A 143,485-nucleotide genomic window follows, 5' to 3' on the forward strand; every position below is an offset into this window, starting at 1 on the left:
ACAGATTTAACTTCATCTGAGATGCTCGCTTGCTATAAGGTCATGCCACCTCTGAACAGGAACCAGCCTGCATGTTTAAACAGACTAACTGGAATTAAATTCATTTTAATGAATGTTTTTAATATAATTTTAAATAAAAATTAAAAAAAGAAAAAAAAAAACCCAACAGATAACTACTAACTGCAAACGTTAAAATCCGTCCAAACACCAACAAAAACAACCAAATGCAAAATACATAACTGCTCTCATTACTCGAATCTGACACCTCTTTCTGTAAACGTCCTACTGTCATGTGGGTTTTGCGGTTTGCTTGAAATTCTCAAAATAATAGACAGTTCAAAAGAACTGAAAGAGCAAGCGAGCACTGCTCTGTCTCTCTCTCTCTCTCTCTCGCTCCCTCTCAGACTTTAGTTTCATTTTCGATTCTGTTTTCACAGAAACTGAGCGGCTACCGCTAAAGAGGGAGGGGCGGGCCAACGCTAGCAGTCTTATATATAACTATTTACCAAGCAGCACACACATGATTTTACGGCTGGAGCTCGTAGCCGAGCGGGTCGAAGGGTTACCTCCGAATGCAACTTTGCACCCTGCATATTGACACGGAGGATTATCTGCAAGGACATCCCAGCTTTCGCATTTTGGGATTACAGACCAAACGGATCCTTAAAGCGCTACAGCTGTCAAACAAAACGGTGAGACTTGCTTCTTAAAAAAAAAAAAAAAAAAAAAAAAAAAAAAAATATATATATATATATATATATATATATATATATATATATATATATATAAACTGGAGATGTGTGGTGGGGTTGCTTTAGAGAAGGAGGTGGGGATTGAAAATGGTGATCGAGAATCGTGACTGCGTTTTATTTATTTATTTTTCTTTTTTTGGGAGGGGGGCGATCAGAAAATATTAGACTGTGGATCAAGTTCAGCTTCCTCTGAGCGCCTCTGGGTGGACGGTGGTGGTGGTGGTGGTGGGGGTTAAGAAGTGAATGGTAAACATAAGTAACTTGAAAAATATCGATTAAGTTTAATCCGTTTAAAAGGCTTGAGAGTGATTGTAGTTGAATGACTGCAAGAACTTCACCACATGTTGTCCCCATATTATTCATTATCTTTTCCTGGAATTTAGCGCAACTTCCATCCACTTGTAGGGCACGTTTTAGATCATTCATGTTAAAGGGGGCAGGAAAATACGATGAGTCTCTGGAAGTAGTTCAGTGTGAGCAGAATGCATTTTTATCATCAAAAGCTATATACTTTATTTTAGTACAAGTATAGTTCATGAGTATAAATTTTTTTTTCCACTGGATTAAGTCATCACAGAATTGGTACATTTGTGTCTGTGTGTGTGTGTCTACAGACAGTGTATAGTAGTCTGGCTGTGGCTCACATCAGTGCCGCAGATCTAAGTCATAACATAGCTGAACTTCTCAGCGGAAACTACATTTCTCGTCTATCTATCCACACACACATGCACACACACAGCACGCCTCTTTCTTCTTGTAGAGGTCTGGGTTTTTTTTGTTTGTTTGTTTTTTAAGCTGCTGTAAAGGTGATGCTGGCCTCATCTGTGAGTGATGAAGACACTTAACCTTTGTTTCTCCCTCTTTGTCTCCAGGATGTCAGTGTGGTGGTTAGAGATGGGAGAGGGTTTGGGGCCTCTCTCCCCTGTAGGATGGTAGCCGACGGCACAGTGGAAGGCCATGACAAGACCCGCTTGTCTAGCTTGTCATCATCATCATCCTCAGCCTTGTCTTCTTCCTCCACCTCATCGTCACTTCGCACAGAAGCAGAGCATCTTCAGCGTCAGGCCAATCAAAACCGAAGAACACCGTCAGTATATCTGACACACTTTCCTACTTTCACCTCCAAGGAGGACTGCAGAATCATCACAGACACAGCATCCAAGCTCGAGCGCTGTGGCTTCTACTGGGGTCCTCTGGGAGTGGAGGACGCTCACCGCATGCTTCGGGACGCCCCGCTAGGCAGCTTCCTCATCCGTGACAGCCGTCAGAAAGACGTTTTCTTCACACTGTCCTACCACGCCAAGAACGGGCCGGTCAGTGTGCGCATTGACTACAAGAGACAGAAGTTCTCACTAGCGGGCAACGAGCGCTCTTTCCCGACACTTTTTGCCCTCTTGGAGCATTACATCAATTCTCCTAAGAAGAGCCTGAGCGTCCCTTACAGGAAATGGGAGCCAACGCTGCAGGAGCTGTGCAGGAAGCGCATCTTGGAGGCGTGTGGAGGGGCAAGCCGGGTTTCAGAGCTGCCACTCACACATGTTGCTCAAGACTTTCTATTGGAATTCCCTTACAAACTGTGACCAGCTTGCCATTTAAAATCTTGACAGTATTATTCGTAATTTCAAGAAGGCCGCTTTTACCAAGTAACAGCAAACTGGAGGGGTTGGTAAAGCCTGTCTGCGACAGGTTGAAAACTGAGACTGCGTTGATATGGTTACAGATAAAATCAGGAAAACCTTTTGAGGTGAAAAGCTGCCACATGCTTCAAAAGGGAGAACATCACAGCAGTCAAGGGCAGACAGTCTCCAGCTGGAGAGGGATTTTGGCTGACATTTCAACATATATTACCTCTAGAGACTCAACTTTCAGTTGCACATGGACAGAGCACCCTTTGCTCTTGAGGAACTATGAAAAGTTGGGAAGCGCTGCATTAAAATTAAACTACAGACAGAACAGAGTTGTTACAGAGATTAAAGAATCAGTGGGCTCAACTGTGAAGGCTGTAGTCAATCAGGGATTTTATCCAAGGACGTTAAAAGATGGATTTTTAGACATATGGAGGAATGGTGGCAAGTACTATTGCAGTGCCACAAGTGAGATATATTTTTTTAGCAGACTTAAATACTCTAACAATGCGGAATGTTTACACCACACATGAATGTCTATCAGCACTGATGTCTTGTTGAGCTTGTGAGGATGGCACATGGTGCTGAAGTTGGCTCAGATTCACTTGTACTGTAACTGATTGATCTGATATCTGATCCAGTTTCTCATGATTCATAAATATTTTTTATATGTTTTATGTGCTATTCTATTTTAAATAAAATATTTAATCTTACTCTGCTCAGTATTTTTGCGACTGGTATTTCTGGTACCCTTTTCGTGTCATTTGGCATAACTTGTAGGAGTTTTGTAGGAGTTAAGTGGAAGAGGGAGGGACAAACACAAACACACACACACACACTCACATTACAGACAATAGAACAGACAGACGAGCAGACAAGAGGAAATGTGGAAATTGTACAGTATATCGTCACTGTGGTGATTCATCTCTGTAGGGCAAAGTGACAGGTGGGCGGGGTTACTTTGGTAGTAAATGGACTGTTACGCTTAGATACAGACACACTTACCAGAATCAGGGGGAGAGGTGACACGTAATGAAGTGTGTGATGTGATTGTGTGATTGTGTGTGTGTGTGTGTGTGTGTGTGTGTGTGGCACTTTCAGTCTAATTTGGACCCAGTACAGGTTAAAATGCACTCAGGAGGAAGTGGGAAATTTTTGGGGTTAGTGGTTAGACAGATACATGACAGATCAAGGTCAGGCTTAGAGTTATGAGAAATAAACTTTAAGCATATAGGAAATACATAAACTCTATGTTAATAAGCAGAACGGCATAAAAGTAATACAAGAAATCAGGTGAAGACGATCTAAAATACAGAGGCATAACTTAGACGTGTGCTCAATCAAAGCAGGGCTTTTTTTTTTTTTTAATAACCAGTGCAGCAACTCCAGGTGGGCATACCTGACTGAGTGTGACTGACATGACTAGTATGTGTGCGTTTTTGACAAAGATACCATACACAGTGAACATGCCTCAGTGTTACTTATACATTTCCCTAAAATGAAATAAGGGGTGTGACCAGCATGTGATAACAGTGACGTCACAGTGACTTTACAAAGCTTCATCAGTTCAACTGTGAACTGTTTGTGCCTAACACTGATACATCTTTTCAAGCATGACATTGTGTGTGGGTGGGTGGGTGTGGGTTTGTTATTCTGGTCGCTTGGCCATGTGATATGATCGTGTACTTTACACAGCGTGCATTGCTGACATTACACAGAACTACCTGGGAGTGCGCTACGTGGAAAAAAAAAAAAGTATTGTGCCACACCTGTGAATCTTTGAATTCAGGTGTTACAGTCCTTTTGTCGCAGGTGTATAAAGTCAAGCACCCAGCCATGAAGTCTACCTTTACAAACCTTTGTGAGAAAGCAGGATGCTCACTGAATTTGAGCGTGGTGCTGTAACAATCATAGCTACCATGGCAGAGCACAGGTGCATTGTGTTGTGGCCCAGTACCTACCTTCCAGACTTCCAAGCCGTTTTCCTGTTCTAATGTGCGCTGCTAATATGAAATCTGATGTTGTAGCAGGGTACACGGTGATGGTTTCTGTTGGTTCACACTTTGGTTTTACAGATTAAAAAGTAAAAATATAATGTGTTCATGACTTAGCTTTACAGCTGATGTAACTTATATATTGTCTAATTGCCAATTACAGACACAACCAAGCTAGCTGTTTGCCCCACGCTGCCAATTTCCCAGCTGATTAAGCGTTTCCTTCCTAAAGACTTATTTCATGTAAACTGACACCCATTTTTGTGCATGTAAACTGCAAATGCAGAATGTGTGGGAACTGCAGTCTACATGTGACTCCAAAATGTTTTATCTTATACGAACATCAGAATTTGGCTGAATTTTGCAGTTTCATGACATTTGTGAGAGTATGTGTCACCGTTTCGCACAGTGTAGAGCACAATACATTTCTGCTCTGACGTTATAACCTTACCTAAACTCCTATCCCTTCCTCATACCTAACCAAAACCTCCAACGCTGAAAACCAAACCTTACCATAAGGCTCTCTGATCTTCAAGGGATTTTTTAAAACTCTTTTGAGTCTAGACAATCGTAGCCACACACACACAAACAAACACATAATTGTGAGTCATACTGAATATAATACTCACAGTTGATTCAAGTAAACTTCACTAGTTTGAGGATATAATTACCTCAGCTTGAGGAAGAAGAATACACAAGTCACAGAGTGGAACATGAGTAATGAGTGATAAAAGCCTAATGACTGTAAAATAGATGAAATCAATAATCCATTCTTATAAAGACTTATCTTGAAATAATATTTGATATTGACATATAAGCACAAACTACAAATTGTATCTTGTGGGTGGGGGTGGGGAGGCTGGTGACGAGTGACTCACACAGCAGTACAGTTTCACTCTTATAGTGTGTTGGTTTTTAGGACATTCCTGACTATTTTGAGAAGTGAAAGGTGAAGTGAGGTGTTCTGCAACTATGTGCTTATCAGCTGATTTCTGAGGAATCCTCCGCGTGGAGTTTTCTGTCCTTTACTCGCACACGCCTTCTACAGAAATCAATTGAAAATCAATGCCCGAGGAGCGAGACGCTCGCAGCGAGGCTGGCGACTAAATGCGAACGAGGAGGTGTTCTTTGACGTTCAATATGAATAGGATGCTCCATTTCAGAATTGTGATTCTGCTGTATTTTTATTCAGAGGGTTCAGATGAAAGAGATCCTCGCATCATCATCATCATCACTGCTTCTGTGGTGGAGGTTATTAGCCCCTTTGGTTCTCGGCAGGCTGTCGGACAGCCTTGCTTGTGTTTTCTTGAATAAGTCTTTCCTGTTATTTCTTATTGAGGAGTCATGAAAAAAAAAAATAAAGAATTCCCTGAAGAATTATTAGTCATCCATTTCCTGTGTTCCAGTTCCTTCTTCCAATTCTTGTTAGTTGGATATCTTACAAGAACTGGAAGAATTGAATGGCACAATAAGAGCAAATTTGCAGGGATGTTGGTCATCAGCTAAGAATAAGCTTGCCAAAAATGAGGTGGCTCTTTACTGAAATATATCTTGTTTTCACAGATGACCGTAATGTCATATAAACACAGTCTTTGGCCATTTTTCAAAGCGATAACTAAGGAACAGAAGGGAGAGCCGGACATTGAACTGGTGACACCAATCTTAGATAGAACCTATCTATCAAATTCCCCCAGTGTCTGTATCATGTATGAGTCTGGATGAAAACTGCAACCCGACTGGTTGGAGGAGACACAAGCAGTTTTTCTAGTTGTTGCTTAACATGATGATGTGGGAAAAATCTGGTCAGTGTGGCTGTGTGAGTAGTTCACAGCTGTTAGATCATGGGTCCAAGAATTCCCAGACTCCCCTTCTAAAAGGCTCTTGTTACAAGAAGAACACAGACACACAAAGGACTAGACTAAATTATCAAATTTGAACATTCCTTTGGGGGATTCAGGACATATTGCTTTCATGAGAACAGTACAGTTAGGTACAGTTTGGTCTGTAAGTTTTGGACAACAGATATTTTTTGTTTCTCTAGTTTTGCCTTTGTATACAACTACACGGGATTCTAACCCAGAAAAAATCAAGATGTGATTGAGCTTTGATTCAAAGAGTTTAACAAAAGTGTTACATGAACACTTAAGAGTGGTTGTTAAACACAGTCCTCCCCAAGAAGAACTTGTTGCAGTCACCAATGGTGTTTCCTCCCTTGAGACACTCTGCTAGGGTTTTATTGCGGCCACTTTCACTTGCTGCTTGTTTGTGGGTCTCTCTGCATTCAGTTTGCCAGCAGTTACTGAAAAGCTGCTCTATTCACCTGAGATCAGGTGACCAATTCAAGAATATCCCATTTCTCTGCCTTGAGAAACTCTTGGGTTTCTTTTGCAGCATGTTTGGGTCACTATCCATTTGCATTTTCTGAAGTTATAGAATGTGAGCAGAATTCATCTTGCTGCCTTGAGCTTTTGTAAACAGGGAGTGTGTATAAAAATGGCTGTAACTGCTAACAGTTCATGCAAAACTTTCAAAATGTGTGACAGTGTAACATGGAGAGGGACCACAATGCACCAGCAAACAACAGAAAACCACTGACCTCCTCACTTTGCACCTGTGTCCAACGTTATTCTTTACATTATCTACATCTCTGTTTTATCTATCCATGTCTGCCAGAAAGACTTTGGGTACAATAAAGCAGGCAAAATAAGTGATAATATTTAAGTTTTCCCCTTAATAATGATCAGAGTTAAAAGTTAAATTATTCATAGTTTCTTTCGTCACCATCTTCCTTACAAGAGAAAACCACATGAAGCTTGTTGCAGTTGTGTTATCTTTGCATTATGAGGCAGTTGATTGTGTTTGTGTATCAGTAATAGAGACATCAACCTGACATTTAAATAGCGCATCATGTCACTGCTTTGTGTCCTCATTGTGAAAATTTCAATTTACTGACTCTTACAGAGAAGTTGACAATGAATCGCACAGTTACCAGAACAATCTCAGACCCTTGAATCACAGAATAGCAACTTATGAATACCCCCCCCCCCCCCCCCCCCACACACACACACACATACACACATACCTACACACACCTACACACACTTAGTTATGAAATGAATTGCTGTATGTCTCGAAAGCTTGCAAAGAATCACACTTTGACTCCATCACCCATCTACAGCCTGTAGTTAACATGACTGTTTACAGGAAAAGTTCATAGGGTACTTTTAATGGCCAGAATAACATTTAGCTAACTTTGCTTAAAAAAAAAAATCTGTTTATCAACACCCCTAAAGTTCACCAAATAACATGCTACAGCACTGTGCAAAAGTCTTGAAAAGCCTCACATTCGGTGTGACCACTTTATTCTTCAGCACAGTCTGAACTCTCTGAAGCAGCTTTCTTCACATTTCTTAAGTGGTCTTCAGGAATAGTTCTCCAGGCTTCTTGAAGGACATTCAAAGCTCTTCTTTTGATGTTCCACTGTGTGTTTCTATCCAGGTATGCTTTTACTGCATTGGTAGCATGTTTGGGATCATTGTCATGCTGAAAAATGAAGCTGTTATTCTGTATTCATAATTCTACGAATTATGACAATACCCCGATCACCACTAGCAGCTCAAAACCATGACAGAGCTTCCACCGTGTTTTACAGTTGGCTGCAGACACTCACTGTTGTACCTCTCTCTTGACTTCTTCCTTAGGCCCCGTTTACACGAAGCCGTTTTCACTGGAAACGGTGTCGCTTTGATGCGTTTCAGCCTTTCGTTTACACGATAGCGTTCAGAAACGATCCGCGTTTACACGATGACATGTGAAACGATGAAAAACTGTGGCCGTCGCAACCATAGTGCGCATGTGCGAGTCGAGCGTTTTCAAATCACCCCGGTTTCAAGTGTTTACACGAGAACGCAAGCCGGTGCGTTTCTGAAACGCTCCACTCTGGACCCCGTTTCCGAAACACATCGTTTTCACTCCGTTGTCGCGTAAACAGAAGGGCGAAACGCATCAAAACGACACCGTTGTCGTGTAAACGCAAAGTCGAAAACGCATCAAAACGACGCCATTTCAAAATGAAAACGGTCTTGTGTAAACGGCACCTTAGATGACTGGATTCATCACTCCATCAGACCTGCTGGCACTGATTTTCAGTCCAGTTCTTGTGTAATGTGGCATGCATACCTCAGCCTTTTCTCCCTGTTTCCCCTCCCGAAGAATGGCTTCTTCACAGCCACCCTTCCACTGAGAACATTTCTGATGAGGCTTCAGTGAACAGTAGATGGATTAATTGAAGGGTCAGATGCATCTCTCGGGTTCTGTGTCAGGTCTTTGCTGGATTCTTTCTTATTTCTGAGGGACATAGCTTCCAGATACTGTTCATCTGGAAGCTATGGCCCAAACAAAAAACAAAAAACATTCCTCTGGAAAAGGTCAATCACTTTCAGTGCAGTTCCACTGAAAGTGATTGAAAAAGCAGCCAATGTCCAAAGAAAAACTTTGAAATACTTTCAGAAAGCCTGGAGAACTGTTGCTCAGAACACTTTTTTTTAAAAAGAGGAAAAAAACAAAACAAAACAAAAATCACATGAAAGTCTGCCTCCTTGGAAGCAAACTATAAAAAAATGAGGGGCGACTCAAGACTTTTGCACAAAATATACATCACAGCCAAGACAAGACATGCTGCAGATGGGAGGAGTCATGCGCTAAACCATTTCTTAGCGGAGTACAGGCACTTCCTGGAATCTGTGCTGTGTGCCTGGTGATTCTAAGAGCTAGCTGTTTCCCGTTTCCAGCCTTTGTGCCAAGTTTAGAGAATTAATTATTGTCTGCTGTACATTTTGGCACAGAAGTTCCCTAAAATGCTACAATTGTTCTACACTTTGTACTAAATACATTTGTTATACAGCTGCCAAACTTTGTTTTGTTACACTCTCAAATGTAACAACAGTGCACCACTGACAAAACCAGAGTGAAAAACACCTGTTATCTTCTATCAACACCTCATATTTAGAACGGCTGATATGAAGTGCCATCTAGTTTTAAAACGAATCACCAGTATCATACATATGGAACACACAGTGGTGCACAGACTAATCTTCAGTTATCGCAGTGACTGCGGTTAGTACAGAGAAAACACACACACACGAGTATTGCTGCAGTACCAGGAACCACTTCACGTTTACACACGTATCACCAGACTTCCCTGAAGAGAGGAACCGCGCTGAAAAAAAACAGAGAGAAAAGTTAGCACGTACAGACCACAAATGACTGAGGGTTCCTGCAGCAGCCACAGCACCATAACATCAAGGTGCAAAGTGTAACGTCATGGTCCCCAGCAGATAACCTCTCATATGCACATGCAAATGTAAGCCACGTCAGAAGCAAAGACACAAAGTTAGTACTTGGAAAACATTTTCAGATGTGTAGAACTGCAGAGTGAAAATATCTGACAGAAATGTCAGATCTCTTGCTGAAGTTTCAGAGAGACGATGAGGGGGCTGTTCCCCCTCCCCTGATGTGCTCATCGGGGTTTTAGAGTCTCGAGATTTCAGGTACAGATTTTGAGGTCCTGATTTCTCAGAAATTACCATGTTTCAAAACCAAGTACATCTTAAATAAAACTAAATCAAGCAACCTATCAGCTTTTAAAAATGTTCTGCTAACTCCTCTGTGTGTGTTTTGTGTGTTGGTTCAACCCAAATTCAGTCAGTGCTGGAAAGGAAATGCAGCCCAAACATCAGTGGAAACCTTCCCACACTCTCAGAAACACAGAGGAGAGCCTCCTCTGCTGTTACTAGAGTATCGTACTGTGATTCTGTGAAGAGGGGAAAGACAACCACAAGAAAAGAATGAGCACCATCCTCTTCTCTTTCTGTCTGCAAGCAAAACTGAAGGGCACTCAGATAGTGCAGACCTTCACTGAGGCCAGTAGTCCACTCTTGTGATTAGTGGGACCTGATACTCCCAGTATATAGGCTAAATGCACTGTTTTCTAATGTGGATGCCATAGTGGTCAAAAGCCTGACAGTTTTTGCACTTTCTCAAAAGAGCGTTCGATTGGGTACAATGGATAAGTACCTTTTAAAAACCAAAATCCATATGGTAATGTTTGCGATGCTTGATCTAAAGATCATCTGTCAAAGCTGAAAACAGACTGATCCACACACCCTATAAAGCTTCCACAGCCTTGCTGTGTGGAGGCTTGAGCACAAGGAAAACAGACTGCCATGTGACAGAAAATTAGTTTGCTGCAAGGGAGCAAATCAGTCTGTCAGCTCTGCTAGATGTTTTTTGAATTACTCTCATACCACTGAACACTATGGTATAAGTGCTGAACTTTGATGGTCCGAAGGATAATCTGTGCTAATTTTTGTGATTGAACAAACATTGAACAAAGATGTCATAGGATCCCTTGAATTTGGCCTGATTCATGGATCTAATCTGTGAAAATCCAGCATATAGCATTAAAAAAAAAAAACCCTCCATGCAAAAATCAACCCTACCACCCCCAATTTCAACTACTGGTGGTGCTTTATCTGGGACCTAAAAGTGAAGCTAATGCTAAAATGCCAAAAACCTCTCAATGACCACAGACCACAGTGGCTTAATAGACAATCTCCAAAAGCTCCCTCATTAAAGTGCCTAACTTTACTTTTAAAACTAAAAGTATAAAAACAAACAAAGAAAGGTTGTTTAAATCTTATTAAGACTTAAAGTGATGCATAACTAGGGACATTACCACTTTTAGTTACAGGTGGTACCAACTTGGCTGCTAGCTGTTTGTTAGGCATCACCTCAGCTAACGCCCATCTTCCCCAACTGGTTGCTGAGTAGTTGCTGGAGGTTCTGGTGGTTGCCAGGTGAAATCGGTCACAAATGTTCTTGTCTTTGTAAACGGTCATCATTTACTCTCTGAGCAGTAGTGACACTGCTCAAAAATCCTAAGATAGTCTGGCTCCTTGAAAGCAAAATATATTTTAAAAAATGTGAGTGACATGACTTCTGCACAGTACTATGTTACATTGTAAAAAAAATAAAAAAGACATGCTGCAGGTGGGGGCAGTCATGTTGAACCATTTCTTAGTGGAGTGCAGGCACTTTGTGGAATCTGCGTGGTGTGCCTGGTGGTGATAATAAAAGCTAGCTGTTTCCCGTTTCCAGCCTTTGTGCCAAGTCATTTGTCTGCTGTACAGAAGTTTGGCACAGAAGTTCCTTAAAATGTTACAGGTCAGCAGGCATCTGTAACCTACCAAAGTAAAAGTTTCACCTCAGGACTAATTTTACTTTGAAGGTCAACATTCTCCACACTTCACATTTGTAGTGGTTTGCAAGTGTTTGTAGACAACTATGCATCTTCCATGCAAACTATTGGCTACCAGCTAGCTGCTGGTGTAGCACCATTATACCTCTTTGCAACCAGTTTTATGCTAGTGACTGCCAGAATCGCTTGCCAAGTGGTTGCAGAATACACACTTTTCCCTAGGAACCGATGACACCGATAAGTCTCTGGGGACTCGCGAATGGCGCTTTAACAATCAATTTTACAGCAACTTCCAGCATCCATTTAAAGCATCTATCCACCAGCTTCCACTTAGCTGAAGTTGGTTGAGGTGGCAACAGGCTAAGCAGGGTTTTCCAGATATCCTCCTGGGGGATCCTGAAGGAAGTGGAAAGTATTGATTCTCTCATGAGGTGCCACCAGGCCTGATAAGAGATATAATCTCCCCAGTGTGCCCTGGAGTAGCTTAGTTTAGTGTGTCTGGAAACGCTCCATGGGAAGGCGCCCAGGAGCAATCCTGACCAAATCTGAGCCTTTTAAAGCAGTTTTAGGCAATTATCTGACAAATGACTCTGTGGTTAAAAAGTAGAAATCTGTACTCAACCTCTGATTTATTTATTTCTATCAGCACATATCTGTATGTGTTAGCCTAAACAAGCTAGCTCACTTGAGGTGATAAACTGGGGAATGATTCAGAGGCTAGACCCATCTTCTATATGCAGTCTACCCATCCTCCACCTCTCCACTGACTCATGAATCAGTCTGCTACATACATATCTCCTTGGCAGCAGTAATAATAAGGTTCACACTGTAATAACACTGTTGTTAAGTAGAATAATTTATTGCATTTCTTTATGTATTCATCTGTTTCAGTTCATTAACAATAATTACAGGTTTAAAAGCTCACAGCATATACAGAGCATACAAACTTCTCTCACACATACACACTCTACAATCAGAGACTCAATGAAAGCCTGTGACAACTTGTGTTTTGGTAGAGATTGTATTGGCTGCAGGCAACAAGAAAATATGCTCCTACAAAGCCTCTTATCAACTCTACAAACTGTGCCAAGCCTCTTCAGCATGTCAGTGATCTTCACTATCATTCGGCTGCTATTTACAGTAGCAAGATGGAAATAATAAAAGACAGTATTGCTCTGAATTTCTCATTTTAGAAACTTGAGGACTGTACAGTTAAAAAATAAGAATGTTCCGAGCATTAAGACTTCAGCTGTGTGAGGATGGCACAGAATACGAGGGTGTGTCAGAGAGGAAGAAGGGAATGAAAGGAAACTATGGGAAAAGGTTGTCTGAAGAGTGTGCTTTAATCCTATAATAAGACACATATTAAGGTTAAAACACACTAATTTCATTCAAATTGATCAAACACTCCTGTTTGGAGAGACAGGTTACCCATTACATTCATTTCTCCCCTCATTGGTTAGCTCTTAAGATTATTGCAGTAGTAAAGCTTCATTCATCTGATTAAAAAGAGGAGGGGCATGTGAGGGTTTGCCCTGTGACACTCATGTGAAAGCTGCAACTGGTTTCTGAATAGTTTTCATTTCAACGTTCCACACTGGAATAATGACAGAATCCAAACACTGTGTTTTAATGATTTTTGGGGTGCACTAACCTCTATTTTTTTTTTTAACTGTTTTCATACCATCTTATCACATCACGAAAAAGGATGCAAATTAAGGTGTGGAAAGCATTTATCTATTCAAAGTCATGTCAGGGGAAACCTGCAGATACATTCAACCCAAGTGTTGTTTAGTGGCAAATCTGAACATCCAACATCACATGACCCTAATATACTAAATAAGGCCTATTGACCTGTGAGTTTAATTCTTTAAATTAAACAATACACAATTTCACTATTAGAAACCAGTGTCTCCACAGACTGTCAGTGAATGAATTAACGAGAACCGAATGAACCAACTTCAGCAATATTATTCAGCTATTAAGCAGCCCTTGAGCCACTCAGATGTTTCCCATCATTTATTTGGTTAGACATGGCACTGACTGGTTATTCAGCTTTAAGAATTAGATGAAATGGGGATTACAACAACACATTATCTCCAAATGAATGTTAGCAATTTGAGACGTGCTCCCTCCTAGCTTATGCTGGAGATTGCTTGATTAATTCCCAAAACAAACCACACCCTAAATGGAACAGATTACATGTGGAGCAACATGTAACTTAGAGCAGAACTACCCAGGAGCAGTTCAAGGTGACAGTAACTGCTAACTGATCTGGACATGCGGTGGTGTTCTGTGTTTAGCATAGTCGTGAACACCACCGAAACACATTAGTGGTGACCTGTTACGTGAAAATAAGACACAAAAATAGGGTTTTTTGAAAAGTGCAGCTCATAGCAGTAGCATGTGGTGTGTGTTTGAGCTCATACACAATCAGAATGAGTAAAAAAAAAAAAAAAAAATGTTGCTGGTTGTGCGCCTCACCACACGTGCTTAAAAACAACAAACAAAAAAAAAAGCAAAACAAAAAACCCAAACCACACCTTTGAGTGCACAAAAGCCAAATGTGCTTTGAGCCCTCCTTGACCAGTGTCTATCTTGAGTCTTTCTTCATGTGCAAACACAAATGTTGAGATGCCTCCAAAAGCCTCTTGACTATTCACATCACGCTCTAACCTATAGGTCGCAACATGAGACTGTACTGTGGCCAAGCTGGGTAGTTTACCTATCACACTTTATTGTCCAAGACAGGCAAGTGCATGAGTACTGCATGTTCCTTAATCCAGCTCAGGTGAGTCTGGTGTTTCAATGTCTATCTCTGCAATATCAGTGTTCTCTGCAGACTCTGCAGCTGTCATGCCATCTCTTTCTTGCTCGAGGTCCCCATTAAGCTCTTTGTCATCTGTTCTCTCTGGAACATCATCTGTGGGTGTGACTGTCTCAGTTGTCTCAGTGGTTTCCTCTTTTATTGTTGCATCTGTCTCAGTCTCATCTATCGGCGAGCCCTCCTCTTCCTCGTTCCTAACCTCACTGTCCTCCTCCTCCTCGGCAATGGAGGCATCTGGTCTCTGGAGAGACTGAGCAGCGCTGATGTGGCCAGCACACAGTTGCAGGTGAGGTGGGTCAGCAGGCGGCAGCAAGTGTAAGCGACTCCACGCTCAGGGTGTCTGCATTGTTGTCAGTAAGGAGTGAGATGGTAGGCTGGGAGGCTGGAGTGAGGCTTGGGGCCAGGGCTGGAGCGGGGAGGGAGTAGAGGAGACTAATGTTACTTCTCCACATCCTCCTTCACCTGAGGATGAGGGCGGAGTGTGCTCCGAAAGCATACCATCATCTAGGAGAGGGGTAGAGAAAACAGTAGCGCTAAAGTCAGGGGAAGACCTTTCTGAGGATTACTACTGGGGTGGGAAATAATATGACTTGTTAATGTAACAGTCCACACAGAAGACAGGAGGTAAAAAACATGCAACTTCTAATTAAAAGAAAACAGATTAAACATATCACTGTGAAACAGGTTAACCTACAAAGGTGCTGGGTGAGTGTATCCTACATCAAGGTCAATGCCAGTTTAAAGTTCAGATTCTTCTTTGCCCACGCTAAACCCCTCTTTGCAAGTTTTTGCAAGACAAGAAGTTTCTTTCAGCTGCTTCCATATTCACAAGTGCTCACCACAGCTCTGATTTGGCAGATTTTGTCACTGGATGCTCTTCTTGATGCAACCCCAAAGAGATTGGTGTCTCCTCCCAGGATCAACCAGGGGACCTTTTGCTTGTTAAGCAGACATGTAAGCCACTACACTATGGAGCATCTGCATGAGACAATTCTACTCTGAGCTCTATTCCAGGTCAGCAAAATTCAATGGCAATTCCCGACTGATCACAGAATAACATTTCAGAAACCTTTAGACCGTACTTTAGATTTTAAAGATACACAACCGATGTGAACCCTAAACCACTGAGGACTTGTGTCAAACTGGACATTTAAGCAGGAACTGCACAAGAATTCAGGCAGAAATAGGCACACTGACAACTGAGCACAGTGCACATACTCAACGAGCACAGCCATCAGCTAATTATGCCTCTCCTATTTTATGTAGCAGAATGCTGGAATAAATGTTTGATAGGCAGAGCTGCCAACGACAGCGGGGACTTTGCTGAAAAACAACCGTGAAAACTGCTGAAGCAGCATGTGTGTAAGCAGCGTTCTGGAAAGAATAAAGTCTGTCAGAACTGCCATAAAATAGTATCGCACTGTGTGTGTGTGTGTGTTGTGACTCTCAGTGGCCTTTGAGTGCTGCATAGCTGTAACAACAGCAGTAATACTAGCAATTCACTAACAGCACTGACTGTGTACTACAGTGAAAAGTACGATGTAGGCGTACTTACATTGTAACATTAAACAATAGAAAAACTGTTTCAGAGTAATCACTGCTAAGTCAGACTAAAAGGTAAATAAAATTCAGTGATTGCCAGTTTGGTTGCCGGTTCAATCCTACATGCCAAAATGTCCTATTAGCAGCTGGTGCACTGCAGAGGAACAGCGCTGCACCATAAGTGTTTACCTGATGTGTAAGGGAAACAATATGATCACGTACATTGTCGCACAGACCGCACATAGGCATCTATACAGCACAGTGAAACACCACTGCTAGTTACTGTGGTTTTGGAGGTTTGTGTATGTAGCTGAATTATAGTTACACCCAAAACTTTCCATATGCGAAGGAATTGTTTGCATGCATTGTAACGCAAACATTGTACATTTGCTCAACACACTTGAGACTCTATAATAATTTGCACAGAACGGAGTCTTTTCTTCCCTGAACTTTTTATTTACATCCAGAACATGCACAATATTAGTGCGTCATCATGCTTATGTCTGTAGGCACAAAACCTTACATCTGCAGGAGCTGTGGCTGTTTGTGTGCGCATGTGCGAGTGTTACCGGTAGGGCTCTGAGCTGATGTCGTGCTTGCAGTAACAGAGTCGCATCTTCCTGTGCTCCCGCTCCCACTAGAGGGAGGTGAGGGGGAGGAGAGGGGTGAGGGAGTGTGCTGTGGCACACAGTGAGCCACTGCGAACCCTGGAATGAGTACAACACAGATAGAGACACACTGTTTATCCTTGCCATCAGTAAGTTAAGAGCATCTCTCGGCAAACTACAATAATACAATCCCTGCTGCAAGCACACATCATAACCTATAAAGGTAAAAAACAGGAAATGTGGCACATAAAAAGAGTTTGGGCAGTAGCCGCCACCCTTGAACAGATGTCACATCTTGCAAACATTAGCCAGAAACGAGCCAGTCTGTTCTGTTCATTTTAACTTCATCTGCACGCTATTTATTTCCACAATGAATTCCATGCATCCAAATTTTATTTTGCTCAACCTAGATATTCCTTGGTCAGTTTCTTAGGAGCCCATGGCTGTTAAATATTAGCATCAGGGTTGAAGAGTAAGTTTATCAAGTACTGTACTTGTTATCAGCTTATAGTTAATGTTCTGTCTTACATTTAAGGTCCAACTAGTTAATGAGATTCTAGATGCTTAAGCTTTTGCACGTGTTGCCATAACTGTTAACTTTTCTTGCCTATGCACTGGGTCAGCAGTGGCCAAAGCTGTTATGTTTTTGGATTTCTGCGGAATCTCTTGAACGTCTGAAGCGAATTTCTTCAAATAGGACACCAATGCTCGCTTGGATTCAAGGATGAACTTATTAGAAAATGGTGAACAAATGTTAAAAGTCATAGTCACTGTGACCTCACAACCTTTACATACTTGTATTGGTGTAACACTTGGAGGGAGCTTTATATAGCATGGGTAAAATTTGGTGGTCAATTAGACACGTACATGAACAAACACACTGTGGTCATAACTCGGGACGTTCATTGCTAATTGTTACTTTATTTTACTGTAAAAATTATTAAACTATGAAGTGACACACAAGGTCAAAGGTTTCATTACACTGCGACATCTTCAACACCACAATTCAGCAACACAATTAATATGAATACATTTAATGCTTGGGTCGATACTGATTTGATAACACTGATTCTTGATGCCCACTACACAGTACACACATTATGAGTCTGGACATAAAAAAAGAAAAAAATCCAACCCACTGAAGTCCAATGAAAAGGGAGTTCATTACTGGGATTCACTCTAAGATGTTATATTACAGGAACAGACAAAGCAACCAAAAGGATGCAAAACTGTAGAATCAGTATTCAACCTTTTATGGGGTGAGGAACCATATAACCTTCCCACGTCTCTCTCTGAGGTTGTAGAAACACATGGATTTGTTCCAGCCAATCAGCAAAGATCAGACTATCTGACTGATAGTGACATCATTGCATCTGACCAATCAGCAGTAGCCTGGAGTATTTCAACTTCAGTCTTATTTTGGAATTTGGGAAATTTGGTTTGTCACCCCTAACTACCCTTACATCTGTGGTCATAATAATGAAACTAAGAGTGGGAAGTTTAATGAAACACGCACATTGTGTGGTTGAATAGCTGTTCTAAATGTTGAGATAGGTGTTGCGTAGGATTTCTAGAAATTAGTGACATTTCTGGAATGAAAAATGGTGGGACCACATTTGCCCTGTTCACCTAAAGCCGCCAGGTCTATTTTTAGAAATATACCACATTATAATGTAGGACATTAGTACTAAATAATAAATTGGATGTTGCCACAGGTTTGTGTAACATTATGCAGTGAGAAATTTAACCCAAGCTATAACTAGTTTTAGGACCTAACAATTTTTACTATACTTAAATTGCATACACTGGTGTTTATTTTCTCTGCTAAACTGATTTAGTAATTCAATATTTGTGAATCATTTAGTTTTGACTGGATTTCCTTTTTATTTTCAGTAGCTTTACACTTCACTGTTACCGTTTCCTTCAAAGTTGGCTCAATGTTGACTTAAAAACATACCCGCTTTCCCTTTGCAGCTGTCTTCTACGGAAAGAGGGAGACTGCTGATGTACCAGCCTGTCACATAATTCAGGTTTATATATACTGCCAACAGTCGCCTCAAGGCGTTTATACAGCACATCCTGTATTTGGGTGTATACACATGTTCAATTCAGTGTTTATGAATGAACATACGAATACCTTTATTAGTCCCACAATGGGGAAATTACAGTTAACATAACTCTTGGAAGACAATAATCTCTCACTGGAGATTCATAGTCTGATTTCTGCAGAACCTTCAGCTGCACCACATTACAGCCTAAGTACCAAGAAGCAGTTAAGAAAAAGGGTCCTTAATAAATGTTCCTTTAAGTTTATATGGGTTTTCCTTATATATTTAACATATTAAAGCATGTATGGTGACTTAACTGCCCTTGACTTGTAACATAAAAATTAACTATTTTCAAAAAGGTCACAAAAGTAAAAAATAAATCCAGTAATATCCCCCAATAAGGCTCTTGGATTCAAATTTTGAATTTCCAAGCATTTCAATGAGTGTGCTATAAAAGATTATCAAATGATGATGATTTCAAAAAAAATGAATGTGAAAGGATTTTTCAGCTCAGTTTTGAGGAATTCTATTTCTGTTCAAAACATCTAATCTACGTTTTTAGCTAAAAACTAATCTAGTGTGAAACCTCAGCACTAAAGATAAAAATGCAAACCAGTTCCACTGACTCACATGCTATCGCCAAATGGTTTGAGGTAAAAGTTGAAGCAGCATGTGTATGTGTGTTACCTGGTACTTTATCGACAGAGGCAAAAACTGATCTGTTTGCTGTGGGATCATTTGGTGCCCGCCTAGACTGCTCGTAGAACCGGAAAGGCAGGCCGCTGGCTGAGGTGTTTGCAGTCTGAGCAAAACCCAGCACCTCTGTGGCACTGGGCTGCACAGGTAGGTCCAACAAAGCTGAATACAGAGTGAGGAGAGTTCATGTTATAGAAAAGGACAAAGTGTAAGCTCTTGGATTTATTTTGATTATAGTATTGTGCAAAAATCTTGAGCCACCACTCATTTCTTTATATTTTTCCAGTAAAATAGGAAGTAGGTGCAGCAACTTATTGAAAAATGCTCATACATACACTATATTGCCAAAATTATTCCCTCACCCATTCAAATCATTGAATTATACTCTTGAGCAGTGGAGATGTGTTCTTTGGAATAGATTAATCACACTTCTCCATCTGGCAATCCAACGGACCCATCTGGGTTTGATGGTTGCCAGGAGAACAGTACTTGTCTGACTGCATTGTGCCAAGTGTAAAGTTTGGTGGTTGGGATTATGGTGTGGGGTTGTATTTCAGGAGTTGGGCTCTGCCCCTTAGTTCCAGTGAAAGGAACTCTTAATGCTTCAGCATACCAAGACATTTTGGACAATTTCATGTTCCCAAATTTGTGGGAACAGTTTTGGGATGGCCCCTTCCTGTTCCAACATGACTGCGCACCAGTGCACAAAACAGGTCCATAAAGACATAGATGAGAAGGTTTGGTGTGGAAGAACTTGACTGGCCTGAACACAGTCCTGACCTCAACCTTTGGGATGAATTAGAATAGAGAGTGTGAGATTTTTTGTCCAGTATCAGTGTCTGACCTCATAAATGTGCTACTGAAAGAATGGTCAAAAATTCCCATAAACACTCCTAAAACTTGTGGAAAGCCTTCCCAGAAGAGTTGAAGCTGTTACAGCTGCAAAGGGTGGGACGACATCATATAGAATCTGTACCTTCAGATCAAAATCTGAAGGTACTTTTCTGAGTACATAATCAATTTTGACAAGATCTCCAACACTACTGGCTGAAATGCAACCCCAAATCATCACAAAGCCTCCACTGCGTTTTACAGATGGTGTCAGACACTGACTGTTATACCTCTCTCTTGACCTCCTCCTCACATACTGACAACACAGTGGCTTGCAAAAGTATTCATACCCCTTGAACTTTTCCATATTTTACTTCACAATTGTATACCACTTTGTGTTGGTCTTTCACATTAAAATCCAGTGAAATATATTTATGTTTGTGGTTGTAATGTGACAAAATATGGAAAAGTTCAAGGGGTATGAATACTTTTGCAAGCCACTGTATTGTCAGTGGCTTAAAATTGACAAGATCTGCTTAAAATCTGCTTCCTTGGAAACAAAACAAACGAGAGGTGGCTCAAAACTTTCTGCACACTACTGTACATTTTACTTAAGCAAGAAATGTTTTTGTATGTGCAATTACATTAGAAACAAATGAATGTGACACTGTTTTGCGACCACATTGACTATTTTGGAAAGGTTCACATCCTCCTCAAATTTGCTGCACTGGCAAGATTTCGTGTTGTTATGATTTTTTGTGTATTTCTAAAGAATCTGGACTTTGGGAGGGGGAAGTACAACTGATCGATGGGTAAATTCATCAGTATTTACTAAAGGACCCTTAAGTAATTTTTGTGTCTAAAAAAACACCTGCCACTTCAAACATGCCCATGCATATGTTAACAACAAATTTTTTTTACAGCACCTCAAAAATAACAACAAAGAAAGAAATGACTTTCAGATCCCTAGTTTAGGTTCTGTATTACCCTGGCATCATTTCTGTCATGATCAGAGTCCTATAAAAAGAAAACAGAGATAAGACAGAAGACTAAAGAAAAAGGAGGAAGTCTCTTTTAGAACTCAGAAGAAAGACAGATGCTAAAAGTAAATGACCTATACTACGTCACTGTTAATGAAGAGATGAACTTTCGCTTCTCTTGGGCTGAAGTTTCCCAAAACCATAAAGGTAGTAAATTGAAATGTCTTTTGTTTTTCTATCATTTTCTGAATTTAAATTGGGATCAGATCAACTTTTAGTATTCTGGTGAGGGTGCTGAAGCCTTGATAATGTTAGCTTTATTTGTTAAAACTGTTAAATTCTCACTGCAGTGTACTTCTGTTTTTTTTAAGTTTCTGTTGACCGTCTTTTCTGTTCAATTGAAAGCAGCGAGTTTCTGTTTTAAATAAAGCGCGTTTTCTTGTAAAAGCTACTGTACTGAATACTTTTACAGGAACTTCTGGAACACTTTCAGTCTCAGCAAAAAAAAAAAAAAAAAAAAAAAAGCCACTAGTTCAAAGAGAAAAGGGTCATTTTGTGTGGGTGTGTGTTTTCTAACCAGCAATCCTCTGCATCTTCATACGCCGGGCCTGGATACGGCCTTTGGCTAGCCTCTGCTTGGCGATGATGCAGCGAATGTGGTCAGCAAAGATGAAGTTGGCCTGCAGGATGGGCAGGGGCTTGGCATGGGGGTTGGAGCTGGGTTTATGAATAACGATGTTTAATGCTCTGCTGTCATCCTCAACACCGGACACCTGCATGTCCTGTTGAAAGAAGCCGAGAGGAAAAACGGGGGGTGGGTGCAAGAAGAGAAATATGTCAAATTGAGTGACCACGTCACATGAGATAAGAAAAAAAAAAAAAAAAAAAAGTGGTACAAGAACTTCATAAAGCAAAGCAAGAAAGGAAATACGACTTCAAAAAACAAAAACAGTAATACACTGCAATAATGCATCAATGAAGGCTGTGGGTACCCGCATACGGAGCAAAAATTATTACACAGCATGACTAAGCATACTCAGTAAAGTATATCTGCGTATGTCCTCAAGGTATTACTAAGAGCCTCGCATGTCTTCAGTGAAAATGACACAGGAAATAAATAAATGCCTGATTCATGAAAAAAAAAAGAAACTTATAGAACAAACAGCTGATATTGAGAGGTGAAAATGAGAGCAGAAAAATTAGACTGGATTACAGAAAAGGTAATGATGTAAAAGGTAAATTACTAAGATAAAGAGTGAGGGATTACAGAAAAAGTCCACACGCACCTCAGACACAACTCAACATCTCATTTACCTTTAAACAGAGAAACTGAAACAGCCTGTTTTTTGGGGGTTTTTTTCTTACTTGCAGGAGGCCGGCGAATTTGACGACACCCCATCCAAGACGTTTGCTTTCTGGTTCCACCAGACTCATCTGATACACGTCTACAGCGAGGAACCTCTGAGCCTGCCCCCCATCTTTACTGACCACCATACAGGCTATTAGGTCACTGTTATCTGAAAAAGATCGCAAACATAACAGCCAATGTTTTTTATGCATTTTGGACTTTTTTTTAATATTAAAAAACTGTTTAATCAGTACCAAAATAACCCACTTGTATTTTGAAAATAACGTAGTCAAAAAGCGCACATTAATAATAAATATATATGTATATATTATTAAATACATAATGCAGACAAGGTATAACCACCAACTTCATGTTGCAAGACAGCATGTGTCTTTTTTGCTCACCTGTTGAATAGTCATTATAAGCTGCATTAGCTTATAATAACTATTTACACTAAACACGAGCCAAAGTACTTAAAACTGGTTCTGGGGTGGTCCATTGTTAGCAGTGTCTGAAATGTCATGACATGTCTGTGGAGACTAACTAACCACTTAGCACAATTTAAAAAAAAAAAAGATTTTTCTCAGTGTGTCTTCATTCATTTGTCTAGCACTATTCAGACACAACATAATTCTGAGTGCTTTACAGAAAGATAGAAAAATCAATACAAAGAGACATTTAAGACATGTAAAACATATGTATGCAGGCCATAATATAAAGCATGCACAAACAATCATGAGTTGTTTCCCGTGATCACAGATGTCTAGTTCTATACTACTGTCTACTACCATCATCACCATGAATTCCAGGCTGTTTCCACTATAGCCTGGTAAAGCAATGCCAAAACAGCAATAAAACTGTGGGAGAACCCAGTCGTCTATGACGCCCCAGGACACCTGTTTTACTCTGTCCTGTACAGGGGGAACCACCCATTAGAAACGAAAACAAATCCAGTTTAAGAGGAGGTTGCAGACATGATTCACTGATAACTGGACAGGATTACACAATGCACTGCAGAAGCAATGCACGTAACAGAAAACGCTGGACAGTATCAAGGCAGGTGAATCTAATGTCAATGGAAATACAGTATAGGTTTCACTTTGCCAGGCAAAAACACACTTTTTAAAATTTGATAAAATATCAAATATAACTGGACTACCACAGGAAAAACGTTCCAAGTGGTAATGAGGCTCTCAGGGACTGAGGTGCACACCCAAACTAGTTCACATGCCAAGGTGCAAACTACTGTTTCTTCACACAAAAGTATGCTGGACTGCAGAGCCACATTTTCAGATGCAACACATCTGTAACAAGCATCACATTTGTCATGATTACACACATAAAGTCACATAGGGATAAAACAATACTGCCTAAGCTGTTGCAGCTGGAGATGTAACCAAAGTAAGGGGATGCCGGACAGCCAAACAATCAGAGAAATTTGGGGAAATTCTGTACAAGGAGTCCTCAGAGTAGATGGGGAAAAATCCATGCCACCCCACCCCAACCCACCCCATTGAGCAACACAATACGTAATCTCCATTGGAAAGAAAAAAAAAAAAAAAGTAGTGCAGCTACTTTAACAATAAAGCACACACTGATGACTCAGCTTTCACCAAAGAGAAGGTTTTGTTCAAAGATGTTATTAATTAGGTTTAGTATGACATGCATGTATATTATTAATCATACCGCAAGGTGTTACTTTATTTTAAGAACAAATCTAAAACTTGGTCCACACTGATGTATACTACATTAGGACAAAAGAGGACTTGGATTAAAAAAGTGTTGCATGAACTGTTCAGGTATTACAGCCATTTGTGTACACAATTTTCAAAATAATTGGACAACTGACAGACAGTTTTGTGGCCAGGTGAGACCCAATCCCTTGTCATTCCGTGACATATTAAACTTATAAATGATCCTGGAGTTGATGGGCTGACAGAGTCACAGTCAATTGACACACTCAGTCAAAACACAGCTTAGGACAGAGAAGGTGCTTTGCTCCCACATGTCTGGAAAACTCATAATGACATTATAAGGCCACGTCAGATTCTTCACTTCAGTTTACCACAAAACCTACTATAACATAAACACAAACTGATGACCTGATCTGACACCACTGGTTGGGTTTAATTATCACCACTTCGATTCACTGTAAGTAAGCAGTAACACTAGACTGATGTAAAGCCCTTCAGGAATTTCTCTCTCTCACATGTCCCTTCCACTTAATGATATTTATGTTCATTTTGGTTCCCTTAATATGAATTCCCAAGTATTCTGACTAATCTACTTTACAGTGCAACATGACTAATGCTATGAATGTGGAAGCTATGCAGATTCATGTAGCTGAGGAAACTAATGGCTTTAATTTAAATATTTAAGAATGACGGGCTTCTTGCACAAGGCCAGAAAGCTGTTGTTGCACTGTCAATCACCCATGTGGCCTATTTAAAGATCAATGGGGGTTGCCAGAACTCAACAGTTCCTACCGAAATAGTGAAAGTACCTGCAGCTGGAGATATAGTCACCAATTTTCAATGGTAACACACAAGGGATGCCGACAACCAAATGGTCAGAGAAATTAGGGAAGTTCTGCACACAGAATACCCAAAATAGATGGGGGGAAAACACCGTGCTGCCCCCCCCAGCTTAATTACTGCTGGAAAGTTTGCCTGTTCAAAAAGGCTTAAAATATGCAGGAAACGTAAAACAAGACGACTCTGTTCAGTCACAACAGAATTTGTTTTGATATACTTTCATTCAAATAGCACAGAATACCTTTCTATGAAAGACTTGAACCCTTCATCTATTAGTCAAATTATTATTATTTTTTTTTTTTTTATTCTTTCTCCATCCCAGAAGAAGAAAGGCATTCACAAATGTGGTTCTTGTCCTTTGTTCTTGTGACTTAGACAAAAAGATAACTAAACATCTGAGACATCTTTGTGCAATAAAGCAAAACATGACTTGAGATGTTCAGTAAAAGAAAGCAGCAAACAGCATATAGCTGCCTAACTTTCACTGTCCCTTCAGGAATCCTGTCCAAGTGTACCCTTGTGATTTCAAGTGTCCCCAATGAACTTTGCAATTCTACACAATAAGATGAGAAGAAAACAACAAAAAAAAAACCCCATGTGACTCCAGTTTAGTTACAGGCCTCTTGTCCACAAGCCATAGCTGGTCACATTTCCAAACAGACATCTACATTAATCATTAATTCTGAGTTTGATAATACTATAATTTATAGTTTGTAGTGTTTCAATCTGGAGTTAACATTTCAGTGTTAATTCTGCTATGTTCATTAGGGTTATGAAATCAATAAACTATGTGACATGTTCTCTGGCAAACTTTAAGAGTTGAAAAAAATACTCCCCGCAGAGAAACAGTTTAGTCATGAAGTTGGTTTTTGGGAAAGGAGAAGCATAATTCTCAGGAACTTTCATCATGATGGATGTTAAGCACAGGAAGAACGCAGCGTGGCACAAGTAAGGAAAAAAGCTGCCAGAAAGTAATCGGTTAAATGTTTAAATTACAATTTTTTTTCCAAATTTCCCCTCGTGGGACAATAAAGGCTGTTTCTTCTTTCTTCTTCTTCTTCTCTGATCGGTTTATGAAAAGGTTTATTCCACCAATTTAAATTTCAAATGGTTTGATCTTATTTCTTATGAATGAATATGAAGCTTTTCTTTTTAAATTGAGTTTGGACCTTTACAGTGATATAAACAGAGTATTAGGCTTCATGTAAACATAACCCATGTGAACTACAAGGGTATTTGTAGAGTGCAGATATCCACCAAGGTTGAAGAAACACCACACAGTGTCTGAATTACAAAGGAACATCTGTAACATACTCTCACATTCTGCAACAGCAGGCTTGCTTTGAATTTCACTCAAAATGTGGGCTGATTTTTCCTCTGAAATGTCAATGCAAAATGTGCACTGTTCAAGACAGCAGACGAAGTTCATCAGCTCTCATTGCACAATTTAAAAAAAAAAAAAAGAAAGAAAAAGGATCCAACCCCAACCCCTACACTTCAGTAAAGTTCATAATTTAAATGCAACACTTGCACTGTAAGTATGACTGTGCACCACAGATGCATTGCTTCAGCGACTACATGCACTATAATGCACAATGGAGTGTAGAAATGTTGTGAATGGAGGTGGTGGCAGCTTAATGGTCAGAGAAAGAAGTTTGTGTGTGGAAGGTGCCAGATTTAAATCCCCCATTAGACAGGAAAACCCTGCACCCCACATTCTTACTGTGTGGAAAGTGTGTTCTTAGTCAACCACCTTACTCTAAAGCCAACAAAGGAAAGTCTTTTTAACCAAACCTCAGTAACATACATGACAGAAAACCTAGAGACAAAGCTACTGGAAATCCAGTCAAACCTAACGGAGGCTCTCTTAAAGGCTATCATTACTGAATCCGCTACAGACTCTTTTGACTGGCATTGGGAATCTTCAAAACAGTCGTGGTTTCAACCACTGAATGAAACTTGAAGCAAGCTACAGGGAGCAGTTTGGTTTCAATAGCTGTTTTGCATCCATCTGTCATGTTTAAGGTATCAACCTAGCTTCCCAAAAGAGGGGAATGAAGAGACTTTTCCAAAAAAAAAAAAATTATGGGTGCTTAATACAATCAGAAGACAAGAGAGACGCAAACAGCAACACAACCATGACACTGACTGAAAACAGTGTAGTAATGAAGACACGCTGCTGTGTCACCGGTTTTTCCATCCATAAGGCCACAGGTTTACATCATTAATCATTCATCAAATGTACTTCCAAGCAGATACTGCAGCTGACTCAACAGATGAAATGATAACTCTTAAAGGCCACGACTGCCTGAACTTGACACAGTCACTAGTGCTTAGTAATAACCTCAGTGGAATCTACAAACCCCCCGTCCTTTTAAAAAATAAATAAATAAATTGTAATTCTAAGAAGTAGAATTCATCGGTACTACCATTTTAAGTACTTGAAATTACAAAGGTTAAAAACAGTAACATGTCAAAACTGAGCAGACACCTGTGCAATATCAGAAAAATATCATTAAAACAATAACGAGATGGAGCTGACTGTGACACGCACTGAATAAAAGCACCACTAGTTGCCATAGCAAAGCAGATATGTAGAAATGCTCACGTTTGCAGGAATAAATAGGGAGGAATACACGGAATGTGATGATCTGTAAAAGTTTCTTTAAAAAAAAAAAAAAGGCAATTATGTTCAAATGATATTGGTTTAATGATAAGAATGAATGTGCCTTTGCTCCGCAATGAAATAGTGCTGTGTCCTTTTAACCTTTCCTGACAGTCACAGGATTAATGGTTGCTAAGAGCTTTGCTGATGCTTTAGGACACAGCAAATATGTCTGTTCCTTTTGGAATAACTCTGCGATTCATATACAGTACACAGCATGATTAACTGTACTGCAAGTTGCTGTCCTCTCTCTCTCTCCCCAAACTGATGGTTGCTCTGTGTGGGTTCCACACTCTGTTAAGTTACAAAACCAATGCCAGCTAAAGGCATAGATTCTGTGATGTTCCATTTACTGAAATCTAAATAGACAAAACTAATGTTATCGCATGTGTATGCACACGCACGCACACATCAGTATTTCAGGTTGTTGTTGGCAGAAAGCAGAGGCTGTGCTGAGAAGTGGTTTGCTGTGAGGTTGACACCTGTACTCAGAAAGCCTTGCAAAAAAGGAGCCACAAATGCATGCATGCACACGTAAACAAGAAATGTTTAAGTATGGATTTGCAAAGTTTGAGCACTTGCTGTCGTGAGACGTGTCATCACTCTCGCTCACATACTCTGCAGTTATACTTGCGATCCTCAAGAGCAGCGCAGAGCTAACCACGTGTAAGTTTCTATTATGTCTGCATGTAACAGCTACACACCTGTGCACATCATGAGAACATTGTTCAGGTTATTTCTGTGTAAGAAAAAAGCTCTGTGAACAGATGTGTGATTGTCTGTAAGCTCATCTCTGTGTTGCTATGGTTGTGAGCACTTGCGTGTGCAATTATCCAGGTACTGTGTTACACCTGTGTTGAGGGAAAGAGGGTGAGAAGAGAAATGAGAGAAACTGGTTTTGTTATTCTTTTATCTTATTGTAAGCATGGAAGATAAATATGCCCAGCAGCTGTAGTCTGTGGTCTGGCATTATACAGTGTACAGTGAGTATGCCTTTGTGTCCCTCTGTGTGCGTCTTACTGAGGTCTAAGACATCGTCTGTCTTGATAAGATCTTCAGGTCTGGTCAGAGGGAGCTGAGTCTCAGGTTCTCCCTGAAGCTGAAGCGATAAGGGACCGCAACATGAAGAAAACTCGAATCGCCTACATGAAGAGATGAGAGGTCCCACTCATAAACAAACAGGCACAAACACATACAAAGAAACTACATGTTAAAACAAACTTCCTGTCTAACACTGGCAGTTATAATGAACAAATGAGATTAAATGAGAATAAATGCACACAGTTCTCTGTTAAAAATCCTACTTTAGGCCTTTTTAGGCACTGAATGAAAAACAAACCTTGACGTTCTTTAAAGGAAAATTATTTCAATGGTTTGCCAAAACCCTTCAAGGAAAACTCAACTATAAGTCCTGATTTTCCTGTTATGTATGTCCACTGATCTTGGGTGTGTGACTGGGTGGCTCTTGCATGCCATCTCCTCATTTGCGGAGAAGACTGAGGTTTGGAAGCGCACCAAGGACACGAGTTAGCTATTGTTTGAGTAGAAATATGTAATATTATATAAACATATGCCCTAAGCCTCGACGGGAACTCGTCTACAGTAAGTGGTTTTCCAGTACTCTGTCAGGGTTATGTGCTGTACTGAGCTTGAGTGTGTGAGGGGACGCACCCTGCGTGTCTTCTCAACGTCTCCACATGGAAGCCTCTTTACAAAGTCAATGCCAGTCAGAGGAGTGCCGGTGGGTGGCAGCAGTATTGAGGCATCCATCATTAGATACTCCACATTCAGAGGCTTACTCTGCAACACAGAGCCCACATTATATAAGAACACCTGTACATATCCAGACACATAAGCAGAAAGAGAAATGTGCCTGTAAACTCAGGCTTATGTTTCATTTTGAGTGTTGGGAGCGGGTGAACAATATTACATGAAGGCTAACCCACCGTCATGCTCCTGTATTCATCCTCAAACATGTCCAGAAAGATTTCTTCACCCTGTGTTGACATTAACATCGAAAAGAAGTTAAATCAACAGAAAATGGGAGGGGAAGAAAAAAGAATTCAATACTAATCATACAGCAAAAAAACATTTGGGTGAAAGGCTTTCTGGGGAAACTGCAAGTCTGTCCGTGCAAGAGCGTAAAAACAGCACATGCAAATGAACACTCATGATACATGATGACTAGCACTTTCATACACAATACTATTCAAGATTTACTTGGGTTCATGGTCATAATCCTGCACTATGGCAACGTCCTTGTGTAACCACATTCTTCTACTGTTACACATGAGACAGCAAACTCTGTAAAACAAGCATTGTTCCTTGGCTAAAATAATATGCTACTGAAAGCCTCATAATAAACATGGTACTGGAAGCATGAGGCACAAGTCCATCTTTCTATCATGTACAGGCTCACACTCCAATTGATGTATCAAGTACAGGGATCTTGCTGAGAGGCACTTCAACAGGAAATGCCAGGAACTGAAACACCAACCTTCTGTTTATTGGATGACCCATTCAACCTCCCCCATCTGCAGATGATGACTCTTAAAGCTGTTTGTGTGCATTTATAAAACAGAGATGTCATTATTGTTCTCTGTGTGTTTCCATGCCCTTCACCGTGTAGGAGGCGAGCTGGGAAAAAGCATTTACTGTCCAAAATTAGAGCAAAACTACCATTTACCAAAGAAGTGAAAGGCAGGTGTTTTGGAATAAAATTTACACACAAACCCAAACAGGGGACGCCTGCAGACATTACCCAGCTATGGATAAATAAGTGCTTTTCTTCTCAAACAGCTCAAATTACTTTTTTTCTATGTTTAAGGACTTTTAAGCTAACATTAAGCTAACATTCACACACTCACACGCTGATGGATGGATCTGGGGCAACTCTGGGGCTCAGTATGTTGCCCACGCGTGCTTGACATGCAGACTGGAGGGCCCAGGGCATGAACCACCAACGTTCCGATTGATGGATGACCTAGTCTAACTCCTAAGCTATAGCTATAGCCACCCATGAACCCTCCACCCAACCCTGCCCCTCAAAAAAAAAGAAAGAAAAAAGAACACTACAACTGTTGATGACTTTCCTGATAAATAACTGAACTAATGGTTTCCACATTTCTTATTTTGCACCATTTTAAAGATGGTCAAATGCTTTCTTGTCCACATATATCAAAAGAAAGCAAAAGACACTTTAAATTGGAGTTCCTTATCACACTGGTGTAAGTTGCACTGAAATTATTATTTTTTTTTTTTTGTTATTTTAAGCTGTCTCAGAAAATCCTGTTCAACCTCACAGCACAGTAAAACTTGTTTAAAAAACAAACCCACTGTACCAATACACTTCTTCTCTGCACGTGAAGAACAATAAGCATAATTCTCTGAGTGGTTTTCTTTTGTTTGTTTAGTGAACAGAACTGTTTTTTCTCTTTCTGCACCTTCCCAGCTAAATCATGACTGATCCCAAAACTGACATCCAGATAACCAAAATGAACAGAAAGCCAGCTGCAAATATTTAAGTACGCCACTATGACATAGAGCCGCTTGAGAAACACTTTCAGTTTTGTCTCTTATACCTTCACAGAAATGGCCCCAGTTATTGTCAGTACCACAAGCACCTACAATAAAGTCTTATCTTCTGAGGGTTTTACTGTCATTACAAAGATCAGATAAGGCAGACTTTACTGGCAGGTGCTGATTTAACTTCAGTTAAGACACTTGGATTTAACAGCAGAATAGTCGTTAATTTGTGCTGTTTTTTTTTTTCTTCCTATTTTGATTCTTTGTTGATTAGCCCTGTCTGTCTTATCTGGCAGAACAGCAAACTTTACACTGAATGAGAGCTGAAAATCCTTTTGTTGCACAGCAGTCAGCAAAGGGAAATGGAAAATATTTAACATCAAAATCACTTGCAGATTTGTCAATCTGCGTATATGTTCCTTACACGTTTTTCATGCTTATATACAATGTAATGTGTGGGCAGATGAGAAGCAAGGCTCTTATTTTTGTAGGTTAGCATATGTCTATGTGAATTTGTGAGTGCATGTGAGTGTATGTTATGTACACTTGCCTTGTAGAATTGTCGCAGTAAATGCAGACTCTCTTCTCTGGCACCCTGCAAGCACAAACATGACAGTCTGAAACCGTCACCCAGGTACACACAGAAATAAACATGTAACATGCATAAAAAACACAGTACAGATAACAGTGGGGGATATAGGGTCAGAAAAAATTGGAAAAGATTTGCATTATATTTTTGCCGTTCCACTGAAAGCAGTTTTTACTCTACTAGAAGCTAATGCTTAAAAGTTCAAGTCAGTATTTGTATCAGATATCAGTGGTTCAATCTGCACAAAAACAAAGCTCAAATATTTTTTCTTCTTTATCTAATTATTTATTGTCTCTGAGCTGGCTGCTGATGAAGTCATATCATACTTCTTATCAAATTCTTCAAAGCCAGTAACTATTTCCCATAACATAGCACAATTCCTCTAAATAATACCACTACTGCCATTACTGGAAAATAGCACAGTATAATAAAATGTCAAATCTGCAATGGAATTTCCAGTTAAGTTGCTCTATGCACACTGATGAGCCACCGTCTCATTTAGCACCACTTATCCAACAGCTTGGTTTACTTGTAAGAGCAAACATTGTGTATGTACTGTGTATATTTAATGATTCCTGAGAAACACGGACACATCTCAATAATTTACTAGGGAATCCCATTCATAAGAATGTTAAATGTGTAATGCAATTGTAACATTGCCACTCCTGCTGCTTCTTCAATGATAAATGATGACAATAATAATCAGAAAGGGCTGGAGCCTATCCCAGCTATCAAAGGGCGAGAGGCAGGGTGCACGCTGTACAGGTCGCCAGCCTGTCGCAGTGCTAACACAGAGAGACAGACAAGCATTCACACCCACATTCACACCTGCGGGACCTTCTTGCTGTGAGGCAGCACTGCTCCCACCATGCTGCCCTAAGTCTTCTCTCAATGAGTTTAATTATTAAGATTATAGCCACAGGGTGGTACGGTGTTACAGTGGTTAGCACTGTCACCTCACAGCAAGAAGGTCACAGGTGTGAATCCAGTCTGGGCCTTTCTGTGTGGAGTTTGCATGTTTTCCTCATGTCGTCTCCAGCTTCCTCCACAGTCAAAGACATGCATGGGATTAGGTTAATTAGTGTGTGGCGGTGGTGTGTGGTTTGGGGTATAGCTGCAAGGGAGAGGTGGGGCAGTGGGCTCAGAGAGGGGCGTCAGGGGGACAGGCTGGGGCAGCTGCCCGGCAGGCGACTGACCGCACGTGTGTTTTACACAGCAGCTGCGGGTGGAGAGGAAGGACGGAGAGTGAGCTGAGTGGAGCTGGAAGCCTGCCAAGAAAACGAGAAGTCAAGGCAAAGCGTGAAAAGAAAAGCACATAAGGAGTGACAAACATTCCCAGTGTCAGAGTGTGTGTGTTCTGGGACCAGCCAAAGGCATTCATGTCACAGTGATTCTAAATTGATTGTAGGTGTGAATATGAGTGTGAATGGTTGTCTGTCTCTATGTGTTAGCCCTGCTATTTATAAAAACAGAACAGTCTGGCATGATTTATAGCTCAAAACAATCCTTCTTTATCTTAAACTGGGCTTTGGTGGAACCCCTCAGATCACTGTCTGATATAAGCTGTTTGAGCTCAACTATGCAAACATAATGCTTGACCAGCATGCGGGTGAGACTCCTATGCTTAATGCTTGAGCAGCATGTGGGTAAGACTCCTGTGCTTCTCCTGTGAGCTGATGTCAGAGATAAGCTGTCATCATACAGCTCCAAAAGATAAATAAATAAACAAAATACCGTTGTAACATAAAATTAACAAAATTTTAACTGGGTCAGATATTGGATAGCATATAGTCAAAGCCAATTCACTACAAGTTGAAGAAAAAAATCAACACTTAGTAAAAATACTTAGAAAAAATCACTACACTAATTTTAGCTTAATGATTGTGTTGATGGGTCAAGGCTAAGGAGCAAAGAGCCAAGACCCAAATAAAAGCGCCTCTTCACTGTTGGTAAACTGCGTCAGAGGTGGGAAATTCTCCCTGCAGAAACCCCAAGTGATGTTCAACTGATACCAAAAGTAGCTTAGGTCTCAACAGACCTGCTGGGGAAAAAAAGACTTTAAAATGACCAAGACAAGGTTTCGGTTAAAAATTATGATTTTGTAAAAAAGAAAAAAATAACTCATTGGTAGCTGCATGATTACTTCCTAGAATGTGGTGTGATTGCAAAGAAAAGTAGGGAGTATTACCATGAAGTGACAGAAAATGAAATATAACTTCCCTGAAGGATGAGCAAGAAAAATCCCAAAAAACCAAAAATGGACTGCAGGAGACATGGGGGGATAGGAAGAGGAGTCAGAGGAAGCAAGACTAAATGTGAATATTTAATAACGGGCAGGAAGACATGAGAAGGAAGGTCTGTAAAAACATTTTAGGTCATTAAGTGGCTCTAAGCAAGAAATCCTGCAGCTGTGAATTCTGTAGAAGAGAGAAAATGACATGGATGACCTAACAGCCACTTTTTCCACTTCTCTGTCCTTCTGTTCCCTGAAGCATTTTCTGTGTTTTGATATTATTAATCCTGAGTCATGTAATCTGCTAACAGGACTGGGCATGTTTGTGTGTGCAGTACCTCCAGGCAGGCCAGATGAACATCTTTGATAATACAGCAGCTCCCAGAAAGCACAGACTGCTTTAACAAAAGGCAGCTCAGCTCTAGGGTAGCAAGACGTACTTTACCATCTACACACATAACAGAAATGTACAAACAAGTAATGAGTATAACATATCACTTCCTGTTGGCTGGAAACTCCATTATCTCTAATAAATGCACCAAAATACTCTCACGTCCCATTTAAAACAATGTACACATGGTTTGTGAACTTCAAACAGCTAAAATTTCTACTTCATTTACATTCGCCAGATCAGAGATTCTCGTAATACACCATGCAAAACACTGCACGGTGTGCCAGTGCACAGACTGTATGTTCAGCTTAGCAATATGCAAATAAAATGAGCATCAGAAGAAAAAAAAAAGGTACTTTTTTTTAAAGGTATGAAACACCACATCAAATTCAAATGAGGACAAGTGTGTGTCTGTGCGTGTTAATTACCTGGCTGTGCTGCCTGGTTCATAACTCTGATAAGTCTTTCTACGAGCACCACACTGTAAGAGCTCCTCTCCTGGTCTGGAACTGGAAGCTGCAGACGTTCCAGAAGATCACGGTTTATGCCTACAAACAAATTGAACCGAAAAAAAAAAAAAGAAAAAGTTAATTCTGTGCCATAAACACAAAGACTGTCATCTAATAGTCTGAAAGTGATATTAAAAGGATACAGAGAACTGTCTTGACTAGTCCTGGAATCTAACATACTTAGCATTAGCTTGGTTAATTGGTAGCACAGTCAGAAGGGAAAACATTGTAAGGCCCAAACGTGCTACTTCCTAAAAGTTAAGATGCTCCAATCCACCACATTTGATTTTTAATATATTTAATAGTTTTTTAGCTGGAGGATGTCACTGTTCCATCATCCATCATATCTATTAGCATCTTTAGAAATTTTTATAGCACTTCCTCAATAAATCATGGAGGTGTCACATGTGTGCAGCATGCGTAAGAATTGTTTGCTGCACAAATGCACTCATTATTGAGTTCACATGCACAAAAACAAAATGGCAAACACGTTGCTGCAGGGTAAATATGAGTAAACCTGGATTAATTTCCATTTCATTATTGTTAATCAAAGTAAATAAATCCTATATCAAAAAAAGAAGAATTAACTTTAACTGTTTGGCACCTTGACACTGACATTATTTAGAACCTAAAATAGTTTATGAAGTTAAAACTGCAGGGCAGAAAGGAGACTCCTTAATCTAAGAAATACTGATAGTAGATTCCTGTTAGCTTAAAACTGACTGAACTGATTCATTTTCACTCATTTCAGTTTAGTCCTTGTACCTGATTGTTTTTAGATGAATGACTGTTTTTGTTTTGTTTGTTAAACCACTCAGTGGCTGTCAAGAAGCCAGTATGACAAATTACACAATAACTGGACTGAAAATCAGTGACAACAGGTCTGCTGGAGTAATGAATACAAATGTGAACTTTTGGTTCAAATGATCATCATTGTGTAGAGATGAGGTCAGGGTAAAGGTAAAATAGTGAGTGTCTACAGCCATCGCTAACACACAGTGGAGGCTCTGTCACTGACATTTGGGGTTTGGTGCTGCATTTCAGCCAGAGGGAACTTGTAAAAACTGCTGGATTTTGATCCATGATGCAATACCATCTGAAAAGTGTCTGATTGGCAACATATTCATTTCTCAGCATGACAAGGACCCCAAATACGCCAACAGTACAGCAAGAGCAGCAAGAAGTAGCCAGAAGGTTTGGCTGCTAAAGGTCACTGTCCAGCACTGATGCACAAGCAGGGTCTTCCTATAAATGGACTAGTTCTTATATAGCGCTTTTCTACTCAGTATGAGCACTCAAAGCGCTTATACAACCTGTTTTGCATTCACCCATGCACTCCCATTCATACAAGCACTTCCATTTTTACAAAGCTAAGTGCTTTTTTTAATTAACTAACATTCACACGCATACATACTCCGACAGAACGGTCGGAGAGCAAACTTGGGGCTAAGTATCTTGCCCAAGGATACATTGGCATGTAGCCTGGAGTAGCCAGGATTCGAACCGCTGACCTTCCGATCAGTAGGTGACCTGCTCTACCTACTGAGCTACAGCCACCCAGTCTGTAATCTCATCACAAAGTCAACATCTGAAGGCTGCAAAGCAGCATGTGGGTATGTCAACGTGCTGGAGGCACTGTGGACAGATGAAGTTAACAGTGAGCTTTCGCATACCTTTGCTGTGTGACACAGCATAAAGCAGGCAGAGGACAAACAGTGCGTGGTAGTCATCACTGGTGCAGTCGAGGGCACTGTACACCATGTCTAAGAACGGTCTGCAGGGAGCAAGAAAGAGACAATAAGAGAACACAGAATCAGTCCACAGACACATCCATCTTACCCTTTACTCATTCTTTCCACTTTTAGATCAGTGCTCATGTGTGTGCATGTACCTGCTCCTCTGTGTGTGTGTGCGAGTTGCTGCAGCTGTTTTCTCCTCATCAGTGATGTTCTGTTCTGTCAGCTCTGGCACCTTACACTTCTCCATCACCACCATCTCTATCTCTGCACAAATATGCACACACACCCCAAGAGAGACATGCTTACTTACATAAATCTCCATAAATATGGACAACCACTTCCCCTAAATCATTCACATTCACACCACACCTTTACCACACTTATAGCTATAAAACAAACAAGCTCTAAAATGCATGCAAGTTTCCCTCATAGTATTCAGAACTGGAAAATTTACTAATTAATAAGAAAGCACCAAAAGGCACCAAAAGGCAACAGAATATTTAAGCCTATTAAAATATTTAAACACAAATGCATCTATTTTAAAATTCATTCTTTAAAATGCTTGTAATTTTATCACTTCTCTTATCAGTTTGTTAAACATGGTAGGCATCACTGTTCCAACCCAGACGGTACATGTCTCATTCTGAAACTATCTCAGCCCCTGCAGCCCATGACCCCATTTGCATTAAAGTCAACCCTGCTGGAAAAAAAACAAACCAAAACAAACACCCCTCAGAGGCACTGAAGTGTGTGAAGCTGTCAATGTCTCACTAGAAGTCAAAGCATAAAGAAGGCATCATTTCAGATGATTTAATACAGACTAACACACACACACACACACACACACACACACACAACACACACACACACACACACACACACACACACACACACACACACACACACAGAGCAGGAGTGAGAGACAGGTGGAGAGGTGAGGAGCACAGGATGGATGGTGTATCACTGTGGAAATGGATACTTGGCTGCCACGTGGATTGTATTCAACACAAGTGGTAACCATGATAATTATGGGGAAATTATATGGTGCCAAACAGGGGATGCAGCAAAAAGAGGGAGGCCTCATCTTAAACCTAGCTGAAGAGACAATTTTATTTTCTGATTTTGCAGGTTTTCTTGGATTTTACTCCTGCTCCTTTTTTCAAAATCTTTTGTTCCTAAACTGCCTTAAAACTGACAAAAGAGGCTATATAATACATATCTACATATAGCTGCAAAAACATGGAGACCACATGTAAGCATTTACTTGAATGTCCAAATGAAAAGCATCAAAGCGAACCACATTTCCAGGTAAAATTTTGATGATCTTTTTATTCTTTTCTTTCAATGAGTTCTCTCTCTTTTCTCTTTGGAGGATAACCGGAGTGCATGGGAGACCACATCGGATTGATGGCAGTGAAGGAACACTCACAAACACAGTCCTGTACTGCTGTGTCCACCGAGACACACACTCACCTTCCGCCGTCTCCCCACTCGCTCTGCTTCCCTTAGAACTCCCACCTCCTCCTCCTATGCCCTCTATACCTTTTCCCTTTTCCCTCTCTCCTCCTCTGACACTGTCATCATCCCAGCCCTCCTCTAATCCTCCTCCTCCACTGCTGCTTCCTCCCCCAGCCCTTTCGTCATCTTCCTCCTCGCCCAGGTTCTTGTAGTTTGGCCTCTTCTGTGTTCGTTTGCGGCCTCGATGGCGGGATAGCTCCAGGGAGCGCTCCAGAGACTCTGGGGGCTAATGAAGCGACGCACACCTCCTGCAGTGGCCTGTTGGGTAGAAGTAAAAGAAGACAGTGGCCAGGGTTTGAACATGCAGGAATATGCCACACGTGGAAGTGAGGATCACTGAGTTATTTTAATCAACATATTCAAATGAAACTGTTACAAACATAACACAAATGTATGAGCTCAATCAAAAACTCTGGCAACTTTACCATGAAATGCAAAAAGAATTACTGGTTTACATTTCTGATTTGCAGCCAATCAAATTTTTAAGGTTGTCTTGTTGTGCGTCTCTGGGTTGCTTTACAGCATAGGTTCTATTTTTAAAACACTCCTTGGAAGTCCAGTTTGACACGTTCCACATGTGTGTCTGCAATGCAAGTTAAAACTCCTCCACTGTAACAAAACAAAGAACCTCAGAGATGAATTCAATTATTTTGGAAAAGAAAAAGCTGCTCAAATTCATATCAGGTGGCCACAGTGGTGGTGAGAGAAGATTGTGTTCTGCTCAAAAATTCCTGTACTTTCAATGCAATGTGATCGGGCAGCCAGTGGTTTGATGGCCTGTGATAAAGTCTGAGTCATTTCTCTCAGTGCTTCAGGATATTAGAATAGTTAGTAGTTGGTACTCAGTGTTAGCAGTCTGAGTTGTTGAAAATGGTCCTAATCACAGCCCTGACCTGATTTACCTTCTTCACATATAACTCTTATGACTCTTAAACCGAAAACAGGTGTTTGTTCTCTGGGTTGTAAGCGAGCAATGATGACCCAGCAATGATGACTGTTGCTATAACAGTCACAATGGCTTGACAAAGATGCTGATTTTGGCTCCATTGTGAATTTCCATCTAAAAATTGTACCGGAAGACTTCCATAAGTGCAAAAACAGAGACAGCTTTGTATGGGAACTGAAATCAGAAATGTACTTGTAATTAGATATCACGTATTTAAATGATTACTTTTTGGTTAAAATAAAGCAGTTTGATGGCCTATGAACCATAAGGGGCAAATGTCTTTAAGTTAAGGCAGGTAGTGGTCTGAACAAGAGCAACAAAAAAAAAAAAAAGGGAGGAGAGTACACAGTCAGATAATAACAGGAATGTACTCAGAGCCCAGATACTAAAAAGACACCAACTATACTGTTTCCAGAAAGCAGTTTTTCTGAAAACCCTTACTTGCAGATATGCATACAAAGTCAAAAATGAACACAAGAACAGCATTCACAGAAATATAGATATACCTTTGTCTGTTTATTCTTACTCTAATTACAAAGCCTTACAGTAACTGTCATTCTTACCAAAAGCCTTTTGGCACACACTTTTGGACCAATCCACAGACAATTCTCTCACACACACACACACACACACACTCACACTCACACACTCACTCAGGCTTTGAGGCCACTTCTGTGTGGCCGTACACAAACTTTGAGAAACCCACTTTCGACATACAGCCCACAAACTGACACCAAAACGCACAAACTCAATCCCACAGGAAACAACTGGTAAATGACAAAAGTGCTGAGAAGTGCTGTCACTGCGCTGTGACTTGCAGTATTATGTTACATGAGTAATCTTCCTGTTGCAATTTGAATCATAAACCCCTTATTCACTGCTGCAGAGAAATATAAAACTCTTTGCTTTCACAGAGACTGCAAGTAATCATAATTCAGTTATTTCAAAACTTGATGATTCTCTAATTTATTTTCCACATACAGCACTTTTAATCTTGGACTGACAAAGTACTTGGGGGTAAAATCAGGGTCAATCAAACAGATGTCCAAACAGCTAAGGGTGGAAATCAATATTTCATATTAATGTGGATCCAACTTTGACATACACCACCTATGGCAATATTTTTGCAGACAAAGTCCTTAAAACATGCCTGACTTATAAAGTTTTATTTTAGACAGTTTTTGCCTCAACTTTACTTGTACATGCGCTAGCTTTGCACTTGCAAATGAGCATCCACCATTTTAAAATACATTGTAAAAACAGGAACTATGGAAAAGCATAAACAGTTTTCTTTGATTCATCATCTGATCCATTAAAGCAATTGGGAGATTATTAGCTAATTACAATAATGTTGGTGGCAGCTCTAAAATGAAAAAAAAAAAAAAAAAAAAAAATACTGTAAAGGGTTCAGTGATGATGCGAAACAAGCCTGAATTCCAAGATGATCCTTTCTCTGTGGTTTCATTTCGTGAAAAGGTAACTGCTGCTACAAAAACACTACGAGGAAGAAACTCTTTATCTCACACTGAAACTAGGTGGCCTGATTTCACTGAAGTTCTTGTGTTAACACAAACCACCAAACATTAGCACATGATCACGTCGGAACATACATGCAGATATATACACCAGGTGTCCTGAAACCATACTCCTATTCAAATGTGTGCCTAGGACAAACCCAGTATCAGTTTCTCTGCATCAACGTCTGGTGAAAGTACTGTACATGAATCACGGTTAAACGTTACATCGTTTAAAATCCTTGCCTTGGCCTTCTCTCCTCCATCTTTTCTTTCTTTAAATCCCACATTAGAAGAAAGGGGTTCTTGTAACAATTAATCTCTTAAAAACGAAGCCAGTCATTTTTAGCCATTTCCACTGAAACACACATAAAAAAAAAAAACAACAAAAAACCCAAAAACCTTAGGCCCTAGCATTTAGTTTTATTCCATGCTTTAAAACTCACTGGTGTTATCTCTCTGTATTGCTGGCAGGATCACATTGTAAAAAACACTGCTAAAACACAGTATGTATTTTATCAGAAACAAACCACAAACCATTATCAGAGTGTGAGTGTGTGTGTGAGTGTGTGTGTGTGTGTGTGTGTGCGCGTGTGTGAGAGAGAGAGAGAGAGAGAGAGAGAGGAGAGCGTGGTGTGTGTGTCAGTCACACCTGCTAGCTGACTATATTCTGGTAAACCGCTCGCAGTCTAAACCAATGCTGAGAAATTAATGGAGGTCAGGGAGCATGCACGACATACCAACAAACACACAGAAACCCCTGCACGCTGGATGCCATTTGCAGGTCAGAAGATACACTGAACTTTCTGCACAGTGAACTAGCTGCATGAACTTAGTTGTTTGTTTTTAAAAAAGATACTGCTACACACATGCAAATATAAAAAAAACATGTATCTAACTGCTGCACTTGCAAGTAAACACATCTACAAAAGTGTGAGAGAAAGAGAGAGAAAACACTTCTTCCAGGAAAGAGATCTGGGTTAGGTGAGCCAGCTCTGTCAGTGTTCCATCATGTGACCTAATTTCCTGCCACATCAAAGGCAAACAGGAGGTGCCATTTGACCACCTGCGCAGAAACAGAGCCCATACCTCATATGTCTGCTTTTTTATCGACAATAAATCAAACAATAACACGGTACATGTGATTTAGCAGATACACTACTTGCTGTACAAGTTCTGAGTACCTATTTAGCATCTTTAGGAATTTCTATTAGCACTTCCTCAATAAATCATGGTGGTGTCACACAAGTGTGCGGCATGCGTAAGAACTGTTTGCTGCACAAGTGCGCTCATTATTGTGTTTACATGCACAAAAACAAAATGGCAAACGCATTGCTGCAGGGTAAATACGAGTAAATAACACAACCTGAATTAGTTTCCATTTTATTATTGTTAGTTATAGTAAATAAATCCTTCAACTGTTTGGCACCTTTTCAAAAAAAAAAAAAGCAAACTAGTGTTGAAAGCTGCTCAGTGGAACAACAGTGAACTCTATAGAAAAAAAATACAGGGGTGTCTGTGTGTGGGGGGGGGGTGATCTTGAATGAATAACTGACAGGTATGTGATTGGGTCTGGTTGTCTCCTGTTGTGGTACACCAAAACTGTGAAGACATCACGCCTCGAGTTACATTCGCTGAAAAGGTAGGCCGTTTCTTACAACAACCAGAGATCTCTCACTCGCACGCACGCACGCACACACTGACTGACAGACAGTCACACACACACACACACACACACTCAGCACAGAGAATAACCACAAGGATTCTCAGAACGCTCACTACCCCAGCACACCCACCTGCTTTTAAAAACAGATGGTCAAAAAAATGTCAAGAAGCAGAGGAGGGGCGATGAAGGAAGAGAAACTGAATCAAGAGTAGAAAATGAGAGGTGAGGGGAATTGGATGGGGAAGATTAGGTGATGAAAGTGGTGGTGGTGGTGGTGGTGGTGGGGATTAAAACAGGCAGAAATGAAATTACAAGAATATGCAAATGGTTATAAAAGGGCACGGAGAAGTAAAAGGAAAACCGAATGTTTCGATCCAAAGCCATGGCAGGAAAGGAGACAAAAAGACAGGAATCAGGAAGTGCTCAAAAAATGGAAAGGAAAAAAAAGAAGAAAAGTCAAGTAATTTGCATATTGCTGCCTTGATGTGGGTGAATCATGGAGAAAAACCATGATCCTGCAATCTCATAACCACCTACACTCACTTCTGGAACACAACAGTGTGTGTGTACATGCGGTTGCCTGCGTAGGTGTGCTTGTGCACATTTCTTGTTTGTGTGCTGTACTCCCAGTTTTACCTTTACAGTACAGTACACTCTACTGTACATTAGCATATACTGTGTGTGTGTGTGTGTGTGTTTTAAACCAGCGTTTGTTTTTTCATCAGGTTTCTGATAGAAGTTACATGAAACATTACTGTGAGGCTAGATTATCATGTACTGTGTGTGTGTGTGTGTGTGTGTGTGTGTGTGTTACCGTGCTCTTGTGTGTGCTGTGTATATCTGCCGGTGTGGTGAACACTGAGAGATCCCCATTGAAAATAACATCTGCAAGGGCGTTGACCAGTGGCTGATAGTGGATGATTAGAAACACCTGGAAACCAGCAGAAAAACACAACATAAATATTAATAAGTATAAATAAGTGGTGCAAAATATCACAGATGCAACTGCCTCCCATTAAGAAACAAGATGTACACTCACTGGCCACTTTATTAGGTAAACCTGTTCAACTGCTTATTAATACAAATATCTAAATCAGCCAATCACATGGCAGCAACTCAGTGGATCCAAGCCTGCAGACATAGTCAAGGCATCCTGCTAAAGTTCAAAGAAAGCATCAGAATAGGGAAGAAAGGTGATTAAGTGACTCTGAATGCGGCGTGGTTGTTGGTGCCTTGTATCAGCGGTTCAGGATGCTGCTGGTGTGGGGATATATTCTTGGCACACTTTGGGTCTTTTAGCACCAACTGAGCATTGTTTAAACTCCACAGCCTACTGGAGTATTGTTGCTGTCCAAGTCTATCCCTTACAATGAGTTCAGTGTACTCAAAGACTTCCACAGTTACCAGATCTCCATTCCAATAGAGTATTTTTGGGATGTGGTGGAAAAGAAATTCTCACCACAGGTCTGCAGCAACTGTGTGATGCTGTCATGCCAATATGGACTAACATAGCTGGAATGTTTCCAGTATCTTGTTGAATCTATGCCACGAAGAATTAAGGCAGTTCTGAAGCAAAAGGGGACCAAGCAAGTACTAACAAGAAGTACCTAATAATTGCTACTGCTCTTTTAATTACTCAAAGAAAAATATGAGCAGTGTAAATAAATACATTAAAAAAAACAATGTTAAATGAGCACACAATTACATACAATAACTGGGGGTGCTTTTATGTTGAAAAGCAGGTTGGATAGGGTGCATTCAAAACACGAGCCACAAAGTAAAACCTCAGCATGAAGAAAGTGAATATACCTGTGAGCACTGCAGCGTAAAGTAATGTTTGCATGTTTCATGGTTTTCCCAAGTCACAGCTCATGGCAGAATAAATAAGCACATTGTCAGGTTTACTTCAAATGAAACAATAAATCTAGTATAGAAACTTTGCACACACTGCAACTTCCTTATATGAAGATATATCAAGTTAAGCAGGAATAGTGGGACCCACAACAGGATTACATACATAAAACATAAACTGTCTGCAGGCAGTCTGTTATTTAATTATAATAATAATGAATATTAACATTTCCTGAGGAGTTATGATGATAAATATGATGAATGACTAAGCAAAAATACCTTGGTGAAGGCTAGTTGTTGTTGAGCTTTTTCTTTGCAAAGCAGATCTGTCTAACAGGTCAGGTTAGTGGAGTCATTTTGGTAACACGCCAACCTGATCCTGTAAGCTGACCTCAAAGTCTCTGCTCAGGCAACTTTTACTCAAATCCGTGGAGGCCCCAGGGCCTGAAAAGGTTCTTTTTTATAAAGGTAGGATGGGATGGGAGCTCGATGTTCTATTTGGTGATGAAATTATAGGAATGTGGGAAGATTGTTAACTGATAAAAAAATTATAAATTCTCCTTGTTGATGGGCAGCCTTTAGAACGTGGTGACCATAAAGTCTCAATACCTCATGTTGATTTCCTGCTTTGACATCTGAGTCTCCCAGTATTTCAATAATAGTGGCATATAGTGTGTGGTGTGTGTGGGTGTTGGGGGGGGGGGGGGGGGGGGGGGGGGGGGGCTTACTTGAGACAACAGATAGAGGGACACCTGAGGGTTGATCTTCCGCTCTTCAGACTGCAATAAAAAAAGAAAGAGAGAGAACATACATGTTTATGTATAATAAAAACAAATCGTGAAGAATATAATGTAACAAAATCAGTGAGCAAAAGCACAAACCTGAAATGATTAGCACAGTTGACAGTATCTACTAATAGGCTACTATAATAGCAATCATAACCCATATTGCAGAAAAGATCTTACACTGTCAAAAAGAAATATTCAGTTTATACATCTATGTTTAAAAAAAAATACAGTGCTTCCCCACCCAAGCAGACATCCACATTATGGTTTTACTTGGAAAACAATCTTTTTGCAGCTTCCTTATTTGATATACATTATAGTAATGACAAGTTTTAACATTTCTGTCTGACTAGTTTGTAATACCCTGTTAGCTCTCACACTACCATACACCGATCAGGCATAACATTATGACCACTGACTGGTGAAGCGGACACCACTGATTATCTCGTCATCGTGGCATCTGTTAGCATAACTAAGGGGTGGTTCAGGGTCATCTGATCTAGCCCCAACTATGAGCTTGATCAAAAAGGAAAGTTTTAAGCCTAATCTTAAAACAAAGAGGGTTGTCTGTTTCCCGAATCTAAACTGGGAGCTGGTTCCACAGAAGAGGGGCCTGAAAGCTGAAGGCTCTGCCTCCCATTCTACTCTTAAGTATCCTAGGAACCACAAGTAAGCCAGCAGTCTGAGCGTGAAGGGCTCTATTTGGGTGATATGGTACTATGAGGTCTTTGAGATAAGAGGGGCCTGATTATTCAAGACCTTATATGTGAGGAGAATGCTTTTAAATTCAATTCTGGATTTAACAGGGAGCCAACAAAGAGAAGCCAATAATATGCTCTCTCTTTCTAGTCCCTGTCAGTACTCTAGCTGCAGCATTTTGGATCAGCTGTAGGCTTTTCAGGGAGCTTTTAGCCTGATAGTAATGAATTACAATAGTCTAGCCAAGAAGCAATGCATGAATTAGCTTTTCAGCATCACTCTGAGAAAGGATGTTTGTAATTTTAGAAATATTGCGCAAAAGCAAAAAAGCAGTCTTGTTTAATATGTGCATTGAAGGACATATCCTGGTTAAAAAATGACTCCCAGATTCCTCACAGTGTTGCTGGAGGCCAAAGTAATGCCATCCAAAGTATATGGATAGACACCATGTTTCTAAGGACTGTAGGGTCGAGCTCAATAACTTCATGTTGACCCCGTCCACCACCGAAAGCAGCAACAATGGGCGCACGCACACGCACACGCACACACACACACACACACACACACACACACACACACACGCTCATTTGAATTCTATTTCTTTTATGTGATTCTTGTTTTTGTTTTTTTTAATTCTGTAAAGTGTCCTTGGGTGTTGCAAAGGCACAATAAAATATATTATTACTTTTTTCCCTTTTTTTCTATGCATTTTAAATATGCCAAATGCCTTTGGTCATGGGAGGAAAGCAGAGCATGCAGAGAAAACCCAAGCAGGTACAGAAGAACCTACAAACTCCACATAAAAAGAACCGTGAAAGGTCTGAACCCAAAACCCGGTGGTAACCTCTATGCTGCCCACATAGTGCACCACCTGCATAAACTGGGAAACAGTAACTTCAAAACTCAGAGATTTACTGAGCTGATCAAGCAAAACCACTGGTTAGTCATTAATCAAGCAAAAACAAAATGCTCACTTTAGTTGGTTTCATATTACTGTAAAATGGACGTTTTTCTGAATTTGCACTGTTGTTTTATCAAAAGAAGCAAATGTAAAATTGCATTTTTGTGTATAAAAAGTGCAACTGCAGCTGAAGACAGCGAGTAGGAGAGGCTAAATCATTCAACTTAATATTTAGCTTAGGAACAAAGCCATACACATACACACAGCATGTGTGAAATGATTGGAAGATACCACTTTAAGACAATACAAGCATTCCACTTAACCTCTGAACACCAGTGTAACCAGATTTATTCAGAAGTGTACTTGAGGGTAACATACCAGCTCAGGACTGACCAAAGAGTACACATAGAGAGGCAGGAAGAGACGGTTGAGGAGGTGGTCGGTTAAAACATCATTAAGGAATTCACAGTTGATGATGAGGATATCGTTCAAGTAGTGAAGGTGGTCAAGGTGCTCAGCAACAAGGTCACTTAACTTCCCTCGGTTTTTATGTCTAAGACACAGCAATGAGACAGCGAAAGACAAATGTTGTTGTATAGCAAACAGAGATTTCTAATATTAAATCTGCATGGGTTGAAATTTAGAGGCTTAGCTTCAGAGATAAAGAAAAAATAAACATGACAGATCATAAATAAGTACCAGAGACAATCCTGACATCTAGAGGCTACAGTGAGAATAAAAACAAACTCACTCCTCATCTGTCTGTACACACTTGTCCAGTTCGATGACATGGCTGCCGATAAACCAGACCAAGTTACTGAAATATGGGACCGCTGTCTTATCTCGAATGTAGTGCAGCATGTGCTGGTTGTCCACTGGAGAGAAGAGTCGAGGAGATTAAGTTCAATAAACACAAACACAGACTCATGTGTACACACAACTTGTGATCCTTGAGTACCAGAATATCACCAGATAATTATACAAAATAAAAAGGATAGAAGTAAAACATGCTCTTACTAAGAGACAAAAGAAATTAATAATAAAAAACAAAATACAAAACAGAGTCAAAATTAAGGACACAAACTGGTCCAGGCAGATCAGTTATCAAAGAAATATCACAATGTGACCGAACTTTCTTTTGTATTTTAATTAGTCCAGAATAAAATTCTTTGCCAATCATTTTTTGCTCCTTTTAACTGAAGCTTCCAAAAGCACTGATTCTCTCTTAAGAGATGGACAGTTTAGATGGAGTCGGACCAATATAGGATTTTTAAGACTACAACACTCATATTTGGTATTATTTAGTGAAATCTGCTATTCCAGTATATTGGCTGATATTTTTTAAGAAACACAAAACAAAAACAGATTTCACTAAATATTTGTTATGAGTAGTTATTCGTTTGTTTTTTTTACACTGCCCAACTCCGCTTGGATCAGCTGTTGTGTAGCGTTTCAAATGTGTTGCTAATAGGGAAGTCACAGAGTGCCATCTGGTGGGCAACCCATGTAACACCAACGCTCATAGCACAGCTGAAGAGTGTTTCTCTTTAATTTATTGATCTTTATAAATGCTGATACTGATAGATTGGCTTTTATTGATAAATCGGTCAGGCTCTAACCACTATTATTACAAAACACACAAAGGTAGGTAAACCATGTGTTATTGTATATTGTAAAAAAGAAATTAGCTATTGCTGTGCTGATTTTTATTTCTTAATATGCTATTATTTCAAAGTTAGAGCATGGCTTTGATCTGTGGCAAAGATATACAGAAAAAAATGAATTTGTTCACAGTTAACTGGAAGGTGAAATTCTGTGGCTCATATCAAAAAAATATTTTTTGGCTATTCTCTTATTCAAGGTCATTTGTTTTGGTTGCCATTTTCAGATCACTGGATGTACCGTATTAACGTGCTGCTAAACTTCATACCACAACTTCTTTGCCAAACCAAAGAGACCAGAGAGCCGTCCAGCATGAACACCGCTCATCGTTTTTTTTTTTTGTTTTTTTTTAAATTCACCGCATTGCGCAATATAAATTTGTCCCCTAGACTGAGTTTCACTTTGATGGTTTCAAGTGTTTGACATAGAAGATCCAGCAGAAACCACCTGCCCAACTCTCCAGAGTATGAAGGCGGTACAGGGGTGGCGAGAACAGAGGAGCTTAAGGAGATGACCTTGAAGAGGAGAACAGCCGAGTTTAAATCACTATGGTTTTATGGGCCTAACTGCAGAACTTTATCAACACATCTTGCATATTTGCTAAAATTTAAACAAAAGCAACTGCAGCTTTTATTTCTCCACTAATATGCAATTTTTTAAAATTCCTCTTGAAGAAAGAACCGACACAGAAGGCGCCTCAGGAAAAAACAGAAATTATGATCAAAGAAAACACAGAAGTAAATCTTTAAATGTCAACTTAGCTGAATGGAAAAAGCAGCATCCTGCAGTAAACATCAACAATCCCGTTATAGTACCATTTTCTCATGTAGAATCAATAAGCAAATAAAAACACATAGTAATTATGTTTCCAATCCATACAGCTCAAACTGAGACAGGTCACACATGAGCAGCCAAATTAAATTAATGAATTACACAATGGATAGGGAGACACTAATTAACCACAGTGATCAAAACTGTTAAACCCATCACCAAAATGAAAACCAACATGTGAGGTTTAGCTGAAATAAAGTCTGTGGAACAACAAACCCAAGGAACAAAATGAGAATGCTTTTCACTGCATGAATGTAGGTGGATGATACAGAATGATTGACAAGAATTGCAAAGATACCAATACCCATATATTTAGAACAAATACTCCATTAGGAGCAAGCAGGGCTGGGTAACAACATGTGATTCACTTTAAATTGGAGGCATCAGGCTCCCAAAAATCAGTCTAAGTTAACAGTTTAGGACTGTACTGTCTTGACACCAATGTAATGTATAAATAACAGTAACAGTAAATAAACCAAACAGGTTACCCAGCCCTGAGGAAAAAGACTGAATGAATGGAACCAACTTACATGAAACTGGCGTTAGGCAGATGGGACGCGCAGAAGGAGGAGGGAGAGGAGAGGAGAGGAGAGACAAAGAGAGGAAGAGTAGGAGGAGTGGTTGTTGAAGAGGAGGAGGAGGGAGAGGGGAGGGAAACAGACACAGGGTTAACGTGAGTATAGGGGCAGCTGTGGAAGGGTGGAGGTTGGGAATGACCTCACAAATATTAACAAACAACTGCAAGTGCACACCTGAAAAAGGAGTTGTCTATGCTGCGTAGATATTTTAAACTTGTTTCAGGATTTTGTAATGTTTTTATTAGGAAACAGCACTGAAACAAGCAGCTTCCTCACATTACTAAGAAAAAAACAAAACGAAACAAAAAAAAAAAAGAATCCAATAACTAAACTGGACTATATATAATAATGCTTAAGTTGCTGAATGAAATCCTTTTTCAGGTGGCCATTAGTTGCAAGTCATGTCCTAAGGAATCAGTAAGAAGCATCAATATAAAGCAGCCCTCACTGCAATATTTTTAGTGCTGTGATACTCCAAAGAGTCAAGTCACTGATTTATTTAAAAACAAATTAGCAAAGGGTTTTCTACTGCATTACACAAGTGTAGCAGGCTCTCCAGGATTCAAACGTTCAGGGTGGCCCCCGTGGCAATTCTCACAGACTTGAACAGAAATGCATCAGTCAGATTTGCTGCATTAAAATGATGCTTCCTCTTTGAAAGATTCCTTACTATAGCATAGCCCATGGTCATTTTAGCAAAGTCACATTCCCCACAATACTAGGTCAGTTCATAAATGACTTCCTTTCTTATATTGTCCAAACAAGTGCTAACAGCAGCTTTTGGGACTTACAGAATCAGGATGTTACGGACGGCTTAAGAAAGCCATATTGTACAGTGCAAAGTGTTACATGCAGGACGAGACAGACAGATACGGACAGGAAACTACAACTGGTGAGACTTTAAAGCCTTTACACTATGCAGCTTTTTTTCTTTTTTTTTTTTAAAAAAAGGTGACAATAAGCATGACATGTACAGAAAAGCCAAACCCATACAAGGCAATGCCCGCTTCTCCTGCAATGAAAATCAGCCAGCACGGACCTCTGAGGGGCCCAGAGAGACGGCGGGAAGGAAAAGCACAGTGCAGGAAAACAGCCGCTGGAAAGGTGCTGATGCTTAGACTGCTACCGCTTTCTGCACACTGGAAATTCATTTTTTAAAACCTGCAGCACTGATGCACGACAGTGCTGCAGGTGAAGGCATTTCAACAACCAACTCTGCACGGTGCTGGATTGTGTGGACTTGCTGAAGAGTCTCTTTATACTATGGTGATGCTGAACCTTATCCTACCAAAACTCAGTCTGAACTTTAACCCTGCTAGCTGCCATCTCAGGGACTTAAGGTCAGAAAAAAAAAAAAAAAAAAAACTACAAGAAGTTTGCCATCTGCTGATTTTATATCTTATATATTTTTACTTCAAAATGTATAAAAGTATGTTGATGGCTTTCCAAGGGGTTTCAAGAATAATAGGAGAATTTTTAAAATGTTAAGGATTAAAATGTTGCAGTGTGTGTGGCTAAAATTTTATAATATGGGCATTTTTATATCCAATTAGAATTCTTTAAAAAAGTAAAATACATGTCATTATTATAAAGCCACACAAAAATGTGTAAATAATGGCAACAATTTTCCCTGAAAGATCCACTCAGCCTGTTTTATCCAGATCATAAAGTACAACCACAATGCCAAAACAGTTGGGAAGCTGTGCAAAATGTAAATAAAAACAGAATCAATGATTTGAAAATCTTATAAACCCATACTTATTCACAGTAGAACACAGAAATCACTACAAATGTTTAAACTGAGAAATTAACTCCCATGAAAAATTTTAACCAATTTGATGTCAGCAATAGGTCTTAAAAATGTTAGGAAGGGGCAACAAAAGGCTGGAAAAGTAAGTGGTACTAAAATGAAATGGATGAAGAAACATTTGGCCGCAGAGGATTTAAAAAAAAAAAAAAAAAAGCCTCTCATAGCGATGGAGTTTCTCAGACGTAAAGACAGGGAGCGGTTCAGCGAACTGCAAATAACTGTCTACAAATTGGGGAACGATTTCAGAACAATGTTTCTCAACGTAAAATTGTGAAGACTTTTAATATCTCATCATCTACAGTACAAAATATCATCATAAAATCAGCACTGGATGGCCGTGAACTTTGGGCCCTGGCATAGAAATCGCTGCACAGGCTCAGGAACATTTTGAGAAATCATGGTCTGTGAACATAGTTCACTGTGCGTCCAAAAATGCAGGTTAAAGCTCTATCATGCAAAGAAGCTATATGTGAACACAAACCAGAAACACTGCCATCTTTAAGCTCATTCAATATGGACTGAGGCAAAGAGGAAACATGTTCTATGGTCAGATGAATTGAAATATGAAATTCCCAGGTCTCTTGATCCGCTAGAACCCTATATCAGACAAGAATGGGACAAGATTCCTCTCCCAAAAGTCCACAAACTGGTCTCCTCAGTTCCCACATTTACAGAGAAGAGGGGATGCTACGCAGTGGTAAACATGAACCTGTCCAAACCTTTGAGATGTGTTGCTGCCATCAATATATTAAGATATGACTTCCATGCTTTGCTGTGCATGAAATATGGGTTTATGAGATCTGCAAATCAACACAGACTGTTCCATTTACATTTTACTCCTCGTCCCAACTTTTTTGGAGCTGAGATTGCATGTTGACCCCTAAATATGCAACAAAACATTAAAAGAAAGAAAATATGCCAGACTGTGTATTATTGTGTATCTGTTTCAGCGTTACCTGTCGGTCATGCTCATGCACCAGAAGCAGCAACAAGAAGAGGGAAGAACAGAGAAAGGCGGTATGCAGTCCCAGCATCCCGTGAGAGTGCGTGTATGTAAGCAGCGTGTGCACGTGCGTATCCCCGGCACTCACCTTTGTAGACGTTGAGTGTGATGGTGCGGACTGCGATGCGGACCATGCTTTCAGGGTGGTTGAAAAACTTAATGGCCTCGGTGTACAGGGCAAAGTCATTAGTGTGCTGTGTGTGGGAGAAAGAGAGGGGGCGCTGGTGAGCAAGACAAGGCACTGCACCATTGTGCTCAGGATGCAAATGACCACAGAGAGAGAAGTGCTGGGCAGCACTGAATTCTGATAAAGTAAAACCTTAATGGGTGCAGTCAACTTATATTATTACTGATGTTTTAATGAGAAGTTATTCTACAAATGTTAAAATGCAAACTATTTTTTTTTTCTACAACAAAAAAAAAATGGAAAAGCCAATGTTGTTTTTTGAGATTGAGGGTTACTGTACTTTTAGTAAACAACTAAAGTTCTGAGGTATACTATGAAGCTAGATTAGTTGGTTAGCCAGCTATGTTTTAAGTACATTAAATTCTCTGCTGGGGCAATACATTTTAAATGTGCACCTTGTTAAGCCATACCTCACTAAAACCACAGAATGAAGCGTAAACTGTGCGTCCCATTGTCACTTGAATGTGCGTGTATTAATCTGGTGATTCAAAAAAATTTTGTAAATGATTTTAGATTTGGTTTTAATCTGCTGCTATGTCTTTGTTACACTGCTGAAACTGCAGTTATTAGAATATAGGACATACACCAAGAATACCTGTTCAATCAATTTAATTTCACTTTAATCTGCTAACAAACTAAATTTCCACATGTCCTTTATTAGACTACTGAACAGTAAGGTTTGATATTTAATTCATCCACTTTAAATGTTCAGAGCTCTAATGTGCAGCCTCAGAATTAAACAGCAGCACTGAAAGCGCACTCAGGGGTAAAATAATTAACTGGAATTAAAATGTTTCATTGGTGCACAGAGTGGTAAAATTAACAGATTAATATTTTCTGCAGCATTAATCTTGTGTCCTTTTTGCATTAGTTTTGCATTTTACTATAATTTTTATGTTATTTATAGGTTTTTAAAATACCATTTTATCATTATCTGACAATGGGCACCACCCATAAGGATCAATTTGTATCAAAGAAGAGTTATATGACCTGAGAAACGGGCACAAAGCCTGAAGCCTGAAGCAGAAAACCCAGCTTCACAGATAAAGTTGTGACACTCGTTATCTCCAACTGAGGTTTTAGGTTTTGGCAAGCCAGCTTCCTTCGTAGTATAGCCCCTCTGGACCGCCTCACATACTGATAGACTCATAATAACCTAGTAGGTGTTGCAGTGTTGTTTATTTTGCCATTTGCTTCTCAAGCTTTCATGTCATTTGAAGTATAAAAATCTAATATTGGCATAATAATTCCTATAAGAAATAAGAACATACCAATGCATATAATCCAGAGCATTATGAGCTTAACAGCAGGGACTACTTATATTCAACATACCAGCATGCTCTACTTAGAAATTCTGCACAACAACCTGATAACTGTGGATACCACAGTTATCTCTCTCTCTGTGCCAGTGCCTGATCCTCCACCCAACCATTCCTCAGTCACTGTGACCTCCAGACAATCACAGCTGCCCAGAAGTCACAGCAAATGAAGAGCACTGACCCTGACACCGAACCCAAACCGAGTTTGTGCACTAGTTTTAAAAAATGTTACTTGTGTAGATCTGAGAAGGAAGCGCGACGACAAATTCAGCAGCTGTCAAACTGCACCATCTGGAGGAGAGCAAACTAAATGCATAAGACTGTAAAATGTTAATAATAATGATAATTATACTGATGGAAGAATTAAGACTTAAGATATAATCTAAATTGCAGAAAAATGCTTTGATTATTTTTTTTCCATTTTAAATAAACTTGACTTAAGACTGACAATATCAGCCAAGTTGCTTATTAACACTAGGTACATTTGTTACCACATAAATTAAGGTAAAGTGAAATTAAATGAAAAAAACAAACATTTAATAATTATCTTAAAAAGACAGATAAATGTTCTCAGATCTACACAGCAGGTCTGGTTTTGGCTTCAGGGGTAACGCTACCATCGACAGTACACCAATAACCTTCCCCAGCACAAAGGCCAACGGAAAGACTATAGATACTGCTGAAACATCAGAGTGTAACAACATCACAAATTAATGGCGTGGTCAGCATTCTTTGTAACCATCTAAAATTTCACTTCCACACAAACACACACACACACAACATGTTTAACATATGGAAAAAACATACATATATAAATTTTATTCAATGTTTTAAAGAAACAAGCCCACAGTAAGCGTACTTATTACTGATTATTGAAAGCAACATTAAGAATTATGTGTTTGTATAATGTTTTATAAAGAAAGAAAAATATCTGTTAAATCAATCCATCTACACAGGAAGCCAGTTTATTGACACAGAAAATGTGCTGCTGATTACCAGCAGCACTCTGTGTGCTGCTGCTAATCTGCAGACTGATAAGGTTTACTGGCAGAAAATGCATGTGACAAATGAGGTCCCAGACTTAAGGACTGAAAATGAGGATTTTTGTTTTGTTTTTTTTTTTAATTTAATCAAAGACATTGATTTCTAAGGACCCTGATTTTATGACAAAATCACCACAGGCACAATTTGAAGAGAACATCTGTGCAGCAACTGTGACTATATTCACACAGAAAATGATCACTCGGCTGCCTTATTTTTTTCCTGTGTGGTCCACAGCTTCTGCAACAAACCACAAACACAACACTGCACATGTGGAAACAGCCTGCTGGTGTTGCTGCATGCTACTCTCTGCCCTTTACTGAACAGAGCACACACAATGAAAAATGTGCCTGCAGCAGAGAAGCAAGAACTCAGTACTGCAAAATCTTTTGAGAAAAGTTGATTTATCAGAGGTTTGCTAAGGGTGTTTGAAAAGTTGCAAAATGTAATAACAAAGTTGTTAAGCTGACAGGAAAGAGGTGAACTGAATAGTACAGAACTGTGCTGTGAGTGATGCCAGTCACTCACATTAAAGTAAGTGGATATGTATAGGGTGGATGTAAAATGTTTTATAAAACCAGTAACTTGGATAAAGTTTTTCTGCATTACTTTGGGGTGGCTGTAGCTCAGTAGGTAGAGCAGGTCACCTACTGATCGGAAGGTCAGCGGTTCGATTCCTGGCTACTCCAGGCTACATGCCAATGTATCCTTGGGCAAGATACTTAACCCCAAGTTGCTCTCCGACCATCCTGTCGGAGTATGAATGTGTGTGAATGCTAGTTAATTAAAAAGCACTTAGCTTAGTATAAACATGGAAGTGCTTGTATGAATGTGAGTGCATGGGTAAATGCAAACATGTTGTGTAAGCGCTTTGAGTGCTCTGACTGAGTAGAAAAGCGCTATATAAGAGCTAGTCCATTTACCATTTACTTAAAATTACTTAAAAAGTATAAAAATTCCACAATTTTAACATTGCTATTTTCAGCTGACATTACAATTTGGTTCCATCACTCACTCCTTCCATTCTCATCTTCTCATCTTTCACCACTTCCTTCGCACCCTCTTATCTCTCACAAAGATAAGATGTGCATACATGTGCATGTGAGTGGAAGGTTATCCATGTTTCCTAACCCCCTCACCCCCCTCTGTGGCCTCACCTCATTATAGAAGAAGTGCACAGTGTGGTTGTTGAGTTTGAGTGACAGGGTCTTAAGGAAGGAGATATAGTAAGCCATGATCTCCTCATCTGAGAAGTCAAACTTGTGGACAATAATGGAGTTGACATGGTTGTTTGACAAGAGATAATCTGTAATGAGGAAAGAGGAGACAAGTTTAAGGGACATTTAAAGAGAAAAAGATGGCTTTCAGTAGGTCTCCAAACTGTCACGCAGCTCAGCATTTCCAGAAGAGTACACGGTGTTGAAAGCTGAAGGTGGACTGCTTCACTTCACTACCGTAACTTTTTCTTCACTGTTATCGGAGCAAACGCTCTTGCAGTGACTGCTCTGCACAGTGATCATGAGGAAATGCTAACTCCTGCTGGCAGAATGTCACAGAAACACCTCTACAATTTGCTGAAATACCAACCTTACTTTACATTTATAATCCAACAGCCTGCTGTAAAATGGTCCGAATATATCTCTTAAGGTTTTTGCTAACTTGTAACAAGAAAAGAAATAGCAGCAGGCTAGTATGTATCGTTTATATCAACAAAACGGGGTAGGGTTGCACTGTTTAGCTTACAAAACACATTACAAAATATTTATATATCCATACACTTTTAAATCAGGGAGCACAGTCACTATAACTTAACAGCCAGTATTTACTACACTGAACTGAACTGCATGTACAGATATGAGAAAGTTCAGCATTCATTTAAAAAAATAAATAAATAAAAATTCTTTGGCTGAATCCAGATCACAACTATAGAGAGCACAACATCCAGAGAACAGTCAGGATGTCCACACAGGAAGCGATTAGCAGGGAAGTGGCAACCACAGACCATAGAGTTTTAATGACACTGAACAGCTTCCAGCTCTGACAAGCAAAATAACTGCTGGTGGCTCAAAGTGGTTAAATCTTTCTCAACTTCAAGCCAAGCAATTGAAGCAGGTACCAATGAGAGCAAAGGAAACCTCTGACTGACATGAGGGGATGGTAACTACCTTAGCTGGTTACCCACTCACCCAGCATGTAATGTCCCCTAAAAACCATCAATGACATAGTGACAGGTGATACCATGTGGACACCCCTTAAAAGTTAAAGTTAATTTCCTACATCTGGTCTAGTCTGCTGCTGTTGATGATTTTAGCCTGTGACAGCAACAAACATTCAAAAAGAAAAAAAAGCTGTGTGGGAACCAGATCTAATATGGAACCACCTATGAGAAAGAGTAATAAAATACTTACACAGGGAAGTCTCATGGCTGATGTTTTCAAACAGTATATTGAGGGTCTGGAGGAGCTGGACACACACGTAGCGTCCAGACTTCTGACGAAGGATGTTCAAGAAGAAGGCAAACATGTTCTTCTCCAAGAAGAAACTGATCACATCCAGAAGACACAAACAGTTAAATGATTTGAATTCATGATGTCTTAATAATATAAAATTATCAAAAGAAGAACCATGTCTTCCTGATAACAATATATAGTTTTGCAACATCTTCAGTGGCTTTTCTGCTCTTCTGGGTCAATGCAATGAAACCAAAGGTAATGACACTAATGAGTTTAGTTTTGGTCAGAACATTATGGTCAAAACTCTTCTTGGAACCCATGAGTTCATGAGTGTTAGATCCATTTACTACTTACACTACCACATGAATCATTTGTTGATTTCTCTTTTGGCCTTTTCTTTTCTCTCTCTTTTTTTTTTTTTTTTTGCGTCTTCAGTTTTGTAAAAGAATAAAAGAAATATGAAATTTTCAAATATATATAAAACATATATGTTCAAGTTTGCAGAGATCAGATTGTCGCTACGTTGTGCAAGCAGCATCAGCAAGACAGGAAGGAAACAAACTGTGTACATGCAATTTTTGCTTGAACTTGAATGGATTTCACTCAAGAACAGCAACACTACTGCTCATGTGGCAAGCCTGTGAACCTCTATGAACTGGCTGCAAAAAGAGATTCAAGTTCAGATTAAGATGCCACTCTGACTCACACACTAGAGTGCCATCTGCATATTTGTACTTACAAGTAATGAACTGGGCACTAAGACATGTACTGGGACTTACTCAAACACAGAGCTGTCATTCTGGTCCCCCCAGATAAGGATCTCTGTGATCGAGCGGATGGTCTCCACTAGGAGGTTCCTGTTGTGATCGGTTACTGTGGTGTTTTTTGTCAGGACGTGGTACATATACCTGATAGAGGGACAGACATTAAGTGAAAATGTGAAAGAGGATGTGGTAAAAGCACAAAGTCATTAACATTCACACATCTAGATTCAACCTTAGCAGGGGAAAGAGAGTGCAGTGATCGTGAACCATTGCAGGAAACTGCTCTAAAAACCTAACGATATTTCAAATGAATACTGACAGATACAGTGACGATGCTGCTGGGCTGATGCAGTGCAATAACCACAAATCTAGAAACATGTGTACACAAGAGTTTTCACTCATTTTGCCTCACTAGATCCCTCCTCAGGATTGAATGTGCTGAGTATGCTTGATGGAGATGGGCTCTCACTGTTCATGTCATTCACCTGTTGGGGTGGGTACTCTCGTAAAAACCAGCATTTTCCTGCATCAACTCCTTTAATTCAACCTGCATAAAATCTATACAAACTCAGAAAATACAATTTTTCATGTATTAATAATATTCTAATTAAATTAAAACAGTGTTGATTCTGTTTTTGTCTGCAAAGCCCACGGTACATTTTACTCACTCTGCAAAGCATAACAGAAAAATGCAGTAACCCCTAGATAACTTTATCGCAATTTAAATGCAATTAGATACATTTACTACCGCTAAATACTGGCCTAAAGAGAACGCTGGTTAAAAACAACAGGCATTTTCAACCAGTGACCACTGAAGCTAACATTAGCCTATATAATGCTAACTACTCACTTTAAATGATCCAGGGAGTGGATGTTTTTCGCTTTCCCCTGTCCTCCAACCCAGCTCCGTGACCGGCCAAACATGGTTGCGGTTTTAATGGGGCTGCAATTTTACCGGACGCGTTGTTTAGCAAGTGTTAGTGTCCGTATCTGTCCATTACACCCACTTTCTCGTTCAGCTAGCTATTTGGCAAAAAGAGGGGGATAGGCGGTGATGGCAGCCACTGCGGGGTCATTACGTAACAGCGTGGGCAGATGAGAAGTTTGGGAGTTGTGGTTCTTTACCCTACGCGAAGGTTTGCGAAAGAGCGGTGAAAAAACTACAGCAAGATGACCTCTTATATCAGCGATGACGATTAAAGCCTGCGACTATCCTGCTATAGTGATTGACAGCTTGAAAGGCCAATCAAAACGGAGCCTGCACCCGCCCCAGACCAATCGAGCGCTGAGGCTTCAGATATCGCACGGTGGTCGGGACTGTTTTGATGCAGTTGGCAGAAGTATAACGAAGCGAGTTTAAGCTGCAAAACCACAATTTGACGTGTATATTTGTGAGTGTTGCGTCTTTCTCGGTCCGGGTGTGTAAACAGAAAATCCACAGCGGTTTGCTTGTAGAAATAGTCGCATTTGCTTAGGCTGACTTTTTATGCTACTGTTATTAGCCCTAACCCAGCTGGCATGGCGTGAATTCAGCAAACCCAAGGAGCCCATGTCAAGAATGCGTCGAGCTGGCTTGGCTGTAATATTTGAATGTGTTCTGCTGGTTTATTATTAGCTATGAACGTTATGTTGTTCAGTCCGCCTGATTTCCTGTCGTTTTCTTCTGGACCGTACAGATAAACTACCACATTAAGAGGTTCCTCTGAGTCACCATTGCAGGCCGGGACGGGCCGAGATGGACGCCCCAGTTCCAGCACCTCACACAGACTTGTAGCACTGATAGCAGCAACTCAAGGCCACACACAAGAACCCGAACCGTGGCTTTTCTTATTTTCTATGCCACACCAAATTTATGCCCAACTAGATTCGGTGGAATCGCTTTTGGACGAACTCCCATATATGTTTTATCTGGGCCTGTTCTTTGTGAACGTCCTGATCCTCTACTATGCCTTTCTGATGGAGTACATCGTCCTGAATGTGGGGATAGTATTCCTGCCTGAGGATATGGACCAGGCACTGGTGGACCTCGGGGTGCTTTCCGACCCGGCCTCTGTTCCCTACGATACGGACACGGAGCTGGATGTGTTTGAGGGGTATCTGGAGTGACAGGGCAGTCCAAGAGGAAGAACAGGAAAAAAATCAAATTGTGACGATGATGCTGAGGTCGAGAGGTCGGGCTGACGCTCCCTGGTCAGCGATTTGTTGGGAAAATGCTTCAAAGTGGATGCTTCTGAAGCCTTTTTTTCACAGAGACATATCAGGCAAAAAGTAAGCAGAGAGAACAAGTACAGTCAGGTGTGCAGGTATTTGGACAGTCACAGTTTTTGTAATTTTGCCTCAATACACCACAACACTGTGACTGAAGTGCACACTTTCAGCTTTTAGGGGTTTAACAAAAGTATTGCATTACCTGTTTAGGAATTACAGCCATTTTTATAACAAGACCCCAATTTTCAGAGGCTCAAAAGTAGTCAGGGGCCAAGTCAGTCACCTGCCTGATAGAGCATGTGTTTCAGTTATTAAATCCATAAGTGAAACGAGCATCAACTGAAGATGGCCGCGGTAAATTCCTGGCAGCGCATCTCAAGGGAGGAAACACAGCATTTGCTGATGTCCAAGGGTTCAAGACTTCTAGACAAAATTTTCATTCAAGTGTTAAAAGTGGTCCTTATATTTAAACTTATGTTAGTTTGTCCAATTACTTTTGAGCCTGTGAACACAGAGAACTACATCAAAATGGCTGCAATTTCTAAACAGTTTAATCAATACTTTTGTTCATCCCCTTGAATTAAAGCTGAAAGTCTGCACTTCAGTCACTTCTTTATTGTTTGATTTTAAAATCTGCTGGTGGTGTGCAGAAGCAAAATTGCTCAAATTCTGTAGTTGTCCAAATACTGATGGACCTGACTGTAACAGACATAAAGTAAGCAGTGAGCACAATAAATTCAGTATACTGAAATCAGCAGTACTTCTGTGACAAGCTCAGATTTTAAACACAGTTTGTACCCACAAAGCTCACCCTTTTTATGACACAAGAAATGTTTTTCCATGTCCTTAGGTTGTCTCGACTCAAAGGCAGGTAGCCTGAGGAGGATAGCCATCACTTGCGGCTGTTTGCTCAGTGACTGTTCGATGGGAAGAGGACTTTGCACCAGGTTGGCTGTCTTGTCAACGTATTGCCAGTTGAATATCAGTCGACTGCAGGAGGTTGGTGCTGGCCTGTGCTACCCTCGCTTTGGACACAATGACAATGGGGGCACAATGTGGTGTGGGAGCACAGAGAAAGACAGCTGTTCCTTTTTGGAAGAAAAATGAATGTTATCAGAATTGTGGAAAGCAAAATGTGCTGAAACTTGCCAGTGTGATGTTCTACAAAGCGAGATATGTCAGTGGATCTGACAAAGTGCAGGAAAACAGTGTCCAATAGGCATGATATATGGTTAATCACTCACACAGAACAACTTGAGTCAACAATTTATCCTTTTTAATGCAGAATACATTGCTCCCTTAAGATCTCACCTAGATTTGAGTCCTCTAATGTAATCCTTACTGTATTTCTGCATCAGAGATCTGCACACTCTCAAGAGCACAGCTAGGAATTATGGAGGCACTGGTAATAACACTGTCACTGGACTGAGCCTGGGAATATATAGGATGGAGAAACGCTGTAAATTTTTTCAGCCCATAGATCAGGAACACTATCTCTTCACCATAAGTCAGAGAGTATTAAAGTATTGAGAAACTTATTTCTTTGATCCTGCACATCTTTGTTTAACCTGTATCACATCAGTTAAAGGGGGGGCAAAAAAACTTAGGATTAATACATGAGTAGTGACAGCTTTGATCACAGCTGGTCAAATCATAAAATTGAACCTCAAAACGAAGGCTTCATATTTTTTAAACTTGTCCTTTTGTTGATGTTTTTAATTTACTGTGAGAGACTTCATGCATGATGTTGATCGTGTTTAAAGAATTTGATTCAAGTGTTTAATTGCTTGTTTTCTCCTGTTAGAAATTTGGAGCTACTTTTTTATGAAGAACAGCAATAATAAAGTGGATTTAAGCAATGGATCAGTTACATAGTTACACAAATGAAATGATTCACAAGTAACTGTTTCATCCGTGTGCCTGGCTCAGTTGTTTATAAGCTATGAATATGCTGTATATGCAGTAGATGTGACAAGATCCTACAGTATTTGTTTTCCAACATGAGCAAATTGTCTGATTGACCAAGCTGCTGGACAACTTTTCACCAAGGTGGCTCCTGCTGGCAGTTTGCCTCGTCAGCAGTAAATAGAGCCAGTAAATTATCCACAGCCACACTGTGTAATCAACTGGAAAGGAAAAAGAAAAGTCTCGCTGGGAGTCAAGAACGCAGATGAAAACAAAAGCATAGTAATTCAAGAGTGTTTTTCAGAGCTTGTACCAGAATTCAACTAGAACAGATCACCGATAGCTTATACCAAATCATTTTTGTGGATGAAGGCCTTAGCAATATTTTGTTAGGACGTGCTGTGTTCTGATATGTATGTATGAATCAGGATGTCCATAGTTTAATTTTTTTTTTTCTTTTTTGGAGAGTAAACGTGTTTTGGAGCAGTATTTAGACCACAGGAGACAAAAACTCAGGATACTAATAAACATGTACAGTACAAATACTGGAAAGACGTTTGTATGGAATTTGATCAAAAAGTAATAGAATCAATGCGAGGTAAGGCCTTGAATAGTAGATAATATTTAAGAAAATGTGTAATTTGCTTCATGTTGTAAACAGTGTTAACAGACTGGTGTATTTTTCTTTTAGTTTTCACTGACAGTCAATGTCAGTACTTTTTAGTTTCAGTATAAAAACAGTAGCATCTGAAGCTGAGTTCCTAATTTTGTACAGAAACTGTTTATAATTAAGTGGCTGTGCCGTTTCCCGGGGATGCTGCACTGTTCAGGGCCATCATCATCATCATCATCTCCTCACATGCAACCTACACCCTGTGCTTGTGTCATCCCTCTGCATCTGCTTCTTTGCAGACATGCACATGCTCAAATAAGCTGTGGCTCATAACAGAGGTTTATTTTCCAGTGTGTATTTAATAAACTTTGAGCAAATGCCAGCTTGTAGCCTCTTGCTTTAACCCTCATTTCAGACGGCTGTTTGCAAATCAGCCTGCAATACACGCGCCTATCAGCTGTGGAGGCCTTATTAGTAACTAGGTGCTCGGCACGGTGTCATGCTGCAGTTTATCCACAAGAGTGAGCAAGTGTGCCAGAGAACAGCAGCAGCAGTACATTATGGGAATTCTTCGTACTCACCAGCGCTAGATAGTGGAAATCCCCAACAGAGATAACTGTTCAGATTTGTTAGAATCTGTGAAGCATGGGGGGGATATTCAGCATTATGCATAGTAACTGCCAAGATCTACCAGATGTGATCTGATTCTGTTCTGATGAGCCATGCTGCTGGGATGTGTTTTCACTTTCTGTTTGTTGAGATTAAAGCTTGACTTGGTCCATTTTTTTTTACCAATAATCATCAATGAGAATAATAGTGAAGAATTCTAAATATTTTCTTAGGGTATTTCAGAAATTGAATTTTTTTTTCATCTTTAAATGTGTGCAAATGTAGAGACACCACTGATGTTCTTAAATGTCAGTTTGCATAAAAATGGAGAACAGAAACATGCAGTAAAGGAAGTGAAAAGAAAAATCTTTAAACAACCAGTGAGTTTATTGAACACAGGATGTGAACAGTGGCAAGAAAACACAAAATAGTACTGGGTGACACTGTCAAAACACTTTATTTATATGAGAGTACCATACAGTCAACAACGTATAATTTATAGCAGGACGAATAAAGACATGCTCTCTTTCTTTCTCTCTCTCTCTCTCTCTCTCTCTCTCACACACACACACACACACATACACATACAACCTCAAATACACAAAGGCAGCTTTTCAGGTAATGGCAACAGCTGGTGCAGACAATTATTTTTAAAAAAGTACAAAAAAAAAAACCGACTATAAAAGTGCAATTGTGCTTCTTTAAGTTGTAAAAAGTTCACATACAGAAAATAGTTTGTAATGCACATATTGGAATCTTACAAAGAACCTTAAGTAAAAAAAGAAGAAAGTAGTTGTAGTGCAATTTGTAGCTCATGAATCTTTTGTTTGTATCCTTAAAAATGTATTGTGCAATCTGAGTATACATGCATGAGTTGCATGATTAAGACAGTCCATAAGAATTGTATTTTAGTGTAATAGGATGCGGTTGTCCTGCTGCTGGAGTCTGTCAAACACACCGTATGGGATACACTGGTTCCACATCCTGTGATAAAATGAAATGAAACAAGGTAAGGAAAAAAAAAAAAAAAAGATTTGGAAAAAAATGAAGCTCTGTGATGAAATAACTCAACAGGATAGCTCACCTTAAAGTCTTCATTTTTTTACAGTTTCTCAGGCTGGCTCCCAAGCTCAGTGCTCCAACATCTGTTAGCTTGTTGTACTTTACACTGTCAAAGAGAAACAAGGCAGAGGTTAGATGTGTTTTCAGTGCATCTGTACTGTGTCTCCTGTGAACAGTCTGAGTCTATCAGAGACTACAGACCAAGAAATCTAATCATTTGCCATAAGCATATAGCATAAATGAGGAAATCACATTATATTTTGTTCATCATTTGGACATATGAACACTAATAATAAAGCCAAAACAGAAGTGCCAAACATGTGCAAGTGCAGTTCACTTTTTTTGGATACATTCTCAGTAAACATCTATTTGAAAATGCACAGTTTTGGGACCACTGTACAGGGCGTGAATTTTCAAATTAATTTTTAAATTTATATTACATTATGACCTACAGTGCCTCCTTCTTGATTTATTTTCTTGCATATTTGTCATGTATGTTTCAGATCATCAAACAAATTTTAATTTTAGACAAAGATAACCTCAGTAAATACAAAATGCAGTTTTTAAATGTGAATTTCTTTTATTAAGGGGGGAAAAAAAGCTATCTAAATCTACCTGGCTCTGTGTGAAACCTAATAACTGGTTTTGCCCCCCTTAACAGCAAGAACTGCAATCCAGTGTTTCTGATAACCAGCGGTGAGTCTTTCAGATCGCTGTGGAGGAATTTTGGCCCGCTCGTCTTTGCAGAATTGTTTAAATGGAGGATTTTCGAGCATGTATGGCCTGTTTAAGGTCATGCCAAAGTGTCAGGTTTAAGTCTGGACTCTCACTAGGCTCCTCCAAAACCTTCATTTTGTTTTGTTTGAGCCATTCAGTGGTGCACTTGCTGGTGTGTTTTGGATCATTGTCCTGCTGCATAACCCGAGTGCGCTTGAGCTTGAGGGCACAAACCGATGGCCGGACATTCTCCTTCAGGATTTTCTGGTAGAGAGCAGAATTCATGGTTCCATCAATTACAGCAAATTGTCCAGGATCTTGAAGCAGCAAAGCAACCTCGGACCATCACAGTACCACCACCATGTTTGACTGTTGGTATGATGTTCTTTTTATGAAATGCTGTGTTGGTTTTATATCAGATGTAACGGGACTCAAACCTCCCAAAAAATAAATACCTGTGACTCTCCGCCATGTGGTTTAGAACCGAAGAAGCCTTTCAGATGAGAGGTGAAATGTTTTCAAATATTTTCCTACAAGTCTTGGGGATCATCAAGATGTTTTTGTTGGCAAATGTGAGATGAGCCTTTGTGTTCTTTTTGGTCAGCAGTGGTTTTCTCCTTGTAACTCTCCCATGGATGCCATTAGATGTTATTCTGGGTTCTTTTCTGACCTCCTGGATGAGATGCTGATAAACTCTTGAAGTAATTTTGATAGGTTGGACACTCCTTGTTTGGCCTTTTGCCAAGTATTTTGTTCATTTAAGTTCATTATTTATGAGTTTCCCTATGGTTTTGATTCTCAGTTTGCTATATGTTTTGAGTCCTGTTCTTAGTAATAGTTACTGTAAATAATTCCTGTTCCCTTTGCTCTCCTTGTTTCCCCACATCCCTGTTTTACCCCTTTGTGTCCTGGTCCCTTGTCTCGGGCGTTCTGTATTTAGTTTTGCGCCCTGTGTTGTGTTACGTCTGCGTTTGTTTATCTGTTACTCACTTCCTGTTTCTGTGTCATTGAGTCCCAGCTGTGTCTCCACCTGTTCCTGATAGTCTCATTTTCCTGTGGTTTCCTCCAGTCCCTGTTGCGTCATTGTAAGCTTCCCTTGCCCCCCCCCCCCCTCTGTCTGTCTGTGTGTCTGTGTGTGTGTGTGTGTGTGTGTGTGTGTGTGGAGTGAGTCTGAAGCTCCAAAAATGACTGAGTAAACAAAGAATGTATTTTCAGAGACTGCAACTGCTATTAAGACTGTGAGGTATGCTCCTGCAGGGCTCCTGGGACAAACACCCGTTTCATTTCCATGGGTGGGAACGGCCAAGTACAGGCTTGCTCTTGCACCCATTTTGTTTCCAGCGGTGGGGGCGGCTGAGACCTGGCCCAACATTGGACACATGCCTGTTCTATGGGTGGAGGTGGCTGGGTCATCAGCCTCAAGGGATAGCAGTGGACCCTCCCAAGCAGCCCCAGTCATTGGTGGAGATGGCTGCGTGCCCTGCAGAGTGGTCCCAGTCTTCTGTCTGCAACATTTCTTCAGTCGTCACAGTCTTCAGCACCTTCAGCTACAGCATCCCATCAGTGTTTTTTGAACTCTGTTCTGTCTCATCCCCGACATCCGACTTTGGACTGTTGCTACCAGCCTTGTGCTGTCGTTTTTGTTTTTGTCATGGCTCTCGGTATTTTTGGTCTCTTTACATCCTGTTTCTGGAGTCCTATGGGGTCCTATCCTGCCTGCCACACAGCTGATTATGACATAATATGCAGATAACTGTCTCTTTGTGATGCATCTGTACTATGGTAGGGTACACTTTGGTCTGTCTATGGTTGCACTTTGATAACCAGGCTTGCTAGACTAGTCACATTGTCACTTTCATCCCTTCCTAATTCTAACTATGGAGTTATTGGTGTCTTACTGTGAGTGGAAACAAAACCAAACCCTGAGTGAAAAAGGAACTACAGTATTAAAAAAAAACAAGTGAAAACTAAGTGGAACAAATAGCTTTCAAACATGTGAGTTGAACCTTAAAGCCATGAGTCTCAAGTCTTGTGGTTAGTGCTGATACCCACACAAAACCTACACTACATGTGGACTTTGTTGGAATTTTAAATGGTAAGACCTTTGTTAAAAATAACCGTGAGACCTTTCAGTGTAATTGTTATGAGAACATAATTCTTAGGCATCAGTTCTGAATAAAATTGTGTCATCTTACTCAAGGTCAGTGAGGGAAGACATGTGTGGGAGAACAGCTGCTAAACTCTCTGCCCCTTCATCAGAAATCATGTTGCTGTAGAGACTGTAAAAAAAATAGCAACAGAGAGGGAAGTGAAATTTTGTGGGTCAACAGTATGTGCCATTTTTTAATGTTGTTCTGTAGTCATTTACTACCTTAAACAGTGCAGATTAGGCAGGTCCTTCAGTGTGGTCGTCAGCTTCTTCACACCCTCGTCTCCTATACAGTTCTGTGATAGACTGGAACCCAGAAAAATACTCAGTTAAACACACATAAAAAGTTAAAAGCTAGATTGTGTGATGTCATATGTCATGTTAATTCAAATAATTTTCTCCTTGTACCACCAAAGACAGATACTCACTTTAGAATCTCCAAAGAAGGGAGTGAGACTAATGCATTGGCCAGTTTCTCTGCACCTTTGTCCCCAATCTTACTGTTCTCTAGACTAAAGGAGGTGAAAGAAAAAGAGTGTCAGCTACTAGAAACGTCTCATAAACACAGACTAATGCCTTAAAAATAGGGACAATAGTGTATTGTATACTTACTCTAAGTGCTGTAGGTTATGCAGCCCTGGTAGGAGAATCCACAGCTTCGGAAGAGCCAGAGGACCATTATCTGGACCAAGTCTACAGGGAAAATGTATCATCATTATCATCACCAGCATCGCAATGACATTTAAATATCGTACGTCAGAGCTACTCACTCAAACTCCAGCTTGTGCAGCTCTTTAACTGCTGGTACTCCCTCCGACAGGATGGAATGCGACTCGCTGGAGCTACAATTGAATATAACACGTTTTCACCAACCAAACAAAAAGAGCTGGTATGTTGCCGTGTAAATCTGAATGTTTGTGTGTGTGTGTGTGTGTGTGTGGTGTATTACCTGTCTGATAGCCTCTTGTGAATATGTATGTTCACCAGCTTTTCCAGGTGCTCTATGTGGCACACCTGTTTAGCTTTCAGAGGGTGGATTGTGAACTTGGACACTGCCCTCTGTAGGAGACCTTCTTCACCACTGTGCTCCAGCAACTCCCAGAGGGTGATGGCATCAGCAATACATGACCTGGAGGACACGCATCAAGTGTGAAGAGCAATGACTATCGTGTCACAAAAAATCCCATACTCCCCTTTAAACATTTAAATACTGAGTATTGCACTCTAATTAAAAATGTAAAGAATTCCCAAACCTTTCATATTTGGTCTGCAGACGAGCCTAAACAGGATTATTAAACTACAATTGGACAGTCACAGTTTGGGGGAAGCGTGTAGCAAACTCAGCTGATAGCCAAACAGCTGTATGCAATCATTACCTGTATGTGTTGATGTTGTTGAGGCCAACCAGAGCTCTAAGTCCACAAATCTGGATACCAGAGTCCTCCAGGTCCAAACAGAAACTTCTGCCTTCAGTTCCACCCTGTTCGAGGGCTTTCTGAACAGTGAACACATCTGGCGGGCTGAGTTGAACTCCATGAAATGTCAGGAACTCTGGAAGATTTGCTGCCAGGTGTGTCATCAGCTGTGTCCTACCAGCATCTGTGCCACCATCATCATACGTGAAACCTGCCTCATAGACATAGTGACACGCCTCCAAGATCTGGGAGGGACTCAGGTCACCATAGGGAAGCCCTTCCAGGTGTTTTGTTACTAAAGCCTGCTTGCTGGCCACCATATCTCTGAAGGCTGTCTCTGTGTGCACATGAAGTCGCTGCAGTGCTGTCCTGTTGTGGAACAAGAGGCCAACTGCAAATTGCTGAGTGAGCTCCAGCTCCTCCCTCTGAGGTCGCCGACGGGTTTTCCCTCCAGACTGGAAAGGGAGGGTCTGGAGAAAGGATCGGTCTGATACATTCCTGGAGAAAAACCAAAAGAAAATGAGTCAGGGAGATTAAAAGAAAGTGAAAGAGAAAATATACTACAAGTGGAAAAGAAAAGTCTCTTTCATTTTTAATCTAACAGCATACTAAACAGCACATATTATGAAATCTTAAAAGCATTTTTTCCCAATTCTTTTTAGCCCCACTATTCTCTGATGAAGCTGTAAACGGCTTATTTTTACCTCGACAAAGCCAAATGAACTGCTGCCATGTAACTCTGAAGGAAAGGGTTGGCCCACAAGAGGATATGGTCATTTTGGTGCTCAGCTATTTCAGTGGTGGTCCTCTCGCTGTTTTCACTCTTATTTTCTGTCTCTCCAACTTCTGCCTCATTTTGTCCTCCCTCCTTGTCACCACTTGAAAGGTCCGGACTTGTTCTCAGGAGATGAGAGAGCAAGAGCCCTGTCCTCAGGCCAAACGCCTTGACTTTGGCAGATATAGCCTGTCCGGTAGGAAGGCTGGAAGAGTTGGCTTTGACCCCTTCCCAGGCCAAAGAGCTCAGCTGAGCCAGCAACTCTTTGTCCTCTGTTCTAGCATCTCCACCAACACTCTTGAGATCCTGATCCCCTTTATCTTGTGCTTGTGCCTCCCTTTCTTGTGCTCTCCTTGCTTTTTGGGTGCGAGAGGAAGTGTGCGTCTGTGTTCTGGACTTCGTCTGATTATTTTTCCGACACGTTTTCACCTGAGAATTATCTGAAATTTGTGTCTCACTGTCTTTTAAACATTGTGCTTGGGCTTCAGTGTGTGAGGGTGTGCTCCTGCTGTCTTTCTCCAGTTTCAGACACAGCACCTGATGACAGAGCCCAGTTAAAGTTCTTGGTAGGACCTCCAAACTTCTGGACTGCTCTAAAATCGAGCACACCAGCTGACATAGTCCAGGGTTCCAGCAGAGGAGATTCAGGTAGCTGATGCTTTTTAAGCTGTCCAGAGCTGATGCTCTGAGACCAGGCTCTGTGAAGTACTGGGACAAATATGTTTCCACATTTGCTGGAGTAAACCCACACATTTCCAGAAGGCTGTCTGTACGCCTGAGTAGCTGGCTGGCAGTGCCTCGTGGCCGGGTGGAGAGAAGAAGAGTGCAGCCTGGGAGCAGGACCCTTTGAAGGATGGCAGAGTACAACTGCCTTACTGTGAAAGTCTTTGTCTTGCTGTCTTTTTGCAATGAAGTTATTAGGTCTTTTTCCTGAGTTTGAAGTAGAGTTTCATAGTTCCTTAACTCGTCAAAACCATCAAAAATGATGAGCACACGTTTAGGGGCTGCAAGGACTTGAGCATACACTGCTTCTGGGTCCGTGCAGGATGGGGCAGAGGAGGAGAGGTTGAGTAGGAGTGTCTGAAGGCTGTAGGTCGGCTCTGTTATACTGAGTTTTTTGCCATTTAATAGGAAGACAAAGTCAAACTGAGGGATGCAGTCTCTGGACCAATCAAGACACAGTTTCTTAATCAGAGTTGTTTTTCCCATCCCAGCATTGCCAAAGAGCAAAATGTACTGTCTGGATTTGTCTCCATTTGCACCATCAAAGATCTGAGTGGGAAAAGATAAGCAGGCAATCAGTTTATCAGAGTTTTGTCCTGTTTCACTGCTCATTTAATCTGTCCAGTAAAAGTGACTATCTTACCTGACTTAGTGACAGCATGGTGTTTTGCCGATCTGTATCTCCCTTGATGACTAGTTCTTTGTCCAGGCATTTGTTGGTGTTTTTTCCCAAGCGAAGTACCTCTCTCTGACTCACATGAACATCCACATAATGAGAAGACAGACTGAGGCCCGCTTCTATATCCTGGCAAGTTTGACTCATGTGGGTTTTGGCTTCCTGAATGTGGTCCTTAACAACCTCTAAAGAAGAAACACAAGTGAGTACCAAGCTGCTTCTCTGTAAACCATTGCATAGTCAGGTAATTGTTGCAGACAAAGTAAGGAGAGATCCTTAAACGCATCTGGTAACTTACGTGGAATATCAAGGACCTTGGGAGACTGCGGAAGAGGAGATTCCTTACATGGGGAAATTTCTGAAATGGAACAAATCATGGAGTTTGTCACATGGCAGAAACTCTGCACGGTAATGTACCCACAAGGAGGAAGGTTTGAGACAAACACTGGTGCTCACCATTGCTTGGGGAGACGGGTGAGGTACAAGGGGGAGACATGGCTTTGCTAGCTCTGTCCGACAGGGAGCCCAGTGGGGACGAACTCATTTGGACTGGAGCTACCGCGCCATCAACTGCAAACACAAGAAAGGAAAACTGAAGTGACTGCATCCGCACACAAACACAACAGACAGTACACGGACTGGTTTCCATGTCATCTCTTAAAAGACAGAACCAAAACTGTAATGCGGAACAATAAATAGCACGGCACTGCCAGAGCGCGTGCACACGCGCGCGCACACACACAAAGAAAATAATTCACTTTTTCTTTTTGTGCTCACCCGGGGATAGTGGTGGCAGCTGGCATTTGGAGGGTGGTGACACAGTAGGAACTGCATTAGAAACAATGGTTAGATTATGTGCTGCTTATACAGGATGTGAAAAATAGTGAGTACACATTAAATGGTTAAAAATATCACATGAAAAACACAACCACAAATAGAAAGGAAACAGGAATGGAAAATAAATAGAGATTTTAAAAAAAAATCTGGAAGAAGCTCAGGGTGTAGTACTGCGTTTAGAAGGATCTTGAAATCTTCTTGAGATTTAGGCAACTTTTTTTCTCCATTATTGTAAACACATATGAGATGATTGTGTTACGGGTATATGATTGCTAATCACAGCTGTAGCTAAACCAAACTTTTTTAGAAGAAGCTTAATGATCAGATTTCCAGGACAACTAAAACTGTACATCAGCTCATTTCCTCTACCAAGCCACAGTGTCAATAAACTCATAACACCTTAAGTACACAGAAAACACAGATGACTCTTTGCATGTGAATACTTATCTCACCTAATATATATGTAGGTGTAGCAGCGCTGTTGGGGAGTGGAAACCTAATGACAGGAGGAGGAGACAGCTGGACGCGATATTCTGCAGTGTCAGGGATAGCGATCAGCTGAATGGGAATTGCAGAGCCTGCTTGGGACGGGTAGACGTACAGGATTCTTGGTGAAGTGGTGGTGAGTGCTGGTAATGTCTCTGCTGGACTCGGCCCTGATGTGGGATCAGTTTCTGCAAAACAACCGCAATTGGCATCATTTTCTGGGAACTGGTTTAGTCAGCCTTGAGAGTTATCAAGAAGGGTTTCGGAATAATGAAAACAAACTGGAACATTTGTTTTCCAAGCAACAACAAGTGATTTAGCTCTCTCGCACTATTCACTTCCTATTGAAAGTTATTTCTTAGACTACTCTGTGTCGCTTCCCTACTTCGTCTAATATGTATTGTTACCAAATTACTGGGTAACAATATAATGTTAAACTTCACATCAAGTATGACCACAAATCCTTACCCTAATATGGGGAGCATACAGTAGGTCTTTTGCTCTAAACGATCACTTTCTTCTCCGTAGCTCAACAAATTGGAAATAACATTTAACCCCCGCCATCCCTCAAAAGTACACTGCTCCGTCATTTCTCTTATCTCCTGTGCAAACTCATGTCAGGCAACTGTTGTGCAAGTGTGCATGAAAAGGCACATCTTTTTTATTTTATACACCAATTTTACCAATAACTGAAGAACTGAAGTGCAACACACGTCTTAATTGTTTGATTAGTAACTGTAGTAATACATTACGTGCATTTCTTTGCAGTGGTGCGGACATGTACTTGGAACCATTTGAAGGCCATGCATTTCAACTTTGAATTTGTTCATTGCTTTGTAGCTGTTCCAATAAATCTGCTCACTGATCAGCAGCTGGTGAAGTAAATGACAACACCTACTTGGGAGTTTTCATCACATGGAGAAATAAACTGGATAGCTAAAAAGTGCCAAACTCATGTGGAGGAAGTTGAGTGAGCTGTGAGCTCTTCTTGAAATTCATCAATGTAACCTCTCAACTCACAGTTTCAAGATTTTAACTTCCTGTTTCTTAATCTGCAATCTGAAGCTGCAAACTAGCCGATTCAAGCATACAGTAGATAGCCAGTACCCCTTAACCATAAGTCTAATTCACTGAAACCTCATGGTAATTAACTCATTTGTAAAAAGTCACTCACGAGAATGGACTGGGAGTGACTCTTTTTGTGCTAGCATTTTATATTGGTGTGCAGAAGAAATTCAGGTGATATTTGCAATATCATTGTTTAATATATTACTTTTACAACCCATATTTTGCTGACACACCCAAACGACAACCCAGCGATATCAAGACAATCCTAGTGATCCTCTTCCAACCCCTGCCCTTCAGCTCAAACTCAGTGTCACTCACAGCGCCTTAAGTTTAAAGCTCCGAACTGTTGCCTCGAAATTGGCTTTAATTTTCAGAACTCACCTTGATCAACATCTGGCTCAGCCTGTGCCTTTTTGGGTTTCGGTTGACCTGCAAGAGTTCAAGAACCAACATTACAACGTGACAGTCACAACCTTACTGTGGAGATTTTTTCCTGTTTTAAAGACATATCCTTTTTCCTAGCGGGTTTTAGTTCTTTAACTATGACTGCCAAGGGATCTCATAATATACCGATATGAATGGAAACCAAAAACTGAACATGATTTGAAAAGTGATGACGTGTAGTGTCAAGTACTATCCTCGCCTGTTTTGAAGCTATATGAACCTGGACTCTGGAGTATTATGGCTGACTATAAAATTGATAAATAGGTGAATGATAAAACTTCACAGGCTGATGGCTGATGGCAGACAATCAGAAGAGGAGTCTGGATTATTTACCTGGTGCTTTTGACCTTTTTGCTCTGGAGTTCTCATCACGTTGGGAAACTGGAGAAGAAAAAAATGTAAACAATCCTTTAAACAATCAAGTGAAACTCACAAATTAGTCCTAATATTCTAAAATTAAGTTTTATATGAAAAAAATATGCTAGTACAGCAGAGAAGCAGCTGTTCTTGGTGTAGTTATGGGCCAGTTATTACCTCTCTGTCTTTTTCTCCTCCTTGGTGTTTCGCTTATTGCTTGGGCTTCCTGTATCCGCTCATGCTCGTTGGGGCTGGGTACCTCAGTTGCCATGGGAAGGTCATCTGAAGTCCATGGAAAAGGAACTAAAAGAGTCAGGGTGGCAGTTAGTGGACACACTTACCAAAAATAGTTTTTACTGTCATAACAGTTTACTACTGACCATTAAAACCTGCATAAATAACATAAATATTCTCTAAATTTTTGAACTGTTCTTTTAATGTTACATAAAATTATGAGCCTGCTCATAACATTGTTGGTTACTAATTGTTACAGGAAAAAAAAAGTGACATTTATGTTATTTCTAGATTTGTAAGCAGCATTCCTGAATCCAGATAGGTTTGTTCTGTATATTAACAAACTGCAACACTTGTGCAGATACATTTTGCACATTCACAGAGGCTGCTTTGTGGACATGGCTTAACTTTAAATGCCTGTCATTCTAAATATTCAAATAAGGAAGTGGCATGAAGAGTGGAACTGTGGCTGTGACAGTGGAAAAAAATACAATTGTGTTTTGTTGTATTTATGTATACTTCCTCATTGCTTGAGGTGGAGAAAACAGCACTGGTGTATTTCTACAATTAGATTACCACATGTGATTATACCACCTGGGCTCATGTAATATATATAGGAGTTGTGCTCATATTGGCTGGTTATAATAACCCAGCTTCCAGAAACGCTAGATCTGAATCAAGCATCCCATTCATCCATTCCCAGTCCCTACAGTCCTACCCATAGGACTGAATGGAGGTTTGAGGCGGAAGTGCCCATTTTAATGGAGGTAGTTTTAATGCTATCGCTGACTGTTGCTTGTAGTCTAGAGAATCTGCATGAATTTCAGTTCAGTATTTGACCAAATGATTATGACTAAATGATTACGCTACCGTGATGTTGAGCTTTGAACTTTTAAATGAAAATGTATTGAAATCACAGTGACCTCAACCGTGGAAACCAAATCAGTCCTGTGACTGAAATACTGAAATTCCCTCCCCCATGTTCATTCACATGTCTTTATCACTGCCATGCCCTTTGTTTTTTTCTGTTCTTTTCTCATGTTTTCTAGTGTTTTTCTGTCTTCTGCTCCACTGCCAATATTTGTTTTTTGTGTTTTTCAATTGTGCCACTTCCTGTTTGTATTCATTTATTTGTTTCTGGTTGTTTTACTTCTTTTATTTTTTTTCCCCCTGTGACCGTCTGTCAGAATAACTAGTTCCACCTGTACCCTGTACATTCCCTATCATGAAAAGTAGTCCTGTTTATTAATTGTCTGTATGTTCTTTTACTTTTCTTTGACCCAACCTGTGTTCCTTTCATGTGGTCCCTGCTTGTGGGATCCTTATCGGCTTGTGTGCTGTTTGGTTTTTGCTTCTTTTTGATGTTTTTTTTTTTTTGTAAACTTAAACTTTAGTTGTTGCACTTGCCTTTATATGACTGTCTTTCACTTTTTTATGTTATGTGGGCCGCAGGGTCAAATTTTATATTTGTCCATTTTGTATGCAAACTAACAAGAGGAGATTCTTACTGCTGTCGTTGGGTTCATCCTCACGACCTAACCAGGCCAAGAGGGCATCGGGATCTAAAAATGTGCAGGGGTAATTAGACAATAGATTACCTTCACATACATATAAGACATCTAATAGACCATTATTATGTCTGTTTTTACATACAGTACACTATACACAAGTAAACACATGTGGACGTTTGGTTGTCACTTACCCAGCATTTCATCATTTATGTCTTCTGGCAAAACCTCTGAAAAACAAATAATACCCTCATCAGACCAACCCAAACTTATTGTTTCCCACTTTCATTCAAATCTTTCATTGCATAATTAAAATTTCACAGTTTCAGCAGCTATTTTTCAGGGGTGTCTCCAAGACTTCTTTAACAGGATGACAGTGTTATTATCAGCAACAGCTGTTATCATTATAAAAAGTGCAGTGCTGCACAAGAGCCTGTAAGTGTGTTTCTATATTTAATAAGCATTTTGTAAGATCATGAAACAAGTATTTATGTAAGGAAAAATCATAGTCTTTAAATAACCGCACAAAGGCTTCAGCTTCAATACTTAAAGAACATAAAGTCGAGGTATTCATTATGCAGCGTAATTAATTTTTAAGGTCAGATCGTAATTATTGATTCATTAATATGTGCATTAATTTAATGTTGCAGCTGGATATGATTTTAATGACTTATATACTGCTGGGTAGCTGTATATATAATGAATGTCTGTAAAATTCTGACCACAACTGTATATGTTTTTTTTTTTTTTATATCTTAACCCTTGAAAGAAGCACCAACAATATTCTGTGTGACTGCTTCTATATAATCAATGTATTGTTTATATCACCATAGCCTCAACACATAATTCATGTTTAATTCTCTCTGCAGAAATCAAAGTTGCAGCAATACAAACCTAGACCCAGTAGGTCTTCTAAGTACAAACGGGGTAAGGTGGAATCCTGATCCACTTCCAGCATTTTGGCATCTAAAAATACACACAGGGAGAGAAATCAAATATCCTGGATAGTTTAACATTATGTAACATAATTATGTCAGACTTATAAAAAGACTTTTTTGTTTTAGGTTACAGAGGCTTTAGCTACCAGCATATATTCAGTTCATCCTTGAGTCCAAGGGGATGCCTTTGTAAAATTTCTGGAAAGGTATTCCAATCATAATGTGATCACAATAATGGGCCTAAAAAAAAATACCTGTCATGATAAAAGCATGAGTGATGGGAGAAAACACAAGAGGATTCCATTATGTCATTCCGTCAATGTGGAAAGAAAGAAAAACTGTCATGATACACTTCAGTGCTTACACACAGTGGGTCTTTGGTTAGCACCTTGACTTTATCATTGTATGGCTAACTGCTCAAATGGTGGGTACAAATGTGTACTTGAAAGAAGAAAAAAAAACCAAGCAGTAAATTTTAAATGTGTGACTGGCACCTTCACAAACAAACAAACAAACAAATATGCATTGATCGCACACAAAATAACAAAATGCTTCCTGGAACTTGGCACCATGTTGTCTGCACAACTAGAATAGCAAGACCATATTAAACAAACATGAGAAAAGCTACAACAACCTGAACGCGTAAAATTCTTTGTCCCTGCTGCAAGTGCAGTCCCACCCTACATGGCTGCCCACTAACACGGAGACCATCTAACCTTACATAATAAGTGATTTTGAGCTGTTAATATACTTCAGTTGTGTAGAAATCCCCCAAATCCCCAGCTGAACTTACTTTCCCTTACAACAACTTTTCATCTGTTATTTTCGCGCACCATTTTACACGTGGGGGTCTGTAATGGTGGGGACATTTTAAAACCATAATTTTGGTGATGAATCAGGTGATCAATTAGAAAAATTCAATCAAAACAAACTTAAAATAATTAAAGTGACTCACGTCTATTAAAGAAAAAAAAAAAAAAAAAAAAAAGAGAGATTTGATTCCCGCGAAAACTTATTACTACTTTCCTGCGCACTTTGGATCACTGCGCCCACCCTGCCCCACCGCAGCAACTCTTAGGATAATTTTCCTACCTGTCGAGGCTCACTGGATGATGCTCAGGTCGGCTATACTCCCTGATGTATATTGTCTGAGTCATAAACCGCCGCTGCATATATCCTCAGTTGACCCACACACTTGTGCGCAGTTTGCTGTGGTAAACTCTGCTTTTACTTTCACTTTGCCTAATATACGCTACCAAACCGCGTCTGGGAGGTTAGGTTTGCAAAGCGGAGGGTTGGCATTCTGCTTTTGGTTTAGCTCTGGCTTAACAAGAAGAAGAAGAAAAAAAGAAAAACGAAGAAAAACTTTAAGGCTCTAACATCACACCATAATTATTATGAATTGTTATGAGGAAAGGTTATAAAGCAAATAGGTACTGTACATAATAGCCATCACAACATCCTCAAATATGACAGAGAAGTAACTTTTAAAGGTGGATTTTTTTCAGTTATATTGCCTTTATTTCTCACTCATTCATCACTGATGTGTGTGTGTGTTGCAAGTTTTAAGCTAACTGTACTTGACCTCAAATCTAAAACTTCCCCTTGCACATGTCAACAGCCATCAGTAGCTCCCAAGCTGTGGGCATGGCTCAGTTTTTACTTTAATCTGTTATTGCTTAAATTTCCTTTTTCATCATCATCTAAAGATATTATGCTACTATTTTCCTACATCTATGATATTTTTCTACACATGCTAAATACTATATGTTCATTGTTTGGCTTTTGGGAATCGCAGTGAGGTGCTTTTAGTTGCTCTGTTTCAGCTCCTTAAAGCAACTGAAAAACAGCATCAGCGGTGAATGGAATGGGCAAGGAAATGGGGGTAAACGTTATCTACAGAGTGGAAAGCACCTGCTCTATTTTTCTGCCCCTGCCAGTCAGATGAATCACATGGATTGTGCCCCGTTGCCAACAACAGTTACATCAGGCTCATACCATTGATACCAGTTTCTCCACATAGTTACATAATGAAATGCGAAAGGTGGGTTAGTTTTACAGAAAGTTGCATCTCTGTAATTATTATGTTGCTCTGATGTTCACTGATTTCCTTGAAACTTGATTTTACTGTAACAAGTCATCCAACAGGGTTTTCATGCAAAAAAAAAAAAAAGAGTCACCACAAAACTATGAAAATAGATTCATAACTCACACAGGATGAGTGGCATCAATACACACAAACATATTTCACACAGCGGAGGTTGGGAAGGTTGTGGGCAAAGACAAAGAGAGGGGTGGAGGAATTAAATTCCTTTAAAAAAAAAAAATCGTTTGGTAGTGGGTTGAGCAGGTGACCCACATACCAAAAGGCTATTGCAGGAGCCCAGGTTCAATTGTTCCCAGGTCATTTCCTGTATGCCACACCCCCTGCTCTTTGTCCCTCTGCCATCATAACAAATAATAAATGCCAAAACATTTCTAATAAGCCACAAAGGATAGGTCCTTTTTCTCTCTTTGCAGATTTGTGTTCTGTGGTAGACTGCATATGAACAAAAGATATGATCTTTCCATTCATTTGGAAGCTGTATGAATAACAGAACAAAGGAATAACCTAGTCTTTAACTCGGTGGACATATAACACAGAAAGTTATGAAACCAAAGCTCCACCCTTGTAACTGACTCATGGCAGTAACTTCTACATGGGTAAAGATTACTAGAAACAGGTCTGCCAAACCCTTCCACACACTGATTATAGGTTACCACAGCAAAGTTAATTATACATGTTAATTATATTAGTGCTCAGTCTGCCTTAACGTTCATAACGAAAGATTTCTGTTTGCTTCTTCAGGTTAACTGAAGACTTAAAATAACAGAAAAAAATGTGACGTGGTGGAGAAGCCTACTGTGGAAAGAGCAGCTATAAATCTATGCAAGCAAGTATTTTAATTGTAATGATCTAATTGTAATCAATTAAAGGCAGTCTATATCACAGCCTACTAGCTTTAGGCTGCAAGTTTACAACCTCCACATTACTGTAAAAATGCCCTTGAGAAGAATATACGGTGCCATGTAAAAGTATATGCCCCCTTCTTGATTTCTTGGTTTGTCGCACATTTGTTAAACTTAAATGTTTCAGATCATCAAAGAAATTTTAATCTTAGACAATGATAATACATTAACTAAGGGAAAAAAGTTATCCAAACCCAACTGGCCCTATGTGAAAAAAGTATTTGCCCCCTAAACCTGATACCGTACCTGGCTCCATTGGCGCCATTGCAAACTGGCTTTCACATCTGAATTTTGGCCCACTCTTTTTTGTAGATTTATTTTAATCCAGCCCCATTGGAGGGCCTTTAAGCATGAAGGGTCTGTTTAAGGTCCTGCAGACTCAGCCACTCTTTAATGGTAGTTCTTCAGATGTTGGGTTCTTTTGTGACCTCTGGGATGAGCTGGAAATGCAGTCCCTGTGCTCCTGGGAAGGTTCTCCACTATTTCAAGTCTTTTCCATCTGTGGATAATGGCTCGCACCGTGGTTTTCTGGAGTCCCAAAGCCTTACCTTTATAGACTGATAGATGTCAGTGACTTCTTTTCTGTTCTTGAGTTGCTTTAGCTCGTGGAACGATGTGTTGTTTTGTGCGATCTTTTAGCCTACATCACTTCGTCAGGTAGGTTCTGTTTAAGTGACTTCCTTTACTGAATTTTCACATTACTACACATTTGTTTGATGCTCTGAAAACATTCAATTGTGACAAATATAAGGGGAAAAAAAACGTGAAATCCGGAAGGGGTGAAAAACCCTTTCATAAGACAGGTCAGAGCGTTTTTTTTTTTCTTGTTTTTGTTTTCTTTTAGGGGGGGGGGGGGGGAATTTGGAAAATGGGTGTTAACACAGCCTATTTTTAATCCACATCCAAATACCAGTCAAAATGAAACTGAAAGTAAGCCCACGCCTTACCCACACAATCCTGTCTTGGCAGGAATGAAGCCAAAATAAAGCCATGAGCCAAACCTGTATTAGTGCCTACAAAGCAGCAGTGTTTTCCAGAACCCCATGTAAATGATAAATTACAGAAGGAACAGCAAAGTAAAGCAGAAGTCAGTGAAATATATACAACATTTATAAATAAACGAATATGCTACATTTAAAGAGGACCATGATATGAGCCACAACTTACCACAGTGTGAATCTATATCCTCACGGAGGTCTGTTACTCTGTTTGTGCTGCATGCTGCAGTTCCATATCCAGTCTTGTAAATATTTTCTGTAAGCCCTGCAGTCATGTTAGAATCTGCGCTGGAACAAAACGAACTGTCTTGTCCTGTAACTGGAGGGTCTTTTGGTGTAAATGAGGAACTCAAATGTGGAAAGATAAATTGTGGGAGCCCAGAACCTGCACTACATTGTGCATCTGCAGTCAGACGAAGGAGGTCATCTGTTGTTTCTACTGTCCTCTCACCTGGCCACCAAGCATCCAGGAAGTCATCCATATTGTCCGTGGTGTTGTTGTTTGAGCCTGCTGCCGCACCGACCTCAACAGGTGAAGCATTTCTTCCTTCTCCAAATGTTTGGAAGTGATCCATGTTGATTCTAGGTGTTGGCACATCATCATATGTGGGGAAATAAAACTCTTCAGGTGTGTCAGCAGCTTTCTCAGCATCCAGCGTGAAGCTTGAATTAAAGTTCCCGGCACACGCATCGAGTGTCCTGCAAGCGGCTGCAAGCTCTGTTTCCTCTTCCATATCCAGAATGGAGCATTGTGCTTCGCTGTGTGTCACTGTGTTTTCACTTGTTGAATATCCACTTGTGTTACAGGGAACCAGAGGCATCAACATCCTCCTTCCTTTATCCCAGTGCTGCCAGAGAGGTACAGCAATCCGCCTAGCAGCCTCTTCAATCTGTTCTAACCACTCCCTCTCATCATCCAAATTCCCCTGACTTACCCTTTCACTATCGCTTACAAGCTTCTGCATTGAATCTGCACTCATCAGCAGTTCAGTTATTTCATCATTTAATGTAAGACTGCAATCAAACACTGTTTGTACAGGGTAGACCTTTTGATTTTGGTAGTGTTTGTCCACCGCTGCCCCATCCTCCAATTCCTGAATTAGTTTATTCCTGTAAATAACTTGATCTCCATTTAATGAGTAAAACTGTGGGCCCGATCTTGAGCTGTAATATTCATCCATTGATGGGACAAACTCCAATCCTGCCAGCTCGTAGAAAGCAGAGGCAGACTGCGATCCACCTTGCATCACATGACTGAGAGGTCCTTGGCTGAGGTGCTGGTGGTGGGTGATGGATCCTTGAGAATCAAATACGTCTTCCGGCTCATCACATCCTGGTATACACGCCGATTCCCCGAGAACCAGTTCAGGTGTGACCCCGTCCGTGAATCGATGCAGACTGAAGCTCTTGCAGTAGGCCTCTGAGATGATCCGCTCCTCCACCAAACCCTCCAGCAGGGCTCGGATCTCGGCAGGTGAGGCCCAAGTCAGAGCCGAGCGTACTTCGTCCAGAACCTCCTCAAACTGAGTCATGATGACAGAGCTGGCTCCCACGGCATTGAGGATCAGCAAACGAGACACCAAGTATTAAAGTTATTTGGCTTTACTGTTTTTTTAAAGGGACTCAATGATTTTATCCTGGAGGCGGTCTCATGAATGGTAGGAGGTGTTATTTCCTGAAGCCAGAAATGTCATTATTAGTATCATAAGGAAGTGAAGTCCCATCATGCTTACGCAGGGGGAGAGTTTGATAGAAGACATCATGCCAGTCTCGAACTTTCATCATCACACACTTCATATTAAAACAAATCAGCTTTGTTTTTTGTTTTAGCGTCTTTATTATTTTGGATGACTTTGATCTCATAGCAGTCATGTTTTCCCTCTTTATCGCAAACAGAAAGCATCAACATAATATTGAATGCAGTTCCACTCTGCACACTTTCTTCTGAGAGCTGCTTTTCAGCGCAATCACACACTACTTACGGGAATCAGCTCATAAATGGATTTGCAACAAATTCTCACATGCATTTTTTTTTTTTTTTCACAGTTACTCTAAATCAAATTCCATTTTGATGATGACTGTTTCACTGATTGTATTCTTTGGGAAACATATTATAATCACCAAGACTGCACATTTGTTGACTGCTCTCACCACTTTTCTTTTAAGCTCACAAAAAATAAATAAATTCACAGAAACACATCCACTCTCTTCTCTGGCCATGAAATCAATGCAAAGGTGCAGCAATTATGTCAATGGAAGTACTTTTGTTTTCAAGGATTAGAACCGGTTTGGCAAAACCATGCATGCCTCAGTGCCATACCCAGTATTTGTTTACACCCATCTACCTTGACTACAGAGTTGGCTACAAAGAGCCAGCTTATGGTTGTTTGGAAATCAAGATTTCAAAATGTTGTGCTTATTGGTGTAAATAATTTATTCTAAAATAATGGAGGATAAAGACAGCTTACTCGCTCCTTGTCTCACCTTTCCAACTGTTTGCTAGAATTTCATTAATGAAAGTTTGACCTTTTCCGTTTTAAAACTCCCGACTGCAACCGAACCAAAGGCATCATACAGATATTACGCCGTTATGTGTCATAACTGTGAGAAATATATTTCTGTATGAGTCCAGTCACAGTTGTTTTGTCTGTCAGCAGGATGTAGATACAGTTTCATATGTATTTTCTACTGAATGCTGGAGGAACTGCGATTGAGTAGCGCTGAGTACAAACAAGGACACACACACCCTGTGGCACACAAATTCCCAAAACTGGTCAATACAGACCCAGTAAACCTGTGCTCACACCACTGATACCAAAACTGTTCAAACAGTTATAAAAATAAATACATAAATAAATACTTTGGCTGCAAAAGCAGATAAACTCAAGTTTTTATGTTGCATTTATTGTAAATTGAGAAAAAAAAACAAACTTACGTTTTGATACGAACTCAACTTGCAAATTCTAATGCATACACAAGGAGACACACTGTTAACATTGCACTTAACACACAGTGTTTAACAAACAAACACAAATATTTTAGAAATCACTCAAAAGTTTGTTTAAAAATGACTCAATTCACATTTTTAGACCCAAATTTGAGTCGGAACACTCATTTTGCCGAGAAGTCAGAAATTGAGGAAAACATTTGAAAACTAAAACTAAACGTTTTCTGTTGCAAGTAAATGACGGTAATTTGGCATTTTAATTAAAAGTTAATAATGTTTGACTATTTTTTTCCTGCTTTTATGTAAAATTGTTGTTTGAAAATTTGTGGTTAACAATAATTATATTTTAGCATTAAAAATATAATTGCTGTGGCATAAACCTCACTTTGGATGGTGGTCTAATAAATTTTTTTAGCACTAAATCTCAGCTCTCTTACAAATGGACTTCTCATTAAACGTGAGTGTTTTCATCATGCACCTGTACTGTACTTCTTTAAACTTAAAAATAGGAAGCATTAGGAGGGTTTTTTGTAAACAGTGCTCATTTGAAATGTGAAGCGAGCGCTATTAACATGACAGTAAAATCCAAGGAAATTTCTTTCTATGTTGTTGGTTTACTCTGTACTTAGACCTGCTGCCATAAACAGGTAAACATTGTTGCACCTGCTCAAGCACAGTGGAATGCTTTAACTAAAGGGACTGACATAATGTACACAAAAGTGACTCCAAATGAGACTTGAGTGTTGGTAGGTCCCGCACCAATGTATTAAAATGAAGAGAAGTCTGATGATGCTGTAAGACAAACTTTGCATGGCTCCCACATTGAGTATTGTCAGTACAGGCAAAGACTGATATACGCCATCTTTTTCCTTGCTGCCATGGAGCTCAATTCGTCCCCCAAAACTGATAAAAACACCATAAACGTCAAAATCCACATCTGAAACTGCACCTTTACCAGCATTAACACTGAGGCTGTGAGTACATTCATATTCAAAACAGGGACAAGTATTTATTTGGATAACGCTACTTTATTTTTCTTACAAAATGGGAAGTAATTTCTCTATTCATGTCATTCTTTCTTAGTAGTTCTTCAGGAAATACTGTGCCAGCAGAGGAACTGTGGCACAGTGCAGTCTGATCAACTCACAAAACTCAAAGCTGCTGCCAATCATGAAAACAAACTGTTCGGATTTCTCTGACAGTCTTGGATAAATGCTGTGATGCTGATGTGTATGTGCTCTTGCTTCGTGTGCCTCTTATTCGGTACTTTTCTGCTACGCTCTAGTCATGTGATCTGCCTTGGTGTTCTGGTCATATATGGCTGCCATCTGATTGAGTCAGGTTGTGCTTTGCTCCTCTGTTACCCTGTTGGAGCAGTAATCCAGGATACCTGGTGGAGGAGAGAAGAATGTGGTGATGATGATGATGATGATTATTATACATGAGTACTGAGAAAGCTGATAAATGTCTGTCAATTGATAATTTCATTTAGGGGTGAATCAGCTGCTATACAGCCCACATTAGACTCAACAAGGCTGATCTCATGCTTTGAGCATGCTTATTGAATTTCGATACAATTCCCCTTCTTCCTCTTTTGATCGGCCGCTTCCCATTTATATGGCGACCACTTCTTCTTTCATTACGTTTAATCAGGAATTGCGCCACCAACTAAATGATCCAGTCATCAAAAATAGTAAGGGTCTTCACTGAAAGAAGGAATATGTCTGTGCATTCAACTTCCTTACTAAGGAAAGTGAAAAAAAATCTGCGAATGACGTACGAGGTGCTAAAGAGTTTTGCTTATGAGGTGCAAATAAAGGGGCGTGAGCCATATAATGGAAAAACTATACATGGTTTAAAGTCGGGCCATCAAACGTCATCTCCTTGTGCACATCTGCACTGGTCCCAGTGCTGCTGCCAATTCTGCATCCCTTCCTTCAAGTCCCGTTGTGACCACTTGCATTTACGAGACAGAGAAAAGAAACTTCTGTATTAAAATGAGCTCCCCGAATCACAGCGCAGTTTGCAGTGAATCAGAGTTGCACTGTACAATGCAGGAAGAGCAGGGGGTGGGGGTGGAAGAGACCTGAGATTTGTTTTGGGATCCTGTGACTTCACCCACTTCTCAAAAACTCAATTCTAGTTGGAGGATTGCCAGCAAATGGTCAGAAGGGGACTTCCAGGCCAAGTCCAGGAAACCTTCAAATGTGTAGCAGCTAGATTTAAGTCATGTATGGTTTTTACTTTTTATACAGGCAGACTGTACAGTGCTTATCTGGGTGTGTTTTGTGTGTCTTCCTGAAAACAAACTCACTTTGGACAATTTTCTGGTAGACTTCTGCAGCAGGAGAGTCGGGTACTTCGCTCAGGAAAGACCTGCCCTCATCGCAGCTCCGTGCTATTCTCGGATCTAGAGGCACTTTTCCTAGCAGGGGCAGTTTTAGATCTGCACACATTTTCTCCGCTCCCCCAGTTGTGGGTGGGAAGATCTGTGATGTGTTCTACAAGGAAGAAGATAAAGAAAAATGACACATGAGGTGTTTGGGAAAGGTTAATAATGTAAACATCCACTTTTTCCAATGGGAATTTGAGCTTGAAGCTCAGCCCCCCCCCGCCCCGAGTGATATGTCAAATGTTGGATAGGAAAGAAGGAGATTTAAAACCCCAACATATGCAGTGTAAGAATCTCAGGAAATACAAATGACAGGAAAAACCAAAAAGGAAACACACAGAACTATGTTGCTGTTTCTGCACGGTGCAGTTGTTTGCGGTTGTGAAAATAAAAAGAGAGTAACCTGTATAGTGCATCTGTGTGGCAGATGAACATGTACCCTCTGAGACAGTTTTCTTTTTTTTTTTTTCAAGAGCTGCCTCAGACAGGAAAATAGCACATCTTTCAGACCTCTTGCACTGTTCCTCTTTCCAGTGTGTTCCATTTTTTTTTTTTTTTAACCAAAACTAATCAGGCATATGCTTTGCACTGCTTTTATACATTTCAAACAAGATTAGATCTGTGAAATATGTGGCAGTTATCTCATGCACCGTTTTGTAATCAGTCCTCCTGTTAAAGTTCATAGACACACGGCTCTAGGGCATGTTAGCTTATTTACATTATGCACATGTGAGTGTGAGAGTGACCTTGCATTTAGGGCAGACAAAACCGCTCATGTTCTCAACCACACCGATGATTGGCAGCTTAACCTTCTGACAGAATCTGATCTCCTTTCGCACATCCTGCAGCGACACCTCCTAGAGAGACAGAGAAAGAGAACCATTGAAAGAGAAAGGCAAAGCAAGGGTGTACGCATGTGTCTATGGGGGGGGGGGGGGGTGGGGGGCAGGATATGAGACAAAATGGAGGATTCAGTTCATTTAAATGTTTGCTTGAGACATGATGTCAGCACTGATCAAACACTGATCTGTGTCTACATTTAACACTAGAGTAGGTTTAGTATAAAAGACGCACTTCTCTTTCACAAAACAGAAGCTCACCAAACAATCCTTCTGGCTTGTTTGTTTGGGTAATTCCCATCTCTATTTGGTTAGTGAGACCTAGAAGAATGAGGAAGTGTTTCTGTTGCTGTCTGACTTCACCACTCCCAGCCTAACCTTAGAATCAGGAAATGCATGCCTAAAGTTGGTGTTTCGCTTCACCAATCACAGTAAGAACTGAAAAACTAAACAGAGGTAGAGTAAGCCACATTTGTTGACCAGAAACTCGGTGTTCTGCGCACTAAATCCCAGCAAGAATTATCAGCAGGAAACATTCCCAAACTTTGATCGGCAGAACACTTTCACAAACCAAGGAGCTCCGGCATGGCTTCTGGCAGTAATATTGGGTCACAGTCTTTTTTACTGTCCGATGAGTTCATCGCCAGCATTTGTGCGTAAATACTGTGATGCCATTTCAGTAGACAAGGTGGTGTTTGTGTTCAGTAGAAACACCACCTTGTGCCTATTCTGTGTGCCCTTATCACACCTAAATCACCTTATCAAACCAGGTAAGAAAGGAATGTGCACTCAGCAGCTGAAGCAAAGCACCTTTATGCTGTGTTGTGTTCATATTCGATATAGGACTTCATAAAAAGCACGGCTTGCAAGACAACATCACCAAATCCAGAATTTATTTGAATCCTGCACTGTCCTTCAGTATGCCATTCCTTCAACAGTGTTTCGTGTGCACAAATACCTGTAAACATTCTGTATTACAACGTTCTTGTGTCATGACATCCTATCGCTTTTATGGTTTTATGATATAACAGCATCCTCTGTTGGTTGCAGTATGTCAAAAGCTCCGCTTGATATAAAAGCAATCTGCTGTCATTGACACGGCCCCAGAGCTCCATGATTATGACCAACATGTTACAGTGGAATTACTTTACTGCCAACATTAATGACATCTAGATAACACATTTCTTTGTTCCATCACAAACCACCTTTCATATTGTGTGTTTTTACAAGATGTTCATAAATAATGAAGTGCATCCCAAGACAACAGTTACTTCCAGTGGATTCATGTTAAAGCCCTCACTGTGGATGACGCCACAATCCTGGATTTTTGGAATCAGAAGTGACCGCATTTAGATGTGGGGGTGGAGTGTGAAAACAGCTAATGCTTGGCTACCAAGCCTTATCCACAGACTGCGTATCTGTTGGTGCAAAATTCAAATTTCAGCTATGTTTATGGGTCCTACCAGGCTGAAAAAGTAAGGTCAAAGGTAGCAGAAATATGTCAGTATAGAGTAAAGCTGGAAAGAGGAAGTGACAACACTAAGTCATAACAGAAAGCAGCTGCATAAGGAAAGGTGCAACCTACTGAGCGAAGGCACTGGTTTGTGGTCAGCCAGTTGCCTACCTTGTGGCTTTCAGCGCCACTACCACACAACCATAGACTCAGGTTAACTAACTAAGATGACTCAAGCTGTAAACAGAACACAGGCTGAGCAACTTCAGGTCGTTAAACTCGGGGAATGCTGGGGAAATTTAGGTAATCACCCAGTGAAGTCCGTTGGACTAAAAACAGACACATGACTCAGAATTGATGAAGAAATGTCACTGAAGTTTCAGTACAGGTGTCTGAATAAAAGCAATGAACATGTGGAAATAAGAGATACACTGATTGTAGTTTTCTTGAGTTTTCAAGAATAAATTATTGGAAATCTGCGCTATATAAAGAAATACCGTCGGCCGCCAGTGCTCCCCCTCAGCCTCCTGGCAGCAGAATCTTTAGGTGGCGTGAATCCCCTGGAAGTACAAGTGCTAGAAGACATCATTACAGGTGTCGGTAGAGCTCAATGGGGTGCATATGAGATAAGCCTCAGTGATTTTATTCACCATATCAATTCAAAAGCAAATGGCGAAGAACCAGGGAAAGAAATGCTAAAAGCATAATAGAAATAAACCACTGAGAATACTGTCATTTTCTGTGACTGGCATTATTATGGTAAGCAGTAAGTCGCCCAAGATTTTTTGTAAATGCCTCAATGTTATCAATTTGAAAATCCTAGGTTACATCATTATCAACTTATTGTGTTCACAGAGTTGAAAGTTGCCCGCCCACTGATGGGATACTGAATTTAGGTTCCAGGATCTTCTCTCTCAGAAACCACTGAAAACAAAGCGCTTTGCTACTGAAAAGAGATACAAATAATGACACTGAAAATGAGCTGCTCTACACCCACCTTTACCTGGGGGCTGAAGATAAGTTGCACAAAGAAGAAAAACCCTTGATCACTGCATAGTAGTGTTTGGAATAGTTTTTGACTTCTTTTAAATTCATGAATATTTGTGAATATATACCTAAATACTTTTAAACCTCTAAACCTTGGCCACCATTTTTTAAAAGCTCCCACAGAGGTCTTTTTATGCTAATGTAAACCTGATCATACTAAGCCTGAGTGTACCTGTGGTGTGGTGATGATGATGGCTCCATCAACATGGGTGGAGCTTAGGTACTGGACGATTGACAGGTGTTCGTCAGAGGTGCCAGGCGGAGTGTCTACAATGAGGTAATCCAGTTCCCCCCAGTCGACATCCCTCAAAAACTGCTTAATCATCCCTGATTGGACACAAACACCACGCAGGCTGTACTTGTGTGTCATTTGGAAACAGACAAACATCACACACACACACACACACACCTATAATATTACCACACCATTTTTCTTGGGTCCTCTCCAGATAACAGCATCATCAGGGCTACTTAGCAGAAAGCCAATAGACATGACTGCCAGGTTGTCATCCACATACTGCAACACAACACAGAGACACATTTAATTTTCTTTAAAGAAAGAAAAATGTATTTAAAAAAAACAAACAAAAAAACAAAAAACAAAAGTTAAGCCGACTCACCACAGGGGACCATCCAGAGCCGCTCTGATGAACCTACACACAACACAGAACAGAAAGACACAGCTGCTTAAAGCTTAATCTAAGGCAAATCAGAAATGCGTATGGTGTTCAGTGGAGATCCTAAATGGTCCGCTAAAATGAAACATATGTATCCATATGTCATACTAATTAAAATGTTGCAGTATTATAAATGACAGCTGGCTACCGACTTACTTGTTCTCCCTCTAAACCCATGATCCTTGGGATGGATGGACCACAGATGTCTACATCAAGCAGGGCAATCTAACACAGGAAAAAGAAAGTAGAAGTGGGAAAACAGATGTTCTTTATCCTCCAGCATAGTGCAGTCTAAGATCATTCGACTCAGGCAAGTACTGTCTGCAACATGCCTTGGAAATCAAAGGCTAAACAAGGAATTTCCTGTCTACTTGATTGGGCATCAGATCAGAACAATCAGGGCCTGAATCCTAACACTAGGAGCCCTCTTAAAGCATTACTATCCCAGCGATTTCTCTGAGGAGCGTTCAGCAAACCTGGTAACAGCAACGTTTTGTGAGGGAATGCAACAGATAAAAATCACTGTGAATGAACCGTTGGGCTACAGTGATCAGTTTATAGGTGACAGTCTGTGACAAATCTTATATGACATTTTCTTTACCCTAAGACATACTTCTGTAATACACTAGGAAGAGTAGATTTTGGTTTGAACATTAATTTGGGATATTTCCTTAGATATTCCAAATTCAGCAAACTAATTGAAGCAGTATGGATTTAAGGAAAGCATCTTTGATATTATTGGATTGTTCAAGCTTTACCATTTTGACACCATAAAAATATATATTTTTTTAAATAGTCCATTATTTCTGCCCTGTCATTAACAGGAGAAAGTGGCATACCTCTCATCTAAGAAAGATAAGGGCGTGTTGCTCTGTGAGTCCTACAGACCAATTTCACTCCTTAATGCACATCATAAAATTCTAGAAAAATGTCTCCGGATCAGGAATAGTCAAACACACTTTTTAAAAAATAAACTTAAACATTTTAAGATTATATACACTGATCTTTAAGAAACCCTTAAAGTGGTCACATCCTTGGATGCAGGACTCTTTTAAAGTGGTCTTGAGAAATAGTTCACTAAGTTTTCTGAAGGTCTTTCCAACTTTGGACATTGGCTTCTTTTTTGCCCATTTTCGGTCTAGTCCTTGGACCCGACCATTTTCAGAGGAATGTTTTTTTTTGTTTGTTGAACACTGACCCATGAACAATTCAAGCATTGAAAAGAAAAGAAAAAAAGGCACCTAACTTAAGGGATGAACTTGTTAAATTGTATCTTTTGGCACTTTGTTACAAGCAGCCTGTCACAAAAACACATCGTTTGTTCTCTTTTCTTTATTTGAATCTCTGAAGAATGCCAGAGATCACACAGTTTAACAGGCTTAAAATTGTACATTTCCACCAATGCAGTGATTCCCAAAGAGCTGTTAGCTAAAAAAACTTGGCACATCTCATGGTGTGCCGTGACATTAGAACAAAATACATCTGAAAATATGCAATAATGATCAGAGGAAGCAACATCTGGAACATCTGTGCTTGTGACATCAAGAACGGGAACAAATTAGATCAAGCATGTAACCTTTTGTATGGGTGGGCCCAGTCACATGCTGTTTAAAATCAAAATGTTCCAATAAAGTGATGACGTGTTTCGTATCAGAGTGGATGCTGATCTCAGTGTGAAATCACCTGAAATTACAATGGGGGTAATTTTTGTTAGAAAACCATGCCTCACATTAAGAGGATGACATTTAATAAAGGAGCAGGACACACAGAATAAATAAATATTCAAACTCAGATAACTGACACAGATTTACAGCTAAAAATGTTTTTATATATAACAGCAATCCTACTTCATTACTGCTACTGAATTAGCAAAATAGAATGACTCATAACAATGTCTTTGTATCTAGCTATGTGATAATCAGTATAAGTTGGTATGATCAAGTGTTGCCAGCTGTTAACCTGGTTTCTCTCTTTTTTTATGCATCCCTATTTGACTTATGTATCTTACTATTACTGTATACATACTGATAGTATACATCACGCAGAAAAATTGCAGTGGTCCGTAATAACCTGTGGCATGTTGCGCTATCCTTCTGCTGTGTCTTTAGTGACCTCTAGTGATCAGTGTGTTTAGTTGCTTTTTATGAGACAGCATCACGATTTACACACTGGCTACTTTGTACACCTGTTCATTGCTAATGCAAATATCTAATTAGCCAGTCACACTGCAGCAACTCAGTGCATTTAGGCATGTAGGTGTGGTCAAGATGACCTGCTGAAGTACAAACTGAGCATCAGGATGGGGAAGAAAGGTGTTTTCATTTACTTTGAATGTGGCAAATGAAAACCAGGCATTTTCTGAAATGGTCTGGGCATTTCAGAAAATGCTGACCTACTACGTTTCTCCCACACAACCATCTCTCGGGCTCAGGAAGAACGGTGAGTGGCAGTTCTTTGGGTGAAAATGTCTTGTTGATGCTAGAGGTGAGAGGACGAGGGCCAGAATGCTTCAAGCTGATAGGAAGGCAAAAGTAACTCAAATAACCACTCATTACAACAAGGTATGCAGAAGAGCATCACTGAACTTACAACACATTGAACCTTGAAGCAGATGGGCTACAGCAGCCACAGACCAAACTGGATGCCACTCTTATCAGTCAGCTAAGAACAGGAAACTAAGGCTAAAACTTATATGGGCTCCAAAAAAATTGGACAATAGAAAACTGGAAAAATGTTTCATGGCCTGCTGAGTCTCAACTTCAGCTGTGAGATTTGGATGGTAGTATCTTAATTTAGAGCAAACAACACGTAAGCATCGATCCAGCCTGCCTTGTAACCTGTACTGGAGTACTGTTGATACCGTGTGCACTGCTTTATGACCACAGTTGCTACTTTACCGCCGCCGAGGAGCCGGTGCTCGTGCCAGTGCTGGTGCCAGTTTCAGTGAACCTGCGAAACGCTTAAGAACAGGCCCACGTTTCCACCGCGTTTCTGTGAACTGCTCCTTTACGTATGAGTGTGGGCGGGTCCTCGTCTGGACACGGAAGCCGAAGAGCACAAATGTGGGAGAACACGCTCCCTTTTCTTGTGCTGCAAATACAGATAAAAGGACACAAAGTGTGTGTCCTTTTATCTGTGATATGAACTGATACAAAGCAGCAAGTTCAGCCTTAGAGCCAACCTCAAACGCCCTTCTGTTGCTTTCGTCACGTGTTCTTGGTTCGAGACCAGCTAGTTTGCGGGGTCGGAGTTGAACCCATTTTTCGGCCGAGCACCGAGTGCTTCCGCGGTGGAAAAACGGTTCAAATTAAAGCACCGGCTCCGGAACCTTGTTGGTGGGAAAGAGGCTAGTGCACCCTCTTTTGATGGTTTTTCCAGCAGGATAACAGCATGCCAGAGCATGCCAAACTAGTTTCTTGAACATGACAATGAGTTCACTGTACACAAATGGCCAAATGTCTCCAGCACCCTGTTGAAGAATTAAGGCAGTTCTGAAGGCAAAAGGGGATCTGACTTGGCACAAGCAAGGCAGCCTAATAAAGTGTCTGGTCAGTGCAGATCGCATTTCAGTTACAGAAGCCACAGCAAGGATTAATGGACAATGTGATTTTTCCTTTTTATCTCCTCCAGGCAATGAAAACCTTAAAACCAGAAACAGTCATGCACTACTCCTCCTTCCTTGAGTTCCAACAGGGAAAAACAATCCAGCAGTAATTTGGATTCTGATTATAAGAAAATATTTGTTTGTTTGCTGTTGGATGTGATTTGCATGGCAATAAATGAAAACTGAAATATTACCTCCTTTGTGGTGTCACTTGCCAGAGCATGGGCCAAGTGGGCACTAAAGGTGCTCTTCCCCACACCTCCTTTTCCAGACAACACGAGGATCTTGTGTTTGACTGTTGACAGTTTCTCTCCTACCTCTGCTATTGCTGTAGGCATATGGGCAGGAGATGGAGATTTGCTGTGTGAAGCTCTTACTTAATTCATTATGTATTTGCTGAAGCCCAGAGGCACATCAAAATACCAAAGTGATGAGATAATAAGATGCAGTCTTACCAGGGTCGGGGGCCTTTGTGGCTCCAGAAGCACACAGTTTCTGGTTGGGACAGCCCTGGCATGATGCAGACTTGCCAGCTTGCTCACTTGTTGTACCCGGACAGTCTGACAAGGATAAAACAGAAACTGGTCATCAAAATATTGGCTTTGTCTGAGCATCTTACTGTCCACAGTGAAGCCAGTTTTACATTATCATGGACTGAGAGGGTTAGGGGAAGAAGCCCCTGCCTCAAAATCAACACCTTCAAGCTGAACTGAAATTTGCAGCTGCCTTGATAAACAAGCCAAATGCCTTCTGGAGAAGGCAAGAGGTGTGTTTAAAGGAAAAAATGTGAAGCTCTCAAACCTAAGAACGCTGTACCAGCCTGTTGAGCATGGTGGTGGTGGCATCATGCTCTGGGGCAGTATCAGTGGTACTGGTACATGGCACAAAGTGAATGGAATAATGGAGGAGGACTACCTCCAAATTCTTTAACTTCACCTCAAGTCACCTCAGAACAATGATTTACGGACTATGTTTAAAAGCTGGGTCTGTGCCAGGAAACCAATTTAAATGAACTCTACCAATTCTACCAAGAAGAGTTGTCAAATACCCAGGCAGAATTATGTCAGAAGCTTGATGATGGATACCAAAAGCATCTGGCTGAGGTGCAACTTGCTAAGAGACATTTACCCAAATATTAGTGTGTGTGTGTGTGTGTGTGTATTTGAACTTATATGTATACTTTTGACCCTGTGTGCACCCAGCTCTTGTTTTCAAAGTCATTAAAATATATATGCTGTACAATCATTCCACCCTGGAAAAACTACAGTTCAAAGAAATCATTAACCATCAAATTCATGCCCATTAGTGAATGGAAACCTCTGAGCACAACTGCATGTCAAGGTAAATTTAATGTAATACTCAAGACTGCACGTGGTGATCAGGGACAATCATTTATACAAAGGTGAATGTGCCACTCAATCCAGTCAAGAAACGACTGAGATCATTTTATGAAAACTTTGATCTACTGATCACATAGGTTCATATTGCATAGAAGACTGTCATCATGACTCAGCAAAATTTGAAGACGTAGTAGGATTTCGATACCGCTTTAAAGTGCCATGTGTAGACATTACACGTGTTTTAACAATAAGCAAAATAAACAAAAAACAAATAAACAAACACTTTACTGCAGTGATCCATCCACTGATGCCTGACAAGCTCCGCTAAGCACCGCATTTAGCTTTCTGAGCTTTCTGAATTAACGTGATATTGTTTATTCACTGCATCTAAAACACCCCGGCAGGAGCAATCCAACAGGAAAATCTAACTGATGTCATTCCCAAACACAGTGGCTTCAAAGCTGATACTGTTGAAAATTCCCACCGTCAATGGTCGAGGAACAACCGCTTTTTGTTTAAATGTCATCACAAACTTACAGTTAAAAGACAATTCCTAAAAGCCAGACACCAACTCAACTGCATGACTGAAGTGATAAAAGTCGAGAAAAGTAAGTTTAAGCACTTACGCTCAGGAGCATTTTCTGGAACGTCTGCCATCTTTGCACAGATGTCCTCCCGTTAAAGTCTACCCCCAACAAAGGTTCCGGATACGCAACACGCGAAGATTTTTTTTTTTTTAAATTAATTTCTTCTTCTAGATTTGTAACCAGTTTTAGCCAATCAATAACAGCATTACTTTACGTAATAATGAACCCTGCGAGGGACATAAAAGGGGGAAAGAAGAGAACTATCTGTTTTATCCCAGTCTTGTGAACAACTCAGTATTGGTTTGAGGGAATTTCTTCAAATTTAAGCCCAAACTTCACCTTCCATACATCACCTCATGAAGCTTTATTTAGAATATGTTCAAATAATAAAACAGCAACATAACAGAACCCCAAAGCATAAGGAAATAATAATCACAATAAACAACATGTTCAACAAAGGAGTAAGAAGAAGCACAAACTTGGTCAATCTCGCCTACCTTTACTTCTCACTTAAATCCTGTGCTGTCCTAAACCTTTATTTACAATTTTATATATTTGGTTTAATAAACCAAATGATGCCACAAGATCTATGTATTTACAGATACATATCACAACAATTCATAAAGTAAGTATTCCACATGTAATAGAATAACATGACATTTGATGATGACTTTCATATCAAAAAGTCAATTTTGAAGAGCCATGGATGGAAACTGCAACCTGAGAGGCTGAAAGAGACACACGAGGCAGTAACTGGAGCTCCTAATGTAGTTAAAATATTCATTCATGCATTATTTATTTGTTTATTTATTTGTTAGAAACATGAAATAAACAAACACACACCTCCTTGGAGGTGGTGACCCACTATTAATCATGTACATCATCAGCCAAGGGGTGAAAAAAGGTGTCAGTCATTATCACCAGGGGTTTGGGGTGAAACCTCTGTGAGACCTTGCCCCACTCTATCGCGTAACTTTTTGAAGTCACTTGAAGTAAGGTGTGAGTGGGGGTTGAGGTGCCTGGGAAGGGCTCTCAGGACTGCAATATAGGTGGCTGGCAGCTGGTGTTGTAAGTCACCTCCTCTGTTCAGTGATGGTCATTCACAGTGGACACAGATGGCCTATTTTACTCTTCTTTCAAACCATCTGACTTCTCGCTCCAAAATGTGAACACTGGCATCTTCAGAGAGTGCCCTGCAGATATACAGCTGAGTCTCGTCCTGTCGAGGTGGCTCTTCTATGTTGCGGCATTCGTTTGTGGAGTGGCTGTTTGGTTTCTCCAATGTGGAGGTCCGAACACTTCTCACTGCACTGCAGACTGTGTTGCTTATCTTGTGTTTGGGAGTTTCGTCCTTGGGATGAACCAGTTTTTGTCTTAGAGTGTCTGCGGGCTCTGAAGCACACTGGGATGTCATGCTTGGAGAGTTTCTCTGACAAACCTGCTACATGAATGTTGTTCTGTTTGTCATTCTGTCCCCCCCCAGTTGGTGTCTGACCTTCTTTCTGACCTATGACCTAGATGACTGAGAATCCACACAGACAGATGAATAGTTAGTGATGTATTGCACCAAAGTAGAAAACTCCACAACCTATGTGAAAAGTCAATATGCACTAGTTATGACATAGTTAACATTTATACAGAGTGATGAAATTACAGCAGGAAAGCAAATAAATCGTCATCATTATTTTTGGAGAGTGACTGAACTGCAAAATGTTATAAAACTGATGATAATGCCACTTGTTTGTTCACCGTTCTATCCTTCCCAACTTCTTTGGGAACATACACAGCAGTGGTTCCCAAAGTCAAGAATGCTGCGGCCCACTCAAAAACCCGAAAATCCCGTGGGGCCACACTCACCAAACACATAAACAACACAGGCCACGCTTTGGGAATGACTGATATACAGTGTATGGAGAAAAAAATGTTTATTTTTTTTAGTATTACTCAGTATTTGGCAGCATGAACTGCATTGACAGCTGGAATCTCATTTATGGTTCTAAAACAAGGTAGCACTCAAACTTATGATGAGTGTGTCCACTAGGGGACGGTGTTGTTTCAATTATCCCCTCCCTCACACACGGGAAAAATGAAACCCTCAGGTTTCATAGAAGTCTGTTACTGAAGTAGCAGGTGTGGGAAATTCATTTTCCCAAGAGGCCACATGAGAAACTGTTGTGGAGGGCCGCACACCAATAAGCTAAAGTCAATTCTCTATTAATGTCTTTATAATGAATTGCCCCCCACCACTTTATCGTGTCGTGGTTCACACCTTCACCTAACAAGCAAAAGCTCCCTGAAGAAGACACAAATGTCTTTGGGGTTGTGTCAGGAAGGGTGTCAGCATTAAAAAAAAAAAAATCTGCTTGATCAAACATGGCAACGCTGCGTGCTGTAGTGACCCCCTCTGAATAAGGGAGCGGCCAAAAGTTATCCTGTTCCATTTTAAGGCTGCTTTAGTTGGAATTTCCTCATGATTATTTTCATATCAATGAGAATAAATTTGGGTGCATGACTAATAACATGCTGAGAAGTTCAGTGTCTCAGGAGGACACCACAAAGCACTACTGTAGAATTCAATGACTGGTAATTCATCATCAATGATACAACTGCTATTTAATCTCAAAATAGGCCTCTGACAAATTACATGAATTTACTTGAAAAATGCTTTGAACTGCACCTTTAAATAGTGAACTCTTCTCATCGTTTATGTGTATTACACATCATGTTAAGTGGGTCATCACAGTTCACCACTGTTTGAGTTCAAACACATTTAAACTTTTTGAACACGCAGCTTTATTAGCTCGCCGGTGTCACAGGAAAAAAAAAAAAAAATGATTGTTGATTGTTTGAGAGTGTATCATTCGTCTGTCTTTAGAACCACAGAACAAAAGAGATGCGTTATTTGTTCCAGTGCGTGCATGCGTCTGTGAACACAATGTGAGTTCAAAACCAAAGTAATCTAATAGCATTGCCTGAGAGCAATATTCAAGTATGGCTCCAAGGTAGTAAACTGTACATTTCTCTGTGCTGAACCAGTGTGTGTGATTTTTCTGTGTCTCTGTGCCATCCCCTCCTCCAACTGTTTGCAATGTTCAGACTGTGTAACGTGATATTTTCTTTGTGTTGGCCCTCCCGTCACTAACTGTCACACTTATTCACACAAACCATTAATAAGCTTTATGCACTGCTTACCCCTGCTCTGAAATGGGCGGCAGCTTGTCCGCCCGTTCTTAGAGGTGTTTCCGTGTTTTTCGAGAAGAAAGGAAAACAGCAAAATGTAACTGCAAATTACATAAAGAACAGATGGCACACACATTATAGCGAAAAATCCTGCCAGTTTCTTTAAGTTGAGTATGATGTATCATGACTGTATGAAGAGAATAACAGCAGCACAATTGAAATAGCTTTAACATCCTTCCTGTTTCCTCTTCACAGGTCCTCCCCTGCCCCTCTACATCCTTTAATGGAAGGAGTTGAAGTGGTAAAATAGCATCGACAACGCAGTTAAAGCTTAGCACATCCAGTATATAAACCAAGCTGTTGTGCTGCAGTGGTACATTGTGCCAGTGTGTTTAAACAATAAATATATTTGTATCCCATATCTGTAAAACATAGAAATATATAGACAAATAACCCAGGCACAGGGGGCCACAAGCCAGTGTAGTCCTACTGCCAGCCCCAAGCCTGGATCAATGGCAAGGGTTGTGTGAGTAAGAGTATATGGCATGAAATCTTGGTTAAATCAAACATACAGATCATAAAGAATGAGATTTCCATACCAGAACTGGAAACTGTGCTACTGTTGGTTGAAGACAAGGGTGGGGGGCATGTTGAAAATGGAGGTGGCAGGCAGGAAGAAGACCTCAGAAGAGATTCATGGATGTAGTGAAGGAGGACATGCAGTGGGCTGGCGTGACAGACGAGGATGCCAGGATTGGATGAGATGGAGGCAGATGATCTGATAGAACTGATAGTCACAAGTATGAAATAAAACACATACAAACCCATTTCTATGGCTAATATGAACAGGAGGAAAGACATGCAAAGACAACAAATTGGCCCCAAAACTGGTTGTTGATGGAAACACGGAATTCCCGGTGTCCGTATATCATTAGCTGTAACCACACAGACCATTAAATGTAGCTGCTCTGGGCATTTTAAATATATGGGGAATTATGTTTGTGTACCTGTGTGGCATTTCATCTTTCAAATCTCTATATTACACATACGAGACCAGCTGACCAGATACCACATAATGAAGTCAGGCGCATTTTATCTATTCACACACACACACACACACACACACACACACACACACACACACACACACACACACACACACACACACACACACACACACACACACACACACACACACACTAATTGAGTCAGGTCAGATTTTAGTCACAGGGTTACTCAGCACAAAAGTTAAGCCATGACACTGGGAACAGTGCCACACACACACACACACACTTACACACAACCAGTCTTAACATAACTCACAATTTTCCTATTAGGATCAGCAGAGGGAGCTTTGTGTGTAGTGTGTGTGGGTGTGTGTGTGTGTGGTAGAGATGTCACCCAAGTGACGGGGAAAGAGGAAGTAAGCTGTTTATAGAAAAAAAAAAAAAAAGATGGGTGTGTCCAGGATATGAAGTTAACAAGCTCAGTGTGAAGAAAATGACGCGCAGTTGGAAACAAAGTGTTTGTGGATTTTATTTGAGCTTATGAATTGTGAATAGTTATTGTACAACACTGGCATTCAATTTGTTTAAGAGACACTCAATCATATTTCACTCGATCACTGTGTTTTGTTTTATTTTACTTGTGTAGAGAAGTTGTTTGGCTGAGCTGTCTCCGATGTGGTGTTATTAAAAAGAACGACAGAGCAGAGCGTGTGTTTATAGATACACTTCCAAAAACAGAATGACGTCCATTCTCTCAGTTTTGATTTGACCTCAATGATTCTTCTGCCTCAGATCGTGCTTCTTCACTTTTTCAAACTCCTCCACCTCCTCCTCTTTCTTCCTTCTCTTATGAAATTCTCACTTGCTACAGACATGAAAGGTCATCCCCTTGGAGACTGTCATAACCTGCACCCAGTTGGCTTCTGTTTCTGGACATTGGCAGAGATGTGTTTCACATTTAAATTTGGTAAACACAATGTGTCTCACACATTTTTGCCTTTCTTTAGGTTCCTTCAGCACTCACAGAAAAAGGCTTGTTTGTTTAATTCATCAATGCAATGGAAATGCAAAGTAACCCACTCCCACATTCAGATCAAACACAGGGCTATGCAAAACAGGTGCACAGCATCATAAGGATTGCATTGTGTACGTGTACATAAATGACTGCAGATGTTGCCCAAGGGATGACACATGCAAATAAATTTTGTCACTAGACCAAGCCATATTTAATTAATAGTGTATTTTGAAGTGATGCATGCTGGTCATTAGATGAGACAACATGCGGCTTAAGTTGGGTCACACTCATTGTGTGGGGAAATTAAAAAAATAATAAAAATTCTCTCTTTATGTGCAAGAACCACTCCCTGTTACTGCCAACTCCTTTTGTTGGCCTGGGGATGCAGACAGCTACACACTTCCTCTGGTATGCGTGAAGTCTCCATTCACTATTCTCATTGACGAATGAGAATAGTGAATGGAGACTTGACTCCAGTCTTTACACACGCCCCCTTTCTTTATGTTTTGCTAGGAAAATGGGAAATAGATGCAGTGATTTATTGAAACATGAAAAAATAAAACAGAGTTTGTACAATTGTAACAAGCTTGAAAGTCAATATTTATTCTTCAACACAACCTGAACTCTCTGAGGCAGCTTTCTTTAAGTAGTCTTCAGGAACACTTCTCCAGGCTTCTTGAAGGACATTCAAAGCTCTTCTTTGGATGTTTCTGCCTTTTTTTTCTGTTCTCCATCAAGATGATCCCACACTGCTTCAATAATGTTGAGGTCCGGGCTCTGCGGAGGCCAATCCATGACTGATAGTGCTCCATTGTGTGTTTTTCAATCCAGGTATGATTTTTACTGCATTGGCAGTGTGTTTGTACTTTTCTGTGTTGATAATTCCATCAATTTTAACAAGATCTCCAACACCATTGCCTGAAAGCTCCAAACCATGACAGAGCCTCCACTGTGTTTTACAGATGGCTGTAGACGCTCACTCTCCTGACCTACTCAGCATGTATTAATGAAGACTTGAACCAGACATTTCAAATCTGTGTGGAGTTTGCATGTTCTCTGTGTAACAGTGGTATTTCTCTGGGTACTCCGGTTTCCTCCCACAGTCCAAAGACATGCAGTTACTGGGGTTAGGTTCATTGGTGATTCTAAATTGCCCATAGGTGTGAATGTGAGTGTGAATGGTTGTCTGTGTCTCTGTGTTGGTCCTGCGACAGGCTGGCGACCTTGTACAGGGTGTACCCTGCCTCTCGCCCTTTGTCAGCTGGGATAGGCTCCAGCCCCCCTGCAACCCTGAACAGGATAAGTGGAAGAGAATGGATGGATGGATTACAAATTTTGATTCATCACTCCATCAATCTGTTACTACAGATTTTCAGTCCAGTTCTTGTGTAATGTGGCATACTTCGGCCTTTTCTTCGTTTCCCTTCCTTAAGAATGGTTTCTTAAAAGCCACCCTTCATTGTAGATATTTCTTTTAGGCCTGCCATTTCTTTTGTCCTTCATCTGTCGAGTTTCCTCAGATCTTTCAATCCAAGTTTTTGGCTAATAGCTCTTTGGGAATCACCTTGTTGATACAATAATAATAATAATAATAATCCTTTCAAACGGTGTCATATTTAGCATTTTTTCAGATATTCAACTAAAGAAATGCCAACAAATGTGTTTTTGTGACAGGCTCATGTAACAAAGTGCCAAACGCTGTCAGTTTTTTTGACAAATGTGTTAATTTTCAAACATTACTGTTTAAGTCAAATCTACAACTACTCAACTACTGCACAGAAGATCTTTCCCTCTGTACTTTTTGCACACCTGCCACAGTTCTTTCCACATCATACTTGTCACATCCATGAAACAAGCAAAACACATGTTGCATGCAGAGAAATATGCCGCATGAAGATACTGTAAGCAACAGCAGCATACTGTATGTATGGGCAATTTGTAGTGGGATAAGAATTTCAGATACTCCTTGTGGTTATTTTGGTCAGGCTGCAGCCAGAGGAAACCCAGACATAGACTCTGTGTCCATGCCTCCACCCCCCAGCCTCTATTTCACCCGCCAACAACTCAAACCACTGACCACATGTACCCCCTCGCTCCCAGGACCAAACGAATCAAATGGTCCCCCCCCCCCCTGCCAGGCCCCAAACAAACTCACAAGCCTGCCATGGCATCTGCTTTGTGATCATGAGTAAACAAAAGTAATCAGAGAGGTCAGTAAATTAGGGACTTTTGTGCAGCACTCACTTTGGGTCTGTTAAGCAGAAGACTGTGTAATCTTTGTGTGTGTAAATGAGAGACGCTGTAACACGACCTCACCTTTGACCTGCAACCTCCATCACAGCGCAGGGGGAGAGAGAGCAGTTAGAAGCTCTAACAGGGGTCATGCTCACTGATGGGAAGCTGGGTCGCGTCCTTGCTCGATTACAGCTGTCACTGCCTCAGCAGAATATCACAGGATAACCACTGTTATCTCTGTCTCTCTAGGTTCGTATGTGTGTCTGAGCACTTGTAATGATAATAAGAATATTTTTGTTCCAAGGAAGGGAAGCCAGTTGTGAATGCCTGTGTGTGTTTGCCCTTGCATGCGATAGTGTTTACATAAAGGAAGGAAGATTAGCTTGGCCAGTGGCCTATTTCTGGCCACACAATGTTGGACATGAGAGCTTCCCACTTCATTCATGTACACACGATGAGCAATCCGTTTGTGAACACAAATGAAAAATGTAATATCTGCTGTTTGCTGATTGCGTTTTTACTCTGACATCAGGAAATGTGCACACTAACGAACACGGCTGTGTTATTTCATGCTATTTTTAGACTTTCAGACTTCAAATTTGCTTTCCATCAGTCCAGAGGCACAAAGGCCAAGTGCAGAGAAAACAGTTTATTCAACAAATGATCAGCAAGTAACTGTAAGAAAACAAGAATGACATGCATATTTTCTATATATGAACATCAGACTTGCACACATTTAATGAGCAGTTCACTGGATTTCTCCCTTATTGGATTTTGTGTTACTATTGCCACAACAAGTTCCTTAAAATCCATCCATCCCTGCCTCGCCTTCTAATCTCACCATGACCACAAAATATTTGTTTTGCTAATATTTAGGTGATTAGACAATGTGTCCACTGTGCACATGCCAGCAACTGTGAATTTGCATGTGTGTATTTTTTTTGTGTTCATCAGCTCAGAAAGAAATTGCTGCTATATCATGGTGACTAATTACAGATCTTCAGTATCGGCCTTCTTATCAAAGTAACTCTTGTGCCAGTGATTGTTTCCTTGTTCATTTGTGGGGTTTGTGTTTGTGTGTGCGTTTGTAAGCTGCGAACCTTATACTGCCTAAATTATGCAGTCGCTCCTCTTGGTTTCTTCATTTTCTGTTTTGTGTGTACTGTTTTTAGGCTTTCTGTGTCTAAAGTGCTGCGCCTCCTGTGGCCAGGCTCTTACGCAAATGAATGGAAATCTGGGGATGCAAATCCAATGGAAAGTAGTATATTTTATTTTGTGTGTGTGTGTGTAAACCATCTTTTGGCTTTACCAGATTGGCCTGGTTACATCAGCTGACCAGGGTGGGGCGAGAAAATGGAAATAATAGAAGGAAAAGTAATGACAGGTGTTTACCTGCTGAATTTTTTCTCTTGCTTTATGCTGTAACATTACAACTAACATGGGCTGACGATAGAAGCATAAAGATAATTCTCAATCAGTCAATCAGAATCTTTATTGTCATTGTACACAGAAGTTGCACAACGAAATTTAAAATGCATTCCTTTTAGGTGCCTCAGACAATAAATAATAAAATAATAAAAATATGAGTGATAAAAATGATTACTAAAATACAGTGCACAATAGTAAATTAAGATGAATCTAGCCCCAATACACACACCAACGCACGCACACAGTCAGCACTACCACCCCACATCACTGTCCAAACCACACAGAGTTCAGTTCAATGATAGCCCTGGCATAAAAGCTGTTCCTCAGTCTGTTTGTTCTGGCCTTCATTGTCCTGAAACGTCTGCCTGATGGCAGTAGCTGAAACAAGGAGTGTCCAGGGTGTGAGGGGTCCTGGAGGATGTTCTGTGCCCTCCTCTGGCAGCGGGCATTGAACAGTTCCTGGAGGGAGGGCAGGGGACAGCCTATGATCTTTTGAGCCGTGTTGATGATTCGCTGGAGTGTTTTCCTGTCTGCTGCTGTGCAGCTGTTGAACCACACGCACAGACAGTAGGTCAGGATGCTCTCTACACAGCAACGGTAGAAGGACACCAGCAGATTCTGGGTCAGATAGTTGCTCCTAAGAACCCTCAGGAAATGCAGTCTCTGTTGGGCCTTCCTGTAAATGCTGGTCGTATTGATACTCCAGGTCAAATCATCCTGCAGATGTACTCCCAGGAACCTAAAATCTGAAACCAGCTCCACTTCATCCCCCTCAATGAACAGAGGTTGAATGACATGTGTTGTCCTCCTAAAGTCTACTACCATCTCCTTTGTCTTAGTGGTGTTCAGGATCAAGTTATTCTCACTGCACCACCTTGACAGCCGCTGCACCTCGTCCCGGTATGCTGACTCATCCCCGCCTGATATGAGCCCCACCACAGTGGTGTCATCCGCAAACTTAATGATGCAGTTACTGGCATGTATGGAGGTGCAGTCATGTGTGTAGAGGGTGAAGAGTAGGGGACTCAGCACACAGCCCTGTGGAGAGCCGGTGCTGAGGCTGATGGCTGAAGAGAGGTGGGGACCTACTCTTACCCTCTGGGAACGGTCTGTCAGGAAGTCCTTGATCCAAAGACAGGTGGAGCGTGGTATCCCCAGATCTGACAGTTTAGTCACCAGTCTGCCAGGAAGGATGGTGTTAAACGCCGAGCTGAAGTCCACAAAGAGCAGCCGAGCGTAGTTCCCCCCCTGCTCCAGGTGAGAGAAGGCAGAGTGGAGGGCCGTGGCAATGGCGTCCTCTGTGGACCGGTTGGCTCTGTAGGCAAACTGGTGGGGGTCTAGTCTGGGAGAGAGACTGGAGATGACGTGAGCCCGGACAAGCTTTTCAAAGCACTTCATAACAATTGGTGTTAGTGCTACTGGCCTGTAGTCATTCAAACCTCTGATAGTGTTCTTCTTGGGGATGGGGACGATAATGGAGGACTTCAGGCAGGAAGGGACAGCAGCCTGGCTCAGGGACTGGTTGGCGATGAGTTTGGACTGGTTGGCTGGTAAAAATACCAGCCAGCTGAGCCGCACAGACCTTCAGTATCCGTCCAGAGACACCATCGGGCCCCACAGCTTTCCTGGGGTTCACAGTTTCCAGCATACGCCTCACCTCTTGCTCTTGCAGCCTGAGGATGCTGCTGCTGCCTGCTGAGGGATGTTGGATGGCTGTCTCTGATTGCTGTACCTCAAAGCGTGCAAAGAAGCTGTTCAGCTCCTCTGCCAGATTGATGTTACGCTGATCAACTAACAGGCTGGGTTTGTAGTTCAAAATATGCCGAACCCCTTGCCACACCTGCCTGACACAAATATGACTGTCGCTTTCTATTATGTCTCTAAAACTGTGCCCCCCCCCAAAGGACCCTCCTCTTTTGATTTGAAACACTCCTCATGGATGGCGCCTTTGACTTCCAAAATAGGATCTCCAACCTGGATGCATTTGTGTCTTTCTTTGTTGTCCATGGCAAACACTGCATAAGTATGAGTATTAATTTATACTCCCAAATAAAAAATATTCTGCCACAAGGATACTCCTGTCATACCTTTTTTGTCAAAAAAGGTCTGGATGACACACATCTTCATCAAACTAAAACTGAAACACGTTTGATTGTTCAGGCACTACAATCTAAAAGGGAACATATTTTTGAATCATTCTAAAAGTGTGAGCAGTTGTTTTGAATGTATCTGCATCAGTGTCAACACTGCCTGAGCCTCTCCTCCGTCCACCAGAGGAGAGGAAGGGAGGGAAGAGAGAGGTGAAGAAAACAACCTGAGTGCCAGCATTGTTCCACAATCACATCTTTCTGACTTGCTTTCTTTCTCAATGTATAATCTTCTGCATATTTTTTTTTTCCTCACCAATAATATTGCTTCTCTCCAGCACTATCTTCTAACTCACGCCTTTGTGTATTTTTTCCTGTCTTGTTCCGTCTGCCTCCTGCTGATTGCTTAGAGTAGCAGGAGTGAACGTGGATACACAGACACACACTCATACACACTGAGAGAAACAGGAACATGAGAGGTGGGGGTGCTTCCTGTCTGGCTGGAGATCGCGGCAGTTCTTTTCGCCTGTGTGTGTGTGTGTGTGTGTGTGTGTGTGTAGCATGCTTCTAGGTGGTTGAAGTGCTGCAGAATAAAAGTCAGGCGGGTGGGAGGATTTCAGTTTTAATGGTCACACATAACATAAATGTCTGGACTGTGAACGCTCATCTTTCACAGCATATTAATGTAATTAAGATCAGAATACAGATTTCAGGAAGGCAGCTTTGGATGACTTGTTCTTAAGTAAAGTACAATTTTTAAAGGAGTATTTGAGTCTCTTCCAGTTTAAAGTTTCGACTACTTTTTGATATCATTGACAATGTTATCAGTAAAGTGGAAAGACAGATTTGGACATTTGGGCCTCTGGAACATGAGCAGAAATATTAGCAGCGCATAATTAACAGTGCCCTTCACAGTGTGGGCTGGGTGTGTCTTGTTGCTAAAATGAAACAGTGTAGTGTAGTGTGCTAGTTTTTGTGAGCAGACTGCTCTTAAAGCAATGGGTTCACAGTCATATGCATTTGAATAATTATATAACTGGAAGTTAATTAAGGTGGGTTTTTTTTATTTTTTAAGACAATTCAGGCTAGTGGTGGTGCTGAAGTGGTGTAGATACTTTCTTGGCACACTTTGGGCCCTTTAAGCATCATTTAAACCCCACAGCCTACCTGAGTAGTGTTGCTGACCATCTCCATCCCGTTATGACCATGGCTGCTCTCAGCAGGATAACACAACATGTCAAAAAGCTCAAATCATCTCCAACTGGTTTCTTGAACATGATGATGAGTTCACTGTACTCAAATGGCCTCCACGGTCACCAGATCTCAATCCAGTAAAACATTGCTGCGATGTGGTGAAGCAGGAGATTCACGTCACGGATGTGCAGCTGACCAGGCAGCTCAGCAGCTGTGTGATGCTATCGTGTCAAATATGGACCAAAACCTCCGAGGAATGTTTCCAGCACCTTGTTGAATCTATTCCACAAAGAATTACGGCAGCTCTGCAGGCAAAAGGGGTCCAAGCCGGTACTAGCAAGGTGTACCTAACAAAGTGTCCGGTGAGTTTATGTCCTCACACTGAATTTGATTTCAGCAACACTTTCAAAAAAGTTGAGCTGTGCATGTCTCTTGTGTTACTGCATCACCTCTTCTGGAGGAGAACGAGAGCAGTTGCTGTGGTTTTGAAAGCAAAATGTTTTCCAATTTTTGTGCAATATAGAATTTCAAATCCTCAGCACTCTGAGGCCTGATTTGTCATGTTTTTTTCATTTCATAATGCTCCAGGTCTGAACTGCATGCAGGCCAATTTTGCACCAGGACTCTTATTAGAGAGCCACACTGCTGTGTGCAGAATATGGTTTGGCATCGTCTTGCTGAAAGAAAGAAAAAAAAAAAGGTCTGTTGGGAAAACATTATCTAGCAGCACATGTTACTCCACTAACCTCTGTATATCATTCATTATTAATGATGCTTTCATTAATAAAGTTATCCCTGCCATGTGCGCTAACTCTCTGACAGACCATTACAGATACTGGCTTTGGAACTGCATGCTGATAACAAGCTAAGTGGCCCATGTTTAAATGTCAGATTTTGGCTGGTCAGACTACAGGAAAGTTTTCTTTTGCAACTTGATCCAATAAAACCGAGCCCGGACAAAACAATGTCGTTTCTGGATGGTTAAGATTTAACCTGCATTTGTGGCTGAAGGTATTCTCAGTTAAAGCTTTGAAATTATTTGCAAATCTTCACAAATAATTTTACACATCTCAACTTTTTGCAAACAGCAGAGCAATAAGAGAAACCAAAAGTCTATTTCTGCTTCAGGTGAGATATTATGCTTTACTAAAATCCCTTACTGCAGGGTTTTGGGTGGAGATGGGTTTTTACCTTTTTGTTTCCACCTATAGGTCTACAACAATAGTAGGCTACTGATATTTGCCTACAGTGACATAGTTGTGTGTGTATTTGAATGAATAAGCCTCTAATTTTTGTGGTATGGCCAATGGACACCCAACACCTAGCAGAGAGGTTAAACCAGTTCCCGCTCCTGGTATAGGGGTCAGACACCTGAGGGGCTAAAGAGGATGGGATTGCTTTGTTGTTTAAGCAGGCACAGGCTCTGGATGTGTGCGTGTATGTGTTTGTTTGCTGTCCATGAGTGTGATGTTGAAATGAATGGCCGTTCACCAGGCTTAAACAAAGCTGGCAGACAAAATAATAAAAAATATTGAAAGAAAACAAAACAAATCCCAGAATAGTTTTTAAATTGATTTCTTATGATTATTGATGTGAACTAGCAAAGAATCCGATAAGGGGAAAAAAAGCAATGACAGCAAATCAGGGATAGTCCATTGTATTAAATGTTGGAATGTGGCACCATCAGCTCAACATACGGATTCCATCCATTCCTATTCTCTCCTTCACAACACATCATGTGTGCATTCTTAAAAATGTGCGTATATTATGCAATTTTTCTTGTGCAGAACAAGCGTGGTCCAGTGTTTTCTTTGTCCACGGTAACCTGCTTCTCACATAGCAACACGCCCGGGGCATCCTGAGCCGTTTTAAAGGAATCTTAGCAGCTTTCCTGCCCGGCCTTGCCCCTGCCTGCTGTAAAAACATGCAGACACAGAAGAGTCAAGAAAGATCACCATAATTAGTTTCCTCTAAACCTCTTGAATTGTCGGGTTTTAATCTTATCAACATTTGAATTTCATCAGGACATCCTGAAAACACATTCTGGTCAATGAAAATCTTACATTGTCTGGGCATCAGCTTTGAAGCTTTATTTAAACAGGCTATTGGCGCGATACCTCTGAGCTCCATTTCCTCCTATTATTTTACATCAGCGGGCCTCTTGAACACGGCAGCCCAGAGCCATGTGTCTGGCTGGCATAACATTGTGAATGTGATGCTTAATATCAGCCTTTTTTTTTTTTTGCATTCATGGTCATTCTTGGACTGGCAGCAGTCACGTGTTGCGGCTGCCAGGAAAATGCAAGGAATTAGGGCTGCACGATGAGTTTGGACAATGCCCTCTTCATTACCTCGTGCTTGTCTTTACCAACTGTTTCCTCATGACCACAGGAAAGAATTCCACCTCGTCACGGCGGTCACACCAGCCAGGGAGGCAAGGGGAGACGAAGATGTCCTGAGGTCACAATGTCAGCTTGGCCGGGTATAAAAGTGGCATCGAGAGTGTGAATTCCTGTTGATTTTTGAGCTGTCATTTATTTGCACATGGCAAATCTTGATAGGAGAGTTGTTTGCCGACTCAGCCCCACAGACTAGGCGTCTTTAGAGATGAGCGTGACATTGTATAAATGGCCTCAGTGGGCGTTTATGCAATGTCACACCCATCAATGCAAACACTTATACGGGAAGAATGGTGTAAATAAGACAAAATGTTAATGTATTTCTTATTATTCATATTAGCTGTACTTCTTGATGGCTTTTTAGCACATTACCCCTTTCAAGCATTTTTAAACAGATGCATTCTGTTGCCACACTATCAGCTTTGATATTCTGTCCCTCTTCGTGCAGTTACTTCATGCAGTCTTGTTATCACCGTGCTGATAAGTGGACATTGTTCATTTTGGGCGGCCTCTGTTTTCAGTAGAGGTGTAAAACCAAACCTTATATTTACCACGCAGCCTCAAGGCTTCATTATTTCACCTACACCTTTGCGAGACAGCATCACGCATAAACTGTCAGACTGTTGCAGAACCATTAAAACTACATCAGCTGCACATCATCCAACGATTCTTTTGTGTGATATAATAGAGTGGCAGAGTGATGCAAATGAAAACACAAGGATTACACTAGAACACCGTCTGCAGGAACTACCATAAAGAAAATGCAGCTTGCAGTGCACAGACACAGGGCGGGATTGTGATTGCAAAGCAGCGATGTTGAGAGGTTGAAGCGGGAGATCTCCTTTTTCTGTGCTTGCCTTTTCACGATTGCTCTGTGTGTGGATGTGAACCACGTGCCTTCCTAGAAGCGGTGTTTTAAATTTGTGGCAACAACTAAGAGAAGGAACTTTTAATTATAACAAGCTGTGGCAGCCAGCCAAGAAGGGAGCGCTATCCTCGGAAACCAGACTTTATGAGAAGAAAATCCAAATGCTGCCCACACCGGCCTCGGAGGTGAAGTCCAGAAATACCACAACAATGAAAAAGGAGTGTCTAAGGTGGATAAGAATACAAAGAAAAGAAAAATCCTGCAAACACAGTAAAGCAGCTGCTCCAACACTTTGACCTCTAACATGAAGGAAGGCTTCAAAAACTGCAAAATTATGGCAAACACTGTTTCTCCGCTCCTCTCCAGTTTTCAGTATTCCTTCTTCATTCCTTTGTCTTCTTCACTTTTCATCCCTTTTTATCTTTTTAATTTCCTTTTGTCTCCCTCTCCTCTCTCTGCTTCCGTTTGTTTGCGTTTCTCCCATTCAGTGTTCGCCATGTGAGGAAATAAAAACTTTCAAACTTCCTCCCATAACGATTTTTTTCATCCACACTATTTTCTTTTTTTTTTTTTGTTTCCCTCGCCTGGCCCCAAATTCCTGTCACCAATCATCTACACGCACGCGCGCGCGCGCGCACACACAGACCTCCCAGTATACTGAGTCCAAACCACACCCAGCTCCAGGTCTCCCTCCCACGCGCGCTCTCGACGACCGGGACGGCGGACCGTGCATTTGTACTTTTTTTGGGTTACTAGTGAAGGAGACAGCTGCTGTTTTCTCACGTTGGAGGTTGTTTCTTGCAAATATTATCCAGAGAGACTTGTTTCCTACTTGGTCCAAACTCGGTGAGTGAATTGTTCTTTCCTCCTAACTTTTATTTTAACTTCAGTTTGCGCTTAAATACCAAACGGAACTTTTCTATGTGGGATTTGTGGCATCACTCAGTGACTTTTGAGCCTGTCTAGGTGACAGCGGTCTTAATAAATTAATAAATGAAATTAACACACACAAACACACACAAACACACACACACACACACACACACATATATATATATATATATATATATATATATATATATATATATATATATATATATATATATATATATATATATATATATATATATTATAGTACGCCGTTTGCTATCTGTTACAGAGGTTAAGGGTCTCTTACTGCCGTGTTTTGCCCTGTGGGTATTTTTACACAGATTGTAACTCAGCTCCAAGTCCAGACGTTGGAAATAAAAGGGACGTTGCCAGCGACTTTGAGCTCCGTGTGCGAGTAAAACGTATTTTTTTCTGAGTCCAGTGAAAGAAAGTTCAGCGTACTGAGAAAGGCGATAAAGTTTATTATTTCTTTTCTTTTCCCCCCGTTTTTTCAATGGACGCTGGAAATATGCGCCTGTGTGCTTAAAGATCAGGCTGTCTAAAACATGCCACGGAAGTTGCTGTGACTGTAGTCATGTGGACTAGAGTATACATATTGATTATAATATTTTTCAGGTTCCACCTAAATACAAACCACACACTGTAATGCCTTTGTCGCTGTCTTTTAGTGTTTGATGGGGTAGCTGATCTCTCCTCTTCACGATTGCCGCCCTCTTGTGGATAAAAACAACAGCAGGCTGTGTTTGTCCAGCTTTTAGTGGTTAGAGGAGATTTATAAAGTCCAGCTACTGTACACACAAGAAGTAAAAGTAACTGGAAAGACATACTGACACGATAAGGGAAGGCTGCAATAATGTGGACAGTGTGTTGCCTGCTTGCTCTTAGCATGCAATTATATAGAGTTGCACAGACTGCACGGTGTGGGCAGAGCTAACTGAAGAAGATGGGATGAAATACCTGAATTTGGACCCTTTCAAGTTGTAACATGCTCCTGGAAATTGGAAGTGAGACATGAGAGTGTTATTTGCTCCAGCCTCAGTGCTGTTGTAGTATAGATCAAAGTACAATCACAGTACACCATATTTTTTAGTAGAAATCTGGTTTCTATTTGTCCATATGACATACGGGGAACATAAAAACAATCATGTGAACAAGTGTGTTACGTGAGACAGCTGAATGAACAGGCTGCTTTTTTGATGGGTGCCATCATCCTGCTATATTAAATGTAGTGTGTTTTAGTCCCACCAGGGTTTGGATGTTTAATTCCTGCAGACCAGGGTTATAATAGTTTTGGATTTTACATTATAGTTTAGTTTTAGTTAGTTTTTACTTTTTTTTCTCTAATTCAGTTAGTTTTAATTAGTTTTCAGAGTGGTTTTGCTCGTTTTTATTAGTTTTTATTTTTGGTTTCATGCTTAGTTTTAGTTAGTTTCAGTATTAGTTTTAGTATTTTCATACCTGATCAGGTGCAAGATTCAAGGCGCAAAAGTGACTATTGTGTAATGAAAACTTGACAAAAGATACAGTTTAAAGAAATATAGTCAACAACCAACTGTTCACAAGACATGCTAAATTTGTGTAATATTAAGGACACACATGAACATCAACAGGGAGAAACAAAGAAAAACATGAACTCCCAAACTCAATAAATTCTACAATAAACTCCACAATAAACTTCAGCATCAGTGCAGCAGATTAATAACGCCTACATGTGGTGTTAAACAAAAACAAACTCTTTGAAGGAGTCAAAGCTCAAATCCAGCTGCATCCTGATGTTCTCACCACCTGAAGCTGCTTCTGTTTTGGAGCTAGCTTGGTTAGATGCTCGCTAATTAAACCTGCAGGGTCTTTGCGGCCTCTGTACACAACCTACAGAAGTTGCCGACCTCATGTCCGCATTTATGCTTGTGTAGCTGGATTGTGTGTGTTAATTACCTTGTGGTCGTGTGCAGGTGTTTGTACTCAAAGAACCTCCATACGGGACTCGGCAGACCGCAGCCATTACTTTGCGGACCAGCGCGGTGAGCGCACGCACATGCGCACTCACACAGTTGTCCTGTGGCGCTCCCAGCTTAAACTCGGAGAGCGGAAACAATGATTTCATATCAATCCACAAGGCTTAAAAAAACCCCCAAAAAAACAAGTAAATGAAAGTAAGTTTATCGATTATTTCAGTTAGTTTTAGTTAGTTTTGTAAACTCACAATTCAGTTTTAATTAGTTATCGTTTTTTCCTTTTAATTATAGTTTTTATTTATTTCAGTTAACGACAATGTTTTTTCAATTTCAGTTTTCGTTATTTCGTTCGTTTTCGTTAACTATAATAACCCTGCTGCAGACTAACTCCTGAAACATTTTCCTTCTTGCTCTTATGTTTTTTGACACGAGGCAGAGAGCCACTGTTAATCTGAAAACACTTCCCCTCATACTGAATGTGGCACGAGGAAAGAGATGCTGATATATGATGGGAGGGGAATTAGACAGCAGGCTTATGGAGAGATGTTAAGTGTTGCTGACAGATGAAAGCTATTAGGGAACAAGTGTGAAGTGACTGACACGAGAGGAGAAAAGGAAGACCATGATAAATAGATGGGGATGGAGATGTGAGTGGAGGTCTCCTTTTCATCTCTCTGTCAGGTGTTACCCCCACCTTGCTCTCTCTTTCTCTCTCTGTCATGTGGAAGTTATTACTCAGCACTGTCACATTAGGAATGTGTGAAGACAGACACGTATACACACACACACACACACCCCTTAGTGTGTGAAAGAATTTCTGTGTCAAAGGACGGTCTAACAGGAGAACAGTTGCATATTTGGGTGCAGATTTTTTTTTTTTAGGCTTTTTTGTAACCATGTAGACTTCATTGTGTTAAGCAAAATCTGCCCTTCTCTGTAACTCAGTAAAACTTGATATCATGTTTTATTTGCAGTAAATGTGCAATGCAGAAGTATGAATTATGAGGCCTGTGTTTCCAGTAGTCTAACTTTTTCTATTCTATTTGTGACAAGAGTCTTTTTGTCCGTTTGACATCATTGGTATGCATTCACAGACAAATAACATGTGTCCAAATTCAGTTCATATTCACATAAACCACCTTAGTCACTAGATGGTTACTGAAGTTGCTCGTAACTGTTGAACTGGACTATAAGCAGTTTCATAGACTGCACTGTACACTCTTTTAATATTTAGTATAGATGGTAAGTAAAGCCAGTCAGCCCAGAAGACCACAGTTATCATCAGTCACTGTATTGCATTGCCCAAATGCAATACAGTGAATTTCCTCAACCACTCTTATTGGCAAGAATTCCAAATCTAATGTTGTGTTGTGCATTTAAAGCTAGTTTCTGAAAGATGATGCCAGATTGTCTCCTCAACACAGACTTTCAAAGTCTCATCATAACATGCATGACTTAAAAGCCTTTAAATGTCTCTAAAATGCGACAGTGCTATTGACCCACTACATGGTATACAGTATGAATGCAGTATGAAGTGTTTTCCCAGCCAATGACTGCAAAGGTATTGTAAAGTTGTGTCGTGTGGTTGTTCTTTTTTTGCTCAGCTGCACTGCTAGCTTGTTTCAGAGTGTACATGCAGGCAGCATCGTGTCTAAAAAGGCCTCTTGTAGATGCTTAGTGCTTGATTTCTGCCATCTGTCCAGGGAAGGTGTGCCTTTTGCATTTTCTCTCTTAAAAAAAAAAAAAGCCAGGGCTTGGCTGGAATATTGTGTACTTTCAGATTTTGTTCCCTTTACTATAACTGAATGTGATATACTTACCTAAATACAACACTTAGCATTATGACCAATTCTTAAACACTGAAAATGAGTCTTAATTTAACAAGGAGATATAGTTCTTCATTAACAAATGCTTCTTAATCATTAGCTTAAGCTGCTATGACTGCATATATAAAGCAAAAGAGTATTCAAGACTAAAGGTGGGTAAGGGGCCAGAGGGCTCCACTGGAAGTCTTCTTGCCTTTTTCTCTTTTTTCCTCAATCAGATTTTCCGAGAGAGAGAGAGAGAGAGAGAGAGAGAGAGAGAGAGAGAGAGAGGGAGAGAGAGAGAGAGAGAGAGAGAGAGAGAGAGAGAGAGAGAGAGAGAGAGAGGGAGAATGGGACAGTGAGAGAGGCGGGGGAGTGAGATGCAGAGGCCCAGTTAAGTCTGTGGCTTTGTGTTTTATGAAAAGAGCAAAAAAAAAAAAAAAAAAAAAGACATTAAAAGTCAGCATTTTCCACCAGACAAGGGAATCAGTCGACATGAGCAGACACATACATATACACACTTGCACTCTTCCACTGACTGAGTCCCCCAGTCTCCTATTATAAGGCTGAGTGGAGAGGAGGAATGGCTTCATTTGTGGTGTTTGTCAGCGTGTGTGCATCTGTGTGACAGGGAAGGTGGCTGGAGTTATCTGTCTTTGTGTTTTCTGTGTAGCCGGTTGCACTTAATAATATGCCAGAGTTTCCTAAAGTCAAACACAAAGGGAACTGCTACAGCTTGTACAAATAAAACACAGGATAATATGCTTACAGTAAAATGACCTGAGCTATGATGCTGCTGATGTGGAGAAAAAAGCTCTGCTTGGCTTTTTGTCCTTTTTTTTTTTTTTTTTTTTTTTTCCAACTACAGACTTTCCGCGGTCATTTTTATGTGCTGAACAGATCTCATAAACCTAAAATCCTTGAAACCCTATAAACCCACTTTGAGTAGCTCTAAAAACATTAGCTGCACAGAGAAAACACAACAGTTTGCAAACTCCTGCCTTTTCCTACTTCTTTAGGTTGTCCTTTAGCAGCAGTAAAGCTCTCTTTCCTCTTTTCTGAACATCACATCTTAGTCCAGATTCCATTTATTAGTGAAATCAACTCCTTCTAGTGACTGACACCTCACAGCTGAGTTATGTCTTAGGCCTTAGGGCATGACAATCTGTGCAGCATCAATGTGATGCATACCAGAGAAGCAGGCAGGACTAATGCAGGCAGCATGTATGTGGATGTGTGCTCTCTGTGTGTGTCTGTGTGGCAGCTGTTGCCTGATGTCAGAGGTGAGGGAATTCACACTCTACTATCAATACTTGAGGGAAACCCATGGAAAGCTGTTAGGGTCCCTGGGAGTGCAGGGTTCCCATTTAGGCTACTGTGTGGGTGTGTTTGTAGTACGTGTAGTTTTTATTTAATTACACTCATGATAATCAGGATATGGCAGTCAAAGTGATGAATATCTATACAGTGCAAGCACTCACAAACACAAAAGGACACTTCACACAAACAGGTTTATTATGTGCTGTTTTGTGTGTGTGTGTGTGTGTGTGTGAGTTACTCAGTGCACAAATCTTTGCGGTTTTGCATTCTGTATATGGGTGCGTACATTAAAGTCTGTACGTGAGTACTGTATGCGCCTCTAGGCTCATGTTTTTGTTTTTCTGCTTTCCCTCCATTTCCCTCCAATTGGGTTCCCTTCCTTTTTTCTCTGTTCCCTCCCTCCACCCTTGCTGCTCCTCCTCTTCCTCCTCTCTTCACTGAGATGAGAAGGCAGCTGCAGACAGAAAGAAGATCCAGATGTGTGTGCGTGTGTGCGTGCATGTGCAAGTCTAGGGGATTATTTGCCACTCCAAAGAATGTCCCTGCAGGTCAGATTAGGCTCAAAGAGATCCTTTGCTGTGGATGTGAATTAAATTGTCTCCCTTTTTACTTTGGCCAACCTGTTTCCCGACTTCTTTTTGTCTGTGCTTCCCCTGTTGTGCTAGCATTTTTCTGTAAAGTCAAAACTAAGATCTGATTTCCAGAGACACATTTATTATAAGGTGTTATAGATGGTTTTCTGTGAATATAGAGAGCTCTGGAAAAGCCAAAGCCAGATCTCCTACAAGCAGTTTTCTGGCTCAAAAACTAGGTTTGAGTCTCACATTTCTATCCAGTGTAACCTGTCATCACACACATCCTTAAGAAAACTGTGCTTTATGTTGTTAGGCGTAATTTAAGCTGTAAACTATAAATACTGCATACAGTGTTGTGTCTTTAATTACTTTTTTTATGGACTCTTGTGTTTTGTATTATAATTTAGTAAGCTGCCCTTCAAGCACCTACTTTTGCACATAAGGTGTCACATATAAACACGCAGAGAACCAAACGACCATATAAAACCAAACATCACAGGCTTTTGTTGCTGCACAGCGTTTATGCTGAGAATAAATATTTTGCAGGCTCACGTGCAGCACCATTTTCACTTCCATTTGTGTGACGTTTGTATTTTTTTTTCTTACAACTTCAGGTCTCAGTTTAAATGAGTCTTGCCAAGCCTTTGTCTTCTTCCCTTTAATTCTCAGAACAGTATCATGATGATCCTTTGGCTAGAAAAGCCTTTACTGTTTACAGTCTCGTTGGAAACCTAAACCCTATGCTATTACATGACTTTTGTTGTTTTCCCTGCTTCCTTTTTTACTATCTACCGCCTGGTGCCCCCTTCCCCCTACTCAGACAGGGAGGACCTATCCTTTGGCACATCACACAACCACATACTCGCACACAAAAACGGTGGCCTGCTTCCTGTTGGCGGGGAGAGACTGTTTTTACTGTGACTCCATTTTGGCGGGGAAGACTAATTCCTCTGGCTGTGTGTGTGTGTGTGTGGGTGTGTAGGTGTGTGTGTGTGTGTCCACACTCACATGCTTTTAAATATGTTTGCTTCTCTGCCTTGTCAGCTTCTAAACCTTCAGTGGGAGGCACTTCCAAAATCAAAATCATATGTTTAGTTTTATGTGCGTTATCTCCACGGCGTTTACAGGCTGAGTTTGATGTACTGTACAGAGCAGATGTTAGTCATTGTGTGCTTCAGATATGTAGTCCTAACTGTGCAGACAAATTACATTATGAAGTGACATTTAAAGCTGTGCTGTAAAAGTGCATTTCTGAGAGATAAATTGTAGATTTTGTAATGCGAGCGTTTGCAGCTGAAGAGCTGAAAAATGCTGACAAGGCATTTTTGTCCTGAGCAAAACTCTACCCTGGATTAACTAACACATGGTTTTCTGGGCATGCCTTTTTTTTTTAATGGAATCCATATTTTTATTGACTCTGAGGAAATTGTGGATTATATAAATAAAAACAAAGGAAAACAACGGGCAAAATAAATAAATAAATAAATAAAAAGCATGCGTGACCTTGCAAGAAGAGCAACAAAATAACTCATGTCAAATGACTCCTTGTTCAGACACAAACACATCTTATCCGAACAGATACACCCACTTGTTATGACTGTCAGCAGTGATTTGTGAAACCGTACTCTTCTGGACATTTACTTTGTATCATAATGCCACAAAGGCTGAGGTCACAGTGTAAAAAACACAGGAATAAGCTGCTGTTTGAACATGCACACTGAGTGCCCTTGGTTCATTTTAAATATGTAAATTTTATGTAAATGTATCCATGACCGTGTGTCTTGATTCACCTGCATTTTCTTTGCAAAATTTTTAAAATTCGACATGTTGAACAAAGCACAGATTAAAAAAAAAAAAAATAGTTTACTGCTGAGTCCTCGCTGCCATCAAGTCTGAATAGAGGCCTTTAATCACTGCAAAGTATACACCAAACTCCCACACATTGTAAATGTGTATATATACTATAGCCACTCTTTTTTTTTTTTTTTTTTTAAAACACACATATACATGATTTGCTGTACAAACACACAAGATGTATATTTTCTTTAATTTAAGGGAAGACTTTGAGGCTGTCTGTTTCCTTGACAGCTGTTTGGACATGATGTAACATCAGTTACAGCTCATATACATAGCTTAAGGCTGCAATGATGCTGCATCTACATTGCATATTCAAAATTGTTTTAAAAACAATCCTGTCAGCGGTATTCGGGTCACATATACCGCATTTGTAAAATACGCTCTTATCTGAACACCATAAAAATTAGAGCCCAACCGATATATTGGCATTCCCAATATTAGTTATTTTCCGTTATATCTATATCAACATTTAGCCGATAAATGAAAATTTAAAAAGTAAAGAAGAGATGGGAGAAACAGTGTTGGTGTTGCATAGTTTGTCCACCACTCTGCAGCTTCCCTGTTGGCAACATGCATTTGGAACGCTGGAAACACAGCAAAATATTGGCCAATAAATTGGATTTTTAAGTCACCAAATATTGATATTGGTTAAAAATCCTGTATTGGTCGGGATTTAGTCCTTCCATTTTCTTCCGCTTATCTGGGACTGGGTCAAGGGGAGGGTTGGGGTATAGTGTTGCCTGTGTGTGCTTGATGATAGTCTAATTGAGAGAAAAATAGGTGTGTTTTTTTTTTTTTTCCTTTTCCCATTAACTCATTTATTAAATTCATGTTTTAACAGATGTGAGTGACTCCTGACTATCAGTCTGCAACCCCGCCTGTGTGACTGCCGGCATAAACATACAGAAGCGTTTCCACCAAAAGCAGCAGCATACGTTCTGCAAACTGTCAGCCGCTCGGAGAAACAAACAGCGAGGCAAACAACCTGCAGGGTATTTAACCAGTTTGACCAACAGGCACCAAAAAGCCGAGAGAAGTTAGTCACACTGAAGGGCAGCCATGTTGATCATCTTAGCCTTCATCATCCTCTTTCATCTAGCTGCAGCCATTCTGCTCTTTGTTGCCACCATTCACAATGTGAGTACAAACTGAAAATCGACACACTTTGCACACAAAGCATGCCACCTTTTTTTTTTATTTTTTTTTTATTTTAAACAATCCACACGTCCATCCCTGATGTAGGCATGGTGGGTGGTATCAGCACCTGGCCGTGACGTAATCTACAGTGACTTGTGGTACACCTGTAACTCCACCTGCAACCCGATTGAGAACAGTCACACTAAAGATGCAGGTAGGACAGTGTGCTTATTTCCTATATGTGTGTAAATGTGTGTCTTTATATGTAACACCCCCCTTACTTCTCCCTCCTCAGCTTATCTGCAGGCAGTCCAGGCTACCATGATCCTTGCCACCATTTTATGTTGCGTCAGTTTCTTCGTCTTCATCCTACAGCTCTTCAGAATCAAACAGGGAGAGCGATTCATTTTCACAGCCATTATCCAGATCTTGGCCTGTATGTAAAACACATCTGACTTTTAATGTTTTAGTCCAACTTATATTCGCTGTCTCTGTGTGTGATTTCAATACTTCTCCTCGTCTTTTCTCTCGTCTCCCAGCTGTATGCGTGATGATTGCGGCGTCCATATACACGGCCGAGAACGCCAGCTTCCATGTGGTTGGACTCAAGAATGGCTCATACGGCTCCTCTTATATTGTGGCATGGATCAGCTTCCCTATGACTCTGATCAGCGGCCTCATGTACCTGGTGCTCAAGAAACGCAAATAGACGCGATAGGCTTTAAATAAACAATATTCAAATTCTAAAAATGGGAACTTGAACATATGTGAGTACAAACAAACAATTTTCCTCATCAAAAAATTCTCTTTTTAACCCTTATTTTTATTTTTTTATTGGAATCTGCTTCAAATTCTGCATAGTTTCAACTCAAAAGTGCAAATCTAGACTATTGACAAGAAAACATTTAACAACACTTTTTTTTTTGTCCATCTTACTCCTGACCTTGTTCTTGATGGTACATTGTTCTTACTGAATGTGGCAAAGATGGCTCTTGGTGCACAGTCCTTTTTTCTCCCCTTCTTTTATGTATGGTAGGCACTACGATATGTTTCTGGAATCATCTAAGGCGAGAAGTTCACTCTGATTCGTATCCTTACCTTTGCCAGCATGGCACACTGTGTTGGTTAGCTCCATTTACATAATGTCAAATCATCTCGATGCAAATGCACACCACAGGTGCCTTTGCTGCATTCATCACCCAGCCACTGCTCTGCATAGTCGAGGCTCCGGAGGATCCTTGCTGCATTTTGTGAGAACTTACCTTCACTGTCCTCCTTTTCCCTCAGCAAAAACACAGGATGTGAGCTCTGCTCCAACACACTGATTTATCTCCCCCTGTTGTGCCGCTGTCTCCTGCTTTCTACCAACTCCAGTCATAGGACTGTTTCAAGCAAAAGGATAATAGCTGAAGAAAAAGGTTGGGAGTCTGACTGGGAGATATTGCCTGGACTTTCTAAAGGCTCGTTTTTTTTTTATTTTTTAAATCTTTTTTGTGAAGCTTTACTCAACAGACTTTACTTTGTACATTTTTGCTGTGTATGTATAGTTGAGGTTAGACTTAAATGATAAAATTATATAATAAAAGACAAATAAACATATTAACCACAGCATTAGAAGTATAGTGAAGAAGTAGTTTGAGATACATGTAGGATTTTAACCTGTTATGTTCTTATGTTACTACTTGTGTTTTAATGGTTAGAAAGGAACCAATGATTTGCTGTGATGTTTGGGATTTCAAATGACAACATAGAAATGTGTAAACTTGAAAGAAGAATGAACATTTCTTTGTTATTATTACGCTTGTTTTGTTCACAGCTTCGCTGAAGCTATTTATTGTTTAAAACCACTGTTTTTTATTAGATTTTAGCATCGTGTGACTGCCGATGGATGAAGTAATTGCCACATTTTTCCCTGTTTGGTCCATTCCTGGAACATTTCTAACATTTCTAAGCACCTACATGTGCTCCAGCATTTAATAATTAGTTGGGTGTTATAACTGCCACCAATTCCTGTCATTATTTTTGAAAGAATTGCATTTGTATTTGTTATTGTGATATTTGTGGGTATTGGTTTTAGGGTAAAGCAGTTTGCAAAACCAGCATGGGCATCAGTTTGATTTCTTCCAAGGTGCACTGCGTTGAATTTAAAAAAAAAAATAAAATTATTAGAAATGTTGATTATTAAGCTTAAGGATTAAGCTTGGACCACAGGTCCTTGTAACTCACTAGCTCACGATGATGAAGATTCAGGGAAAAGGCGTGAAATTGAAGTGATTTTGCTCTGCTATCTCAAGTCGATACTTGAAAAATGAACAAAACAGCACGTTAAAGGCCAAGATTACCATCTTATTCATACGTTTTGTCACATTGTCATCGTTAGTGTTTCACTTAGTTAAAAAATCTCTTGTGATTGAATGCTTTTCTTAAAAAAAGTTTGTGAATGTTGATTCTAGTTTAGTTATGAGGTAATATTTTGTTTTGTTTTTATTAAACCAATATTTAATTTTAAATAAATCAACATTTTAAACACGGCATCTGTCCAAAGTGATGGCTCACCTCTAAATTAAACTAACATATGTTCCCTGTGGAATATATTCCCATTTATTCATCTAGATTGTTTTGGTGGGAGTGTCCCTCTGTCTTCTCAAATCGGCTCGTGACCCCAACAGCCCCAAACAAGGTGTTTTTCTTTTTAGAAATCATGACCCAGGTACACACACAAAAAATATATATTTGTAACAAGATTTCTGGCCTTTTTTTTTTTTGAGTGACTGGGGGATTTTAAGCAATTTTTAGCACCACAAAGCAAGTGCCATCTGGTTTTTATTCTTTTTTACAGAAACGCAGACATTTCTATTGCAGATAACTCCAAAACTGAGCAACTCATACCAAAACAATCTTTATGGATCAATGGCTCAAAACCAAAATTGAAATGGAATTTGTCTTTGAGGTGAACTGTCTCTTTCAGTTCAGGTGTAAATATCCAACATAAAACACATTATTATTATTATTATTAATATACTTTTTCTGTAGTGTGTTTTATACCCATGTAGATGTCATCTGTACAAATATCCTTAAAGCCATACAGGCAGAAAATAATCAGTTGTTGAAGCCAAAACTGTATTTATGGGGATTTTTTTTTCTTTTCTTTTTGCATCTGAAATATTTCTGTGTAATGAAGTATTAAATCCACATTCATTGATAGTCTCATGTTGCTCTGTAATGTTGTGTAAATGTATATTTTACTGATACTTTTAAATTTCAAGTTCCTGCTTTTTCAAGGCTCATCTGCTTGTATTGTTTTTGAGGCGAATTAAATTGCAACATACTATTTATTTTGTCCTCTGTTGCAGCATTAATGGCAGCTTCAGTCATTTGTTAGCATTTGCTGTCATCATGTATTCGCATCATCAGACTGAATGTTTTGTCTGCCGTCGGCACCCAGTGGACCGGCAGGAAACTACATGGTGTGTACAAGGTCATCTACTTTAATCTCAGAGCAACGCTTTGGTCAAACATCCAGTAGATTCAGGAACAAATACCCAGCCCCTCCCCCATGAATTTATCGGTGCTTATTTCCCTTTTACCCTTCAAAATAAAGCATTTGAAGAAATAAAATGTCTTTGTACCTGATCTGTTACTGAGTATCAATGTGTGCTTGCGTGCCAGCTTCCTGTAGAAAAGATCAACTTTTTTTTTTTTTACTGTTTTCCTTGCTGTGCACTGCTATTGCTTTCCGCCTTTTAGACTTTATGGTCAGCTTTCATGGGAACTACACATGAAAGATATTTTCCTTATTTATGCAACCCTCTGCATTGTTTATCACATCGCTCACTTGTGTTTTGAAGAGGTCAGATAAACTTTTGATAAGTGTGATGACAAAAATTTTGTCTGAAGGTCTGTCAGCAGTTTGGCTCATTTTGAAGACCTCTAATGCAACACCCACTGGTAGATGGTTATGATGATGAGATAAGAAATACTTCATTTATTTCATATTAGGGAAATTCTTTTGTTACATCAGTAAACTTATATTCTATATCTGTCCTTGTGGCAGTTAACAGTTATGGAGAAAAACGTTTGATTCAGGGTTAGATTTTGTTTTGAAAGGGCTGTGAATGACAGCCACTGTATTTTGCCCCAATTAATCTATTAATAGTCGCAAAATTGCACAGTCAAAAGATGGATGGACTTCAAACACTTTGAACATGTCTATCAAGTATTCCACTGCATCAGAGCTCAGGAATACAAATGCACAAACAACTTGAATCAATCTTCTGAGCTTCTCATGAATCGTTGATATTTGATACATTTTTTAATGTTTAAATCAAAGGGAACACTGTTATCATGGGGCATCTGCTCTCTATAAAACTCCACAACAGCTCTTCTTTTTATGACAGATGAACCTACCTGTCAGCAGCACGGTTGTGTTTTGGTTAGCACTGCTATGCCACAGCAAGAAGGTCCTGGTCCTGGTTTTGATACCTTTCTGTGCGGTATTCTGTGTGGAGTATGCATGTTCTCCCCATGTCTGGTGTTGGGGTTTTATTTTTTACCCAAAGAATAAAACGACAAATTGACAAATGTTTAAAAGTAAACTCCAGGAAATTAATTAATAAACAGTGGCTGAGGCAAACAAGAGACACTTTAAATAAATAGATACATTAAGCAACAGAAAGTGCCAGAGTAACTTCTCAGTCTCAGTGCATCTTATCTTTGAGGTTCGGCCACAGTGCGTACAATTAAACATCACCAACGTCACCACGTTCTGTTATTGATCTAAATTGCCTATAGGTGTGAATACAAATGGTTGTCTGTTGCTGTATTAGCCCTGTGTCAGTGTGGCGACCTGTCCATGGTATACTCTACCTCTTGCCCTACGGCAGCTGGGATAGGCTCCTGACCCTGGATGGGTGAAACATACCTGTCAAGTTTCCACACACATTTCTGTATTATACCTTATTGGTGCTGTTACTTACATCTATAGTTTACATACTATGTGAACACTACGCTTATGCATGATCTTTGGTGTATTTTTTTAATCACTGTTGTATATGTGAATCTATCTATCTATCTATCTATCTATCTATCTATCTATCTATCTATCTATCTATCTATCTATCTATCTATCTATCTATCTATCTATCTATCTATCTATCTATCTATCTATCTATCTATCTATCTATCTATCTATCTATCTATCTATCTATCTATCTATCAATGGCAGGCTGTTTTAACAAACTGCCTTATAAACATTCCGCCAAAATGCTACCCTAATTCAAGATATCTCAAACATCATTCTGACTAGTCAGAATGTTAATTTAAGATATCTTAAATCTAAAAGCTGTCTAATTCAAGATATCTGTAATTCATTTGGAGATATCTTAAAAGGCATTTTGACTAGTCAGATTACAGTTCTAGATATCTCTAATTTACTTTTGCCTAGTCATTATTTGCTTTCAAGATATCTAGAATTTAATTTGTACTAGTCAAAACTATTTATCACCTATCTAAAAATACATTTAAAATATATTTAATTAGAATTATGACTAGTCAGAGTAAAAAACAAGATATCTCGAATTCACTTTATGACTAGTCATAATTTAACTGTAGATATCTGAAATGTGTGTTTCAAATAGTCAGGAATTCATTGTAGATATCTTGAATTGAAGCCGCCATACAACTCAATGGTATATCTGACGTCATTTTGACTAGTCAGAATGTAATTAGAGAAATCTCAAATAGGTATTTTGTCTAATCAAAATATAATTAGAGATATCTTAATTTATTAATACGTCTAGTCATAAATCAGTTCAAGATATTTGGAATGTAAGTGTAGTGAAACGGATTTTTATGTTAAAACGGCCTGCCATAGCGGGTCACACAACCGTAATTACAATTTGAGATATCTCAAATGTAATTATGACGAGTCAAAATTACGTTTTTGGACATTTGAATTAAGCGATTGCGTTTAAGCCCCTTGTGCTGTACCGAGCTGTCCAAACAATTGCCTGTAGTGTAGAATTTCAGGTGGCTGCAATGGCGCTGGCCGTTGTGGACAAAATTGTAAGAAAATGCAACAATATAGAAAGAGTTGCTCAGTATGGGATATTAGGAGAACGCGAAAATCGTGTAATTAAAGACTGCTTAAGAAATCTGCACAGAATCTCCGATTTTATGGCAGGCCGTTTTAACAGACTGCCTAATAAACTTTTTGCCTTGACATGTTACTACTCTCCAATCCTGTCGGTGCGCTAAGCAGCTCTCTCAAATGCCAAAAAGAAGAACACGAAGAGGAGAAGTGCGCCAAGAAGAAGCCAAGCTAAACAGAAGGTACTGAAGATATAAACATTCATCGTTTCATTTTAACGCCCTTTGAAATCAGACGGGATGATAGCGGCCTGGTCTGTCTATAAACAGCGACTACATTGCTTATTAGCCGGTTTGTTAAACCAGAAGACTGATTTCCAATAGGCTTCAATAGCTAAAAGTCAGCAATCCGTTTATACAGATTTTTATCCGTTAGTTTTTCAGTGCACAGTGTTGTCATTATCTTATCCAGAAATAAGTGAGACTGAAGCAAGTCGGCATAGTGTCTAAAGGTTGAAAAAGTTTATTATAGTGCAAATAGAATCGTCACAAACCACCTCCAGCATTCCTGATTGTGATTCATCAGATTTAGCCTCCAGGAGGATACAGATAACGGACAACTGAAGTCAGGGCGCTGTGGCCTTTAAACCCCTTTTTGGCCTCATTGATTGTGATACAACACTGTATTACTGAATAAGCAGTGAGCTGACGTGCATAACTAGAACCCGTACTGTAAATACATATTTTGTACAATGCTTTCATTTATTTGTGACGTTATATTTTACTTAACCTCTCCAACATTGTATGTACCATGATAAGTCGCTTGCGAGAAACATCCTTTAGGAGAATTGTATCACTAATCACAAGTCCAGTAACATAGGATTTAAAAAAAAAAAAAAAAGCAGCACTGGTTGTTTTTATTGGCAGGTTTAAGCTATCTAATTGTTTTTGACAGGTTTAGTAAAGCATGTCATCACCACAAGATCAAACTCAAGGTGGCACTAGCTTTGAAAGACGGGCTTCCAGCAAACCCAAGAATCGCAATCGTTTGTTTCACAAGCCGACAGCCATACCAAGGGACAGAGTTCGAAAGGACAGATTTCGAGTGGACATTGGATTGGCATTTGAAAGGTGGCGTGCGGTGAAAACCACACATGGAATGAAATCTGATGCAGAGGTGGCCCTCAGGCTTCTTGATGTGTGAGTTAACCTCAGCTGCAGTTTGGCTTTGTACATAGTTGCGGCTTGCTTATCTAGTTTCTGCTTGCCCTGCCGCTTATTTTTCTCCCAGTGTGGTGGGACAAAATTATCCAGTTCTCTGTGTTTTGATTGATGGTCTTGCCTTCCTGTTAACACAGAGGTGCCAAACTCATGTCTTATCATGGGCCACATGCAGCTCAATTTCATCTGAAGTGGGGCAGAAAAACCTAGAAAGAAAAAAAACAAAACAACAATACATGCATCTGAATAGTAATCCTTATTGTAAGTGTAAAGAAGTCAAACTACACACTTAGTCTGTAAGGTGTTTTAAGAAAAGAAGTGCAGTTTTAACCGTATTTGTCAAGTTTTCCACATTTTATAATGTGGAAAACCAAGCCAGTTCTGGCCCACAGGCTGTATGTTTGACACCCTTGCTGTAAACCTTTTTTGGGGCAGTAGAGGGCATTTGGGTGCATGGGGCAGTAGAAGGAGTCTGGGACCTTGGGGTAGTAGAGGAAGTCTGGGAGCATAGCGCAAGATTGAGATACTTTTCATGCTTTAACCTTTTATCTGGTTTTCAGCCCTTATACAACTGATTCCAGTCAGTTCTTCTTCTTTTGCATGACTGCTGGCTGTCTCTCTTATATGGCTGCTAATTGCACGTGGCGGATGAGTATTACACTGTTACCCGCCAATAGCAAAAGACTTAAAGCTAATATAGTATGTTAGTTTCAAGGTGCAACATATTTAGCTGTTACAAAAATCTTTTTCATTCTTTCTGTGCAAAGTGCAGGAGTTGCACTCTTCCTACTAAGGTTAAAGCTTGTTGAGGCAGCAAACATCATTAACTAACTTTCTGTTTGTGTGTTTGGATGAAGAATGAAGAAGCGGCCCCTGACACCGACTTCTGCTGGAGCCGGTAATCTGAAGATAAAATTCTCCCAGTCAGAAGTAAGAGACAGTGTTGGAGACTGTGACTCTTCCCTTTTTTAGTGCATGATTATATGTGCCAATGTATCTGCTGTACAGAAAGAGCATCTGAAGCTATTCTGCCGTGTGTCTCATATCTAAACACATATATGCAGATTTTGCAGAGCAGATAGTCAGAAAAAATGAACTTTTCTTAAATGTCAAAACACTGTTACTTTTTGATGATTATTAATAAATTAATGCCCTTAATTATGGCATGTCTAAAGTTTTGGGAACCCATATTAGGGCTAAAGGACTAAAGGGGTGCCACACAGGATCAATTTAGTCACTTTACCTTTAAGAATTGAGATGAAAACGTTCTACTCTGGGCTGCCGTGGAGGCCAGTGGCAAAGTCAAGAGACTGAAGCCTCTACAACAGAACAATGATATAAACCAGTATCAGTAACCATTATAAATTACTTCAAGATCCTCAGGCTACAGCTTGTACAACGAGCTTCACGTCCCCTTCCTTAAAGATCCTTGAAAATCTGTTGGTAGATCTTAAATATGCTGTGTGTGCAAGACAGCTCCAAAATATCTGTTAAATGTATGCTGAAATTAGTTTTTTTTTCTTTTTCTTTTTTCTCAAGTGTCTTATTGCAGGAGTGCTTGTATTTGCTTCTTTTCACTTGAAAAAGCAACAACTGTGTACATGTGTGTTTGTCTACAGGTGCAAAGGCTGATCGAGCAGGAGGTTCACAGTGCAGTGAATGAAACCAAACTGCAGACTTTAATAGAAAGCATTCAACAGCTGGAAAATGGTGTCGACTTTGAAAGGTCCATTGAAAACCTTCAGGTCAGTAGTATCCGTCTGTTTATCTGTGTGTCCATCTCGCTTTCACTATCTAGTAACTGACTTCAAACTTGGAGGATAGATTCATATTGAGGAGTAAAAGTGTAGAGCATAGGTGCCATAACCCTACCCCCTCTTATACTGAATATATAATCTGTGAGTAAAACAGTTTAGGTTGCAGACGTTGAAGTTTTGTGGGCCTCCTCGGGATCCAAATGTTTTGCCGAGGTCAACAGTAGAATTAGCCTGCTAATGTGCACAAAGGGTCAAGTGTTTAGTAGTTGGGGGCATATCTCATTTATAGTGTCTTTTTTTTAAATCACTGTCATCAATCTTTCCTTCATTCATTCATCTCTCAGCTCACTCCTCTCTATATTTCCTATGTCAGACATCTTTATTAATATTGATTGAAATAAACTTCATGCATTAAAATATAGACATTGTAAATATTAACTGCTAAGCTCAAAACGTAATCACTTACGCTCGTGTACATGAATATACTTTCTGACAAGCCTTTGCGCAGATGACATGCGTGTTCTTTGGAACACTCTTGTTAATAAATGCCCCGTCTCGTGCTTGGACATGCTCACCGTCTTCCATTGTTCTTTCCTTTTTTATTCTGGTCTTTCTTGTTGTCGCCCTTTATGTCTTCCTTTTTTAATGTTACTGAGCTATTTTAAAATCAGTCTCTGGCGCTTTCACTTTCTTCTTCTGTGCATTGATTCCTAAATTTGAGAGCAAGTGGTAAAAGCTTGCATCTACTCGTGATCTCTCAGCCTTTGTCTGTTCATTTAATTTTCCTTTATTTCTGGATTAGATTGACTCCAGCTTAAATGTACGTTCACCTTTTATATGCATGTTTGTGCTTTCTTTAAACAAGCACAAATGTATTGGATGTGTCTCTAAGTCACACAGGACTAGGAAGTGGACTGCAACTCCAGTCAGTATGGGTAAAAAATGTTTATTCCACAATCAGTTGGTACCACTGCTAGCTGGTTGGGGAATACACATTTTTCCCCTGCTATTGGCACTTACCAGGGTTTCGCTAACTAGTCTCTAGTTGACTGAGCTTTTGCAATCGATTTCATAGCCAGCAACCTTCAGCAACCACTCACAACCGGTCAGGGAATACTCATTTTTCCGTAGTGACTGGCGGTTGCCACGTAGTCACCAGCCAATCTTTAGGCCTGTGTGACTGGGGCCTAAGACAAAGTAGTGTTTTAAAAAACATATTTTTCTTCCACAGGTTCAAATTAATACATTGTCCGAGAAAGCACAAGTAGCTCTTGCCTACGTGGCAAAGATGCAGAAACAGGTAAGACAGCATAATTCATATTCAGTGTCACATTACCATTTTTATCTACTTTTAAAAACTAATTTTATTTGTTAGTTTATTGTTTAAAATAGAAAATGTACTGATAAATGTCTAAATATTAACTTTCTGTAGTCTGAGATTTAGCCACTCTCTGCTGTGTACGTGCACTCATTTAAATATGCTTATGCGACACGATCAATTTTCACATAATCTTAAATGTCCTTTCAGAATGCGGTGCCCTCTCCCGTCGGGTATGTAGAGCCACCTTCAATATTATTAATCTTCAAAAATCTTCATAAGCTACGACGCTGTTGTGAATTTGTGTCTGCGATTTATTTGAACTTTTATCAGTTTTGTGACCGTTTCATTTCATCCGCAGAGTGAATCAGGAAGAAGGAAACACGGAAACTGTTTCACAGAGTAAGAGCTTAGTGAGCACGCGCGCACCAGTGAATATTTACATTTGTAGGTTGAATGAATATTTATTCTGTGCCACTTTATTTTTTCCATAGATTCAGCCAAGAGCGGAGAGCTCTTTCAGATAATGGTGAATATGTTGTTGTTTATTTAGTATTTTGATAAAGATAATAATATAATAATAATAATTCAAAAATACATTTCTTCTCATTTATTGAACAGTTGAGGATCTACATTAATGTTAATTTTCCAAACTGGTTCCTTCTGTCCAGGAAACAACAAGAAAGGCACTGAAGAAGATGCGTGCTGATAGTCAAGGTAAGTTTACTCAAGCGCAGGGATGGAATAGCCACCATCTTTGTTGTCGTGCAGTTCTCCTGTTAGATCATTTCTATTCCAGCTTCCAGCTTGTCATGTCGCATTTCTAAAATGCCTTTACTTATGCATATACTTTTGATTTCATACCAAGTGTCTGTTTGTGTAACTCAAGTCTAAACTATAGTTGTCTCATTTTGCTTCTGATAACATTGTTTCTCTGTGCAGATACATCAGACTTACACAATAAGCTGTTATAATACCCTGAAATTGAATAATATGAATCAGTTAGCATTTGAATCAACTACATCCTTTTCCCTACTATTTCCTGTCCCTTCTGTCACTTCTTATTTTACATAATCCACGTTAAGCTTTGACGGCTGCCATGGCAGATTTAAATGAGGAGCTTTATCCAACTTCTGACAGCCCTTTTGAGTATGAGGTAAGATGCTTTCAACACAAGCAAAATTACATAACTTCATGTACATTCATCTGACCCATTATTAAGCACACCTTGCTAGTACTGGGTTGCCTTAATTCTTCATGGCATGTATTCAGCAAGGTGCTGGAAACATTCCTCAAAGATTTTGGTTCATATTGATATGACAGCATCACACAGTTGCTGCAGATTTGTCGGCTGCACATTCACGATGCGACTGTTGTGACTGTGATTGTATATGTAAGTTATTAGAGACTACAAGCGCGTGCAAAAAATATGTAATAAATCACCTACCACCTGAGTCTTTGTCTATTGTCCATCATGGCTTTATTTACCCATCTTTCTTGTTTTTTGTCTGACTAATTCAAATTTAGGGACTCGTCAGTTTCATAAAGACTGGAGATGAGCAGAAAAATGAAAACACTGTTGAGTTCAAGCAGTTTGAGAAGTCAAAGGGTCAGAGGCTGAAAATAGGATGCGTCTCTCATGACAGGCCCAGAGACACAGAGCAGGTAATTCAACTGTTTATCAGTCAACTGTTTATCAATAACTGTTTATCATCTTTATGCCAGTCGATACAGAGAGCATCTTCTTTCCCTCTCAGCTGATCACAGAAGATGGCCTCCTGGATCCTGACCTGGAGGTGTCTTTCTGTTTAAAAGAGCTCTTCTATTAGATAATTGGGGCTCATCTCTCTGACTTCTTGGCGCTCTTTTATGTATAATATAAAGTAGAGTTGAGTTGGGGTATATAGAGAAAAATGAACCCTGATTTGTTAAGAGCCAATAGTGGATTTCTTCTAAATGATGGGAAACATATAGTTTTTCAGTCTGTATCATGTACATATAATACATGACAGTTCTTTATTTGACTGCATCTTATTTTATACTGTAAAACCCTTTGTAACAAGTCCTATATGACTGAACTTGACTTACTTAAATATTATTTTCAAAATGATTTCAGTACTAATTTAGTGCTGTTCTTTCTGTCAGGAAAGAAGAGGAGTAAAGAGGACACACGAAGGTAATGAAGGAAACTCTATCCAAGCAAATAACAACACGATGTTTGACATTGACAAGGAACTGTTATTTTCTGACTCTTTTTATTATAAAACAATAGAAAATGTCCATTATTCCTGTCAAATTTTACTTTTGTGGATTTCAAAATGAGTTTTTATTTATCATAATTTCTAATTTTTTTATTTTAATTGAACATTTTTACCATTTTGATAGTCAATTTTTGAAGATAAATCAGCTTGAAAATAGGTTCAAACCTAAATGAAAACCATCAGTAACTGGTTTTATGGGAAAATGAGAATTTGTAAAATCAGTGAACCACAAAAGCAAAGTTTTGGGATCAAACATATATTTTTCTGGTTCACTGACATGTAGAGAACTAGAAAAACATAGTTTAAACCCAAAGATAAAACACAAGCAGAAATTTGTTACCTAACCCCGTTTCCTGCTCCTCCCTTCTCCTACTTCTTCTTTTACATAATCTGTATTAAGTTATGACAGCTGCCAGGACTGATTTAAATGAGGAGCGGCCGCCTCCAGTTCTGACTCCTCATTGGTGTCATCAGCTTAAGGTGGGATGCTTTATTATTTGATTTGATTATTTTCAATATATGCCACATAAATGTGTGTAGGCTACTTGAGCAAGGGAAAAATGATTAAAGTTCCTTTGAATGTCTTACATCACCTACTTTTTTTTTTTTCATTGTTTCTGTCTTCTTTTTGTCTTTGTGCATCTTTGTTTTTGTTATCTTCCAAACCAGCAAGAGCCCAGAGATGAACAGAAGAAAGAAAACGGTAATGAGGAGTTAATGCAGTCTGAAGAGCCGAAGGGTCAAAAGGTGAAAGCAGAATGCGCGTCTTCTGTTGATATCAACAGTCTCAGATACACAGACACACAGCAGGTAATCCACTCACACTAAAAACTGATTCAATTCACTTGACTTTACAAATCGCATCCACTCACTCCTCTTCCTTTCTTCCTTAGAATGGGCTCGCGTTACCACCTCTTCCTCCTACACCCTTCCCCTCCGTCCTTAACATGGAAGCCGCCTCATACAGCATCCCTCAGAGCCTTGAAGTAAATCTGGCCCTCATCAGAAAACCCACCAGTCTGTCTGTCCTCTGGAAAGTGGCGGAGGAGGACCCTTCTGCACCACCCATGGACAGCTACACGTAAGGAGCAGTGTTGAACAAATCATATTGTGTTGGCTATATAATTTCTTAGCCCTACAACTAACCTGAAACTTATTTTAAGTCCTCATGAGGATCTAACTTTGATGGCGCAGTTTGTTTTGCTTCTGTGCTCTGTCTGTATCATATTGGCTGTGGGCCTAGTTGGCCTTTTTAATAACATGAAATGGTTAAACAGTGTAAAAAAGTGCCATGTCTCACTTAGTCTGACCATAAATCACAAGATATTCAGTTTCTTCTTATTTATCACAAAGAAAATCAATAAAACCTTCCAAATGATAAGCTTAGACACAGTTAGCAGTTAATTGATTTTTAAATTTGGGATTTTCAACTAGTCATTCCAGCGCTAGCAGTTAGATGATGCAGTCACTCTTGCACAGGTAGGAGGGTAGCCTGTGTTTCTGAATAATATTAGTCTACATCAGATGTCAGTATGTACTGTAACCACATGAAGGAAGCAGAATTCAGTGAGTTATTCTTCACTAGTATTCTAACTTCTGATTTAAGTTCTGATGTTCCTTTTTTTTTTGTCCTCTCTCCCTGCTGCAGCATCTTCCTCACTATGGAAAAGGTTAAGGGTAGTGGTGTCTTCCCAGACTGGAATATCCTCGGTGAGGTGAAGGCCTTGAATTTGCCCATGTGCGTGCTGGTCAGGAAGTACAAGCCCGGGCACAAAGTATGTGCGGCTGTGGTGGGCAAAGACGTATTTGGTCGGTATGGACCTTACAGTAAAGTCGCTACCGCAGTCATACCCGAGTAGTCGGGAAGAAGATGTGGATCCACCTACTTGAATTTCCAGTTACTTGCTCTCAAGGTTGTGCTTACACAGCAGCATTTTTTAAGTACATGGACAGTGTTGCTCCTGTTGATACTGTTTTTGGGGGACAGTGTTTTGTGTACATAGTTTTTAATGTTTTAAGTAAAAGAAACGATGATATTGCTCACACATGAATAAAGGACCTGCACTTTGTTAGTTGTGCTTTTGAGAATTTCAGTTCAGATGGAATCAGTATAAACAATAAAGTTCAGGACTCTTCTTCCTCTGCTTGTTTGTAGAGGATCACGGACCGGATGTAATAACAGTCTTAAGGTCAACATTATTGGTTAGTCCGTTACTTCAGTGTGTTACAGTTCTAACAGTATACAACAGAATGCTGCACTATTCAGTTTAATAAAACTTACATTTTAAATACGCTCTGTGTGGGTTTTCTTTCATTGTTGTGATTATTATTGTATAAAGTCCAGTTTCTTTCATATAAATCCTTTGGATTGTTTGGCTGCAGCTCACTCTACCAAACTAAAAATACACATATGAACACATTTCCACAAACTAACTACATAAAGCTTATGTGTGAAGTGATTTTGGTGATACTGTTCTGCAACAGTGAAGGGATTCAATATTAAAAGCTAATTTTTTTTGCCCAAACAAAAATACAATATGAAGAAAAGGAAACCACTGTATGAGAGTGAAAATTTACTACCGTAAAAAAAATGTCACTAAACTTCTGCCAAATCCCCCCCCAAGTTATCAAATGTTTTTGGAGTATCTTCTGCAGTGCATTTGTAGACTGTCCCTGAATACCTGAATTATATGGATGAAAGCACAGGGCCACCTACAAGAGCTGCTCTGCCACAGAAACTGCAGTTATTGAGTCAGCAGCTGGCAGTTTTTACACACTATGAACCTCGATACTCATCAAGCCCACTCTAACTGTATGTGGTCTGCTACTTTCTGTCTGAGCTGCTCTGATTCCTAAACACTTCCACGTTACAATAATACCACTTACAGCTGATTGTGGAATATCTGAGAGGGAAGCGATTTCATAAACTGAGTTGTTAAAACGGAGGCATCTGTGAGCTCTTCAGATGTTTGTGAAGGCAGACTGCATGGCTAGGTGCTTGATTTGATACACCTGTAGCAATGGGACTGAAAATACCTGAATTAAGAGATTTAAAGGTGCGGCCCAATATTTGTGTTCATAAAGTGTAACTGCACATAGAGTGCAGATATGCTTTATTGGTCTAATTTGGAGAGCAGATTTTTTTTTTTTTTTTGGTTGCCTTTAACTGCTTGTTTCTGCTGTGTAGAGCTTTTCTCCTGTCACAATTCTACTCAATCACTCCTACCAGTGTTTTTTTTTTTTTTCTATGCAATTTAAGCACTTTATGGTTACACCCCATCTAAAAGTAGTCACACCACTGCACATTTTACATGCAATTATTGACCCGGCCACTGGAGGTTGCTTCTCGTTAACAAATACCTAGGTCGTAATAAGAGACGTTTATACATTGATCTATCCACTCGTTATCTGAGCCTGACTTGGTCAACATTTACTTTTTATTGCATAGCAGTGGAAATGGGAAACTACACTTGTACAATGTAAGTATCTGGTATTTTAGTTTTGTGAATGAGTAGATTATTTTCTTGTATATGTACATATAGTGGGTGTCTGCAAAAATGGTTAATTAATTCATTTGCACATTTCCTGAAACTGCTCAGCACAGACATTAGTCCATCCTGAACAGTTTCACTTTACCTTAAATTATTAATTAACAGTTGAAACTTCTAACAAGAACTGATTGCTCTGGCATGGTTGGATTTGTGTTGTGTCTGTACAGCGTTCAGCATTTTGAGACATTTTTGTTGAATTTTAAAAAATAATTTCAGATCAGCTGTAGCTTAATGTTTTAATAGCATAAAGCACTAAAAAACTCAAAGTGGTTGCAGCCCCCCCCCCCTTTAATTGGTGTTTGAGAATCACATGACTGTAGATGAGCGCAGCTGACACTAAATAGGCTTCTGTGGTTTGTGCCTGTTTTTTGGGTCGTTTGGGTTTGTCTTTATCTCATAGTAGAGGTTGCGCTCTCTCTCACTTTTTTCACAGCAGGAAATGATAAACAGAGAGAGAGAGAGGGTTCAAGCATATCCCCCCCATCACTTCCTATCTTGCCACAGCCATATACATCAGAATGCAACACGGATGTTTTACTGCAGCAGCTACAAGACATTAGACGCAAAGGACAAAGGTAGGAAAACATATGTAAACATATTTCAAAAAGGCAGTAGTTCAGTCAGACATCTTAGGCAGTGATGAGTGAGAATATAGTCAAACTAATTTTTCTAGTTAAACTGAAACATGTATGAAAATAACAAACAACATCAGTTGGATGCAAAATTTTTACTTTTACTTTCAAAGACAAGAACCTTAGTTTTAAAGCCACAACAAGTCTGGCTGTTCTGAAGGCAGTAGCCAGACAATAGAACACCTATCAGTGTAATAATAATGTAATGTGAGGGTTCGGGATTCGAGGGAGAGCGTCTGGTGGCTGGGCATTAGCCCGTGGTGCTCGGCCGGGCACAGCCCGAAGAAGTTACATGGGCCCGCCCTCCTGTAGGCCCACCACCCAGAGGAGGCGTCATAGGGGTCAGGTGCAGTGTGTCGTGCGGTGGCCAAGGGCGGAGGCCCTGGCGGAGGCCCTGGCGGGCCGATCCCCGGCTATCGAAACTGGCTATTGGGACATGGAATGTCACCTCTCTGGTGGGGAAGGAGCCTGAGCTAGTGCGTGAGGTTGAGAGTTACTAGCTAGATATAGTTGGGCTCACCTCAACGCATGGCCTGGGCTCTGGAACCAGTCTCCTGGAGAAGGGCTGGACTCTGTTCCAGTCTGGAGTTGCCCTCGGTGAGAGGCGGCAAGCTGGGGTGGGTATTCTTGTATCCCCCCAGCTTGCTGCCTGTACGTCAGAGTTTTCACCGGTGGACGAGAGGGTAGTTTCCCTGCGCCTTCGGGCTGGGGAACGGGTCCTGTCTGTTGTTTGCGCTTATGCGCCGAATGACAGTTCAGAGTACCCACCCTTTTTGGAGTCCCTGGGCGGGGTGCTGGAGAGTGCTCCATCTGGTGACTCCATAGTCTTGCTGGGAGACTTCAGTGCTCATGTGGGTAATGACGGTGAGACCTGGAGGGGTGTGATTGGGAGGAACGGCCTGCCCGATCTGAACCCGAATGGTGTTTTGTTATTGGACTTCTGTGCAAACCACAGTTTGTCCATAACGAACACCATGTTCGAACATAAGGATGTCCATAAGTGCAGATGGCACCAGGACACCCTAGGTCGCAGGTCGATGATCGATTTTGTAATTGTATCATCAGATCTGCAGCCATATGTTCTGGACACTTGGGTGAAGAGAGGAGCTGAGCTGTCAGCTGATTACCACCTGGTGGTGAGTTGGATCAGGTGGCGGGGGAAGATGCTGGACAGACCTGGCGCACCTAAACGTATTGTGAGGGTGCGCTGGGAAAGCCTGGCAGAAGCCCCAGTCCGCGAGATCTTCAACTCCCACCTCCGGCAGAACTTCGACAGCATTCCGAAGGAGGCTGAGGACATTGAGTCTGAATGGACCATGTTCCGCACCTCCATTGTTGAGGCTGCTGCTCAGAGCTGTGGCTGCAAGGTGGTTGGTGCCTGTCATGGTGGTAACCCCTGAACCAGATGGTGGTCACCGGAGGTGAAGGGAGCCATCAACTGATCACCACCTGGTGGTGAGTTGGATCAGGTGGCGGGGAAGAAAGAGTCCTATCGGGCTTGGTTAGCCTGTGGGACAGCTGACAGGTATCGGCAGGCCAAGCGGAATGCAGCTCGGGCAGTGGCCGAAGCAAAAACTCGGGTGTGGGAGGAGTTTGGTGAGGCTATGGAAAAAGACTTTCGGACGGCATTGAAGCGATTCTGGCAAACCGTCAGGCGACTCAGGAGGGGAAAGCAGTGCTCCACGCACATGGTTTGCGGGTGGGGTGCTGCTGACTTCAACTGAGGCTATAGTTGGACGGTGGAAGGAATACTTTGATGACCTCCTGAATCCCACTGACACGCCTTCTGTAGTGGAAGGAGAGTCTGGGGACAAGGGAGATGACTTGACCATCACTGGGGGTGAAGTCACTGAGGCAGTTAAACAACTCCTTGGTGGCAAGGCCCCTGGAGTGGACGAGATTCGCCCTGAGTTCCTGAAGGCTCTGGATGTTGTAGGGCTGTCTTGGTTGACACGCCTCTGCAACATCGCGTGGAGATCTGGGGCAGTGCTATTGGATTGGCAGACCGGGGTGGTGGTCCCTATCTTTAAGAAGGGAGACCGGAGGGTGTGCTCCAACTTTCGGGGGATCACACTCCTCAGCCTCCCCGGTAAGGTCTATGCCAGGGTGCTGGAAAGGAGGGTCCGTCCATTAGTCGAACCTCGGATCCAGGGGGAACAATGCGGTTTTCGTCCTGGTCGCGGAACGCTGGACCAGCTCTTTATCCTCTCAAGGATATTCGAGTGTGCATGGGAATTTGCCCAACCAGTCTACATGTGCTTTGTGGACTTGGAGAAGGCATTCGACCATGTCCCTCGGGGTATCCTTTGGGAGGTCCTGCGGGAGTATGGGGTGTCTGGCCCGTTGTTGCGGGCCATTCAGTCTTTGTACAACCGCAGTGAGAGTTTGGTCCGTATAGCCGGTAATAAGTCAGATTCGTTTCCTGTGGGTGTTGGACTCTGTCAGGGCTGCCCTTTGTCACCGATTCTGTTCATAATTTTTATGGACAGAATTTCTAGGGGTAGCCAGGTGGCGGAAGTCTTCTTCCTTGGTGGCCTCAGAGTCTCATCTCTGCTTTTTGAAGATGATGCGGTCCTGTTGGCTTCATCAGGGGGTGGCCTCCAGCTCGCAGTGGAACGGTTTGCAGCCGAGTGTGAAGTGGCTGGCATGAGAATCAGCACCTCTAAATCTGAGGCCATGGTCCTCAGCCGGAAAAGGGTGGGTGGGAAAAGGGTGCCCTCTCCGGCTCAGGAATGAGTTCTTGCCCCAAGTGGAGGAGTTCAAGTATCTTGGGGTCTTGTTCACAAGTGACGGGAGAAGGGAGCGGGAGATCGACAGACAGATCGGGGCTGCTTCTGCAGTGATGCGGACGTTGCACCGGTCTGTCGTGGTGAAGAGGGAGCTTAGTGTAAAAGCGAAGCTCTCGATTTAGCGGTCGATCTACGTTCCTACCCTCACCTATGGTCACGAGCTTTGGGTAGTGACCAAAAGAATAAGATCGCGAATACAAGCGGCAGAAATGAGTTTCCTTCGAAGGGTGGCTGGCCTCTCCCTTAGAGATAAGGGGAGGAGTGCGGCCGCGAATATCCCACCGGGAGGAGGCCCCGTGGTAGACCCAGGACCTGCTGGAGAGATTATATCTCTCGGCTGGCCTGGGAACGCCTTGGGGTCCCTCCGGATGGGCTGGAGGAGGTGGCTGGGGAGAGGGAAGCCTGGGCTTCTCTGCTTAGGCTCCTGCCCCTGCGACCCGGCCCCGGATAAGCGGAAGAGATGGATGGATGGGTTCGGGATATGCCACTGAAACAGCACGATGGAGACGGATAATTTTCTCAGCAGCCTCTTTGTTTACTGCACCACACTTGTGTACTAGTGATGGGTTGGTCGCGAAAGATCCGGCTCTAAGAGCCGGCTCTTTGAACTGAACGACGGGAGCCGGCTCCTGATAGTGAGCCGTTTCTTTTTTCTTTTCGCTCGTTTCCTTTTTTTTTTTTTTTTTTTTTTTTTTTTTGTGGAAGCCACACACGATTGGTTAAGATGAATGGTAGCATATGATTGTCTACACTGAGCGGGAGGGGAGGGTCCGAGGACACACTGCACAGTGAGTAAACAAGCACCAGAGAGGGATGGGCTCCTGCAAAATGTGCTTGGAGACAGGAAAGAGCCAGAGAGGCTACACGCGGGAACGGTGAGAAAATGAGTGACGGAAAGCGTAGCAAAGACTGGACACATTTTAACCTTATACCTCCAAACATGTCGAACAAGACACAGCGTACTTCAAAAGTCCCGGCGTTCGCAGACTTCCGGTCACAAATACCGTAATACCACTACATGACTGTGAAGTGTAATTTCTGAGCATTTGAATTTTTTCGATAGCACGAATGGTTGCGGAGTTACGTCAAAAGCCAGCTGATCAAGTTCCTTTGACCAGCTGACTCTGCGGTGAGATGCTAGGTCTTAATCAGCTGTCCGCGGCTTGTAAGGTCAGGAAACCCGCGATTCAGCAGCGATCGCCTGGCATTAAAGGATTATTCTGATAGACAGAGTGTAGACTGCAAATTCAAAATTTAATATCAAGCAGGCTACACAAACAACCTACATAGGTATACTGTATACGAATTGTTCATCCCTCAGTGTAATTAGAAGAACAAAACAGGGCAGGTCATCAGGCAGGAGAAATAGGATCAACTCCTCAAAGGCCCTTGTTTTTTCTGATTTTCAATCTTTTGTTTTATAATTTGTATTTGGAGCACTCTATTATATGTTGAGTATATAAAGAAATGTTTGATATAGGCCTAATGTATGTTTTTACATTAGTAATTCATTTTACACTTTTTTTTTTTTTTAATTAAAATCTAAGGAGCCATTTGGGAGCTGAAAGAGCCGGCTCATCTTTGGGAGCCGAGCCTAAAGAGCCGGCTCTCTGAAAAGAGCCGGAATTCCCATCACTATTGTGTACAAGACAACTTCCCTGTTCCCACTTCCCGTGTGACTCACACGGAAAAACCACAGAGGTACATTCAACACAGTATTAAAACTTCACTGAAATGTGCATCAATAAACATCCTAACTGTCATGTCCTGGGCCGTTGGCCCAGCGTTTTGTGTTTATAGTTTATTTCCTGAGTTTGTCCTCCCAGTATGTTTGATGTCTGGTTCCCAGTGTTGTGACTCGTCTGCGTGTTCCTTGGTTTATCACTTCCTGTTTTATTTTGCCAGTGTGATTCCCCTGTGCTTTGTGTTTAGCTTTGCTTCCCCTGTGTAATTAGTTTCATTTGCCTCACCTGTTGTTCCCTGCTGTTTTCTCTTGCCCTGAGTACCCAGTGTGTATTTAAGCCCTCAGTTTCCATCTGTTCTTTGTCGCGTCGTTGACGTTATTGTGCCTGCGTGTTCCTGTGTTCCCCGTGCCTTCCTTTTGTCTCTCTTCCAAGGGTTTTGTATTTGGTTTTCCCCATCTAAATAAATACCTTCAAGTTATGCCATTCTCTGGAGTCCTTCGTGTTGGCCCTTCCTCGCCCGTTTCCTCCCCAGCCATGACAGAAAGACGCGACCATACTAAAGACCCCGCAAGCTCCGGCCGCTGCAACGGCACTCGTCTGGCGCTGGGAGGCCCAGCATTTCGGAACAGTCCCCCTCATCGTCGTTCACCTGTCACTCCGCTCGCTGGCCCCTCCCTTCCTCAGCAGTCACCGCAGCCACGGAGGACGAGATACCGGAGGAAGCGGAGAGACATTTCCCTGGAGCTGGCACCCGGAATGACTCCAGAGGAGTCATTTTTCCGATTCCTGGGCCACAGGGGTCCCTGGCCTCCCACCACTTCTGCGTCACCGCTGCCGGCTGCTGACGGAGGAAGACCAAGCTCCCGGCAGCATCGGAGAGAATCGCCGCGGGAGCAGAGCGGTATAACGCCGCGGAGACAGTCACCCCAGCCTCAGGTTCACGCCCAGCCCACCGCCTCCCCGGACCTCTCTTGGCTGCCAGATGACGTGGAGATTATTGATTCACCTCTGCTGGTGGAGATCCTGGATGCTGAGAATTGTGCTTCCCACTCCAACAGAACGCGAAGGAAGCAGCGCACCCGGCATCGTCGCACTCCTCCCCAGTCACTCTCGCCTCCATCAGCTGTAGTGCCAGCTCATTCTCCATCTCCCCAGGCAGCTGTTCCGCCAGCCTCTGTGAAGCCCTCTGCACCCGTTTCTGTTCCGCGGGTGGGGGCAGCCACGGACGGGCTGACCTCTGCACCCGTACCTGTTCCGCGGGTGGGGGCAGCCACGGACGGGCTGACCTCTGCACCCGTACCTGTTCCGTGGGTGGGGGCAGCCACGGACGGGCTGACCTCTGCACCCGTACCTGTTCCGCGGGTGGGGGCAGCCCCGGACGGGCTGACCTCT

At 40.7% G+C, this 143,485-nt stretch overlaps 7 protein-coding genes across 12 annotated transcripts; 4 read left to right on the plus strand and 3 right to left on the minus strand.

Annotated features, from left to right (window-relative positions):
* The first annotated feature begins 506 nt into the window (after positions 1-506).
* socs1a (suppressor of cytokine signaling 1a) lies at positions 507-2,476 on the plus strand. The gene is made up of 2 exons (XM_030735933.1): positions 507-692; positions 1,625-2,476. Exons 1-2 carry the CDS (start codon positions 573-575, stop codon positions 2,330-2,332), a joined length of 828 nt encoding a protein of 275 aa, XP_030591793.1. The 5' UTR covers positions 507-572; the 3' UTR covers positions 2,333-2,476.
* A 9,985-nt stretch (positions 2,477-12,461) lies between these two features.
* On the minus strand, positions 12,462-59,290 carry clec16a (C-type lectin domain containing 16A). The gene is given in 28 exon segments (XM_030735678.1): positions 12,462-14,769; positions 14,771-14,874; positions 14,877-14,960; positions 16,568-16,705; positions 19,342-19,512; positions 21,739-21,943; positions 22,527-22,678; positions 28,729-28,819; positions 28,821-28,850; positions 29,380-29,508; positions 29,655-29,705; positions 31,784-31,828; positions 34,394-34,503; positions 34,875-34,994; positions 36,629-36,729; positions 36,847-36,958; positions 38,168-38,440; positions 38,443-38,470; positions 43,153-43,269; positions 44,918-44,968; positions 46,953-47,127; positions 47,326-47,449; positions 49,598-49,603; positions 52,547-52,652; positions 56,163-56,311; positions 57,414-57,547; positions 58,238-58,366; positions 59,073-59,290. Coding segments are annotated over 28 exon segments (3,372 nt in total). The 5' UTR covers positions 59,147-59,290; the 3' UTR covers positions 12,462-14,406.
* Positions 59,291-59,485: 195 nt separating this feature from the next.
* Positions 59,486-63,298, plus strand: dexi (Dexi homolog (mouse)). Of its 3 annotated transcripts, none has more exons than XM_030736690.1 (3): positions 59,486-59,613; positions 59,899-60,490; positions 61,281-63,298. In XM_030736690.1, the coding sequence occupies exon 2, from the start codon at positions 60,059-60,061 to the stop codon at positions 60,326-60,328; it is 270 nt and encodes an 89-aa protein (XP_030592550.1). In that variant the 5' UTR covers positions 59,486-59,613; positions 59,899-60,058; the 3' UTR covers positions 60,329-60,490; positions 61,281-63,298. The 3 variants fall into 3 exon arrangements, with proteins under 3 accessions (XP_030592550.1, XP_030592549.1, XP_030592551.1); XM_030736689.1 differs by having other exon boundaries at positions 59,515-59,801; XM_030736691.1 differs by having other exon boundaries at positions 59,534-59,640.
* Positions 63,299-63,996: 698 nt separating this feature from the next.
* ciita (class II, major histocompatibility complex, transactivator) lies at positions 63,997-82,168 on the minus strand. 2 transcript variants are annotated; one of them, XM_030734971.1, is made up of 22 exons: positions 81,123-82,168; positions 76,903-76,974; positions 76,203-76,238; positions 76,009-76,062; positions 74,444-74,569; positions 74,243-74,290; positions 73,847-73,894; positions 72,364-72,585; positions 71,852-71,902; positions 71,531-71,644; positions 71,373-71,432; positions 71,042-71,259; positions 69,605-70,947; positions 68,862-69,398; positions 68,435-68,614; positions 68,256-68,327; positions 68,098-68,178; positions 67,914-67,997; positions 67,708-67,791; positions 67,532-67,615; positions 64,642-64,725; positions 63,997-64,541 (listed from the first exon to the last, which is right to left on the minus strand). In XM_030734971.1, the coding sequence occupies exons 1-22, from the start codon at positions 82,132-82,134 to the stop codon at positions 64,466-64,468; spliced, it is 4,686 nt and encodes a 1,561-aa protein (XP_030590831.1). In that variant the 5' UTR covers positions 82,135-82,168; the 3' UTR covers positions 63,997-64,465. The 2 variants fall into 2 exon arrangements, with proteins under 2 accessions (XP_030590831.1, XP_030590832.1); XM_030734972.1 differs by lacking the exon at positions 81,123-82,168 and adding an exon at positions 78,039-78,178.
* Positions 82,169-83,152: 984 nt separating this feature from the next.
* nubp1 (nucleotide binding protein 1 (MinD homolog, E. coli)) lies at positions 83,153-95,948 on the minus strand. The gene is made up of 10 exons (XM_030736717.1): positions 95,879-95,948; positions 94,368-94,472; positions 94,107-94,240; positions 90,465-90,533; positions 90,252-90,284; positions 90,058-90,148; positions 89,804-89,958; positions 87,039-87,149; positions 86,215-86,401; positions 83,153-85,290 (listed from the first exon to the last, which is right to left on the minus strand). Exons 1-10 carry the CDS (start codon positions 95,907-95,909, stop codon positions 85,238-85,240), a joined length of 969 nt encoding a protein of 322 aa, XP_030592577.1. The 5' UTR covers positions 95,910-95,948; the 3' UTR covers positions 83,153-85,237.
* A 16,011-nt stretch (positions 95,949-111,959) lies between these two features.
* On the plus strand, positions 111,960-122,891 carry emp2 (epithelial membrane protein 2). 2 transcript variants are annotated; one of them, XR_004020330.1, is made up of 6 exons: positions 111,960-112,098; positions 120,497-120,792; positions 120,898-121,006; positions 121,088-121,228; positions 121,332-121,559; positions 122,080-122,891. XR_004020330.1 is itself a non-coding variant. In XM_030736661.1 (5 exons), exons 2-5 carry the CDS (start codon positions 120,715-120,717, stop codon positions 121,499-121,501), a joined length of 498 nt encoding a protein of 165 aa, XP_030592521.1. In that variant the 5' UTR covers positions 111,960-112,098; positions 120,497-120,714; the 3' UTR covers positions 121,502-122,891. The 2 variants fall into 2 exon arrangements, 1 of the variants encoding a protein (XP_030592521.1); XM_030736661.1 differs by having other exon boundaries at positions 121,332-122,891.
* Positions 122,892-126,888: 3,997 nt separating this feature from the next.
* Positions 126,889-135,725, plus strand: atf7ip2 (activating transcription factor 7 interacting protein 2). 2 transcript variants are annotated; one of them, XM_030736003.1, is made up of 16 exons: positions 126,889-127,122; positions 127,835-128,079; positions 128,958-129,030; positions 129,720-129,845; positions 131,089-131,157; positions 131,386-131,408; positions 131,537-131,577; positions 131,670-131,704; positions 131,847-131,892; positions 132,261-132,331; positions 132,703-132,840; positions 133,321-133,351; positions 133,837-133,916; positions 134,106-134,246; positions 134,330-134,517; positions 135,085-135,725. In XM_030736003.1, exons 2-16 carry the CDS (start codon positions 127,847-127,849, stop codon positions 135,293-135,295), a joined length of 1,506 nt encoding a protein of 501 aa, XP_030591863.1. In that variant the 5' UTR covers positions 126,889-127,122; positions 127,835-127,846; the 3' UTR covers positions 135,296-135,725. The 2 variants fall into 2 exon arrangements, with proteins under 2 accessions (XP_030591863.1, XP_030591864.1); XM_030736004.1 differs by lacking the exon at positions 127,835-128,079.
* Positions 135,726-143,485: the final 7,760 nt, after the last annotated feature.

This window comes from Archocentrus centrarchus, chromosome 8 (assembly GCF_007364275.1).
Source record: "Archocentrus centrarchus isolate MPI-CPG fArcCen1 chromosome 8, fArcCen1, whole genome shotgun sequence".
Taxonomy (NCBI): domain Eukaryota; kingdom Metazoa; phylum Chordata; class Actinopteri; order Cichliformes; family Cichlidae; genus Archocentrus; species Archocentrus centrarchus.

What these genes read in the sequence shown, in the direction of transcription:
- ciita (XM_030734971.1), bottom strand. Translation starts at nt 82,134, where the DNA reads ATGGATGAATATTACAGCTCAAGATCGGGCCCACAGTTTTACTCATTA. An exon ending in GGATGAACCCAACGACAGCA is followed by an intron (nt 74,570 to 76,008) that starts GTAAGAATCTCC and finishes TGACTCTTTTAG; the next exon opens with TTCCTTTTCCATGGACTTCA. An exon ending in CCATGCTGTCACTAAGTCAG is followed by an intron (nt 70,948 to 71,041) that starts GTAAGATAGTCA and finishes TTTCCCACTCAG; the next exon opens with ATCTTTGATGGTGCAAATGG.
- nubp1 (XM_030736717.1), bottom strand. Translation starts at nt 95,909, where the DNA reads ATGGCAGACGTTCCAGAAAATGCTCCTGAGC. An exon ending in CAAGTGACACCACAAAGGAG is followed by an intron (nt 90,534 to 94,106) that starts GTAATATTTCAG and finishes TTCCTGTGTTAG; the next exon opens with ATTGCCCTGCTTGATGTAGA. An exon ending in TTGTCTGCCCTAAATGCAAG is followed by an intron (nt 86,402 to 87,038) that starts GTCACTCTCACA and finishes TCTTCCTTGTAG; the next exon opens with AACACATCACAGATCTTCCC.
- dexi (XM_030736690.1), top strand. Translation starts at nt 60,059, where the DNA reads ATGCCACACCAAATTTATGCCCAACTAGATTCGGTGGAATCGCTTTTG.
- emp2 (XM_030736661.1), top strand. Translation starts at nt 120,715, where the DNA reads ATGTTGATCATCTTAGCCTTCATCATCCTCTTTCATCTAGCTGCAGCC. An exon ending in TTGTTGCCACCATTCACAAT is followed by an intron (nt 120,793 to 120,897) that starts GTGAGTACAAAC and finishes TCCCTGATGTAG; the next exon opens with GCATGGTGGGTGGTATCAGC. An exon ending in CAGTCACACTAAAGATGCAG is followed by an intron (nt 121,007 to 121,087) that starts GTAGGACAGTGT and finishes CTCCCTCCTCAG; the next exon opens with CTTATCTGCAGGCAGTCCAG.
- atf7ip2 (XM_030736003.1), top strand. Translation starts at nt 127,847, where the DNA reads ATGTCATCACCACAAGATCAAACTCAAGGTGGCACTAGCTTTGAAAGA. An exon ending in CACGGAAACTGTTTCACAGA is followed by an intron (nt 131,578 to 131,669) that starts GTAAGAGCTTAG and finishes TTTTTTCCATAG; the next exon opens with ATTCAGCCAAGAGCGGAGAG. An exon ending in ATTGGTGTCATCAGCTTAAG is followed by an intron (nt 133,917 to 134,105) that starts GTGGGATGCTTT and finishes CTTCCAAACCAG; the next exon opens with CAAGAGCCCAGAGATGAACA.
- socs1a (XM_030735933.1), top strand. Translation starts at nt 573, where the DNA reads ATGCAACTTTGCACCCTGCATATTGACACGGAGGATTATCTGCAAGGA. An exon ending in TACAGCTGTCAAACAAAACG is followed by an intron (nt 693 to 1,624) that starts GTGAGACTTGCT and finishes CTTTGTCTCCAG; the next exon opens with GATGTCAGTGTGGTGGTTAG.